The sequence below is a fragment of the Petaurus breviceps genome, unplaced genomic scaffold (genome assembly GCF_028583685.1).
Source record: "Petaurus breviceps papuanus isolate PSGF00001 unplaced genomic scaffold, PetGlider_PUasm1.0 90650, whole genome shotgun sequence".
Classification (NCBI taxonomy): Eukaryota; Metazoa; Chordata; class Mammalia; order Diprotodontia; family Petauridae; genus Petaurus; species Petaurus breviceps.
Window position 1 is genome coordinate 6,894,992 of NW_027187299.1, and position 140,722 is coordinate 7,035,713.

The 140,722-nt window shown below is 38.3% G+C and overlaps 2 protein-coding genes across 4 annotated transcripts; one reads left to right on the forward strand and one right to left on the reverse strand.

Moving 5' to 3' along the window:
* Positions 1-34,288: 34,288 nt before the first annotated feature.
* On the reverse strand, positions 34,289-68,748 carry TAF5L (TATA-box binding protein associated factor 5 like). 2 transcript variants are annotated; one of them, XM_069064889.1, is made up of 5 exons: positions 68,538-68,748; positions 52,518-52,662; positions 49,265-49,369; positions 43,769-44,493; positions 34,289-36,270 (listed from the first exon to the last, which is right to left on the reverse strand). In XM_069064889.1, the coding sequence occupies exons 2-5, from the start codon at positions 52,657-52,659 to the stop codon at positions 35,473-35,475; spliced, it is 1,770 nt and encodes a 589-aa protein (XP_068920990.1). In that variant the 5' UTR covers positions 52,660-52,662; positions 68,538-68,748; the 3' UTR covers positions 34,289-35,472. The 2 variants fall into 2 exon arrangements, with proteins under 2 accessions (XP_068920990.1, XP_068920991.1); XM_069064890.1 differs by lacking the exon at positions 68,538-68,748 and having other exon boundaries at positions 49,265-49,364; positions 52,518-52,652.
* Positions 68,749-68,833: 85 nt separating this feature from the next.
* Positions 68,834-113,972, forward strand: URB2 (URB2 ribosome biogenesis homolog). Of its 2 annotated transcripts, none has more exons than XM_069064887.1 (10): positions 68,834-69,026; positions 69,920-70,062; positions 72,685-72,861; positions 74,776-78,100; positions 80,716-80,870; positions 84,031-84,141; positions 86,311-86,553; positions 92,084-92,171; positions 97,211-97,350; positions 113,487-113,972. In XM_069064887.1, exons 2-10 carry the CDS (start codon positions 69,937-69,939, stop codon positions 113,682-113,684), a joined length of 4,563 nt encoding a protein of 1,520 aa, XP_068920988.1. In that variant the 5' UTR covers positions 68,834-69,026; positions 69,920-69,936; the 3' UTR covers positions 113,685-113,972. The 2 variants fall into 2 exon arrangements, with proteins under 2 accessions (XP_068920988.1, XP_068920989.1); XM_069064888.1 differs by lacking the exon at positions 113,487-113,972 and adding an exon at positions 97,447-102,443.
* The last annotated feature ends 26,750 nt before the right edge of the window (positions 113,973-140,722 follow it).

Consider the following 140,722-nt stretch of genomic DNA (forward strand, 5'->3'; position numbering starts at 1 on the left):
CACCCTAGCCCTCAGACTGTATTTCGCCTTGTGGCCCCTTCCCCGGGACACCCTATCCCCTACATTCATCCCATCTTTTCTACCCAACTTCGGAATAAATTCTAACTCAGTTTTCTAACCACCGGCATCCCCGTTTTGTGGGCCAGAACACGTGCTGCTAGTCCATGCGCTTCCCTAAGGAGATCACGTCAAGTCCCCTCGTGCTCTCCTGCTCTCCATCTACTCTCCCCCGCAACACTCACTCTTCTCCATTCCCCAAGGCCTAAGGGCATCCCATGCCCACCACGTACCCCCCCCCTCCTGAATCTGTACCCTATCCCCGACTGTGCCCGTAACAGCATATTCCGAAAGCAAACCAGTTCTTTCCCAGATCCCCTATATCCTCCTGGTCCCCTGCCCACCCCGACACTGCTCCCTACAGCGTCCTCTAGCGTTTCCACTGGGGCTTCAGTCTCAAGAGAGACTGTCTATTCCACCAGGCGCCACCAGGGGGACTAAACCAAGCGCCATTAGTCTGCAAAGCAGAAAAGCGCGGGGAAATCTTGGGATTGAATTCTGCGGCTGCGCAGTACGAACTCTCGGGTCCTTTTTCGCGCTCTTCCCAAGGTTCAACACGCCCCCTTGTAATCTGGGTGCCTTTAGGCGTGCCCTTTCTCACGCCAGCAGCCAAGGCTATATGAACAGACTCGATCAGACGATGCCAAGTGAAAGGATGAAGTGAAGCTGCAGCGAGGGCCCTGGGAGCACAGCCTTTTTGGTAGCGCCGCCCAGCCGGTGCAGCTGCACTGACAATGTCGTTTCCCCCTATGTCCACACTAATGCCAGGCATTACAAGAGTGAAAGTCCAGTGGGCAGACCACTTGGCTAACGATGACGATGACAGTAATAAAGATCTAACATTTATGTAGTTTCACATTTGTGACCACATACACATTCTCTCGTCTTATCCTCACAAGAGCCCTTGTATAGCTGTAGACACAACTATTATTATCCCCGTTTTACAGATGAATAAACTGAGGATTAGAAGGCCTAAGTGGCTTTTTCAGGCTCTCACTGCTAATTAAGTGGCAGAACTTAGAATCAAATCCAGATCTTCTGGGCACAGATACACACCTCTAGACACGACAACCTTCTAACCCTGCCTGCCCAACCTCCATCTTCCACTAGTTTCCCAAATAAACCAGGAAGCCTGCTCACATTGGTCCTCTTAACCATACCTGGAAGAGCTTGCTCATTTTTTGTCTAAGGGTTCTAGAGTAGAAAGAATTCTGGGTTTTGAGGCAGAATAAGAACGGCACCATCTGACTGACATGATAGCTCATTAAAGTTTTTTTTTTGGAGGGCCAATAGGGGTTAAGTGACTTGCCCAAGGTCACACGACCAGTTTTTGTGTTTGTCTGAGATCGGATTTGAATTCAGTTCTCCTGACTCTAGGGCCGGTGCTCTATTCACTGTGCCACCTAGCCCTCCCAGCTCTTTAAAGTTTACAAAGCACTTTTACATATATTATGTGGGATGAGCCCTACGGATATTATCACCATTTAACACGTAAGGAACCTGAGACTGACTCGCTCAAGATGAAGACAGTAAGTACTGGAGGCAGGATTTGAATCCCAGGTCTCCTGAGTCTAAAATCCAGCCCCTTTCGAGATACAGAAGCGATCTCTCAGGTTGTAGCTGTGGAAATCATGGTTGCTCACGGTGAAGTCCACTACAACTCTGCAAGACAGAAACCTGGTGTTCTGTCCTGCCTCGAATAGCAGCTGTGTAACCTCTCTGTGACCCTCAGTTTCCTCATCCGTAAAATGGGGATAATAATCAAATGACAAATTATTTGTGAAGTACCTGGCAGATGTTAAGTACTATAGAAATGCTGGCTATTCTTGCTACCCGTGTTTCCCCGATAATAAGACCTATCCTGAAAATAAGCCCTCCCCTTACTGTGTAAGATTCCTCTAAAATAAGCCCTCCCCCGAAAATAAGCCCTATTGAGATTGCTACTGTAGTGAAGGTGATCCCCTGCGCTACACACTACATTACGGCACCCTCTGTATGCACCATCCAATCAGAGCTTTAGCAGTGAGCGCGTCATCCTGTTCTTCCCCAGTAATTTGCTTGCTGGCGCCATTGAGAGCAGTGCCACGGAGGAGAGCTAAGGCAGGACAACATAAAAAACTGGTATGTAAGCGGGAGTGAGGGGGCATGATGTAGGATAAAAAGGACATGATGGAGGAAAAAAGAAGAACTCAGGGGGCATGATGGAGTGAAAAGGACTGATGGTCATAATTTTATTATTCTGTCTGTTTTGACCCCCAGACATGAGTACAAAAAGGAAGAGCTATACTGTTGAGTATAAGAAAGCAATTGTAGAGGAGTCACATGGCAAGAATCTTGCAGTTTTCTGTAAAGAAAAACTTTTGGATCTTCGAATGGTCAGAAAATGGAGAGCAGATTATAATAACCTCAATCAACAGGTGGATGAGGGAAAAGGGAAAAAGTACAGGTCTGGATCAGGTCGGCAGCCCTTATATCCTGACTTGGAGATCCTCATTGGTGAATGGATTGCTGACAGGAGAGCAAAGGCCTTGGTTGTGTGCAGGGCTGATATTCAAGCATTTGCCCTTTCAATGGCACCAGAGTTTGAAATGGTCTCAGAAGGATTCAAAGCATCACAACACTGGTTGGACGGTTTCCTTCAATGGTATGAACTGTCCCTAAGAAGATCAACAACACTGTTTAAGCTGGAAGATGCTGAAGTTATTAAACGTGCACTTGCATTCAAGTCCTTTATTGATAGGATCAACATTTCCAAGTACCGAACCTGCAATATGATTGCTATAGATGAAACTGCAGTGCTTATGGGACAAGGATCTCAAACAACAATTCATCACAGGGGTGCAACGTCAACCTACATTCCCACCACTGGCTATGAAAGTGTCACAAGTCACCTGTGTTTTGGCAATTCGTTTGGATGGAAAGAAAGCCACACCTCTAATCATCAGTAAGGGCAAGAAAGATAAGATTGAAAGTGTATCTGGCATTTACGTTCAAGGTTGAGAAGCAGCTGAGATTGAATAAGAAAGAACCTGGGGCTTGTGCCTAAACTTGAATCCAAGCTCTGTGGATTCCTATCATACCTGAGCCCATGGGAGTCATGCAGTCTCCTTAAGCCTCAGTTTTCTCATCTGTAAAATGGGTGTGATAATTCTTACACTAAAAAAGTGTGGCATAGTGGATAGAATACATGCCTTGGGGTAAAGAAGACCTACGTGCAAGACCTGCCTCTGACATTGCCCATAAATGGGCAAGTCACTTAAACTCCTGGTGTCCCAGAATGAGAAGAAAAGGGAGGAAGTTTCAATGCTGATGAAATAATAGGTCCAGACCATCACCAATATCATCAGGGCGATTGCTCCAGCTCTGTTACGAAAAACTCCCTCCTTACTCTCAGTTGCCTCTCCCCTCTAATTAGAGAGCAGAGCAAACAAACCAAAAAACTGCCCCAAAGCCTCCCTTTATAGAGTGCTCAGAATTTTCCAGCCATCTCTCCCATTTCCTATTAGCTTCTCTGCTGACTCTACGAACATCATAACCCCTGAGCTTTGTACTAACTGGTCTGGTCCCCTCCCTCCTTTCAGCTTCCTTTTGTATACTGTCTCCCCCATAAGATTTCAATTCCTTAAGGACAGGGACAATCTTTCTTCTAGTATTATTAGTATCCCCAAGCCCTTTGTAGGCGCCTGGCACTTAGAGCTTAATAAATGCATATTGACTATTGACAATCCCTGCTCTCAGACCTTTGCAGGACTTAAAAGAATTGTTTTGTTGTACAGAAGTGAGCTATCATTTTCGTGGGTTCTCTCCCTCTGTAGTGCAGGTGACTATCTCAACTCTTCTGATGATACCTTTTGATCCAGCAATATTAGATCTGTATCCTAAAGAGATCATAGAAAAGAGAAAAGGACCCACATGTACAAAAATATTTATAGTAGCTCTTTTTGTGGTGGCCAAGCACTGGAAACTGAGGGGATTGCCCATAATTGGGGCATGGCTGAGCAAGTTGTGGTATATGAATATAATATAATACTGGTGTTCCATAAGACATGGTGAACATACAGACTTCAGAAAAAAAACATGGAAAGACTTACATAAACTGATGCTGAGTGAAGTGAGCAGAACCAGGAGAATATTATACACAGTAACAGCAACACTGTAGGATGACCAGCTGTAAGGGTTATGGGATTTAAAGATCTTCCATGCCCCGTTGGACTTGCTGACGTAGCAGGAAGGGGCGGAGCAAGAGGAAGCGGAAGCCAAGCTAGCGTTCCTGCGGTGGCTGGCGGTGGTGGTGACGGCGGCAGCAGCAGAGGCAGCGGCAGCACGAAGCCCTTTTTGAGTTAGGACTGCTAAGTTAGGACTGCTAAGGACTTTCTGCTAAGGACTCCTGCTGAGGACTGCCAGGGGCCGGAGCTGCTGGGAGCACGCTTCCTGGACGCTGGGTGGTTGCTGTGAGTGGGGAGAGGAGGACCTTTGCCTGAGGTAGCCTGTTCTGTTTTAAAGGCTTGAAAATGTGGGTGCTTTCTACTTTATCTACCTGTGCCAATGTCATAACTACTCTGATGGCTTTCACTTTCTGGTTTTGGGACTCAGTCTTTTGGTATCTTAATAAATTTTCTAGTTTATTTCCCCAAATGGCAAATATGATGTATTTTGTAATGGATAATTATATCAGCATATTTGCAATCTCTATAGGCATTGTGAATATGGCATTGCTGATACACCAGCTCTGGTAGACTTAGCTTACTTAGCTTACAATGATCCAAGATAATTCCAAAAGACTCAAGATGTAATATGCTATCCACATCTAGAGAAAGAACTTATGCAATATGAACGCAGAATGAAGCACAATATTTTCTCTTTTTTTCTTTCTCATGGTTTTCCCCTTTTGTTCTGATTCTTTTTTTTACAAAATGACTAATGTGAAAATATGTTTAATATGATTGTACATTTCTAGACTATATCTTTGTAATGTAATGCCAAGGAAAGGCAACTTCCCAAGGTTCAAAATACCAGCATAGGTGCTCTCCATTTTACTCAGTGACAAACCAAGAATAGAGAAGATCAAAACATGACATCATTCAAAATACAGCATTTACTAAGTGTGATTAAATAATCTCCTAGTACTACCCCACCCCAGGACCTTCCAATCATTCAATTACAAAGTCCCTGTTCTAAATACTACTCCACCCCTAGGCTGTACCTTCATTTGGTCCATCACAAAACCCCTCTTCCCAAATAGAGATTAGTTTCCAAACATAAGTAAAGTACATTCATTTGTTCAACCATAGAACACAAAAAGGTCAAAAGTTCCCCACCCCTGGATCACAATTGAATCTACCCCAGAGTTACAACAAGTTTAAGCATAGCACTTAATACCCAAATGGAGGTCTTTTCTTCATCTTGACATGAGGCAAGTTCTCAGCAATTTTAGTTCCTGGGGAGACAAGGCTTAGCAAGGCCACAAGATACATTGCCAGTCTCTTCATTAATTCATCCTCTGCTGCAGAACAGTCCTAGGACCCCTGAAAACATTAGCAAAACCCTCTTCCAGGATTTCTGTAAACATACAACAAGAAAATCCTTCTTCAGGGCTTCTGAACCAACAGAAAGGTTCTCAGACCCCTGCAACAACAGCACTTCCTTCACCAGTGGACAGTATTCATTCTCTGTCTGCAGGACAGTCTCAGTAGCTCTGAACCAACAGAAAGGCTCCCAGACCCCTGCAACAACAGCACTGCCCTTCACCAGTGGACAGTATTCACTCTCTGTCTGCAGGACAGTCTCAGGAGCTCTTAGCCAACAGCCAGGTTCCAGGGCCTCTTCAACAACAGGACTGTCTTTCACCAGTGGACAAATCTGGCAAAACAACATTAAAACAGACAGACAAAGTACCAGCAAAACAGCTATGTCTCCTCAGTCCTTGGCAGCTCCAGGGGCAAGTCTCAAAAGTACAGGGCAATTCAAAGTGGCACTCAGCAATCCTCTCAGTCTCTCTCTGCCTCCACGAGGGTGCTGCTTCCAAAAAGTTCTTCTGCCTCTCTCTTGTGTCTCTCCAAATCTACATCACCAGCTCCTCCCAGTTCAGGACTCTCTTTTCAAGTCAACCAGTCCATCCCACAGGTGGGATTAACAAGCTCTGGGTTTAACACAATCAGTTTGAAAACCAAGACAATACAGGGGGATCTTTATATTCCATTACTATCACAATCTTGAGGAAGGTAGAAGGAAGGGAAGGAGAAAAAGTTTGGAACTCTAAATCTAATAAAAGTGAATGTTGAAAACAATTTTTACATGTAATTGGAAAAAATAAAATATTATTAAGAAAAAATAAAGTCTTCTGATGGGTACTTCATGCTAACATAGAGTCAACCTTGGGTTCTGGAAAGTTATGCTCTCAGAACATAAACCCTACTAAGGTCCTACCAAGTCAGAAATTCTTCAAGTACAAGCCAAGCAAAGTCTGAGAGACAGCTGAGTTAGGTTCAGAGTGGTTTAATGTCAGGAGGTTGATTAGTAGGGATGAATGTTTTTAGCCAAAACAAATTGTGAACCTTCCACCCGGAGGGTTATGATCTAAAGTCACTGATTTCTCTAATTAGTATTCCCATTTCCTTTCCCTCTTAAAAAAAATGAAGTTGTCTTTACTAATCTTCGTACTGTTTCCTCTCAATAAAATGTAAGCATTTGAAGGGCAGTGGTTTTTGTTTGCTTTTTCTTTTTGCTTATTTTTGTTTTGTTTTTTGTATTCTTGGGCTTAGCACGGTGTCTGACTCTTAATAAACACTTACTAACTGCTTGCCTTGAATTAAGGAAAGGACCTAAGCTCTAATGAAATCATGGCTCATTTGACAAAAGTATTGAAGAATAAAAGTATATATGATAAAAAGCTCTAGGAAAGTTAATCTGGGAGCAGTGTTCAGAATAGCCTGGATAGTGAAGAAACTGGATACTATGAAACTACTCAGGAAATTATAACTCTAATTCACTTCATTAATTGGTACACACATTGTGTGTGGTTTGTCTTTTGTTCTTGAAGATGATGACATGACTTGCAAGTGAAATGGATTTAAGTGAGGGAGGGCTCTGCAAAGTCACCAGCCTTACTTCCTCCTCCAGAGCCATCTGGGTCTGGTGGCCAGATATAGATCAGGACAAGTGGAGTTGGCTCATCGGTACACACATAGGGCCTTAATAAAAGGTTATGGGTGTTCCTTCTGTAACAGGTCCCCCTACTTTGAAGCATGTAAAGATATTTCTGCTTCTTTCTGGGGGACTTTGTAGAAACTTGAGGCTATGATGAGTTGAATCTCTGTTGGGTACTGAACTAGCTTAAAAGCAGATGTCACACCGACTAGAAGAGTTGGCTTCCAGCTAATGGCTCTCTTGCTTTCTACATTCTAGCCACAAGGTATAACTCATAAATAAGAGGAGGACCTTCAAAAGCCCTTATTTCTGTAACGGCAACAAGGGACTGCTGCTCCCCACGTGGAACAAGGGACTAGCCTGGGATGTGTTTCCTTCCTTTAGCCTAACCTGTAAAAGTCTCTGGAAGGTCTGTGAGTGGGGTGAGAAACAGTAGATCTGTGCCTTCAGCAGCAGTGGTAATAAACTGACAGCAAAGAAAGCATCGCCACCAGAGAGAAAGTAAGACCACTAGGAAGATCAGACTGTGCCCAGTAGAAGTGAAATGTAAATGGCTAATTAGCAAGCTTACAAAGAAACTGTGTACCAAAGACGCTTGAATATTAGCTTTCCTACTGAAATCAGTACATTGGTACTGATGTGATACCAATAAGTTACTAGATTCTGTTCTAATCAGTCTAGAATTCTTTTTTGCTTATTAGTAGTATGTTTTTCATAAGAATGCTGTGAGGCTCAAATGTTTCTCTGAATTTCTTATTGGTCATTTTTTACAGCAAAATAATATTCCAATCTTTTTTTAAATCTGGATCTATAATTTCATGTGTATAGTCTGCTGGGGGCACTGAGAGATTCATTCACTTGCTCAGAGTCAGGAAGCCTATGAGGAATAGGTGGGACTTGAACCCAGGTTTTCCTTAAGCCAATATTCTATCCACTATACTATGTTGGGTCTCTCTACTATATTCATACATCATAGTTTTTTCAACCCCTGCCCAATTTATAAAAATCCACCTTGTTTCTGGTTCTTTATGGCTACAAAGAGTGCTGCTATGCATATTTTAGTATATATGAGGGTTTTGCTTCTATATTTTGACTTATATGCCCAAAAGGGATATTGCTGGGACCTTTTCCATTATTCTCCTTCAATAAGCCTTTAAGTAGAATCTTATAGTTCCAAGAAAACAATTCAGTTCTCACAGGAGTTTTACTTTTTGTGCCATCTCAATTATCTTTAATTTTACTTACATTTCTAAAAATTAATCATTGTGAAATAAGCTGAAAGCAGTTTCCACTGACAAAATTTATATTCAAAAGCCTCCTCCTCCCCTCTCCCCCCCACCAAACTCTACAAAAGCAATAATATATAGACACTTAAGGTAGGTTGTTGCTCTGTAACTCGAGATTAAATGTCAGAGGCATCTAAAACATTTTTAAAATGTATTTTATTTATATCTCTTGTTTTTTACATTATTTTCATTTCCAAATATGTTCCCCAACCCACAGCAAGTGCTCCCCTGGTTAAAAGAGAAAAAAAAGTGGTCCAGCAAAACCAACCAACATATCAATTGTCTGACAATATATTCGATGTTCAATTCATCTCTGCAAAGAATGGAGAGGACATTTTTCCCCAACTCTTTCAGTCCTGGCTTAATTATTATAATTACACAGTTTTAACTTTTTGTTGTTTTAGTTTTGTTTTTTAAATTCTTTCCATTTATATTCTTTTCTCAAACAATACATTTTACTGATGTCTTTTTGTTTTTACATCACCTACATTTCCCAAAGTACTCCCACGCATTTGCATTCTTATAATCATACATATTTTCCTACTCTTCTTCCTTCACCCTGTAACATTTCATATAATGTGTAATAGGAAGTTATTAATGATATTAATAACTATGTGTAATAACTTCTCTTCATTCTTCAAGTGTATTGTTTCTTACAGCATGATCCTATTCTATTACAGTTTTTCTTTATAGTCATGAAATTTACTGAAAAGTAAAAAGAATACAAATTCCAATGGTATTTCCTCTTTGCTATTTACCAAGCCAAACCATTTGCAAAATTTAGGCTTAATGGTTTCATGTATTTGTTAAGATCATACAAGTTTCTTTAATCGATGCAATCACTGAAATTACTGTAATCAACAACTTTCTATTTTTTTCTCTTTTTAAAAATTTCTAAATAATTTTTTTTTCAGTTCTGAATTCTCTCCTTCCCTCTGGCCCATCCCCCATGCATTGGGTAGTTAAGAAATATGACACCCATTATACATGTGAAGTCATGCAAAATATATTTCCACTTTGGCCATGCTGTAAGGGGGAGGAGCAAGAAAATTTAAGAAAGTGAAAGAAAATATGCTTCAGTCTGTACTCAGAGTTTATCAGTTCTCAATCTGGAGGTGGATAACATTTTTCATCATGAATCCTTTGGGACTGTGGTGGATCATTGTATTGATCAGAGTAGGTAATTCTTTCATAGTTAGTTGTCATTACAATATTGCTGTAACTGTGTACAATATTCTCCTAATTCTATTCAGTTCACTTTGCATCAGCCTATATAAGTCTTCCCAGGTTTTTCTGAAACCAGCCCCTATGTCATTTTTATTACATTTTTAATAAGGTAGTCTGGCCAATGGATGGGAGAGGCAGATGTGCAGATATCCTCCATCTAGTTTCAGTTTAAGGAACATGTGAAAACTTGAGGGGAGCCCATCACCAGAAATGGAGACTTGGAGGTACATATTAGGTGATGATTTGAAGTCTAATTGGCTGTGGAGCCAAAAAAACCAATGACTTGGGAGTTTCTGAGCTAGAACGTCACGTGTGCATGAAAGGGGTGATCTATTGATGTCCAAAAAGGCCTTTTCCTTTATGGTTATGGGGAGGAAGGACTGTTTAGAAATGCTAGGTTGGGGAAAAGGCAATTGCTCTATTTCTTACTTGGCAATGGCAACTGTGAGTACATGGTCACCTCTATCTCTTTGGATTTGTTCTTTCCTTTATTAAGTGAATGAGTCTCTATCTGGAAGTGAGCTTGTCCAATCACAAATCCAAGTTTTGAACTTTGGAGATCCAGAGGTCCCATCAAGGGTTCCATTGATAACTGGAGTTCCTAGTAGAATACCCTGCAGCCACTTAGCCACAGGAGCCAGAAGCTGATCAAGCAGCAAGCTTGAGAGAATTTGCAAGTTCTGAAGAAATTGTGGGTTGGCAACTAATTGGATCAACCAATCCAAAAGAGAAACTGTAGCTGTGAGGACCCAGCCCATTAGATCAATTTGTCCATCACCAACACCACACTTTTCAGCAAATTTCATGAGGACACCACAAGGGGAGAAAAGGACACTGAGGACCAGGAGTCAAAGAGTACCCACTTACCACTGCAAGTTCAATACATATATTCCTCACAACCATTCAACATTAAGTCTGAGCCTACCTTCTCCTTGTCTATGCAAGGGAAAGGTGCACCCTGTGATGCACTGGGAGGAACTATTCTCACTATACTTTCTCAGTAAATCGCTTTTATAAAAACTAATCAAGGGGCAGCTATGTAGCACAGTGAATAGAGCACTGGCCCTGGAGTCGAGGACCTGAGTTCAAATCTACACTTACTAGCTGTGTGACTTTGGGCAAATCACTTAAGCGCAACTGCCTTGCCTTCCCTTCCCCACCCCTAAAAAAGCTAATTAAGTCTACTGGCTGATTTTCAAGGGCAGCATGATTATGGGAGTTTATGAGGGTTACTCTTATGACTTCTGAAATAATAGTTGTCTTTCTGGAGACCCAATCTGCCAGGGCCAATAAATATTGGAGTGAGCCCCAAAGGGGTATTAAACATTAATTGATTACAATTTGTTTAGCCATTTCCCATGCATTGAGTATCTATTTTCCTTATGGTCCTTTGCAACTATAAAATGTGCTGCTATGAAAATTTTGGTGGCTCAGTGGGTAGAATACTAGGCCTGGAGTCAGGAAGAGATGAGTTCACACTACCTGTGTGACCCTACAGCAAATCACTTAACCTCTTTTGGCCTTAGTTTCCTCATCTGTAAAATGGGGATAAGAATAGCATCATCTCCCAGGGTTGTTGTGAGGGTCAAAAGAGATAATAATTGTAAGGCACTTGGCATGGTACCTAGCAAATAGCAAGGGCTATGCAAATATTAGGTATAGCTTAACTTTAAAAAAAATTATTGTAAGCTCATTTTTATATCACCTTTAATTCCTAATATGTTATTTCCCCTTCTTTTCCGAAGCAAATCATCCCCTGCAACAAAGTAAAAAGAAGGGGGGGGGACAACAGGGTAGTTCAGCAAAATTGGCTAAGATATGTCTAGCTTGGTCATTAAAATTACAGTGTTCAGTTTTGGTTTCTGTTCTATTTATATTGTTGTAGTCACTGTGAATATTCTTTTCCTGTTTCTGCTTGTTCTACTCTGTTTTAGTTTATATCCACCCGTGCTTCATTGAATTCTTCATATTTATTTTGTCTATTTTTATTATTTATTAATAACAATAAATATATAAATAATAAATTATTGTTTATTATTTATTTTATTATTGTGCTATAGCACAATAATATTCCACTATATCAAGGCACCATAATTTGTTTAGCTATTCCCCAATCAATGGACATATACTTGGTTACTATTTCTTTGCAGTCACAAAAAAAGTACTGCCATGAATTTTTTGGTGCATATGGTTGTTTTGTTGATTAGTCATATCTGACTCTTTGTGACTCCATTTGGGTTTGGTTTTTTTTTGGCAAAGATACTGAAGTAATTTATCATTTCCTTCTCCAGCTCATTTGACAACTGAGGAAACTGAGGAAAACAGGGTTAAGTGACTTGCCCAGGATCACACAGCTAGTGAGTATCTGAGGCCAGATTTCAACTCAGTTCCTTTTGACTCCGAAGCTTGACTCTAAAGCTGTCTCACCTAGCATTTGGGGGCCTTAGCTTTCAAAAGATTGACAACTGTGGTTTGATAGGGAGGACAATGGAATGGTAAAAGGAAGTACAAACAGAACTATAGTTCTGTCCACAAAGTTCTTCCACAAAACAGTATCATCTAGTCAGGACTGGGAAGTAGATATCGACCTTAAACTCTCCCCTTAACATCTCTGGGATTTTCTTTCTCCAGTTCTAAATAAGGATAATTTTCTGGCTACCTTGCACACTACAGATCAGGATAAAGTTCTCTGACTTCCTCTAAAAAAGGCAGCAAGAGCTGTTAAAGCTGATGGTGAAAAGGAGCTCAAATGTGAAGATAGGAGGATTAGAAACTAGAGATACCCAAACTAGGGCTACTTCTTAATTCAGACAATGCAAAGCAAAAGATTAAATCTTCCCTTGTGTTACAAAATGCTTTTACTAGAGGTAGGGATGCACCAAAGGGGCAGGATCTATTAGCCTTTTGTGAATGAACTTAGTAGATTTAGTTGCAAACAGGTGTTGAATTCCAGAGAGGACTTTATTTGACAGAAACCTGAACTTGGTTGGATTTGTTTTAAAAGCAACTCCACCTACTATTTATTGTATCTTTCAAAAGGGATGGGCAGGGAACCAATTGAGGCAGCAGGAGCTGTGACACCAAGGAGTAAAACAGGTAGCCAAAGAAAGCAAAACAAAAGCCTTTCAGTTGGCACAGTCTGGGATCTGATGGGTGGTAATTTGACTCCAGTTAGTCCATTTCTTTTCTCCTAACTGAAGCATGCAGCTCATTCTTTAAAAGGCAGGGTAATGGGATGAACCGCAAAGGTGGGGCATGCAGCTTGGTCAGTGAAGCATGCAGGGGGAAAGACTTCCGCTGTAGTAGGGGCAGTGATGTTACAATATCCTCAGAAGAGGGTAGGATTAGAGTTCTTTGACCATTTGGGTTGTGTCCTTTTTGCTGGTGCTAAGTATGTAATTTGATCTCTTTTGCAATATCTTCCTTCAGGCTGGAAATATTGAATATAAAAAACTCCACCCCCTTTGACTTTTATAGCCTCAGTGTTTGGTGCAGTTTCTTGTACAATATAGAAAAAATTGAGGTACCATTTTTGTCTTCTCCAAAGAGATCCCAGAGAAAGGAGATCCCTTTGGTTAATGTAATACCTTACAGGCAGTAGGTGTATAAAGAAAGTTCCTTTGATTGACAGTTATTTAAACATAGAATTGTCAACATGAATAACTGGGTTATTCAATCAGCTACAACTATTGATGTTGCTGATCCTGTCTGGGATACCACTTCTTTTCTTTTTGGCTTCACTCAACTCCAGTGCTTGTCTAGATTTTAACATATATGCAGAACCTTGCATAGTTGGAAATACAGCTCAGGAATGTTCTACTGAAATCTATGGGAATGAAAACAGACAACTGGGTCTAATCCAACATTCTTTGCCTAGGCAAATACCACTTTTTTTTTTCTTTTTGGCTTGAAAAGAGCCAGAGGTTAAACCCAGAGTGATTGTAGAATCTACCCTATACTATTTTCTAATCCCTTTCTAGTTTCCTCTTATTCAAACATTTTCCCCTCTTCCCTACCCCCAAGAGTCAGAAGCTGAAAATAAGCTTGTAATGTTTAATTTGCCTTCAGGGAAGGCAGAGACCACTTTGGTCCTGAAACAGGATATAAAGAAATTGTGACATTATTCATGATTTCCTACATGTCAAATCAACAAGCATTTGTTAAATATTTATTATCTACCAGGCACTGTGCTAAGTACTGAGAATACAAATGCCAGCACAAAGATAAGGTTCCTGTTCTCAAAAAAGCTGACATTCTGATGAGTGAAAATTACACATAAAAGAGTTGGAAAAGGGAAGTAAGGAAGGGAAGGTGGGGGTTGGAGGGAGAAAACATACCTGGAAAAGTTGGGAAAGTCAGGAGTAGAGCATGGAGAAGAATGAAGATGTGATTGGCTTTTGTGTTTTCTTTTAAAATGAAGCTGCCCATTGGCTGAACAATCTGTTCAGTCCACATGTGTTTCTCCTGACCACTGTATTGTATGTCCCCCCCCCCCAAAAAAAAAAAAAGACTCTGTTGGTGGGAGAGTGTGTCCCTGGTTGGGGGAAATCTTTCGAACTTTGTTCTTGTTATACTACTTGAGTAAAATGCCTTTGCTTAAAAAAAAGGAGTCTACTAATTGTTAAGAAGAAGCACCCCAGTGGGGGCTCATGAACTAGTGTTAGGATAACCACCTACAGGCTTGCTCCTAGAATTTTGAAAGTAATAGCAGCTGCCTCTTTTGAGGACAAAACCTGCTAGTGCCTCTGTGATCCCAAAGTGTGTGTGAAGGGGTTACACACACATACACATACACACACATGTAGTTTCTCCCATAGAATGCAAACTTCTTGAAGGCAAGGATTGTTTAATTTTTTATTTGTATACCTAGCACAGGCCTATAGCAGGCACATAATAAATGCTTGTTTGTTGAGTAATTGGTCCGTCCTGTTCAGTGAGTCTAAAGCACATTCACTACTTGGTTGTTTTGGCTGATTCTTGACTCCTTCCTTTATCTTCTCATCTAGCTCAGAACAACCACCTGGGCCTAGTCTCTCTAGTAATCATATGATCTCTACCCATAGCATAGGCTCCCTTCAACCCCCAGGATTAGAGTACTAACAATTTCTGTTTAAAAATTCCTCCTCAAAAATAAATAAATAAATAATCCCTTCTCCATTCTCCCTTCTCAATTGGGCTTCTAAGTTCCTATTTCCCTACACACTGCCACACCTCAGTCCATCTGCAGAGCAGAGATAACTGATATACCAAAATACCCTCCAGACACCTATTACTATCCCTATGCATTTCTTTGATGAGGCCCTCATATTTCTTTCCTTTCTTTTTTTCTTCCCTGTTTAAAAATAATTTTAAATGGACATTTTATTAGTGCTTTAAAAAATCAGTGCCATGGGTGGCTAGGTGGTGCAGTGAATAGAGCAACAGTCATGGAGTCAGGAGGACCTGAGTTCAAATGTGGCCTCAGACACTTAACACTTATTAGCCATGTGACCTTAGGCAAGTCACTTAATCCCAAATGCCCTGTCTTCCCCCCTCCAAAAAAAAAAAATCAGTGCCATTTCCCAAAGATACCCTCTGTCCACCCAATACTCATTTCTAAAAATGAGGATTAAGCCAAACAAATAAACACATTAGCCATGCCTCATCCTGTTCCTGTAGTAGTCAGTCCACCAACACACTTTGAAGGGGAGGGAGGTTTACTTTCCAGTCAGTCCTCTGAAGACTATACTCTAGGATCATTTTCTTTCCATGAGGGTAGTCAATGTGAATTGTTCTGGTTTTTGTTATATACACTATTGATTATCCTCCTCTCCTGGATACTCTCTTCTGACACGCTTCTGACATGATTCTCTCCTGTTCTTCCTCTTACCTTATTACTCCTTTTCAATCTCCTTTGCTGGATCCTCATTCAGATCACATCCTCAATGATAGATGTCCCAAGGACTCTGTTCCTTTTTTCTTCTCCCTCTATACTCTTTCATTAGGCAATCTCATCAGCTCCCAAGGATTCAATTATTATCTCTCTGCAAGTCTACTTACCCAGCCCTAACCTTTCTCCTGACCTGATCCATCTTCACATCTCCAATTGACTATCTGACATCAGTAACTGGATGTCCTGTAGACAGCTCAAATACAATACCTCCAAAATTGATGCTATGTGGTCGATGATCTTTTTTAAATAAATCACTCATTCAGGGGAAAAGTCAGCACCCTAAACTTCTGAGAAAATACAAGCAGAGAAATAAAGACCAACAGACAGGGCTCTTACTGCCTGAATCAACTATCCACTTTACATACATCCCTGGATTGAGAGAGTCTTTACATTTGAGCAGTTGGGGAGTTCTGAACATACAGCCACTCAGAATCTCAACCATGGAATCACAAGATCCTTCTCATAAGCAAGCCCCCAAAGCAAAATACCAACTCGGGTCTATCTTCTTAGAGTCAGAGGCATCACAACCATCATGACTCAGTGCCCAATTGGAAATTAGCAAAAGGTGTGAAAGCCTTCCTACAAGCAAGCCTCCTGTAAACAAACTTCCCTTAATGGACTCCACATGAGGCCTATTAATGGGTGGGAAAGATTTTATATCCCATTAACATTACATCAGGTCTAATCATACTCCCTGCAATAATACCCTCCCCTTCCCACAGTAAACTCCAGTGGTTTCCTATCACCTCTGGCCTTGAATATAAAATCCTCTGTTTGGTACTCAAAGCTTCCTCCATTTCCCTTCTGGTTTTCTAATACCTCATAACCCACCATATACCCTGCCACCCAGGGACACTGGCCTCCTTGCTGTTCCTTGAAGAAGAAACTCTATTTCTTGAGTCTGGACATTTTTGCTAGTTGTCCCCCATTCCTGGAATGCTCTTCCTCATCTCAATCTCCTGGCTTTCTTCAAGTCCCAGATACAATTTCAGCTTCTACAGGAAGCCTTTCCTGATCCTCCTTAATTCTAGTGCTTTCTCTCTTTTAGTGGATTATCTCCAATTTATCCTACATACAGCTTGCTTGTACGTAGCTGTTTGTATGTTGTCTCCCCCGTTAGACTGTTAGCTCTTTGAGAGCAAGAACGGTCTTCTGCCTCTTTCTGTATCCCCCAGCACTTAGCACGGTACCTGGAACATAGTAGATATTTAATAAGTAGTTTATGGCTAACTTACTCTATTTAAACTACAATTAATTTGAGAATTTCAGCATATAAAAAGGGAGTGGTATCTATGCACTAGTTTATATATGCCTTCAAGTTTTCCTGAATTATTGTCATTTCTTATAGCCTCGTTATGCCCCCAAACAATCCCATGCCACAATTTATTCACCCATTTCCCCAATCAATGACCACTCACTTTGTTTGAATTTCTTTGTTACCACAAAGAGTGATCTATAATATACACTTTTGTATATATCTCCTTGAAATTAGGGCACTTACTTTTTGTCTTTTTATTATCCCTAGCACCTACCATAGGTTCTAGAATATAGTAGGCACTTAAAAAATGCTTATTAATCAATATCAGAGCTATCTTTGACCTTCTTTGGCTATATGCCTAGTAAAAGTATCAAAATGTCAAAGAGTATTAAAGTTTAATGACTTTCAGTATCATCAAATTATTTTCTAGAATAGATAAATTCATACTACACCAACAATGTATTAGAATGCCTATCTTGCCCTAGTTATTCCAACAATTTACCAGGGTTGCTGTATTTTGCCCTTGTCAGACCTCATCTAGATTATTGTGTTCAGTTCTGGGAACATTTTGAGTTTAGAAAAAAAAACAGTGTTAATGTGGAGAATGTCCTGAGGAGATGAAGTAGGATGGTGAAGGACTTTGAGCCCAAGTTATATGAAGATCATTTGAAAAAACTGTGCATATCTAGTTTCCTCCCCACCTCTATCAGAGAGAATCCTTAGTTTCCTTGATGGTTCAGCTCAAGCACCATCTTCTTTTTTAAATTAAAAAAAAATTAATGATACTTTATTTTTTTCCAATTCCATGTAAAGATAATTTTCAACATTCATTTTTTGAAAGATTGTGAACTCCAAATTTTTCTCCCTTCTTCCCCTTCCTCCATCCCCAAAATGGCAAGCAGTCTGATATAGGTTATACATGTACAATAACGTAAAGCATATTTCCACATTAGTTATGTTGTGAAAGAAGAAACAGAACAAAAGGAAAAAACCACACACACAAAAATGAAAATAGTATGCCTCGATCTGCATTCACACTCCATCAGTTCTTTCTCTGGCTGTGGATAGCATTTTCCATCATGAGTCTTTTGGAATTGTCTTGGATCATTTTATTGCTGAGAAGAGCTAAATCAATCATAGTTGATCATCATACACTGTTACTGTTACCATTTATAATGTTCTCCTGGTTTTGCTCACTTTACTCAGCATCAGTTCATGTAAGTCCAAATTTTTCTGAAATCTAGCTGCTCATTTCTTATAGCACAACTCGTGGTATATGAATGTAATGGAATATCAAGCACTATCTCCTGAAGGAAACCCTTCCTGGTTCTTCTCTATCTACCAATGTCTGCTCCCTAAGGTTTCCTTCCATCTACTCTATTTTGTATGTAGCTTGTATGGATGTCTTTATGTACATGTTATGTCCCCCATTAGAATGTAAGTTTTTTGAAGGCAGGGACTATTTTTGCTCTTTCTTTGTAGGCTCGGCACTTAGCACAGTACTCAAAGGTGCCTAATAAATGCTTGTTGATGGACTAAAAGAGAATATGATAGCTGTCTTCAAGTATTTGAAAGGCTATCCTATGGAGGAGGGATCAGATCTGTTTGTTCTTGGTCCCTGAGGGCCAAGCCAGGAGTATGGAGAAACATCGCAAAGAAGCAATTGGTGTTAAGAACAATTTCTGAACACAGAGCTGTCCAAAAGTGGAATAGGCTTCCAGAGAGGCAATAGGTTCAATTCCTTTAGTAGTCTTCAAGCAGAGGATGGATGAACAATTGTAAGTGTGTTATATTTGGGATTCTTTTCAGGCAAGGTTTGGGCTAGAAGGTTGCTGAAGTCTTTTCTAACTCAAATTTTGTGATTCATCTTTGAATAGTATTTTATTTTTTCCCCATTTGCATGTCAAGAAAAAAATTTTAGCATTCATTTTTACAAGACTTTGGGTTCCAAATTTTTCTCCCTCTCTCCCTCCCCTCCCCTCTTCTGAAAATGGTAGGCAGTATGATATAGTTTATACATGTGCTATCATATAAAAATATTCCCATATTAGAGTTGTGAAAGAAGAAAAAGATTGGAAGAAAAAAAAAACATGAGAAAGAATAAAGTGAAAAAAAAAGCTTTGATCTGCATTTAGAGTCCATTAGTTCTTTTTTATTTTTTATTATTTTTTATTAAGCAATCAGGGTTAAATAACTTGCTCAAGGTTACACGGCCAGTTATTTCTGGGTGTGGTGCTGAGTGTCTGAGCCCGGGATTCGATCTCCAGGTCGTCCCAACACTGGAGCCGGTACTCTTACTCGCTGAGCCACCTGGCCACTCCACAAGTACATTAGTTCTAAAGGATATAGATAGCAACTTATGTTGCTGAGAAGAGCTGAGTCATTCACAGTGGATTATCATGCAATGTTGTTGATATTGTATGCAATGTTTTCCTGGTACTGCTCATTTCACTTTGCATCAGTTTGTACAAGTCTTTCGGGGGCTTTCTTAAATATGCCTGTTCAGCATTTCTTATTGTGCAATAGTATTCCATTATATTCATATGCCACAGCTTGCTCAGCCATTCCCCAAATGATGGGCATCCCCTCAATTTCCAATATTTTGCCACCACAAAAAGGGCTTCTATAAATATTTTTGCACATGTAAATCCTTTTCTCTTTTTTACGATCTCTTTGGGATACAGACCTAGTAGTGGTATAGCTGGATCAAAGGGTACGCACAATTTGGTTGTCCTTTGGGCATAGTTCAAAATTGTTCTCCATGTGATTCATCTTTGATTACCTTTCTTTCACTATAGACTAACAACAGAGGGATATCTGACAACTTACCCGTATTCACATAGTTTCTACCAAAAATGTGTGTGTGGGGGAGATTTGCTTTTCACAAGAATGTGCCCCAAGAAGGCAGACATCAACACTTCTGGTAAATTTACAATTTGAGTGGAGAATGCTTGAAACATAGCAAAACATAAGGAGTCCTATTTCTCCACCTCTTGGTAGAAAACTGGAAGTGAAGCAAATGGAGGGTCTATGGAATAACTAGAATAAGCCAGGGGGCTTCAGATGCCAAAAGGCATCTGAAAAAGAACAAAACCTTTTACAATAGTACAAACCAGGAATTTTTTTTTCTAAATAAAAGTGGTTTCCCAATAACTGAATTGTTGGTTTTAGGAAATAATTCTAACTAAAGGTCATGAGTTCACATTTCTTTCATTTTGCAAAGCTGATACAAGTGAACAAAAAGATATTCTCCAGAGAAGCTTAGCTGAACACTTGTTTATGCATTTTGAGAGTATACTTGGCCTTTGAACAGTGGTAAAAATGAAATATATAAGAAATTCTATAGAGTACTTTTGTGTTGAAGAATTTCATTATAATGTGGGACAGGGTAAGAAATGAAGGTATGTACAAAACACCTTCCCACATGAGTTCAGGGCACTTCTTTTCATTAGCTAATTCAATACAAAGAAACTGGACATTAAAAATGTTTTCATCTTCAGCTCCTGCAGACTTGAAATTGTAATTTCTAATAAAGTATGCTCCTAAATTTTAGTAACTCACTTTTAATGTTGCACTTCAAAGCTTATACTTGTTTTCCCCACAACAAGTTAATGGGGTAGATTCTATAATCTCATCCACAATGGTACTCCCTCCAAAGGTGCAGGGTGCAACCTATACACCCCTTTTCATCTTTTGTGACTCTTCTTCCCAGAAATCCTCCATAGGAGATTCACTCATCATGTAGAAAATCATCCAGAAGGCCTTGTAACATTAAATCAGTACCATTGCAACATTTAGGAGGCCTCATTTTGGGTAACTTCTTCTGCACAAAGTAGGTAGAGTAAGTGCTCTTACGGCCATTTTGCAGATCAGGAAACCAACACTCAGAGAAGTTTCTTCGTGATCACGTGCTTATCAGAGCTTCTGTAAGGAGGGACTTTAGGCAACATTTAAACACAGAATTGCACATATAGAACCACAGGGGACCACAGTATAATGTTTGTTTTTATAGATGAGGAAATAGGGCCAGGGAAGTGACTTGCCCAAGGTCATATATATAGTTCTTTAACATTGTAGCTTGAACTGGGTTGTCCCAATCTCAGCTGATGTGCTGACTTTCAGTTGTGAAACAGATTTCATCTGTAATGGACCCATTTTGAGGCATCTCATGTACCTCTTACCTTTAAAGATAAGGTGTTTGTTACCTTGTCTCTGCTGCAATGGGTTCATAAAGAAGCAGAGGAAATCAGCAAAATCTTCAGGATAAAATATTCATGAACTGAAAGCAGTATGTGAAAGACTCAACTTCAATAAACATTTATTACTTGGAAGAGCACAATTAGAGTGAATCATACCATACCAATTTGCCAGCTTTCTTTTTTCCATTTGAGGACATCTCATAAAATCTAACTTGCAATATTACTTTAAGTGGGTCTTGACTTGGAGAGAGGAGAGATAAGTATACAAATCCACAGGAAGTGGAACTCAGTCTTCCTAGGTGCTGATTCATTGGACTGTCTATTGAAATGACTTTGGCAGTTGAACCACTGCCTCATTAAGCAAAATAAATCATCAGAGAAGGCAGAAGACTCTTTTATTTCACAGTGAACTTGCCCTTCAGTTGGACCTTCATGGAGGATACCCAGCTAAAAACTTTGGCCCTCTAAGAACAAACTTCAGAGACAGGCCTCTTTGTTAAGTGAAAAATAACTGTTCTAACATAGGAGCAATTCACAGAGCCACATTCAAGATTTTCAAGATGAGTCTCACATCTGTTCTTTAGCAAGTGAGCACTTCCTGCAAACTGAGATAATTTAGCCTGTGGTATAATTGAAAAAGAGTATTGCTCTTAGAAGAATTAGATTTGAGTCCAAATGGCTCCACCAACTGCTCTAGATGAGCTAGGGCAAGGTGCTTCAACTCTGTTTCCTTAGTTGTGAAATGGAAATAGTAATATTGTCCGTATGTCTCTCATATTCTAAGGAAAGCTCTTTGATCTTACAAGTGCTAACTCATGATAGGAACTGGTTGAAGTGAATTTTATATGGATCTTCGTACACTTTTGGAGGTCTAAACCTTTTTTTTTTTTTTCCTGGTCTGGACCTGTAATTGCATAGACTAACAATGCCTTTTTTTTGTTTAAAGCAATCGGGGTTAAGTAACTTGCTCAAGGTTACACAGCCAATTAGTTCTGGGTGTAATGCTAAGTATCTGAGCCCGGATTTGATCCCCAGGTCATCCTGACACTGGATGCTCTTACTTGCTGAGCTACCTGGCCGTCCCTAAGCAATTGGGGTTAAGTAACTTGCTCAAGGTTACATAGCCAGGTGTTTCTGGGTGAGTGCTAAGTGTCTGAGCCTGGATTCGATCCCCAGGTCATCCCGACACTGGAACCAGTGCTCTTATTCGCTGTGCTACCTGGCTGATCCTACCAATGCCTTTTACAGGCAAGTTGTAACTTACTCTTAGAGTTGCTTGGAACACTGAGTAGTTAAAGTGACTTGCCCAGAGTCTTATGGCTTGTCTGTATCAGTCAGTCAGTCAACATACATTTATTAAGTGCTTACTATGTGCAGTATAATTGGGGAAGATGACAAGTAAGTCCCTAAGTAGGGCAGCCAGGTGAGAAATGAAGAGATCTCTGAGATGAGGTCCTTCTTTAAATGAAGGTTTTGGAATTCCTGAATCCACCATCCTATCTGAGTGTGGTGAGGAGGTAGATCACCAACAAAGCTGATGGGATCTTACAGGATGATGAGGTTTTCTTAGTAATGAGCTTCTTGGGGCATGGTGGAGAAGTCAGAAAAGTCCCAAAGTATAAAAGCCAGGTGAGAAATAAAGAGAAGTTTCGAGCTGAGTGCCCTCTTTAAATGAAGGTTTTTGTAGTTAGTTCATGGCTTTACCCTCCAATCAAAGGGATAGAGGCAAGGCTTGAACCCAGGTCTTTCTCTGAAGGCTGGTTCACCATACACAATGCTACACTATTTCTATTTATAGACCTTCATTGTTGAATTTGTAGAACTTTGAATTAGTAGGCATCAGTCCATTGGTCTTTTGGGGTCCCATCAATATCTAGGCCCCCAAGCCATGAATGTCCAAATTATAACTAGACTTAAAATTACACAAGAAACTCAGTGTGTGTGTGTTAAAAATAAAAAGGCACAGTGGGAACTATACACATATATCCAAATGCATAGATGATATGACAACTATAAGGCCACTCTTTTATGCAAGTTTTCTTACTTTACACAAGAGGTCCCCCTGATAAAAGATCCCAGCTTTATTGCTAATGATTAGTTATACAGTGGATGTTACCATGTTTTTACAAATCTTATTGCTTTTAAGCTTTGCAGGTATTTTCCTATAAGCCAAGTGGGGGTAGTATATACTGATGTAGGGATGCTATCCATCAGCAACAGTCTGAACCAGACTGAAATGCAGTTGGAAATGTTTAACAAAATAAGTAAAAATATAATACAACAATGGATGTTAATTTGTAATGTTCTATTGTCAATATGTAGCCCAAAGGGATCTGGCTCTATTTGAGTTTGTCACCATTGGTTTTGGATAGAACTATGAAATCGATAGTTCTACATCCTTTCTGGCTCTGCCATTGTGACCCTAGACAAGATCTAATTTCCATGACTCCTTCTCTCATGTATCACAAAGATAATAGAGTTAATATTATTTTTATAAAAATGTCAATACAAATGAAAGTGAATCGAGTTCTATGATCATGTCCAGTATGATACTGGTGGACACTCAAAAGAGATAATGAAGAAACATGCTCTGTTATCCCAATATTTGCTGGATCTAAAAATAAAATCAATACAGGGTTATATTTTTTTCTGCCAAATTAATATCAAGAACTAGGAGTGGTCCTGCTTCATTCAATACAAAACACTCTGCCAAAATGTTGTGGAATGGGTTTGCTATCTTCTCCCCCCACACCCCCTTTTAAGCCTTAAAGAACTAAACTACCATACACAGAGCTAATTCTAGGGTCTGTCCAATGGAGAAGATCTCCCGTCTTTGGAGATCCTGGGCAGTAGTTAAAAAAGGTAGTTACTGGGGGTGGCCAGGTGGCGCAGTGAGTAAGAGCACTGGCCCGGGCATCGGGAGACCCAGGATCGGTTCCGGTCTTAGATACTTGGCACCCACACAAAATAACTGGCCATGTAACCTTGAGCAAGTTACTTAACGCCAATTGCTTTAAAAAAAAAAAAAGGTAGTTACTGGATGAGGGAAGTGGCTACTTTACTATGCTTATATGTCACACACACACACACACACACACACACACACACACAGATCCTAAAAATCACCGTGGAGCAAACCTCACAAAACTACATGTTGTCCTTTTGCGAATTTTGTAATTTTTTTTAAACAAAGGGGCAGTCTTTTGCATTTATTAAAAAGAAATATAAACCTTGTTTGATTACCAGTGATTTGTCTTACCCTATTCCTATTGATTGCCTTGCCTGGTGCATAATTTTCTATGGATATTGATATGATGTAATGGTGACTTTTTGGGGAGCATGTTCAATATAAACTAAGGTAAACTGCCAAATGTCAACGACTTATATAGAATTTTGGAAATTTGCTAATTCTAGGGTTTTTGTGATCTAATTCAAGAAACTAGGTTAAATTACACCCAATCAGGAAACCCTTAAAGTTTACTTTTCATCCCTCTCTCAGTGGATGGTGGGCATTAAGCTAACATTATGAATTAAACACTTCTAATAATACTATCAAATGAGATGACATGTATAAAAGTGCTTTTCACTTAAAACCCCATATAAATGTCAGTTATTATTGCTTCCTCCTCCTGCTGACTATAAAATAAGAGTTTAGAATGAGAAAGTTGCTAAGGATAGACAAATACGATGGTGAGAGATTCCTTTGGACCAGGAAATAGTTCGGCTAAAATGTTAACTGGACTTTAATGTAATTGCCAACACTAATGCAAAGATGATCTGGGAAATTCACATTTATGGGACTCCATGAGTGAGAAAAAAACTAGGAGAATATAGAATTGTGTTTCCTCTTTCCCTATCAATAATTCACACATGGGCAATTACATCATTTAAGACATGAGAAAGCAAAATAAAGGGGATATATTTACTGTTAGCTGTAAGAACCTGTCATAAGGATATAATTCCCTGGGAGACTACATGGAAGAATGGAGAAAGGAATCATTCCTAGAATGTTTCCAATTTACTTTAAACTGATTGTTTAACAAAGCAGGATCAGACAGACCTTAGGACACATTGCTGTTGTTAATTACAGTATCACAGGTGTCCCTGTATGAATCAGTTTTAGATCCCAGCTCAAAGAAAGGCTCTCCAAACAAATAGAAGGCCATTTCAGGACTTTCCAGCTGCAGTCAGCAAGCCCTGTGTATGCTTTGGCATCTGCGAGATTTCAGGCTGCAGCTGGAGGGAAGCCTACAGTCATTTACACTGACCTACAGCAGCCTCTCTGTCCCTTTATTGTTCACAGGATAACCATTAATAGAATTCATGGAGCACTCAGTTCTTTGGCATTTTGCCATGGAAAAGAAGGTGTCTTTAGGGCACACACTATGAGTTGCATACAGATTGCAGTCTGAAACACCAAGTACCCTACTACAGGCAACCCTAATGCAAGCCAATGAAGAACAGTCCGTGTAACCTAGTTTTTTTTTTAATATAACATTTTATCTTTTCCCCAATTACATGTCAACATGATTTTTAGCATTCATTTTTACAAGATTTTGAGTTCTAAAATTTTTTCCCTCCCTCCCTAAAATGGTAGGTAATTTGATATGGGTTAGATGTGTGCTACCAGGTAACATATTTCCATATTAGTCATAGTTGTGAGAGAAGAAAAAGATAAAAAACCATAAAAAATTACAAAGTGAAAAAAGTACATTTCAGTCTGCATTCAGAGTCCATTAGTTCATTATCTGGATGTGGATAGCATTTTCCTTAATGAGTCCTTTGTATTGAATCACTGTGTTGCTGAGAACTGAGTCATTCATAGTTCATCACCACACAATGTTGCTGATAACGTTATTCCTGGTTCTGTTCATTTCATTTTGCATCAGTTTCTACAAGTCTTTTCAGGATTTTTCTAAAATCTGCCTGTTCATAATTTTTTATTGCACAGTAGTATTCCATTACATTCATATACCACAGCTTGTTCAATTATTCCCCAATTAATTGGCATCCTCTATTTCTAAAATTTTGCCACCACAAAAAGGGCTGCTATAAATGTTTTTGCACAGGTAGGTCCCTTTCCCATTTTTATGATCTCTTTGGGAAACAGACCTAGTAGAGGTATTGCTGGAGGGTATGTACACTTTGGTTGCCCTTTGGGCACAGTCCTAAATTGCTCTCCAGAATGGCTGGATCAATTCATATCTAACTCCACCAATAGTGTATCAGTGTCCCAATTTTCCCATATCCTCTTCAACATTTATAATTTTTGTCATATTAGCCAATCTGGTAGTTATAAGGTGGTTCCTCAAAGTAGCTTCAATTTGCATTTCTTTAAGCAAAAGTGATTTAGAACACTTCTTCATATGCCAATAGATAGCTTTTATTTCTTCATCTGAAAACTGCCCATTCACATCCTTTGACCATTTATCAATTGGGGAATGGCTTGTATTCTTATAAATTTGACTCAGTTCTCTATGTTATTTGAGACATGAGGCCTTTATCAGAGATATTACTGTAAAGATTGCTTCCTATCTCTCTGCTTTCCTTCTAATCTTGGTTGCTTTGGTTTTGTTTGTGCAAAAGTTTTTAAATTGAATATAATCAAAATCATCTATTTTACATTTCATAATGTTCTCTATCCCTTGTTTGGTCATAAACATGTAACTCACTTAACTTCTCCTTTAAGTATTTGGGATACTATACCACCTGGTATATGTTCAGTATTGATATTACTTCATTGTGTATGGTACCTTTTTAGCAAGCTGTAATTTCCTTCCTTATTTCTTTTAATTAGGTCTATTTTTGCTTTTGCTTTGTCTGGGATCAGGATTGCCACACCTGCTTTTTCTTACTTCAGTTGAAGCATAATAGATTCTGCTCCAGCCCCTTACCTTTACTCTCTTTGTGTCTGTTTCAAGTGTGTTTCTTGTAAACAGCATGTCAGCAGGATTCTGTTTTTTTACCCATTCTGCTATATGCTTCTGTTTTATGAGAGAGCTCATCCCCTTCACATTCACATCAACTCCCCTCCATCCTATTTTTCCTCCTGTTTGTTCTCTCTCCTCCTTTCACCCTTTCTTTCCTCGACAGTGTTGTTTCTGTCTACCACCTCCCCCAGTCTGTCCTCTCTTCTGCAAATCTCCCCCTCCCCCCCAGACCTTTACTTAATCCACTCCTATTTTCTTGTTGGGTAAGATAGATTTCTATAGTCAACTGATTGTCTATATATTGGCTCTTTGAGTCGATATGGATGAGAGTAAGGTTCAAGCGATGTCCATCGTTGTAATAGGTTTTTTGCATCTCTTCACATGAAATAATTTATCCCATCCTACCTCAACCTTCCTTCTGCAGCCAATGTACTCCTCTTTCTCATCCCTAATTTTTTTTGTCATTCCTTCAAATTCACCTTTCACCTGTACCCTCTGTCTGTGTATATTCCGTCTAGCTGTACTACTGGTGGTACAGTTTTTAAGAATCGCAAGTATCATCTTTCCACGTAGGGAGACAAACATTTCTGCTCCATTGAATCCCTTATGCTTTCTTTTCTCTTGGGTCTTGATATTGGAAATCAAATTTTTTGTTCAATCCTGGTCTTCTGATGAAAGCTTGAAATTCTTCTATTTCATTGAATGACCATTTTTCCCCCTTGAAGTATTATGCTTAATTTTGCTGGGTAGGTGATTCTTGGTTGTAGTCCTGGCCCTTTTGCCTTCTGGAATATCATGTTCCGTGACTGTCCAATTCTTTAATGTTGCAGCTGCTATGTCCTGTGTAATCCTGATTGTGGCTTCCTGATATTTGAATTGTTTCTTTCTGGTCACTTGCAGCATTTTTTCCTTGACCTGATGGTTCTGTAATTCGGCTGTAATGTTCCTGGAGTTTTTATTTTGGAAACTCTTTCCTGAGGTGATTGGTGGATTCATTTAATGCCTATTTTGCCCTCTGGTTCCAGGATATCAGGGCAGTCTTCCTTGTTAATTTCTTGAAAGATGCTATACAAGACCTCCTTTTGATTATGAATTTCAGGTAGTCCAATGATCCTGTCTCTCCTGGATCTAATTTCTAGGTCAGTTGTTTTTCCAGTGAAGCATTTTACATTTTCTTCTATTTTTTTTTTCATTCTTTTGCTTTTGTATTTCCTTTTCCATTGGACCAGTTCTATTTTTTAAGCAGTTGCTTTCTTTTTTTAAGCTGTTGACTCTTTTCCCCTCCCCCTCCCATAATTCTCTTGCATCACTCATATTTTTTTTGCCAATTTTTCTTCTATCTCTTATTTGATTTTTAAGTTCTTCCATGAGTTCCTTCTGGTCTTGAGACGACTTCGTTTTCCTTTGGGGTTTTGCCCATAGGTGTTTTGACACTGTTGTCCCTCTTCTGAGTTTGTGTCTTGATCTTCCTTGTCACTATAATAACTTTCTATGGTCAAATTATTTTTTGTTGTTGTTTTGCTCATCTTTTTTGGCTTTTTTCCTTGTCTTTTAAATTTGAACTCTACTCATGGGGTAAAAGAGGCACTGTTTCAGGCTTCTTGTGCCAGGAGCTGCAGGCCCTGGTTATTTACCTGGTGCTGCATGAATGCTGCCCTGAGGCCCATGGGGGAACCCTCATGCCTGGTGCTGCACTGAGGGTGTGGGATGGGGGTGGCTTGTGCTGAGCTGGAGTCCTAGACCTGGTATCTGGCATTTGCTGAGGCCAGTTGGTTTTATTTCTGTATTTCCCCAGGGCTTTGGGGCTACACTGAAGCATGTGGAGGTCTGGCTGCTGGAGGCTGCCTGTTTGCCCAGAGATACGGTAAAGCACATGGTGATTCTTGGAGTTGGAGTTTGCCCATTACCCTGGCTATGCTGAGGCACATGGGGGTCCTGGTGTTGGATTTGTCTGCTTCACTGCATTGGTGCTCGGGATCTCCCACTAGTCTGATGAGGTGAGCTTTCTGCTGGCTTCTAGTCCATTTCCCATTCTGGACTGTGGTCCCTTCTTACCTAAATGAGAAACTTTTCTTCCCAATTGCCCAAGTTTCTTGGGTTAAAAGATGGTTTCACTCTTTTTTGCTGGTTTTGTTGTTCTAGGATTTGTTTGGGGGCAATATTTTATGGTTGTTTGGGGTAAATATGGGAGAACTATGGCAATTTACTGCTTACTCTGCCATCTTGGCTCTTGGAAGTCCATAATCTAGTTTTATTTTGTCTGAAGTTAGAAGTATCTGAAAGGCATATTTCTGCCAAATTCAAGAAATGATTTTCAGCTCATATAAAGGATGTAAGGGGATGGGGCCTGGCTGGGAAAGAATGGGAGATAAATATTGAAGGCAGAGAATCTCCAAATTAAGATTAAAGGTATAACTCACTAGAGCACTAGAATTTGATCATTATATTCCCTTTCTGGGAAAAGAAGTTTATTGTGTTACTAAAATGGTAATTTATTTAAATCATTCAGTAATACAAATAGATTGAAACTTATTTTTTCATACTTTAATAGTTTATCACATGTAGAAACTAATTCTGCATTCTGTCAAATGTCTTAGTTCTTGTAATCATTCAGGTAAAGAAGATTATTGTGGAATGGATCAAGTGTTCTTGTAAGCGAGGAGACTATTGCTACCATTGACAGTTACTCAGATTTGAAAAGAATTCCCTTTTCTTGTTCATATTAGAACCTAATTATCCTGTTAATTTACATATTTTACTTTATGTATTTGCCTAGTACTTCTCCTTTGTAAGTCCAGAGCACTTCATAGGCATTAACTCAAATGTTTAGACACCCCTCAGAAGTGAAGAGATTTTAAATGTTTTACAGATGAGGAGGTGATCCTAGAAACACTGGCAATCCAACGAACAAATGACAGTTAAAGACAGCATTTCTGACTCCTAGGTTCCTCCAGGAAAGGAAAAAAACCGCCATTTTCAAATGTCAAAAAAGAAAACTTTAAGAGGAGAATATTCAAAACAAACTTGAATATATTTTACTAAGAAAAGTAGTCAGTCTATCTTGGAAAATTATACAGATAGCTCAGTGAAGTCTCTTGAAGTCCATCAGGAATTCAGAGATACACATATATAAGACAATTAATCAATGGAGAAAAAAACTTACTTTTTGATTTTAAAAGGGTTCCTCCTCCTTCCCCTCCCCCCCAGTCAAACTGTTGATTGCTTCACATTTTAGGATCCAGCTTCTAACTCCACTGGTTTTCAGCAAAGTCTGCTCAGTTGCTTTACATTTTTAAAATTGATATTTTATGAATGTATGAAGATAGAATCATTGTTGATTTGTTCTTTCTCAAATGATAGTTAAAATTCTAAGAGTAGCTTCACTTTTGGTATCTCATTCGAACTCATAAATGACCTTCTCCCATGATTTGAACTCATAAATGACCCCCCAGATGAAAATCTTCACATCATTCTTAATGTTTTATAGAACTTTATTATTGTTGTTATCATTAATACATGGAATGCTGTGGATAGAGTGCTGGCCTTAGAGTCAGGAAGACGTGGGTTCAGGTCATGCCTCTAATGCACATTAGCTATATGACCATGAGAAAGACACAGAATCTATCAGTGGCCCCAGGTTACTGACTAAGATTTTTACATTACAGAAGAGCTGCTGAGATTGGCAAAAGGGGTTTCCTTTTGCCTTCTCTACATTGATGAAATCCCAAGTCTGGACAAAAACCTCCAAGTGTTATATAGTAGAGCTAAGCTGAAGCCCAACATCTTTCCTGCCCCCCTAGTATGAACAAGGTAATTTAAATGTAAAGAAAGATTAGTCATTGATAACATCTGAAATAGTTTGGGGATTCTTCACTACTTGAAAGGGTGTAGCTGGTTTACTTAGACTGCAAGGAATCTAACATTAATAATTAGTACTTTTAACTGTTGGGATTACAAACCCTGAACACAATTCCCCAACAGGCAAATCAAAGTCAGCTTTTCCCTGAAATAAATGCCAAACCACTAAGGAAAAGTCAGTTTTGACATAATTGTCTTTTATGCTTATTACTTTCACTCACAGAAATTACTTTTTCAGCATTCTGTCAGTCACAGGTAGGTGGTGACTAGGTTTACAGAATAGGTCAAGGGCAGGAAGCTAAAAAGCAAACATTTGCATTCCTTAAAAAAATGCAACTGAGCTTCTGCATGCTCCTGAGACAATATGGCAATAAATAAGAATTGGATGTATATATTGAGTACGTAATGTAACTACAGTTTATTCTGCAATGTTCTGCCTGATTCAAGAATCTTTCAATCCACATATGTACACACTGACTAGGGGCAACAACCAGGGCTACAAGTCCTGTTGACCCCAAAGATCTTTTCCACATCCAAATTTAAATACGTTTAATATAATTTAATGATATTAAAAATAATTGTACTCATTTATAAATATATTTAAATATTACTATAAAAGTAGAAGTAAACAATTTGGTGCCTTTTCTCCTTTTTCTAGCTTTTATTTTACTCTCATCAGTAATGTTCCTATAACCTGATTTTCTCCCTTCTTCCTTCTCATCTCTGCTATTTTCTTGCTAAGCCAAGCAGATGAAATTTTCTGTGGAAAAATACATTTTCAGCCTTTCCCAAGCTAATTAATATCATAAGAATGATGTTATGGATGGCATTAAGTTATCAATGTTCTAAAACAAAGAATTGAAAGACTTTGTTACCCTGATCAAGACAATGATCCAAGACAATTCCAAAGGACCCATAATGAAAAACGCTATGTCCAGAGAGAGAATTGATGAACTCTGAATACAGATTGAAGCATATTTTTAAAAACTTTGGTTTTGTTTTGTTTTCTTTTGTAATATGACTAATATGGAAAATGTGACATCACCTCATGTGTATAACTAAAATCAAACTGCTTGCCTTCTTTTGTGTTTTTTTTTTTTTGCTTTTTGGAGGGCAACTGAGATCAAGCAACTTGCCCAAGATCACATGGCTAGTTATTTTGTGTGAAGTGTCTGAGGCTGGATTTGAACCCGGGTCCTCCTGACTCCAGGGCTGGAGCTCTATTAACTTCACCACATAGCCGCCCCTAAGTGCTTGCCTTCTTAAAGAGAGAGAAAAGAGGGAAGGTGAGAATTTGAAAGTCAAAATTTTTAAAAATGATTGCTAAAATTTTTTTACGTGTAATTGGGAAATATTTATTGCTAAAAGTATTAATTTTTAAAAAGTAAAGAATCATCATTGTTGGTTATAATTTCAACTGAAGCATATTTTTACTTTCAGTCTTTTTCTTTTATGTTTTGCCCTATATTAATTTATTTACAAATTCTAATAAGGAGTCTCACCAATGTTTCCAAGGATTTCTGGTTGCTGTCAGCTCTGCATCTATTACTTTAAAGATATTTTCTTAAGATCAGTGGGAGAAATTATTTGATCTTTCAGGGTCTTTTTAAAAGTATCACAGAGTTTTGCTAAGTCCTTGGGTGAGTCTGCATAAATCAATTAACCTCCCTGTGCCTCAGTTTTCTTAAATGTAAAATTATAGGCTTTAACATATGACTGCTTAAGACTCTTTCTAAAGTTAAAACCACAATTCTATACCTTGGGGATATTGAATTTCCATTTTTTCCTGCTCACATAAATGTACACCTCATGATCCATTTGGACAACCAATTCAGTTTTTTTCACTTCTAAAACAGTTAAATAATATTTACCCTAATTGCTTCACAAGATTATAAGGATAAAATGAGATAGCTGACGTTAAAGCAATCTTAAAAACAACTACTATATAGCCACATCACGTATACACATCTTATCTATATTTCTCATTACTCCATACTCTTTGGGGATGATGGCAAAAGATACTTTATAAAACTAAAATCTTACAGTCAAATATGAGGCCAGAAGTAGAAAAAAAATTCTCAGGCACAAGATTAGGGTAGACCAAAATTCTGGCCTTTAAGACGAGACTTTACGGTGTCTATCTCCAACAAAAATACAGGCCAGTGGGAATTTGGCCAAATTCACCAAAGGTGAATTTATGCCCCACACCGCTTGTAACAGAATTTTTAGGCCACTAATGTGTGTACTGTAAAATGTTAATGGATAGGAGGGATTGGTGGAAATTTACTAAGCTGGTTAGTTTTTTATTCTACTTAGCAAAATGGTTTAAGTAAGAGAATTCTGCTCACCTTCTTTAGTCCTGGCAAGTGATCTAGGATCACAAAAATAATCCCTGAGGAGAACCCATAACATTTCTGAAAGGATATAGTTTAAGATGGGAATCTTCAACATTCCTAGTATTGTTTTTCAAAATCTGACAGTTCAAGAGGAAAGAATTAAGAGCACATTCCAGTTCCAGAATAATATAGCACACCTAGAAGGTGCTGATGCTTTGTTCTAAGTTAACCACAGAATAAGAAGTTTTGGATGAGTCCTTCCTACAAATCAGAGGAACTCCTCAAGCTCCAAATTTTCATGACTTTGGAAAGGTAAACAAATTTTCTAAGTTATTTTTTTCAATGCATTTGAAACACTGTCATGGAGAAATTCTTCTTTAAAATTCCTATTATTTTCTACAAAGCTGGTTTATTAATAGAGAAGCTAGAATATATCTACTAGCAAATATAACTATTTTAATTTCTAGACTTAATATAGTCAAATTGTGATAATGTGTGGGACCAGTGTTTTAAATGTGATAATTCTTGACCTATAGAAGAATCAAAATAAACTTTACCTGAAGTTTACCAATAAAAACTTTATTTTATGTAAATAACAATGCTGCCAATTACCTAAATTGTGACAATGTGTATGAGGGGGAGGCCTAACTAAAAATTCCAAAAAGTAAACAGTCTTAAGCTTCTACCATTTGTCAACAGCTGGTAAATTGGAATGGGTTTATAGTATAAATGCTCTCAACTGCCAAGCTGAAGGCTATCTGTAATCCTGATGCAAAATGCACTGAAGAACATGTAAAAGGAGATAAAAATAATGCACTGAAACAAATAAACCTACTGGGGCCAGTCTAACCTTCTTAATTGGTTATTACTTTGCTGAGGGAAGTTGCCCTACTGAAAACATTCTGTTTAGCAGCTAGCCCAGACTGATGACTAAATAGCCTCCTCATCTTGTTTTCTAAACAAAACCACACATCCTCCTTTCCTCAATGCCCAAAAAAGGTATCAACACTTTTTTTAAACTAAATGCTTTTTTTAATAGAAAACAAAATACAAAATAACTCTTTTCAGAAAACAGAAATATTTAATCCTTTTCTCCACAAACAAATTAGAACTTGCTTTATCCTCAAAGCATGGTTTTATATATCTAAGACTTGTTTCACAAAGTGTTCATAAAACTGGTATTGCAATGCAGGAGGTGGGAGCAAGGAGTTTAGGGAAGGAAAAAATATTTGCAAAAAAGCTACACCCCTGAACATATGATAATATGGGAATTCAATTTTTCCAATTTCAATTTATGACTTACCATTGCAAATTACTTGTATCCCCATGCAACAAATGTTCTTTTATGGAGAGGTGCAACTAGGAAGAGAATCCTCCCTTCCCACCATCACTGCAGGAGCCCAAAACTTTCTCAATCAAACCCACCCACCCATAACACCTCATCCAGGGTGATTTAAGCACCACCCAGAAATTGCCCTTTTCTCCCAACACACTGTGCGACCAAATTCTCTAAGTCCCTGAACCTCAAAATTCCAAGTATCACAGCCAGTGCCAGGAGTCAAACCTGAAAGATAAAAGCAGAGATGGAACCCTCTGCCAGTGCTAGATTTCCTCTTCTCAATAATAATAATAATAATAATAATTATAACAATAATAAAAAAAATCCTGGTTCTTTGCAATTGCAGAAAATGAAAGACTTTCTGCCAGGATTACCCATTCTCCCCCCCAACCCCAACTCCCACCCTTGCATTCCTAAGCCAAAAGGATTTCCCTTCAAACCAAAGTGAATGATAATACTTAACACTTTTAGCACTGCTTATCTTCAAAGTGCTTTGCAAATATCATCCAATCAAAAATTCCTACACCCTGAGGTGAGGAAGTATTACTATCCCAATTTTATGAATGGGGAAAGTGAGACAGAAATTAAGGTACTTGTTCAAGGTCACAAGAAGATCTCTTATGAAATTCCATCTGACCTCAGAAGCACCTTAACTCCTTGCCTCAAGCCTACACACCATCTTTCTTCAGCCTCTCCTTCTCCAACCTCAATGTTTTAGGACATTTTTGGGCAGAACAATATGGTATTTGCAATACCGAAGATCTGTCTGCCAATGGGAGAAAGGAAAAAGAGAAGGGGAGGAAGTCTCTTTCACAGTCAGTGATTTAATCTCAGTTTGTAATAAGACTCTTATAATTGCAAAGCCTTCCACCACTATCCCAATTCATTGAAAAGAAAAAAAAAATTAATGTTCCTGATTTTCTTGTGTAATTCCAGTCACTAGAAGAAGGTTACAGGCCATAAACTGAACACTCAGTACATTACTCATCTGCCCAGTATATACACCAACAAGTTCACTGGAAGAACCATCTGCAGGAGCATTGCAATAAGTGTTCCGAATATCCCAAACCCGAACAGAGTTATCCATGGATGCAGAGGCAATCAAGCTACTATCTGGGCTGAAAGTAAGGCTGGTGATATTGTCCGTGTGGCCTCTCAATTCTTTGTAGAGGGTGCCAGATGCCAAGTCCCACAGCTTCAACCGCTGGTCCTCACCGGCAGATGCCAAGTACTTACCATTTGGAGAAAATGCAAGTGAAAGCACAGGGCCTCGGTGACCTGTGAAGAGCCTCACAGAATTTCCTTGCTGAGTACTCCATAAACGAACAGTCTTATCAGTTGAGCCTGTAGCTAAGTAGTTTGAATTGGGGTGGAATTTTACACAGTCCACATCAGCTAGATGTCCTGCATATATTCGCAATGGGTACGTCCGATCAAATGACCAGAGTCTTGCAGTGCGGTCATGGGAACCACTTGCGAAGTACAGGCTACATGGACTGATATCCAGATCCCAGACAGGGTAGGCATGTCCTTGGTACAATACAGTATTGGTAAAACTTCCAAGGTCCCAGTATCTAATAGACATATCTTCGGAGCAAGATAGCAACCCTGAGCTGTCTGATAGGAACCTCGTACTGTACACAGGCCCACAATGCCCTCTCAAGATCTTCATTTCTGTGCCCACGTTGTCATCATCATCCTCCTAGAAAAACAGCAGATAGGGAGAAAAAGAAAATCACACAAAAGGAAAATTTGTTTAACAGTGTGGCAATATTAAAAAGTTTAGTGTTTTGTGGAGGGAAAGAAATTTGCTTATGAAAAGGAAAGAAGATATCTTGTAAATAGTAATTAACTTTCTCTTAAGTACCATAAATATACACACAGCCTGAGCTATATGCAATAGTTATTAGTCTCAAAAACTGAAGAAACACATGACTCTTTTAGAGTATTAATATAAAGTTTACTAAGTGCTCTAGATTAGGAAATGGATCAAATTGAGAGTCTCATCGCTAATTTTGCATTATGTGGTTGTCTACAAGAGAATTTATATTAAAATTTAATGTTCACATTCCTGTCGCCTGTCTTAATCTGTCAGTTTCTAATTGGTAAGGAAGACCAGATAGACTTTTGCCACAAATTTAGCACTTCCAGACAAGATGGTTACCTGAATGGAAGCAGACTGCCCAGCTCCCACAAACATACTCCAGCAAAACTTAAAAAACTGCACCAGATCAAATAACGGTCAAGTAATCCAATGAGACACTACAGTGTCTTCTTCTCCAAAACATAATGACTCCACCAAAAACCTAAAAATTGTACAGGATCAACTACTGATCAAGCAATCTATTGAGACACTACCATAAGTGACTTCCTCCTCTCCAGAACTGCACAAAAAGTAGTCCAGAAGACCATGGGCAATAAGAAAGGGGGCTATCAAGTTGGCAATTGCCCAATGAGCTCTGAAATGGTCTAGAGACATTTGTAGCCTGCGAGGCTCTCTCCATCTAAAGCAGAAGGCTCCTCTGAGAAATCCCTAGGGTAGGGCCTTGGAATCAGCCAGGAGTAGTTGTGACCAGTATGTTATTGCAACTCTTAGGCCAGAATACCCCAGACCCAGTGACTCTCAGGTTTCTAGCACTCTGTCCTAAGGAAAAATCAAGGGTCTTGAAGATCTAGGGCTATATACCTCAAAGATCCAGTGAGGCCTAAACTTCAGAGGTAGTTCTTTGCACAGGAACCCATGTGATCGAGTAAGACCACACATGGCAGATCACCCCACCCAAAAGTTCAGCAGAGGGGCTGAGCAGGGCCCTTGCATAAAATCCTAGTTCAGGAATAAAGGCTGAAGATATGAGTAAACAAAAAATAGGATATCAATCAGCTTAGGAGAAAGTAACTGTAGCAACTTCAAGCAGAGACTCAAAGGAGAAAAACCCCAGATATTCCACAAGGACTACATGAATATCTAGAAGAAATGAAGCAGGAAGTAAAAGAAAAATAATAAAAGCTCTAAAAGAAAGAATTAGATAGGAAATAAATATCTTTGAAAAGAAAGAGGCAAAACTTACCCAAGAAATGGATTTCCTGAAAACTAGAACAGACCAAATAGAAATCAATGACTCCATGCAAAAATAATAATACAACAAAAATCAGCAGATTTTTAAAAATAGAAGAAAATGTAAGATATTTAATATAAAAAACAATTGACCTGGAAAACAGGTCGAGAGATAATTTAAAAATCAACAGACTCCCTAAAAACCATGATTAAAAAAAATCCTGGGTACTATGTTTCAAGAATTCATAATAACAACTGCCCAGATTTATTAGACCCAAAAGGGGAAGTCAAGAAAGAATCTATCAATCAATCACACCCCCTGAAAAACTCCTTCACTCCAAAAGGAAAAGTTCCTGGAATGTCATAGCCAAAATCCAGAGCTTTCATGCCTAAGAAAAATATGGCAAGCATATAGAAAAGAAGTCTGACCCACAATCAGGATCACATAAGACCTAGCAGTTTCTACTCTAAAAGATATTTAAATTGTATCTTGGAATACAATATTGCAAAAGAGATGGACTTAGCTTAGAACCAAGAAACACCCAGAAAAGCTAACTGTAATCTTATAGGGGGAAAACAAAAGACTTTCAGGCATTTCCGATGAAAAGATTAGAGCTGAATAGGAATTTTGAAATACAAACAGTTCCGTGAAATTTAGGAGGTAAATGTACTGTATTTATCAACTGAAGAAACTGCTTAAAATCATGTTACCATTCTAATAGAAGACACAAGTGTCCCTTCAGAACCTTAATATCTTCAAAACGTTGAAGAAGCTAAAGGAAAACAAAGGACTAGGGGTAGATTGGTTTCATTCTGAGCAGAAAAGGAATATACTAATGAGGAAAGGTGGGGGGAAAAGTGGAACTTGCTATTTCTTCTAACCAGGCTATGTGAGAAGAAAAGTATACAAACATGGAGAAAGTGGGTGTGCACATGGGGGAAAGGTGTCAGATGAACCTCATTCATCTTAATTAGATAAAGCATCTTAATTAGAAAAAGAAGAATGAAGATTAAACATATGTACACACATAGGGTATGTTGCAGGAATGTATAAGGGAAACAAACAACTAGGGAGAGAATAGTAAGTAAAACAAACTGCTTGATTCAAAAGAGGTTATTAAAAGGAAAAAATGAAATAGAATGTAAGGGTGGGGAAGTGCCCATCAATTAGAGAACAGATGAACAAACTGTGGCATATGAATGTAATGGAATAAAATTGCTCTATAAGAAATGACAAAGGGAAAAATTTCAGAGAATCCCAAATGCGCAATGTAAAGTGAACAGGAGCAGGAGAACAATTTATATATATGTACAACACTAAAGAAAAACAACTCTGAAAAACTTAACTAATCAATGCAGTGATTATTGTGGAGAAGGGGCCCGTCTTCCTCACTAGTAGCAGCAACAACAGCTGACCAACTATGAACACAGATAAGCATAAGAGCCTTGAAAGTGGCAGCACCCCCCAAGACTACGTCCTGCTTCCAGACCAACTGTCATAGCCATCATTTGGGAAGCAATTACTGTGCAGAAGAGGGCAGGCAAGCTAGCCTTGCTGAAGCAATGGGGCACCTAAAGAGAGAGACAGGAGGCAGCCCATGTGAGGCAAATCAAACCACAACCACCATCTTGATACCATCTCCTCTCAGGCCCTGATGGAAATAGCCCAGAAGCTATCTCCTGAACCCAGGAGCTTTGGGAATAATAATGCTTCTCACACAGTGCCTATAGCCATCATCCAGGGAAGGAACCCCTCCTGAGATGCAGCCTGGCAACTGCTTCTCCAGGTGCTACAGCCACATCTACTGAAGTCCCAGAAGAGAAAGTTCTAGCCACTGCAGTCCTGGTTCAACATAAAAAAATGATGTGTTTTACTGGAGAAATTTACATTACATAAAAAATATCATCTCACCTGCTTTGCTGCTGTGCCCTAAGGGCAACAGGACCTTCCCCACTATCTTGTAGCTAAAACCCTCCATATGTGTAGTCTCCCTCATTACAATGTGAGCTCCTTGAGAGCGGGGCCTATTTTATTTTTCTATCTGTCTTACTACTCTATTTCTATTTCCCCAACACTTAACATAGTGCTTTCCTGACTCCAGGCCTAGAGTGCCATTCATTAGGTCACCAGCTGTCCCTTCATTTATTCATTCATTCAGTGACCAACTCTATCTCTAGAGGACCTACAAGGGAGCATATTACCCATACCTCTAGATAGAAAGATGTTCTCAAGGTTCAGAACTAGAGACATTTATTTTTGGACATGGTCACTGTATAGATTAATTTTGCTTATGTTTATTTGTTACAAGGTTTTATTTTTAAAAGTTGTCGGTATTTAGTTTGGAGGGGGTTGAGGGGGAAAAGGAAGGCTAGCAATAGTGATGTTTGGGGAAAAAAAAAAAGAGGACCACTGAAACATTTTCAAAAATACACAAAAGAAATTTCACAAGGAAGCCCAAACAATTGGCAGGATAGTTTTAAAAATAACATGAGGAATTTATTATATGATTTAAAAAAGTGATACGAAATGGAGAATCATTGTTTCATAAAGAATATTCTTTTTGCATTCTGCTGTGCATATAGAAATTTTCTTTGGGGGGGGGAGATTTAAGTACATTATATTAAAAAATAAACTTAAGACAAAATTTTAGTATTCCCTATTTGGATTCAATGCTGAAGACAGAAGTATTGGAAGTAGCATTATTCTAAGGTTAATATGGAAATATCCTTGATGTTTTAGACAAAAAATATAAATGCAAGAATACTGCAGTTTTGCTACTAACTGGAAAGATAAAGTTTCCAGTATGATGTCATTAGCAGCCATAAACTGAAGACGGATAAGAAAAGATGATGGTAAAATCCCAAATAAGAACATGATTTATTATTATCTAAGTGTCAAAGATTCCCTGAAAAACAAGAGGGCAACAATTAAACTTAGGGCTGCTTTAAATGAAGTCCCAGTAACATGTAATTCTTGGCCATAATGTTCTACAGTCAAAAATACAGATAACATTTTTTACTGTATAGAGTAGAGGTATCAAACACATTGGAGATCTAAACCAGATTGAAATACAATAGGGAGGGTGGTTAGGTGGTACAGTGAATAGAGCACCCAGTCCTGGAGTCAGTACTTCAAATCCAGCCTCAGACACTTAGCCCTGCCTTCTCCACTCCAAAAAGCAAAAAAAAAAAAAAAAAACATTGGGAAACATTTAACGAAATAAATAAAAATACTATAAGAACACAGTTGATGTTAATACATGGGTTTTCTAAGTCAACATGCAGCAGGTAAATATCCTTATAGACAGTTTAGTGGCCACCAATTCTGAGTATGGCATCCCTGCTCTCAAGAGTCCTCTTCATGCAAAAAATCCTCATTTTCTCCTTACTTATATAGGGACCACTTCAGAACAGCATTCAAAACTGCAGCAATGTCTCTTGTGGCACTAACTGGCTACAGTGGATTTAAGGTAAATAAAGAAGAAAGTGGAAAAGAGAAGCAATGTGGATAGGCAAGAACCCATTATGTCTTTGTTTCCTTTTTAGGAAAAGGGATATACTCAATGCAAACTTTAGGTACTATGTCTGTACTTAATAAGTGTGAAGTATTGAAGATCAAGAGTTATCAGAAAAAGAATCGACATTCATTATTGATTTTTTCAAAATATACCCCAGATATTCAGTATTAAAAATGTGTCTTCTCTTGGTTGTGTTCAATTGAGTGCTCTATTAATATTAGTAATTTTCCTTCCCAAAAGAGGCTATAATAACAGTTATGAATTTCATGAATGACTCATTTCTTCAAAAACTTCAGTTTATGCAAGAACTGTTTTTAAAAAGACCCAATTCCAATCCTACAAAGATTTGTTTAAAGTTAGTTGTGAACTAGGTTACATTAAATCTGATCTTTATAGTTTAATTGCTCTTCAGTATCAACGAGACTATTTGATCTCATCTGAGGGGACCTAAAACACAGTGAGGGGTAGGTAAAGATTTTGTTGAGAGTAGGTAAACTTAGCAGTGAAATGTCATATTGAAATGAGTAACATCTCATTCCTATGAATAAAGCTGAATTGATTTTAGCAATCAAAGAAATGGAGAAATGAGAACTTTCCTGCTAGCTTTCAGACATCACTATGAGCTATCTGCTGGGTCACCACTTAAACTTAAATTTTGTTTGGCTACTGCAGGTCAATTTAGTCCTATAAGAAACATCAGGGGGTGGCCAGGTGGCTCAACGAGTAAGAGCACTGGCTCCAGTGTCAGGATGACACTTAGCACCACACCCAGAAATAACTGGCCGTGTAACCTTGAGCAAGTTACTTAACCCTGACTGCTCATAAAAAAAAAAAAAAAGAAACATCAGGCTGCAAGGTTGGAATATTACCAACTCATAGTCTGAAAAGTCATGTTCTTTTAAGACTGAGTGAATACCTCCTGTACTGCTCTACACTACTGCACCAAAGCTCATGCTGGTGTAGGAGAGGATCCATAGAAACCTCAAATCATGGATTCCCAAGAAACCTAAGTGGTATATTCCTGGACCAGATTAGCAACCAGAAGTTCCTCTTCCTCCTCATTCCAAATAAATTTCGCATTCTAGGCCCCTCTGGTCCAAATTCATACCCTATTCCTAGTCCAAATTCATGTCTCCCTGTGGAGGAATGGCCTGAAAGTAGTATTCTTTTCGCTTGGGACCTTTGGCCATTGGATGCTATACATCTGCCAATAGTTAATAACCATAAACTATATTATTGGGTATAACAGTCACCATACTATGAGTCACTTTTTCTTCAGTTCCAAGCTAGAGCTTCCAGGTGCTCTTAGCACTTACACTCTGATACTATATACACTAGATGTGGTGGTATAGTGAGATTCATCCTAGGAGAAGGAAAAAAAAAACAACTGCAACCAGAAGCAGAGAGACAGGTGAATTTTTAGATAGACTAGTGAGTGGTTTAAGTTTACTAATTATAGAAGACTTTAAAATAAATTAAAGGAATTAAACTGTCTCCCTTTTATGACCTGGCATTTCCTTGGGGAAACTAGCTGAATCTAGAAGATTCTTTAGTTTTTAGAATTGCTAGGAAGTAGAATGTAGGTCCCTTTGTGTTGAGATTTTTCTGGGACCTGATGTCTATTGTGTTCTTCAGGAGAATTTCTACTCTAATAAATTTTGATGTTCTAGTTCAAGCTCACATCTCAAATGATAGAGGATTGTACTAACCTTAGATGTTACCAACATGCCAACTGTTAATCATAATTGATCTTTAATTGTGCTAATTTAGTAAGAATGGATGTTAACAATAACTTTCTTACTGTGTTTCCCCAATAAGACCTATCCCGAAAATAAGCCCTCCCTTACCATGTAAGATTCCTCTAAAATAAGCCCTTCCCTGAAAATAAGCCCTATTGAGATTGCTACTGTAGTGAAGGTGATCCCCTGCATTACACGCTACATTACGGTACCCTCTGTATGCACCGTCCCCCCCCCCCCCGGGTGAAACGCACGCCGCGCTCCGAGCTGCATCCAATCACAGCTGCAGCAGTGAGCACGTCATCCTGTTCTTCCCCAGTGATTTGCTTATTGAATAAAGGTACATTTTTTTGTTCACATTTACCTGTTTATTAAAATTGCTGTCAATGTTCATTAAAATAAGCCCTCCCCTGAAAATAAGCCCTCTGGTGTTTTTCTGTCCAAAAAAAATTAATAAGACAGTGTCTTATTATCGGGGAAACACGGTATATGTGTTTAATAAATATCGAATGAAAAATTTCCTCTTTACTCCTCACTTTCCACATTAATAACAATAGCTAAAAATAGTATTTAAATGGCACCATAGGGTTTGCAAAGCACTTTACATGTATTGCCTTATTTGATTTAATCAGATAATTCTAGCTAATATGAATATTAGCTAAAACAAGATTTTAATTTTAACAGCAACATCTAAAACTGTCAATAAAATCAAAGAGAGTAGATAGTTTTGTTAATATTAGTAATTATAGGGCTGTCCCCAAAAGTCAACTACTAATGTAGCCCTATGTCTACAAAATTTGGCTAGGTTGTTACAGCTGATTCCAATTAGCTAAATATCCCCCAAAATGTATTGAGAGAAGCAAAAGTAAAAATAAATGCTACTCAGACCTCTTCATCCAGAACATCACAAGCCAAGCGGATGCGGGACACGTCCACCTGATGGGGCTCTGATTTTAACTTCTTGGATCTCAAGCTCCAAAGTTTTACACAGGAATTATCAAACCCAGCAGCTAGCAGCTTGTTATCTGGGGAGATTTCTGCAGTATTCAGCAATTGCTCAGTGTTATAGAAGGCATAGAAACAAATTGTGGTAAGTGAAGGGGGTCCATCCTTGACTCTCTTAATGCTCTCTTGCAGGACATCCAGAGCAGCCTCATTCTGCAGAATAGGTGTGGGCATATCTGCAGGCTCCAGGCCATTGCTCTCACTTCGTGAGGAGCTGCCACTGGCATATAGCTGGTAGTCTGTTCTCTTGGCAGGCTGCACATCAAGATGAATGTGTAAGGTGAGAACTTTGCACAGGGCACTGTTGTTGTCACTTTGGAGGTAGCGGATAAGGTAATTGTAGCTGTCCTCTTGGAGGCGGACCACATACTTGTTATCCAGGAATGCCCGGAGCTTGAAGTTGGACAGGATGTCTTGAATGGTCAGAGTAGTCTGTAGCTGCTCAATGACATCCTTCTGGCTGGCGTTCTGCAAAAACATTCCATGGAAGCGACTGTAAAAACTGTCCACTGTGCTCTTCAGGCCATTCTGGACCATGTTAAGATGGAGGTAGACAAAGAGAGGATATAGGAGAGGCATCACTTCATGGCTGTGCTGGGAATCAGAATCTATAATAAAAACAAAAGCAAATCTTCTCATAAAAGTAATATTATCATCATGTAAAAAGCCAAACCAAAACAACAATTTAGCAGGCTACAATACATCTTTTGTACGTGCTAATATATGCATTTTGTTAAGTCATTTTTCAGCTGTGTGACTGAGGACAGAACACTAACAACAGGAAGGACAAGAAAAGGCATGATGGGAACAGCATGTGAGTCCAGTCTGATATAGTATGAGGATTCTGAAAGGCAAAGATGAGAAGAGACTATTTCCCAGGCAAGGCATTCATCTAATGCACAAAGGTGGGAGATGGAGCATTGAGTTTGAGCAGCAGCTACTAGTCTAATTTGACTAAAATGTAGAGTTTATGAAAGGGAGTACTATAAAATAAAGTTAGAAAGGCAAATGGGAACCATACTGTATGGCTTTAAATACTAGGTTAAAGAGTCTGCATTTTATCCTGGAGGCAATGGTGTGAGACAGAACTGTGCCTTAGGAAGATCATTTTGGAAGCTAGATAGAGAATGAACAAGAGAGGGGTGAGACTGGAAACAGGAAGATCAACGAGAAAGTTATTAAAATAGTTCAAGATGTAAGTAATGAGAAGCTTAATTAGGATAGTGGCTGTGAGAGTAAAGAGATGGGTGCAAAAGATGTTGTGGAGGTAGAAGAGATGAACCATGGCAACAGATGACCCTTCCCTGTCTTCCTGACCACCCACAGTCAATGATGAAGGATGGAAAGTTAGATGGAAATGAACTTGGGGAGGATGGTGGTGCCTTTAAGAAAAATAAGGATGTTTTAAGGAAGAGCAGGTTTAGAGAGGAAGATATGTTTTATATATGTTGAGTTTTAGATGCCTACAGGGCATGAAGGGGGCGAGAACCAAAAGAGAGGTGATGATAAAAGACTGGAATTTAGGAGATATTACAGATGGATATATAGATTTGGAAGTTATCTGAATAGAGATAATATTAAGTCTGTGGGAATTTGCTAATATACTAGTAAACCTGGATCAGATCTCTAAGACAGCACATGCAAAGAAGAGTTGAGGACCCAGGATAATGCCAGAAACTCTTATGCTAAGGGTTTAGGAGATGTATTATGATTCAGCAAAGGATATTAAGAAGAAATAGACAATTTGGAGAACTAAGAGAGTGTGGCATCAAGAAAGCCAAGACAGGGGAGAAGGAATGAGGTGTGGACAACAGTATGAAAAGTTGCAGATAGGTCTAGGAGAACACTGACTGAAAAAAAGCCATAGGGCTTAGGCCTTAAGAGGCTGCTTATAACCTTTGTGATAGTAATGGCAATTAAAGATTCCCCTGTATTGGCTTGGTTTTCAAATTGATTGTGTTAAAACCCAGAGCTTGTTAATCCCACCTGTGGGATGGACTTGTTGATGTGAAAAGAAAGTCCTGAACTGGGAGGAGCTGGTGACGTAGTAGATTTGAAGAGACAAGAGAGAGGCAGAAGAACTTTTTGGAAGCAGCACCTCGTGGAGGCAGAGAGAGAGACTGAGAGAATTGCTGAGTGCCACTTTGAATTGCCCTGGACTTTTGAGACCTGCCCCCTGAGCTGCCAAGGACGGAGGAGACATGGCTGTTTTGCTGGTACTTTGTCTGTCTGTTTTGATGTTGTTTTGCCAGATTTGTCCACTGGTGAAAGACAGTCCTTTTGTTGAAGAAGTCCTGGAACCTGGCTGCTGGCTAAGAGATCCTGAGGCTGTCCTGCAGACAGAGAGTGAATACTGTCCACTGGTGAAGGACAGTGCTGTTGTTGCAGGGGTCTGGGAACCTTTCTGTTGGTTCAGAAGCCCTGAAGAAGGATTTTCTTGTTGTATGTTTACAGAAATCCTGGGAGAGGGTTTTGCTAATGTTTTCAGGGGTTCTAGGACTGTTCTGCAGACAGAGGATGAATTAATGGAGGGACTGGCAAATGTATCTTGTGGCCTTGCTAAGCCTTGTCTCCCCAGGAACTAAGATTGCTGAGAACTTGCCTTGTGTCAAGATGAAGAAAAGATCTCCACTTGGGTATTAAGTGCCAGTGCTTAAACTTGATGTAACTCTGGGGTAGATTTAATTGTGATCCAGGGGTGGGGAACTTTTGACCTTTTTGTGCTCTGTGATTGAACAAATGAAGGTATTTTACTTATGTTTGGAAACTAATCTCCATTTGAGAAGAGGGTCTTTGTGGTGGACTAAATGAAGGTACAGCCTAGGGGTGGAATAGTATTTAGAACAGGGACTTTGTAACTGATTGAATGATTGGAAGGTCCTGGGGTGGGGTAGTACTAGGAGATTATTTAATCACACTTAGTAAATGCTGTATTTTGAATGATGTCATGTTTTAACCTTCTCTGTTCTTGGTTTGTCACTGAACAAAATAGAGAGCACCTATGCTGGTATTCTGAACCTTGGGAAGTTGCCTTTCCTTGGTGTTACAGTACACCTTGGAGAGGGCAATTTCAGTTTGATTCATGGAATCAGAAGCCAAATTTCAAGAGATTGAGAAATAAGTGGTTGGTAAGGCAGCAGAGGTAGTAGCCAATTTTTTCTAGAAATGTGAAAGTGAGAAGACATGTAGAATAGTAACTTGAGAGAATAGCAAACTCATTTAAACTTTTGATTTGGCTACTATTAGTTATTTGGTGACTTTAAATAGAGTAGAATGTTTAGGGAAAAGTAGCTGTCAGCTGAAAAAACTCTCAACAAAAAATAAAACATGAAAGCCTAGTACATAATAGCACTTAATCACATCTAAGCTGTGATAATGAGAAACAAATCATGCTGACATATCAAGAGCCTCCCCATGGTAATGAGTATATGTGCAAAAAAAAAAATGCATATATATATAGTACACATCATTACAATTAAATTCATGCTTAAAATACTAAAGATTAGTTGAACATGATGAAAAATACTTTAAAAGTTCTAGTTTCTCTATGATAGAATTACTATTAAAAAGTCCTTACTTCTTAAGACCTATACATTTAAATAACTGACATTTTTCTTCTTAGATCCTGTTCCTTACCATCCCTGGCCACCTCCTTCTACCTGTTTTTCAGCTCGGGCATGAACACTACAATCTCAGTATAGCTGAGGGCAGAGTGGTAAAAGGTCATCTAATTTGGGTTGGAAAGAAGCACTCTTCTGTCCCTTATCCTTTACATCTATCCCCATATTAGGGAAGACTACATCTATATTATGTTGGAGAGATGAATGTTTCTCTCTTTTAAGGAAAAGAGAGCACAATCATCTTTTTATACCAAAGTAAGCAGCTAGGAAAATTCTCAAATATAAACCAAATTTCATCCTTTTCTGTTCTCAGATGAGGTAGAAAGCAGTTTATCATCATTCCTAAGCACATACCATTTATATAGTTAACTATTTCAATGGTATATTTTTCTTTTTGGAGGGGGGAAGGCAGGGCAACTGGGGTTAAGTGACTTGCCCAAGGTCACATGGCTAATGAGTGTTAAGTATTTGAGGTTGGATTTGAACTCAGATCCTCCTGACTCCAGGGCCAGTGTTCTATTCACTGCGCCACCTAGCTGCCCCATCAGTCTCAGTTTCTTGATCTATGAGGGGCAGGAGTTAGATTTGATGACTGTGAAGGTCCCTTTCCCATTCTAAATCTATGATCTTAGGAAGTGTTGCTATGATGACAATGAAAAGGAGTAATCAGAGCCACTGCACCACCTAGATGCCCCAATGGTATATTTTTCTTCCCACAAAATATAACAAGTGCTGTTTTTCAAAATTTTCTGTGGCAAACAAAATTCCTTGCTAAACTTCTCTAATATTACTATGTCCCCCGAATATTTGGGGTATGGATACACAGGACTAGGATTTAGGGGATGCTGAGTTCAACAAATGGTTTGGGTATGACCTTGGCCAAGTCCATTGACCTTTCTGGGGCTTAGGTTCTTATCAGTAAGATGAAGGGGTTAGATGATCATTATTAAAGCACCTTCTAATGCTAACACTGTGATACTAATTGAAGAAGGATGGTATTCTGTAAACGATCTGGACAGCAGTAAGCATAATGGAGAATTACCTCATAACTTGGACCTATCACACTTCTACTAATGAATCCCAGCATCCTGCTTTTCAGTAACATGCCACATATACAGTAAGTGACTCACTCTGGAACTCCTGATATTTTTCTTATGATATTAACTTCCTTTGTTGTTGTCATTATTTTTTCATCATTTGCTTCTATCCAAAGGATTTAAAAGTGTAAGGGATCTCAGATGGTTGGTCTAGTCCATTCTACAGATGAGAAAACTGACTCCTAGAGAATTGAGTGACTTGTCCTAGGTCATACAGGTGGCAGAACTGGGATTGAATCCAGATCCCTTGGCTCTTTGTACTACATTTAATACAATAGATTGCACATATCAGACATTTAGGAAATAAGTAGAAATTGATTAATAAGTAGGATCACGTGGTTTTCCAAACAATTTCTTTTCAATTAAGTTTAAAATGAGAACCACAGAGTTTTGGCAGGATCTCTGTCTAATCACCATCATCTTGCCCTCTACCCTCATTTCATAACTGGGACAACAAAAGGTTCTGGGAAGTTAGATGACTAACACAAGACCACAAAGCTAGATAGTGGTAAAGCCAGGACTAGAGTATAGGCTACTAGACTTCCCAGTCCTTAGTTCTTTATTCTCGCACTTTTTTTTGTCAAGTTGGTGGATTTATTTTCAAGTATCACAAACATGGTTCAAATTTGCATAAAAAGAAGTGATTCCAGACAAGTACTCACCAGTGAGAAAATTCCGTAATCTTCCAAACTGTACTTCATATTGCTGAGGCTCAGCCTGGCAGGGGGCTGCAGACACTATGTTGGCACAACCAGACTCTGACTGGACTAGAGAAGAAGACAAACATTCATCAGAAATAAGCAAATTACATCTAAGCACTGGGTAGTGTTAAAAAGCAACTTCTATTTGCCTTAATCCATTGGAAAAACACAATAAAAAAGTCAAATGTATTACAGGTTTTTCTAACATCTGCAGAAACCTGTAAAACACGTATGATTTCACTATCTTTCTATTAAAAATTTGTTCGTAACAGTTTCTCTATTACTCTACAATAAAACAAAACAATCAAGGTAAATAAAATACTATAACTTTTTTTAAAAAAGGATGACTCTCTTCTAATAGTAATATGTCTAGTTTATCAATTCATCTACTATTAGTATTTCAAATATTTCAAGATGCTTATAGACTTTTGTGCCTGTTGTTCCACCTGCCTTCAGAATGTTTTTAATCATGCTGTATTTTAAGACAATACTTTTAAACAAAAATAAAACTATGTCAATAAGGGCAATGGTTTCCTGCTATACCTGTTTATCTGAAGTGAATCTATCCCTTTTTAAAAGGTACAACTAAACTATAGATTGTCCCCAGAATGCCAATATATTCTTTAGTTTAAATATTTCCAAATTTCAAAATGAAGGACAAAAGGAGTTACTTGGCTAAAACCAAACTTCCTTTGGAATATGATTATTCTTCTGGATTTGAAAATGTCTACCATGAGGACATACATGAGGAATTAAGTCCCAGAACCTAAGTTTTGGTGCTGATAACATTTAGTAAACAAGCAACTGAGTCTATAGGAAGTAAAAACTCTAAAAAGTTGGAAATTCATTCTATTTCTAAGTCACTGGTGAATTTAAATCAGTAGGCATCCCTTGCTTTACATGTGTATAAGATGATTATTCTGTCTTCACAGACAGCTGATTCAAAGAAAACTTCCATATCATTAACAAGTCTTTTCCTGTTAATTTTTTTTCTCAAAAAAGTATTTATGATATAAAGATGTAAGATTCTGTCTTCTCTGCAAGTCTTTCTCTCATTTCTAAACCATGCATTTCTCAACACCCTTACCCTTTTCTACCTTTGAACAGAAGTCACAGAATATAAGAACATGTGTGGATTTAATCTAGGTGACAGGGAGGAAGGGAGGTTGTGTTCCTTTTAGAACTGTTCTACATTTTCATCCTCAGCAACCAATGTTGTTGCATAAGCTGCAATTATTTTAATGATGGTCTTTCTGCAAAAACTTATCAGTACTACAATAATAAGATAACTAAATAGCTCATGAAATACTGTTTCTTGTGCCTTTTCAAGTATGATAAAATTCCATCGACTCCTTTCTTTGGCCTCTTTGAGGAGTATCTCGGAGATATTTCTTCAGCTGCAGCAGCTGCAGTGTTTTCTTCTTCTGGTTTCATTTATAGAAAGAGTGTCAAAACTGATATAATTCAAATTCTCTAGTAATATGTCCACTTAGTCTTGGCTCAAGAACCTCACATTTAGCAGACTAGTCAAAGTAAATTTTTTAGGCAGCTAGATGGCTCAGTGAATAGAGAGTTGCACCTAGAGTCAGGAAGACCTAAATTTAAATCTGGCTTTAGACATTCACTAGCTGTGTGACCCTGGGCAAGTCACTTAATTTCTATTTGCCTTAATCCATTGGAGAAAGAAATCGCAAACCACTCTAGTATCTTTGCCAAGAAAACCCAATGAGGGTCAATGAAGAGCTAGACATGACTGAATGACTGAGCAACAATGAAGTAAATTTATACATGGTCTCTAAAACTTGCATGATTTGTAGCAGCCTTTGCCAGATTTTTTTTTTCCTTCTGCAAAAGCAGAAGAGGGCAGTACAAGAACAAAGGCCATTTTGTGTTCTTTTCTTCATGGCTTGTTCTGGTATATTATCAAGGGGTGTGCCTTCTGGTAAAGAGTCTCTGCACACTTAGCTGGTCCTCAGAAAGCAGACTTAAGACTGCTGGGGTCAAATCTGATACCTTTACAGAAGTCTAGAACCTGGTAGAACTTATGTTTCACTGACACGTACTTTAAGAAGACAGAGTCACCTCCAAGACACAATGAAGTATCAGTAATACTTAGTGAAAATAATGAAAGATATGGCATACAATTGAAACAACTCAATCCTGAACTATTTAAACAAATAGCTAACAACAAAAAATGAGAAATGGACAACTGAAATGACACTCCCACTAATTATACAGTGTTTCCCCGATAATAAGACCTATCCCGAAAATAAGCCCTCCCCTTACTGTGTAAGATTCCTCTAAAATAAGCCCTCCCCCAAAAATAAGCCCTATTGAGATTGCTACTGTAGTGAAGGTGATCCCCTGCGTTACACGCTACATTATGGTACCCTCTGTATGCACCGTTCCCTCCCCCCGGGTGAAACTCACGCCGCGCTCCGAGCTGCATCCAATCAGAGTTGCAGCAGTGAGCGTGTCATCCTGTTCTTCCCCAGTGATTTGCTTATTGAATAAAGGTACATTTTTTTGTTCACATTTACCTGTTTATTAAAATTGCTGTCAATGTTCATTAAAATAAGCCCTCCCCTGAAAATAAGCCCTCTGGTGTTTTTCTGTCCAAAAAAAATTAATAAGACAGTGTCTTATTATCGGGGAAACACGGTAATAACTATACCAAATTTGTAACCAATATAAAGTTATTTCCAAAACAAGAAGATCAAATCAGCTCAGAAAGTGCTTTAACTAGCAAATATTTAGCTAACTTGCTAAGTGGCAGGAAATGGTAGTAAAAAAAACCCCCACCAGTTTAGAATAGATGATAGACAATTAAGTCAACAAGCATTAAGTGCCTACTATGTTTGAGGCATTGGATTAAGTGCTGAGGAGTAAAAAAGGATGCTGCTCTTAAGGAGCTCAGTCTAATGGGTTATTTCATAAGTTAGAGAGAAGTAGTTTAAGATATAATCAATTTAAAGAAAGCTAAGCAAGAGATCCAATTAAGCAAAGTTATTGCAAGGGCATGTAAGTGCAGAAATGAAACAATGACCAACAGAAGAAAAATGGAAAAGATCTATAAAAATAACTTCAACAAATTGTTTTCATCACTAAGGGCAGGGGAACTACCTCATTTGTGCTTTTAGGAGCAGTAGAAATGGCATTAAAGAGGACAAAGATGGGAAAAGTGGCCAGACTGAGCCATTAGACTACTTATTACCTGTGAGATTAGCTGCCATCTCTTCAGGAGTCTGAGACAGCCGCAATCCTTGTTTTAGGGGGCCTTCTGAATCTACATATTGGCGTCGTTTGAGGTAGCAGGACACTGCCATCTGAATCTGCTCTGTGCGTACTCGTTTCATGACCTCCAAAAGGAGAAAAAAGGTAATAAACCATATACAGTGCAAATCTCCATTTTTTAAAATAATATAGACAGTATCGATTATGAAGTACATGGATAGCATATAATTCCAAGATAAACTATCAAATTCCACTTTAGGCAAAAATGTCAATCTTGCCCATCAAAGCATTCATTAGAACTGTTAATGAGGAATAAATATGACTGGTTTGAATATTAAGTCCTTTTATTTCTCCTGACTGGAATAGATTCTAATTAGCACTCAAATCATACACACACAAAATCCCTCCAAAAATCTAAAATTAGACAGGAGGTTATGGGGGGAAAAAATCTTCTGGAAAACATAAAAACTGGTTCCTTAGACTCTGAGCAAGAGAAAAAGTTAGTAATTTGGCAGACTATAAAATATCTATTTCAAATCAAAAGGAAAAGACTGCCAGCATTATATTACTCTGAAAATACTGCTTGAATATCCTTTTTCTTTTTTCAATATTAGGTACTATTTATATAAAAACATAATACAGTAGCAAAGTATTGGCATGTGTTGGAAGTAGGCTTAGAAAAAGTAATCTCTTAAAAAAAGGGTAGAGTTCATTTTCTATCTTCCAGAAAGTAAAAATGTTTTTCACATCTAATTATTGGGTAATGATAAGCATATCTAGCACATATCATCTAGCTAGAGATGGAGAAAGAGCCCAGAGCAGGACTATAGTTAATGATAGTTGAATTTAGAATATGCGTCACTTTCCTAAGTGTGCATGCTAATCACCATCAAAAAAACGGAAGGGACACAATCTTTTTTTGAGGAGCTACTCTTCATATCCCCAAAGTTTTGCAGAGGGGGGAAGTAGAAGCTGAGTCAAAACCCTGACTATAAGAGCAGAAAAGAGCTGCTGTATTCCCTCCTCTCCTTCTCATTCTGGAAATCCTGACAAGGCAGGGCTAGAGGAAAAAGGAAGTATTTCTTCAGTAGCAGTGATAAATAACATTGGACCTCTTCCAGATGAACCAGAAGATCTTTGTGCTATTGTTAGAAAATCCTTGCTCTTCGCATTCACTTATGGAGAATTATGATGATTGGTTCACAAAATCATAAATCTAGACCCAACCCTTGAGGGACTTGTCCAATGACACATAGTAGTAAGCACCAGAGCTGGGATTTGAAGTTAGGTCCCTTTGACTTCAGGGACAGTGCTTTTTCCTGTCTTCCAACTTCCATACTTCCAACACATGCCAATACTTTGCTACTGTATTATTGCAGGAACTAAACCCTGCTACATGTATGAAAAGTATAGCCCTGCAGCTTCCTAGTTACGTATGATGTCAAATCTCCTTTATCTACTACCACCACTTCTTAAGCTCTTCTGAAAGGTACACATCTAGACTAACACTTATACCCTCCTTGTAACCAGTACTTTCAAGCCTCTCTCTCCATGCACCACCTTAGCTTCACTTACAAACTTCCAGTTTCCCTGTTGCTAATTACAGTCCAACCTCAAGCTAGACTTAGAATGACAAACATTAGTGTACCCAAGGAGTAGGGGGTGGATGAAGATCTTAGAAGAGTAGGGAGGGACCTCAGAAGTGATCTAGTCTATTTCCTATATGGAATAGGATTTCCATCTATATCACTCACCATCCCTATGCACAATGATTTAGTATCCAGCTGAAAACCCCCAATGATGGTAAACTAAGACTAATCTACTTTAATACAGCTTTAAATGTGGTAGTTGGTGATTTCTTTTTCTTAAACCACATAAGGAGCTACAATATATGGAGCTAAAATCTACTACTCTATAACTTCTACCCACTGTTTCCAGTTCTGTCCTTTGGAATCAAGCAAACTGATCTAATCCTTCTCCTACCTATCAGACATGCAAATATGTGAAGACAGCTGTCATGATACACTAAATCTTCTTTTCTCCAGCCTGTCCATAGTTCCTTTCAATTGTTTCATGGCATGGCTTCAAGTCCCATCACCCACCTAGTCACCTTGGAGGCAGTTGGTGGCACAGTATGGGGCCTATAGGCAGGAACACTTCCTTATAACCTCAGAAACTTACTAGCTGAGTGACCCTGTGTAAGTCACCTAACCTCTAGCTGCCCCAATTTTCTCAACTGTAAAATGGGAATCATAAAAACACCTACCTCTCATGGTTGTTGTGAGCATTAAACGAGATATCTGTAAAGTGCTTAGCACAGTGCTTGGCATATAACTAGCAATTAATAAATACTTCTTCCCTCCCTCATTTTCTTCTGGAACTGGTCCAGTTAAACAACATTCTTTCTAAAATGTGGTACCCAGAACTGAACACAATATTCCAAATGTAAACTGACTATGCCAAGAGTACAGGAAAACCATAACCTCACTTATGTTTCTATTAATAAAAGTAAAAATCACATTAGCTTCTGTGGCTTAGTCTTATCCTTTTGATTCTTATGGTGCTTGGAGTTTATTAAAATTCCTAGATCATTTTTCACACAAACTGTTATCTAGTTCTACCTCCCCACCATGTACTTATGTCATTAAAAAACAAACAAACAAACATGAGTGTGAATATGCAAGGAGACACTCCATATGCCCCGCAATCTTCTCCAGCAGATTGTCCTCTCTATCATTCCTACTGTCACTAATCAATCATTTCTTCTCTACTGGCTGCTTCCTTATTACCTACAAACATGCCCAATTCTTATTCTTCCTCAAAAATCCCTCACTTGCTCTACCCATCTCCAATAATTACTATCCTGTATCTCTCCTCTCTCTGTGGCTAACCTCCAGAAGGCCATCTACAAATGAAGTCTCCACTTTCTTTCCTCTCACTCTCTTATCTTTGTGCAGTCTGACTTCCAACTGCATCATTCAACTAAAAAGCTTCTCTCCAAAGGCATTAATGATCTCATTCCTCATCCTTTTTGACCTCTCTGCAGTTCTGACAATGTCACTTTCCCTCATTTCCTTGATATTCTCTTCTCTCTAAGTTCTTGTAACATGCTGCTCTCTTCTGGTTCTATTTGTCTTGGTTGTTTCTTCTCTGAATCCTTTGCTGAAGCTTCATCCAGATTAGGTCCAATAACTGTGGCTCTATACTAGGCCCTCTCCTCTTTCCTTCTGTACTGTGTTTCATCTGGTGATCTCATTAAGCTTTCATGGTTTCAACTATCATCTTTATGCAGATGATTTTCATCACCACCTTGTTCTTCCCTAACCTCTTTCCTGGACCTTCAGCCTTGCATCTCAAATTGCCTATTAGATATCTGAAAGTCTATGTCCCATAGATATATTAAACTCAACTCATTACCTTTCTACCCAAACCCTCCTCTATTCCTAAATTCCCTATTATTGTTGATGATTACTATCTTCCCAGTCACTTGGGCAGTCAACTAGGTCTCTTCTTCAGTGCTCATTCTCTCACCACCTCCCCATCACACCCCCAGGCCCTAGGCCCCCTACGATCTCCAATCAGGTGCTGACAATTTCTACCTCTAAAGCATCTCTTATGTATGTCCTCTCCTCTCCCCTGATACTTCAATCACTCTGGTGCAGGCCTTATCACGTCATACCTGGACTACTTACTGTAATAGCCTGTTGGTTGATATCCCTGCATCTTTTTGCCTACTCCAATCTATCTTCCACTCAGCTGTCAAATTAATCTCCCTAAAGCACAGGACTGAACTATATCACCTCTCTACCCACTTAATAAACTTCAGTGGCTCCATGTCACCTCCAGGATCTTTTAAAGCTTTTAGCTTTAAAAACCCTTCATAACTTGGCTTGTTCCTAACTTTCCAGCCTTCTTACACTTTTTCCCCCTACACATACTCCATAATCCAGTGACCTTGGTCTCCTTACTGTTTCTTATACAAGACACTCCTCTCCCAACTGAGCATTTTCATTGGCCATGTCTCATACCTGGGATGCTCTCCCTCCTCATCCCTGCCTCTTGGCTTCCTTCAAGTGTCAGCTAAAGTCCTACCTTCTACAAAAGAACCTTTCTCAGCCCTCCTTAATCTTAGTGCTTTTCCTTTGAGTCTACCCCCAAATTATCCTGTATATATCATAGTTGTTTGAATATCGTTTCTCCTATTAGATGGTGAGCTCCTTGAGTACAGGACTTTATTTTATTGGTGCCCTCCCACTTTTTGCTTTTTTTGGAGGGGGGAGGGTAGGGCAATTGAGGTTAAGTGACTTGCCCAAGGTCACATGGCTAGTAAGTGTTAAGTGCCTGAAGCCAGATTACAACTCAGGTGCTCCTGACTCCAGGGCCAGTGCTCTATTCACTGTGCCACTTAGCTGCCCCCTATTGGTCCCTTTTTATATCTCCAGTGCTTGGCAAAGTGCCTAGCTATGTTGCTGTTCAGTCCTGACCCCATTTGGAGTTTTCCTGGCAAAGATACTAAGTGGTTTGCCATTTTCTCCTCCAGCTCATTTTGCTGATGAAGAACTGAGGCAAACAGGGTTAAGTGACTTGCCCAGGGCCACAAAGCTAGGAAGTATCTGAGGTCAGACTTGTAAGCAGGTCTTTCACTCTGTCCACTGTGCCACCTAGCTGCCCTGCCTAGCCTATACAGCAGGTGCTTAATGCTAGTTGACTAGACACCTGTGTGAAAGAAGAAGCAGAAGAAAAATACAAGGTAGGCAGGAGAGACTGGTGTGTGCAAATAATAATGGCAAGAACAAAAACTATTTGCATCCTTTGGAAGCTAATTTGTAGAGGATAAGATTTTCTCCCCATATTAATTAAAAACAATATTCTCTGTAAAATCAATTCCTGTAAATTATGATTTTTTTTCAAGATCAGTCCATAAACCAACTGTAGATTTTAATTTAAAAAATCTAGCAATTAGTCTATTGTTCTTACTACATTGACAAATAAAATACAAATACAAAAAAAAATTCATTTTTATAGTTGTTTCCAATGCACATATATTTCAAGTAAATTAAACATGCGCGCACGCACACACACGCACACTTTCAATGTCTAGCAAAACAAATTTTTTCCCTTAAGGTTTATTTCCAAAGAAAAGTTAAGATCCACAGATGAATACATATATGCCTAGAAAAAAGCTTTGTTTCCTGAAAATACTTAATCGCAACAGAAAAAAGACATTTTTTTTTCTATTTAAATTTTATCTTATTGATGTCTTTTGTTTTTTGTCCTAGGTCAAGGTTAGCCATACTTTATATTTTATTACACTAATTTTCTTTTTTGTTCTTTCCATTTATATTGCTATACACTGTGTATGTTATTTTCCTTACATTACTCTGCATAAATTAATTTCAGCTTTTTTAGTCACCTGATGCATAGTCAATTCTGTTAAAGCCTCTCATTTTCATTTTGTTCTACATTTTTTCTTGCAGACAGCAACTTTGCGGGGGTATTTCTTATTAATTCTGCAATGCTTATTTTATTGGCATGGCTATTGGTTTACTTAAACCAATAAAACATTTAGGGTTATGATCATTAAGTTTGTTTTACTTCATTTTCTTTTTTTTTAAATCATGACCTTCTTTTAAGTTAATAATCTTTCTCTTGGGGGCAGCCAGGTAGCACAGCGAGTAAGAGCACCGGCTCCAGTGTTGAGAAGACCTGGAGATCGAATCCCAGGCTCAGACACTTAGCATCCACCCAGAAACACCTGGCCGAGTAACCTTGAGCAAGTTACTTAACCCCAATTGCTTAGGGGCAGCGAGGTGGCTCAGCACCGGCTCCAGTGTTGGGACGACCTGGAGATTGAATCCCGGGCTCAGACACTCAGCACCACACCCAGAAATAACTGGCCGTGTAACCTTGAGCAAGTTACTTAACCCTGATTGCTTAAAAAACAAAAAAGATAAAAAAAAAATAATCTTTCTCTTGAAATAATTTTGCTCATACTACTTTGATGCTCTTCTATTCCCGTAAGTCATTCCAAAGTTCTGCCTCATCCTAAATTCCTTGAATTTACTTAACTTGTTATTTTTCTCTTTTATTTATTTCTTCTCCTTTTCAAATTGTTTTTGACTCATTTAAGTGTGAGGGTCAAATACTATTCTTTTGCTGTACCCTTTTCTAAGTTTTCTTTTGCTTTATCTTCCTTACTTCTTTTCCCTTCTAATCTCTCCTGAATTCTATTCTGTTGCATGAACTATATACCTTTACTTGTTCTTTTTTTTATTGTGTTCCTCACGTAGCCCTTCTGAAGTATCAAGTTTATCTTCCCTCTATTCCATTTGTAGAGTTTACCTTATACTGTCCCTATTTTCTGCTCTGTGATGCTCTTAGAAACATCAGTTCATGAAGGAAACAGTGTAGCATGGTAAGAGTCATTTCGTATCCTAAATTATAAGGCCTAATCTTGATTTCTACCCTTGAAACATGCACTCTACTACTAAAGTCAAATTGTCCTCTCTCTGGTTCTCTAATCTCCCTACTGTACTGGTTGCTCTTTGAAACTCATACATTTCCTTTCCTCGGATGGGATGGAGTCTCTTGGCATGCCTATTTTCCCCCAGATGAAACTCATTATACGTTTTTGGCCTCTTTCCCACATGGTACACTTTAGAGGCACACATCTGTCTTTCCCCTCATTCCAAATCATCCTCTTTATTGCTTTTATCTAATTGTCCTGTACTTTCCTATACCAGTTATAAGATCAAATAAATGTTCACTTCTTCACTGTGGACTTTACTGGGGGGAGGGGAACAACTCCAACTTTCCCTTCCTAAAATATGAAGTTTCTACTTTTACCTCCTCCGTAAGGCAAAAAATTCATAGAATTTAGTCTATGGAGTTCCACTTTTTTTTCCCTTCCACACTCCTGATTTCTGCAGGTCTTTTTTGTTTGTTGATGAACAGTGTCTTTGTTCTTTTACTCCTCTAATTTGCCTTTCTCTCACTTCTCTTTGGAGTATATAAGCAATTTGAATATTCTGTTTACCTCTATGTTTATTTTTACAGGAATATTTCAAAAGGTTTTTTAAAGTTAAAGTTCCATCATTTTACATGGATAATTAGGCTCAATTTTTCAGGATATGTTAAAAATTGCAGCATGGGGCAGACAGGTGGAACAGTGAATAACAGTGCCGGCCCTGGAGTCGGGAGACCCAGAATCTGTTCCAGCCTCAGATACTTAACACCCACACAAAATAACTGGCTGTATAACCTTGAACAAGTTACTTAACCCCAACTACTTAAAAAAAAAAAAAGTAAAAATAAAAATTGCAGCATGAGCTTTTTTCTTTTTTAGGCTATCTTATTCTTTTCCTTCCTCTGATTTCTCATGACTATGGAGTAATAAGAGTTAATAAAATTTGGGTTCTCTCACATTTAAAGTTCTCCTGGTTGCTTGTAAATCCTCTTATGTTATCGGGATTGTCAAATTTAACCACTACATTTTTTAGTGTTTTGAGCATGGAATTTTTCTTCTGTTGGATCTGTGGACCCAAAAGATCATTATTTTGCTGCTTCTATTTAAAAGTTCCAAGCAGTTGCCTTATGTTATTTATTTTTGCCTTTTTGGAGGGCAATTAGGGTTAAGTAACTTGCACAAGGTTACACGGCTAGTGTTTTTTTTGTGTGTGTGTGTGTTAAGTATCTGAGGCCCCAAACTCGGGTCCTCATGACTCTGGGGTTGGCGCTTTACTCACTGTGCCACCTAGCCGCCCTCCTTGTTATTTTCTACAATGTACAGGCTTCTTTTGCATTTTTCTAGAGAAGATCTATGATCCTTAGGTTAATTCTGTACATGAAGTCTTCAAGGTGAGTTGTTTTGGCTTATATAGAACTCGTGGTGGTTTTTTTTTTTTTTAATGTTGCCCTTTGCTTTTCTTCTGCCAAATTTTCTTCCACTTTAGTATTTGCTTTCTCTCATGACCCATTCTGGAATTTCTTCCTGTTGTTTCATGACTTCTGGAAAAGTTGTAGGATTCTAATTTTGATTGGGGAATTTTGGTTCCTTTTCTTTCATAGCATACTTGTTCAAGGTGTTTTGGCCTCTTTCTACATTTTTATTTATTTTCATTCTGTCCTCGTGTGTCTTTTCATTGGCCCATCAGTTTATGATTGATTTACTTCAACTTTCTCTACCTTGAACTTTTGGTATTTTAGCTTTCTTTTTGTGTTCCCAGGCACCTATCTCTGATTTTCTTTCTTATTCTTAGGTATTCCCCCTTTTACTGCTTGCACAGATTCCCACTTTCTTTTCATCTGAGTAGGGGGGGGGGGGGGGGGAGCTTCCAAGGGCAGAGAAGGGTGCTGGATCCCTAACCAGAATAAACCCAGCTGCATTCCCAGTCCCCTTTTCCTCAGAAGTGGAAGTTTTCCTCCCTCTAGTTCTTTCTGCCCCAATATTGAGCTATCTGTATCTCCTCTAGACTTCTAGCAGCTCTCCCTTTCCTTTGAGTGAATGGGAGAATCAGTGCCTGCCTCACCTGGTGGGGTAAAGTAGGAGCTCAGCAGAGTCACTGATATGGAAAAACAAGGAAAGCACCTGCAGTTAGACCCTGAAGCAAACATCCTAGAAGAGGGCATTAATAGGTACAAGCAGACTTTCTGCAAGTGATATTCCACAGTAAACCACATCTCTACCATTATATAAATGACCAAAAGCTGTAGAAAATACAAGATTCCACTGTCTGTGAACAAAAACTTTTGCTTCAGTAAAGATGAAGATTAAAGGTTTTCTTCCACAAGGTTCCTGTCAGTTATATCAAAATTACAAGACTCAATGGAAGATACAAAAGAAATAACATTGTCTGATGATCTTCTGATTATCAAGTAAGGCACAAAAATGGAAGCATGTTTGCCAAAGGTATTTATTTACCAGTGTCATGTGGGAGCTCCAGGGAAGAGTCAGAGTTGAAAAATGATTCTCTATAGATGAAATCCTCCAGATGCTTGTGTACAGATGACATTGTTAGAGCAAGCCCTAAAACACTGCAGAGCCTCCTGGACAAGATCCATAACTACTCAGAAGAGTTTGTCCTAACAAGCCACTCAGGAAAACCAAGAGGGCAAAAAATGCCATGCAGTTGGATGGACAGACAACCTATAGAGCTTAGAGCTTATCTATTTATCTTGGACAAACACTTCAAATGGAAAGTGAGTTGTGTTCAGAATTAAGAATACAGATTGCCAAGAGAAAATTGAAGAACTCCATTAATGACCCCAAATTTCTTCCTTAGATGAAAGTCTCTCTTTTCGTTGTTTTAAAATAACTTTTATTGATATCTCCTGCCTTTATGTCACGTGGATTCCCCCAATTTCTTTCCCTTACATCTACCAAAGAGCCATCTTTTATAATAAAAAGTAGAAAAAAAGTTCAGCAAAACAAATCAAAACATCAAAAAAAGTCTAATATTATCTGCAGTGTTCCACATCTACCTCTGCAAAGACGTGAGGGAGGTAGAGGATCTTTTTAATACACCAATATTCCACTGTTATTACAAGCCTGCAAGTCATATAACATGTCAGTCTCTGAAAAATGCATATTGATTATCATACAGAAAATAAAAGATGGACTCAAGATAAGTGTAAAAGCAGGCTGCAACACAACAAATAAAGAATGACAAAGAACTAGGGAAAAAGATGCCATCAAAGTAATATGTATTTCAAAAACGGGCTGATCATATGGTGAGAGTGAAGGATAATTGTTGGAGAGCTTTTCAGGGGTATCTACATGATGTCAAAGGAAAATAAATAAAGATCTCTTATACACTGGGCAAACCCCCTGTGGTGAAATTACTGGAGGCCATAGACAAGAGTTCCACAGAATGCAATCCATCCTTCCCTGCCTTTTTAGAATGAGCACCCATATGGTTGATTAGAAAGGTCATAGGATAAAAATGTGCGTGGACTAGTACAAATCCATTAATACCACCAGAAAAATAATTAAGCATGTTTTTCTTAAAACTGAGACAAGTTTTACTATGGGACCAAGGGTCTGAGAATTGTATATTGGTTTATTTTCTAGTCACTTGTTGAGGGCTGGAGGAGAGAGGAGGCAACTTAAGTCAAATAGTTAAACTAAAAATTCAATTTAACTTGGGTTCTATATTTTATCTATTCATCTTAATATTAAACTGCTTTCAGTCTAGAATAAATCTTCTATATGAATATATACAAAAACAACTTCTTGGTTTCCTCATACTCTTTGATTCTATTATAAAATGTCTTTTTCTGAATAGGAACAACAATTATGCGACAAATTAACATCACCTTGCTTCCTAAGGAATTATGTATGGTATCCCTTAGTAACATCACCTTGCTTCCTAAGGAATTATGTATGGTATCCCTTAGTAACCATCTTTTGGAGCCATATGCTACCAAAGAAGTTTGGTTGAAAGAGTATTATTGAAATGAGAATCAGCCTTGAGTCCCAATCCTGTTGCTAACTAGCTATATGACCTTAAGCAAGTCACTGACTTCATGTTTCTCATCAATAAAATGAGATAATAATGTTCACAGTTTATTCTAGATTAAAACAAACCCTACTTTAACGGCTTTTAGCACAGATGGCTCCTAGAGCTGATTACACATCACCCAGTTTTTAAAAAATCCATTTAAGAGTCTAATGTGTGCAAGATATGGTGCCAGACATGAGGGATATACAAATAGAGTTGATAGTCTTACTCCCAAGGTATCTATAATTTACCCGGGGGGGAGGGGGGAGGAGAAGAAAAGAGAAGTATATAAGGAAGAAGTGAAGTATGAAGGACAAATGGAGACAAAATCACACAAGAAATTTAAGAAGGCTCAAGAGACACATTCTTCCACTACTTTAACAATAAATTACAAAAGTAGAAAGTGACACCTGCTATTAGTTACAAATGAGCAATTATTAGCAGGTTTTACTTAAACATTTTGGACAATTTACTTTGTAGGGTTTGTTGGGAAGTATCTATTGTTATAACAATGTTTCAGCTCATTAATACTTGCAAAACAGTCATGGTAATATATAGGGCACTAGGTGGCACAGAGAATGGAGTATTGGGCCTGGGGTCAAAAGACTCATCTTCCTGAGTGCAAATCTCCCTTCAGACACTTACTAGCTGTGAGACCCTGGGTAAGGCACTTACTCCTGTTTGCCTCCGTTTCCTCATCTATAAAATGAGCTGGAGAAAGAAATAGCAAACCACTCCATTACTTTTGTCATGAAAACCCCAAATGGAGTCACAAAGTCAGACATGACTGAAACAACTCAACAACATAGGAACACACACACAAAGGACATCTGAGAAAGAAAAATGGCTTTCAGCCAGAGGTGAGGAGTGCAATGGATTATAGAAGGCTTTGTTGAAAAGATGGCACCTGATTTAGATCTTTAGGAATAATGAGGAAGGTTTAGAGTATCCAAGTTCTATGGATAACATAGGCAAAGGTAATGAATGGAGTTGGGAAAAGATTCGCACAGATTTCCCCCCAACACCCAAACCCTAGAAGACATTTTACCCTAGGTTTTCTCAAGGTTCAGTTCAACTGCTGCTTGATCCTCATTTTCTTGGTTACTTGGGGAAATCCCCTCAATAAAAATAAATTTGTATATATTTTGTATTTACTTATCTGCATACCTGTTTTTCACCTTTGCAACATCTCCTGAACGCATACCCTTCTCTCTTCTGACACTGCCACAAAACTCTAGTATTGGCCCTCATCACCTCACTCTTGGACTACTGCAATAGCCTGCTGGTGAGTTTGCCTGTCTCAAGTCTCTCCCTACTCCCACCCTCCATTCAGCCACTAAAGCTATTTTCCTAAAATACAGGTCCAATCACGTCACATGTATATTTGGTAAACCCCAGTGCCCCCCTACTGCCTCCAGGATCAAATAAAAAAAGGCTGTTTGGTATTCAAAGTCTTTGAAACCTACCCATTTCCTACCTTTCCAACCTTTTTTTTTATCTTCCCCACATATAATATGTGATCCAGTGACACTGGTCTCATTGTTCCATGAACAAGCTACACACATACACATACACACACTATAATCTATTTCTGAGCATTTGTTCCTCATGTTCAGAATGCTTTCACCACAACTCCAACTATGGACATCTTGCCTTCCTTTAGTACCAACTCCAATCCCACCTTCTACAGAAAGCCTTCCCTAATTCCTCTTAATTCTAGTGCCTCCATTCCATTAATTACTTACCATTTATCCTGCATATAGCTTGATTTACATCTATTTGTTTGCAGGTTGTCTCCTGTAAGTTTCTTGAGGACAGATACTATCTTTTGCCTCCTTTTGTATCCCAGCTTAGCACAATGCCTGGCATATATTACGTGCTTAATAAATGTTTATTGACTAAACTATTAGCTCCTTGAAGCTGGGATGGTTTTTTCTTTTCTGTCTCCAGTGCCTTGCAGTTCCTGCTACACAGCAGTAGCCTAATGAATGCTTGTTGAATGAAATGGCAAAATAATAGGAGAAAGTTATTTTATTGTTTTTGTTTTTTGCTTTTTGGAGGACAGTTGGGGTTAAGTGACTTGCCCAAGGTCACATGGCTAGTTTTTGTGTTAAGTGTCTGAGGCCGGATTTCAACTCAGGCCCTCCTGACTCCAGGGCTGGTGCTTTATTCACTTCGCCACCTAGCTGCCCCAAGAAAGAATAATTTTAATTTGTGAAGGGAAATAGTATGAACTAAGGCTACAGAGGGTAGATGGTGGAGTACCCTGAGAACCAGGACAAGGAGTTTATATTTTATCCAGGGTAGACAATGGAATGCCAGGAAAGGGTTGAGCACAGAGCAGTGATGTGATTAGGGTTATGTTTTCCTCATTTGTTGGACTACAAGATCTCTAAGGTCCTTGCTAGCTTTGCTGTTCCATGATCTCACAGGGAGGATTACTGTGTTAGTCGAATGAAAGGCAGATTGAGTGAGGGCAGAGATTGGGAGGCAATAATTTAGGTGAGAACTAGAGCTGTTGTAGTGAGAGTGGAAAGGATGGGACATATGAGAGAGACTGCCAACACTGAAAGGACTTGCCAAATAAATGGGTGAACTGAGGAAAGGGAAATAGAGTCAAAAATTGATTGTAAGGTCTCAAGCAGTGAAGAATCTGCCTGGTGGTAGTGTTATCTACAAAAATAAATGGGGGAAGAAAAGTATTATAAAAGCAAACTTCTGAGTCACCATACATGAGGCACTGTCAATCAATCAATCAATCAATAATCAACACTTGTTTATTAAGCACTTATGATATACCAGACATTGGGTTAAGTATTGGGATATAAACCAAGTCAAAAGTAAAAGCAGTCATTGGCCTTAAGAAACATATACACTAACGGGGGAGAAAATCTGTAAATGAATAGGCACAACACATACAGAGTAGAAAAGAGGTAAATTTAGAGGAGAAGGGTTAAGTGATTGGAGGAATTGGGAAGGCCTCCTGAAGAGGGTAGCATTTGAACTGAACTTTGAAAGAAGCCAGAGATGTCAAAAGGTGGAGGTGAAGAGGGAAAACATTCCAGAAATGGAGACAGCCAAGGAAAGTCATCATGGGTAAGAAACGGAAAGCAGGTAGTGTCACTGGACCATAGAGTCCATAGAGAAGAGTAAGACTGAAATAAATAGTAGGAAGGGGTCAGGTTATAAAGATCTTTAAATGCCAAACCAAAGACTTAATATTTTATTCTGGAGCTACCAATACTTATTGAGTAAAGGAGTGACATGGTCAGATTTACCATCCTTTCAGCAGATGTATGGTGGATGAATCAGAGTGGGAAGAGACAATTAGAAGGTTATTGCAATAGTTCAGGTTAAGAGGTTAAGAGGTTACTTGAACTGGTGTGTAGAGTAGGGAACACACAGGAGTGATATTACTAAGTAAGAAATGACAAGATTTAGCAATTGATTGTATATGTAGATTGAGAGTGAGGAATAGAGGTGAATCCTGAAGTTGAGTATCTAATAAACCCAGAGGGGAGAGTTTTGGGGAATAGATAATTAAGTTCTATTTTAGACATGTTGAGTTCTACATGCCAAAGAGACATCCAAATCGAATATATATAAGACCAGAGCTCAGATAAGAAACTATAGTAGGAAATACATATCTGAAATAATCTGCATAGGGATGATAACTGAACCCATGGGAGCTAAGGAGATAATTGAGGCAGTATAGAGCAAGACAAGTGCCCTGGACAGATCTTGGGAACACACTCATAGTTAAATGTGACCTGGATGAAGAATCAGCATAGTCTGGGGAGCACTCCAGGATGAAGGAGAAGGAAGAACAAGCAATGTTAGGAAACCCCAGAGAAGTAATGGCAAAGTGTGACTACTTTACAAAAGAGAATTAACACGATTAAAAGTCACATTTTTACTTGTGGGCCGATTCTTCAAGGGGAGAAAACAAACTCATATTCTTACCAGCAATCTAAAAAAAGATATTAAAAAGTGCTAATGATTAATAAAAGAAGGCAAATTGAAAACCAAAAATTATTATACTAATTGCATTCATCAATCAACCAACATTTAAGAAGCCTCTATCATGGGCCAGGTATTGAGCTAAGTGGTGGGGATACAAATAAAAAACAGAAGGAATTTAAAAAAACACACAATTAAGTGCTTACTATATGTGAAGCACTGGAGTTACAAATAGAAAAAGCTGGCAATCTGTCCTGAAGGAGCTTACATTCTATTCAAAATTGAAAACAAAATCAAAAAGGGTTCCAACCTATGAAAAAAAATTAAACATTACAGAACAGAGTTTAAACTGCATCTGATCTGATGAATTCGGTCAATTTGGCTCCCTAGTTTCATTTTCCTTAGAAGCGGGGTTAACCCCAGTCTGTTAATTACTCCCTGACCCCACCCAGTCACCATTTAGACTGGTATCATCTAGCTCTGCAAGGTATCTTACCTTATACCATTGACACTGTATCCCAACTAAAAGATCCAACCAGGGTTATTATGGAGAGGTCAGAGACTACCAACTTACAAGTCAAGTAACTTAATGTGGATGCTGAGTAGAGAAGAGTTCCTTCGGGTCATAGGTACAAGACACAAATTAGGTCTAGAAAGCAACACTACAATTCGTTAAAGGAAGCAAACTGCACAAAGCTTTACTGCACTGACTTCCGCTAACTTAAAAATCATAGCAATTCTCACAATCCATTCTCTTCGGCTATGGTTTTACCTAAAAAGATTTTTTCAAACACACTTTTGAGGGGGAGGTACGTTCCCCTGGAACTTAAAACTTTTTAGGATCAGAATCTGCTCAATAACATAGAGAAACTCACTATGCCAGAAGGAGCATCTAGTTGCTACACCTCTAAACGCCTTGTGTCACTCGCTGGTTAGAAAGGTTTGCTTATGTACCCATGCTGAAGAATTCTTGGGTTTGACCTTGAATTTGGTTAAATGTAACTGGGGGAAAAATGTTTTCTTAAAGTTCATGCAGTACTCCACCAGGTTCGTCTCTCGGGAGCTGTCCTTTACCCAACTCCGTCCCCATCATGACTTAAAGCGAGTCCCCCTCCTTCCCGACCGGCTCCGGATCCCCTCTCCGAGGTCCCTCCAGCTCCTCCGGCGAGGAGGATGTGTCGGTGTCCGCGGGGAAGGAGATGGAGGCGGCAGCGGCAGGGAGACCAGGGCAGGGGCAGCCACAGCACCGTCTGCCTTCTTTCCTCCTGAACCAGGCCGGGCGCAGGCGGCGCGCGCTGCCCCGGCAGCTGCCCGGCGCTGGGCGAGCTCCGGGCGGGGGGGAGGGGGGGACCGCCGCCACCTCCCCCACCCCCCACGCGGCCGGGAGCAGCAGCCGCAGCGCGTGCCCCGTGCTAGGCCTCACCCCCGCGCGCCGGCTCCAGAGAGAGGCGGGCGGCGGCGGCGCTGCCCCGCTCTCGGTCTGCGCGCGCTCAGGCTCGCGACCCCCCTCCTTCCCGCCCGCCCGCCAGCCCCACACTCACTGAACATCCCAGGCGGCTCCGGCTCCTCCTGCCGCCGCAGCCACCTGGAACCCGCCGCCTCTGCCTCCCTTGCCTCTGCGACACGTTCCTACTCGGACTGCCGATTCAGCCCGGCCCCCGGCTCCCGGTCCCCGCCGCCGCCACTGCGGCTCGAGGCGACCGCTCCATGACTGACTGACACGGAGCGGGCCGGCGGGGCTGGGCCGCTCAGACCCTCTAACGCGCTACCCCCTCCACCAATAGGCAAGCGGCCTCGGCGATTGGCTGGAAATGCCTGGCGTGCGTGACTCCCCACCCCTCCTCAGCCGGCCGGCGGCGCCTAGGCGGAAGGAACGTAGGCGGAGGCCCTGGGAACTTACCCACGTGGTTAGCAACGTGGGAATCTAAGCTTCTCCCCTTTGGAAAAGTGCTGAAGCTGACCGCTCGGTTGGTCCGTCCAGTCAGCCTGCCTTTCTTCTTCGTTCCTCTTCCCCGGGACACCGGGTCTGGGTAAGTGTAGACCCAGTTAGTGTGAGGAGTCTGGAGTTGGTCGCTGTCCTTCCTAGGGTCTCTCCTTCCTGACCCCGCCCCCTTCCTCGCTTTGCCAAACGCAAATTAGTTTTATCAATATAGTATTAATTGAATCCCTGCTATGCTCCTGGTACCTAAGTCTCTGTGCTCTTCGGTACGCGGCTTACTTAGTTCCATCTGTCTCTTTACCCTCGTTCTGTAATCCCTGTTATAGGTCCACTGGGAACAATTACTTGGGCAACCAGTCAGCTTAACTGAATAATCCTGGAAATTTTTGTTTTGTACATTTACAAAAAGCCGATTACGGTTGCTTTGAATAATAGGTGTAAAAACTGGAAATGTCTTTACATTTAAAGAAGCAATCGTTTTTCCCAACGGATCTTTCCTTTCAGGAATGTGACGAATATAATGTTTTCATAGCAGATGTGTACGAAAATTCATCACTTAATTTTCTTCTAATCTAAAAAAGAAATATGAAAACAAAATTTAGTGTTTTGATTTGTGGAGGACTTTATGTAAATTCAGTCAACATTTAATTCAAACGAAAGTAGGTCAAATCCTTAGACTAAAGAAGAGAAGTTGGCAAATGAGAATAAATCTTTCAGCCCACCAAAACAGAATGTTTTTGTATGTGCATATAGTGTAGTGTAGTGAATTTTTGTCAGGATTTTCCAGTAGTTTTACGGAGCTTTGTTAACAGAATCACAATATTTCAACGTTTATGTTTGTTGATTTTAATCTAATTTTTTTAAAGACATTAACCTAGATAGACTATTTCATGTAAGCACAGTTAATAACATTTTCTCTTATTGGCTTTTTAGTGCATGTGAGGTTTGCTTTTAATATTTTTTCCCTAATATTTCTTATTTCAGAGAGAGTACTTGTCATAATGGCTGCTATTTATTCTGGTATATCCCTTAAATTGAAAAGTAGCAAAACTGCCTGGGAAGACAAACTGAAATTGGCTCACTTTGCATGGATTTCCCATCAGTGTTTTCTTCCAAATAAAGAACAAGTAAGTCTAAGCTGAGGTTTTTAACGAGATTTAAAAAACATTTTGATAATAGCATTATTATGAAAACAGTTTTGATATAGTGGACACCCTTTGAGAACCCCTGATCTTGAGTAATGTTATGTATATAGCTCCTTAGTTTTGGTATTATAACATAAGGTATATGTTATACCTTAACTTTGAATTGTTGCAGGTCAATACTTTGTCTGCAATATAGAGTTTTAGAATTGCCTGGAATATTGAGAAGTTAAGTGACTTAACAGGGATCACAGCCAGTATCCATAAGAGGAAGGACTTGAACCCAGATCTTCTTGACTCAGCAACAGGTTTTCTTATCCACTTTGTCATGTTGACACTTCTGTTAATTAAGATGTAGATAAACTGGATATAGAAGGCATTTCCTTAAGGTAACATAGAAAATATAATAATAGAGTCTAGGTTACTTCTATTCAGGAACTTTTTGTGCTATTCATTGTACTTCCTTAGTAATAGTAATCATAATCTCTTAGTTGTATAGTACTTTAAAGTTTACAAAATATTTCAATATATCTCATCCTCACTTTATGCTCACAACTTTTCAAATGACCTTACTAGTTATGGTTTTGACAGTTGTAAAGATGTGGAAACTGAGGCACAGAGAAGTTGTGAGTTGCTGTAGAGGACAGAATGGCAACACATAATTACTTGGAAAGTGACTTAACTTCCCTGGGCCTAAGTTTCCTCATTTGTAAAATGGAGATAATAATAGCACCTACCTCCCAGGTTTGTTGTGTAGATCAAAAGAGATGATGATACATGCAAAGTGCTTTGCAAACCTTAAAATGCTATATAAGTGTGAGTTGTTATTGCTATGTATTATGATAAGAAATTTTATTTTTTTCCCCAGTCTGCTGTATTTGGGTTGATCATTAATATAGAGAAACGGCAGTTCTCTTTCTGGTTTTTATACATCTCATTTAGGAAGTTATGTGTATCATTAGGTTCTTGGGAAACACTGAAGGTCTTCAGGTTAAGAGGTTATACCATGTATAACAACTTGGAATAGTTGACCAAAAGATAGTTTTACCAAGAGGAAAAAGTATTTATGATAATCAGCTATATTTTTTGAAGTTTTAAGCTGCTTAAAGCCAGGGGCCATATCTTCTAGTTACTAATAAAAAATAATATCACTAATACATGAATGATACTCCTTATTCACCATCATTTGGACACACATTGAGTTATTTTCAAGAAATGGTGATGGTTTTGCTGTGAACTAACTACACTGTCTTTTCTGGTCCTCCTTGTGATCAAAGGCATACATTTGTAAGGTGAAGAGTTAGCACTAGGTGTGTGGTCCAACGCTATGGAACAAAGCAGGACTTTGGCCCAATTGGATTTGAATTGAAGACCTTGTGTTTATTAATACCACTAGTTAGCTATCAGATATATTTAGTCACAGATTAAATTTCCTTTAAGTTTTCATTGAGCATCTACTATTTGCCAGTATTCTATTTCTGGAGCCTCTGGAGCAGCTGTTTTCAATCTTTTTGGTCTCAGAATTTAAAAATTATTGAGGACCCGAAAGAAATTTTTTTTGTGTTATATCTGTCAATATTTACTGTTTTAGAAACTGATAAATTTTTATGAATTCATTTAAATGACAACGATAAACCCATTACATGTTAATATAATTAACATTTTATACGAAATAAATATTTTCTAAAACAAAAAGATTATTTGAAGAGTAGCAGTATTTTACATATTTTTGCAAATTCCTTTACTGTCTGACATAGTAGAAGCCAGTAAGATTTTCATCATACCTGCTTTTGCATCCAATCTGTTCTAGTGTTCCTTTAGTGAAATATATGAAGAAAACCTGGCCTCACACAGATATATAGTTGGAAGAGGAAGGCATATAATAGACAGCATCTTAGTATTATTATCCAAATAGTTTTGATGTCATAGATACACTTTGAGAACCCCTGATCTTGAGTAATGTTATGTATATAGGTCCTTAATAGCCACCATATGATGATTACAATCTTTCATTTCTTTTTCTCAAGTAACATTGAAATAATGGATGCCAAATAGGGACACACACAACACTGTAACCCTGCTCTAGCAATCATCTTCCTTAGCACTTATCTCGATTCTTCCTATTTCTGACATATAAGCTTGTTATGTTGTTGTAATGTTCCTAGAGCTTTTTGTCAGTGGTCAATAAATCTGACTTTATAGGCAAAATTTATTTTGTCTGAATCCTCCTTGAAACATGACAATTTCCTGCAACCACTGTTGTGTATTTGAAATGAAATGTAATTTAAAGGTGAAAGGTATAAAGGCTTCAGCAGTATTTTTTCTCCTCAGCTCTCAATGAAGGAGAAACAAGTTCAAAGGGATTTTTTTTCTTTTTATTGTTACTTTTTTAGAAAAATAAATAAAAGTATGTATCTCTTGGTTCTCTTATTGCCAAAGTTGAGTTATGAAAGGTGGATTTTCCATAACAGATAAATTTGAGCTTAAATAAAAGCCTATTTTTTAAAAAGCCCAAATTTCTTAACTTTTGTCATAAATACTACATATCATCATTTTTCTAATGAAAAATAGTATTCTTTTCACAAAATTAACTCCCTTTAAATGTAGGTATTACTTGACTGGGCAAGACACAGTTTGGTTACATATTACAAGAAAAAACTCGAACTGAAGGAGGACATTGTTGAAAGACTTTGGATCTACCTGGATAACATCCTGCACAGCAGAAAATTACAGACTCTCATTAAGAATGGAAAGACAGTAAACCTTCATTTTTCACTAGCCAAGGTAACTTTGCTTACTTGTGATATCCCACAAATGATTTATATTTTCCTTTGCACCTAGTTCCTAGTATCTCACTTCTCAAGGTAGTATGAAATGATATTCTGTTTGAAAGTCAACCAGTAAGCCTTTATTAAGTATTTAAAATGTCAGACATGGTGCTAAACTAAGCTCTGGGAATACAGAGAAAGGGGAAAACAGCCCTTGTCCACGAGGAGTTTGCATTCTAGTGGGGGTGTAAAAAAATAGATACATACAAGATACAGAATAGAAAGAAGGTAAAAAAAATTAAGGCTGAGGGAAAGACCCACTGGATTGTGATCCTTATAGTCTGTTAAAGTTGAAGGAAGTTTAGCCATCTAGTTGCTTCATTTTACAGAGAAGGAAACTGAAGTCCATAGAGATTGAATGAGGTAGCCACTAGTGCATAGAGCACCAGGTGTGAAGTCAGGATGCCTTGAGTTCAGATCCAGCCTCAGGTACTAGCTGTGTGATCCTGGGCAAGTCACATAACTGCTGCCTGCTTCAGTGCCCTCATCTGTAAAATGGGGATAATAATAGCACCTACCTCCCAGGGTTGTTGTGAGGATAAACCGAGATACTTGTAAAACATTTTCTAAACCTTAAAGTGCTTTAGGAAATGCTAGTTGTTGTTTTTAAGAAACCCAACTATTGAATGGAAAGCAGGGTCTATAACTCAGCTCTCTTGACTGCATGTCCAGTACTTTGTCCACACCATCATGTTTTCCTTTGTTTTGACTTATTATTCAACTTCAAGCTTGAATATTTCATATCTTTTTACCTGCATAATGAGCATGATACCTCTATACACTATTGCTAGACGCATTGAGAATCAGTACAAACCTTTTCAGGTGATTAGAGATAGAGAAACATTTAGTTCTCTGATGTATTCAGTCAGATTGTATTCCCCACCTACTCCTCTATACCACTAGTTTATTTCATAAAGAACACAAGTCTTTTCTGTTCCTGGGCTCTGCCAGAGACTGGGCCACCATTTGCCAGTAATTAGGGAAATCTGTGGGTGGGTGGGTGGACAGGGTAAGGTAGAGGCTTAGGATAGGAGAATAGATCAAATCCTAAGACTTGGGGAAAAGAGAAATTGGCAAAGGCCTAATTGGTTTATTAATATACTGACAGTGACACTTTAAGGGACTGAGATGAATGAATGAATCAGTTGCCCATCAGAGTTCAAAGCTGATGGAATATATGATAAAGATTAGAAATGCAAGTGCAGAGAATATAGGAATTACTACTTTCCCAGACTCTAGTTGCTTCCTAGAAGTTAAAGTCCTATGCTGAGATGTATAGTGGTGGTTGTGATTGGACCTTGCTGTCTTCTGCTAACTTAGCCATCCCCACCAATTCAGGGACCTCTATACTTGGTTTCAAAAGTTATTCAGTATTTCCAGGTGGAAATTGGAATGGAAATATATTTCATTGTGTAATTTTTAATTGATTTTTATAGATAATTGACTGAAATTTGGATATGGGAAGATGTGATGGATTCATTTTCCAGAACTGGGGAATGTACAAGCAAGAGGCCTTTTTGTGAACCAAAGCATGATCTTTTTGTGTACTAGCCAAAACAAATGCAAAATGGGCTTTAATTTTACTAACATCAACAGCACAAATTAATTTATGGGAATTTCTCAGAGTGACTTTTGGGCATTGTGGTGAGAAAAAGTTCCCCACCTATGCTTTCTACTTTGGTTTTACAACAGTGTTATGTTTAGTTTAGATGTGATCTTTAAAAATGTTTTGAAGAAAAGGTCTAGTCCCCAAAGTAAAACGAGTTAGGTGGCCATCAGGGTAGCTTTACACTGGTCTTCATGTTGTATTTCCATGCCATGGGGGCAGTGCCAGTGTTTTATTATTATTATTTTTGTTTTTCATCTTCAGATCATAAATGAAAGAGTAGCTGAGTTCTCTGTTTCTGATGCCCAAAGAAATGTGTGTACTGTGCTGAGCTGCTGCCAAGGCATTCTCTCAACGCCTACTCTTGCCGTCATTTACACAGCCAAGCATGAACTGATACTGGAATTATTAAATGAACTGTGCTGGCTGGCATGTCGACGCCCAGAAGGAACCTTTATATCCCAGTTGTTTGAAGTTCTCCACTTGGCCTTTAGTCAGTATCTCCTGATCCAGCGTCAGCAGGTTAATCCAAACCGTGTGTTTGGGGAAGTGATTGGGCACCTATTGCAGCCGTGCCTTGTCTTAAGGCACTTGCTTTCTGTTGGTACATGGGCACAGTGTGACCAAGGCCGTGTGCGACAGTACCTGAGCAGGGAAGTTCGGAATCAGATTGAGTTGGTCATTCAGGGTGGAATCTTTCAGCCAGAATTGTTGTCCTCTTACAAAAAAGAGCTCCTATTGAATGAGCAGTCAAAGGACAAGAAGAAAGAGGCTATTAAAAATATCCTGACACCAACCAATACCACAATCAGCAAACTGGTTGATGTGGGCTCTTGTGAACCATCTCTCCATGTAACTGTTGTGGCTAACTCAGTGTCTTTGCTATATAAACTCTTTCTGGATTCTTACTCTAAGGAAGAAAATCAACTCATTTGTTTCCATTTACTCCCCAAGCTTTTTGACTGCCTGAGGATTTCATGCCTGCCAGACGAGCAGGTAGAGGCCCTTTCCTTATCGGACTGGACTAATGAGCTTTTGGTTGTAGAACAGCTCCTGAACTTAGTGGCTAACAACAATATCTACAATGTGGCTGCTGACCGGATCAGGCACAAGGAGGTCCAATTCCAGTTTTATCGTCATCTTGCTGAGCTCTTGATAAAACATTCCCAGGCCTCTGTGCCAGCCTGGTTCCGATGTCTCAAGACTTTGATCTCCTTGAACCATCTGATTGTGGAGCCCGATCTGGATGATCTAGTTGCTTCAGCCTGGATTGATGCAGAAGTAACTGAGCCTCGAACCAAGAAATCTCAGGAAACCCTCATCAACACACTGTTCCAGACTTATGCCAAACTCAGACAGGTGCCTCGGTTGTTTGAAGAAGTTTTTAGCGTGATCTGTCGGCCATCTGCTGAGCATCTGAGGCAGCCTGTTTTAACTTTGAACCTGACAGTAGTGCTTCGGGATTGTCTTGTAGAGTTGCCTCCAAATCAGATCCTGGATACTTGGTCCCTTCTGCTAGAGAAGTGCCAGGCATTAGTGTTGCCTTATGTGAAGGGTGATTCTGATATGGCCCTCAAGTTGCTCTCCCTGAGTTTATTGCTGCATGGTATCTTGTTTAGCATGCGATGTTTGGATAGTGGCACTCCACTGCCTGTTGTCAAATGCACTCAGCGGGTGATGGAGAAAATGCTTCAAGAGGTCATTCAGCCTATGTTTGACCTTCTAAGCAGTTACCAGTCCCAGACTTCAAAGCTTGATCTGTGGCTAGAAACGGTCAGGGATTCTGCACTCCTTCTGTCCTATACATGGGCAGAAATTGACACTATGCTTAGTTTGAACTGCAGGCAATATGTCCCTATAGTGGGGGCTGTTACAGACATTGCCTCTGAGAGCTTGAGCCTCTCTTCATTCCTTGCAGGTACCAACATGAAACAGTGGGAAAAGGTACAAGAACTTACAGATCATTTTGCCTTCACTAGCAGGTATTGCTTAGAACTCCTATATATGCAGAAAATGAAAAGGACTTTAATGCGAATGAGTTTCCAGTCTGATATAGAACTCCAAACTTTAAGGGATGATGCTACCTTCATTCTCCATTCTGGCAAAAAAAGCATGAGACGAGGGGAGATAACTATGTGGAATCACCAAATAGGGACTTTGAGTGCTTCCTCTTACCCAGTCGCACACTGGCACTTGATTGTGTCAAATCTGACAATTCTTATTTCCTATCTCTCTTCAGATGATGTGACCTATATAGCCAATGTACTGCTTAGGACTCTGCCCACTACTAAAACCCAGGAAAGCTCAGCAGAGGAAGAATCATCTATTACAATTGGACAAGTGTCCCAAGCTTTGTTTCACAGTCCTCTTTTTCCAGAATTGCAGTCCCTCCACTCTGCTTTCTTAAGCTGTGTAATTGAGAGATGCACTAGGATTCTGTTTTCTGGCAACCATAATGACAAGAAACTCCTAAGTAAGCAGCTACCCTGGCTTTTTGAAAAGGATCACATAATTATAACACAGTGGGAACTCAGATCTGAAAAAGATGGACCTGAACCTTTGGAATCAAAGGAAGAAGTTGGTCAGAACTTACTGATATTAGCAAAGAAAGACATCCCCATTATTTTGAAGGGAGACCAACTGGAGAGAATCATGGACATACTGGAATTTTTTTCTGTTTTAAAACTAGATGCTCTCTTGCCGTCTTACCATGTACATTGTTTTCTTCTGTTACTATCCACGGCAACCAACACCAAAGCTGATAGCTCTTGCTTTTCAACAGGAAGTCTCAAATTTCTAATGACTTCTTACCAGCTCCTTGATAACTTGCAAAGGGGCAAAAATGCCCATTTAATGTTTAAGATCATGTATGCTAGTGATATATTTGAAGTCATATTGACTTCGCTGTTTAATGTGAGCAAGAGATTTCTCATTGACGTGGATACACCCTCCTGGATGGAATTCCTCCAGGTAATAGGGACTTTCTTAGAACACTTTTTTGAGGCGACCATCCAATTGAAGCTGAGTCTGGGCCTCAATTTTGAGAAAATCTTATCATTTCTCTCAAATTGCACAGTATACAGGGAAACAACCTCATGCAAGCACTTGGAAAACAGAGACTTCCCAAGCAGACAACTTCTTTTGGTGTCCTTAACTAAATTGTGCCAAATTTTGAGCAGTTATGTTGAGCAAAAGAAGTTCTCAAGTAGACTGCCTGATTTGTTGCAGCAAGCCATCCTCCACACCGGGGAATTTGTCCAGCTTTGCTCAGAGAACAAAGACTGTCTCCTTCCTTCAGTTTTCATTTCATCTGTTACTACGCTCTTTGAAGTTGAACTGAGCCATCGGTCCAGGGCCAGAGACATAGTATGTTCAGAAGCCAAAGACAGCATGCTGCTTTCCCATACTGCTTTGTATAGGAAAGTTTATTCTTGGATATTGACTGAATTGCCAAGTCTGGCAGCAAATGACCAGTCATTCAAGTTAGCCTTGCAGTTCTTGACACTGTTCTCTTCAATTCTAGAGTTGCATCCTAGCAAAGGCACAGTTTTTGTTAATATATTTCATTCCATAAAAAGAGTACTTGCTGGTATGTTGCTTTTTTTCTTCAACTAATTTTGTATTATTTACTATGAATTATTGGGAAAAAAATGTTTCTGGAGCTCTTTCTTGTTTAAAATTTAGCTATGTATAATTTTGAAGTTTAATACTCTTTTTTTCTTAATAGCCAGCCACCCATCCACCCTTGATTAAACCGAATGGAACAATTTCAGTTGTTCCATTTCACTAGTGATAATGGCTCTTTCTTTTCTCAGACTCTTCTGAGAAAAGACTAGTCTGTTTCTGATCTTTCTTAATGCAGGCATACTTTGTATAAGGTTGCCCTGACCAATGACCTTTTTGTAGAGAGACACCATTGTGTGGTAGAGAGAAGTTTTGAGTTGGGATCAGGAGGCCATAGTTCTACTTGAGGGTCTGACACTTAGTAGATGTGTGACCCTGAGCCAGGTTTAGCCTTTCTTAGTTTCAATTTTCTTGTTTGGAAAAGTGGTCTGTTGATGTTTGCATCAGGTATTTTGCATCCTTCTTGTGAAACAAGTGTTTTTAATCTACAAACTATATAAACTCTTATTACTTACAACAAAATCTAACCATAGTCATTAAACTTTAATTTAATCATTTGGTTTTTAATATTATTCCTGGGGAATGACCTTCCCCTGTTTTCAAAATAATGCTTTTAAATCATAAAATAAAGTACATGGGATTATAAAGGAAACTAATTATTGAAATTCAGTTATGAAATTTTTGAAAAAAGGTTAGTGAACCCCAGGTAAATAATCCCTGAATGAGAAGTAGTAAGTAGGATATGTCAGCATTATCATTTGTTTTTGTTTTAGAGCTGCTGTTAAAAAAAAGTAACATGTCTTATAGAGGAACTTCATGAGGGATTTTTAAGGGTTTTAACCATCATGTTCTGTAGTGACTTATTAGGCTATCTTATAGCTAATAATTGTTGATAGGAAGTAACTTACTTACAGACAAGGAATAAGCAGTAACGTGTATTTAGCTATTTACACCATCACTTACAGTCTATGATTTTTGAGGTAGAGGGTGGGGCAGATCAGGTCATTAATCTAATGTAGCTCTTACAATAAAGGTACAGATTTCTTTCTCTCAGTTGTCAAACTCATAGCCTGTAAGGAAATGACGTATCTTTTCTGATTTGTCTATTGATGGGCACAAAGCTTTGCTTCTAGTTCATTGTAGGGCTGTATTAACAAGTGAATGTTGCAGTCTAGAAAGCACAGCCACCTGGACTGTCTGGGACCAAAGCCAGAGTTTGAGGTCTGTGACTGAATAGCATGAGTGTTGTCCCAGACTTTAGAAGTCTCTCTGTATCTCCAGTTCAGTTGTAAGTTAATGTAAAAGGCTCTGATATCTCTTTTCTGTGTCCTTTTATATCAGCTACTCTAGGGAAGACATTCATCTTCTAATAGAGCTAAAATTTGGTCATTTGTTAAGGCCAGTGATACGGATCTGAAATAGATTGCCTGTTAGAATAGTATCTGAAGTAAGGTTTCCTCTGCCCTTTGTTAAATGCAGAACTTTATCCTTGCCATTTTTTCTGCCTTAACCTCATAGTACCCTGGATTCAATGGTACTCAAAACCTTTGATTCAGTTGCTGAAAAAGCTAATGTGATCTCAAACTTCATTAGTGTGTTTAGATCAAGGGAGATTATGTTCCAGTGAACTGTCTGTCATTTAAATCACATATGGAGTATTTCATTTAGTTCTGGGCACCATATTTAAGTGGGATATTGACAAACTAGAAAAGGAGTGTGGTCAAGAAGGTGGTGGTCCTGGAAATCATGTCAGGAGGAGATGCTTAGCCTGGAGTAGAACTGAAATGTGATCATTGTCTGCAAAGATTTGGAGGGCCATCAGCTGAAAAAGACAAGTTAGTCTTGTACAGCTCCAAGAATTGGATCATATGAACATAGACCTTGAGCTTGAAAGGACCTCATAAATTAGTAAAACCAGTTAGTCCAACACCCTCATTTTACAGATAAAGAAACTGATACTCAGGCACATTAAGTGGCTTGCCCACAACAACACAGGGAGTATTAGAGGAACTCAAATCCCCCGACTCCCAAGTCAGTGCTCTTCCCATGGCAACATGCCGCCTCAGATCGTAAACTAACAGGAGGCCGATTTCAGTTGGTCTAAGGAAGTTCTTTAAAAAGCATTTAGGGCAGTTAAAAATGGAGTGGATCGACTTGTGAGAATTCTTCTTTACTGGAAGTATTTAGCTCAGTTGCTACCTGTTAGAGACATTCTAGGGTAGATTCATTCATGTGTTTGGTGAGCAGTTGAACTTAGTAGCCTTTCAGTTTCCTCCAATGTGAAGTTTCTAGGATTATTTTTGTATTTTGATACTATCAGCTCAACTTTTAACTTCTTAAATTAGTTCAGAAAGAAGAAAATGATAGCTGTTCCCTAAAAGGTGGTACATATCCCCAAATCATCCCTAGTATTAAAAAAAGTCATACCATGAGTTTTCAGATAATTAAAAATGCTTTACTTTTGTTTTTTCCCTTTTCCTTTTTTTTTAAACAGGAAATCTTTGGATGTTGATAGTGTGTGTGTGTATGTGTGTGTGAATCAACATGACAAGTGATGGATTTTGCTTTCTCTGTTCAAAGATCCTAGAATACAGGTCAGTGAAGATGTGGAACCTCTTTTGGTGGCACTGTTTAACCAGCTGCTGGTTGAAGGCACTACTGAAGAGTTCCAGATGATAATGCAGCATATACTCCAGGGATTAGAGATCAGTAACATTTGGAGACCACATATAAATGTGAGTGATTCTCTTCTCTGTTTCTAAGGTGTCTGACATGTCTTTTTTGGGGTGGGTATTTATTTATTATCTGATCTTTATACAAATGGAAAAACTTTTGAAATATTATATCCCCAGATTCATGTCCTACCTTTGACATAGGTTGACTGTGTTTTATCCTGAGCAAGTCACTTAACTTCTCAATGCTTTAAGCAACTCTTGAGGCTATAAGTTTTAGAGCAAATGTAGATCTTCATTGGTTGAAGAAGTTCGTTTTTGAGAGCTACCTGCAATAATGAAATTGCAGGTTTGATTTAAAAAAAAAAGATAATAATGAAACTTGTCTGTTGTATTTTTAGTGATCTCTATTCCTTTTTCTAGTTATGAATTCTTCCCAAACAACTGGTCTGAAAAGTACATGTTGCTTTCTGATTTTCCTAACAGTTCTCAAAGGGTCCTTTCCATAACAGTTTACATTCTTGGACTTTTCAAACACTGGGCTACTATGTCTTATCGCTTTTGGATCCTGCTAATCTCCTTTCTTGTACTGATTTTTAATAATTTTTTGGCCAGTACTAATTTGCTTTCACATCCCTTACATTTCTAGTGGTCTCTCTCCCAGCTACCCAGAGAATCATTCTTTGTATGAATGAGCTAAAAAAAAGAAAAGAAAAAAAATTTTACAAATTAACCAATATATAAAAAAGTCTCACATTATATATAATTTTCCATACCTGTAGTTCCCCACTTCTGCAAAGAAATAGTGGGGGGCAGCTAGGTGACTCAGTAAATAGAGCACAAGCCCTGGAGTGAGGAGGACCTGAGTTCAAATTCAGCCTCAGACACTTAACACTAGCTGTGTGACCTTGGGCAAGTCACTTAACCCCTGCATTCCCCCCTCCAAAAAGCAAAAAAAAAAAAAAGTGGGAAGTATTTTCCTATATCTTTTTGGATATGGAGGGTATATCTTTTTGGATTTGGAGGAGCCAGCATTCAGTTTGGATTATTTTTTGTTATAACTTCCATTCACATTGTTGTAGTTGTTGTATATGTTGATTTCCTTGTTCTGCTTACTTCATTCTGCATCAATTTATATGTCTTTCCATGCTTCTTTGCATTTATCATGTTAATTGTTTCTTAATACATAGTAATATTCCATTGTATTCCTATGTCATAACTTGTTTAACCATTCTTCAGTGGATGGATCTACTTTGTTTTCAGTTCTTTGCTACCACAAAAAATGCCACTATAAACATTTTGGTGTATATGTGACCATCTTAAAAATTGTTGACGTCCTCAGGACATATGCCTATTAGTGCACTCTTTGGGTCAAAGGATAAAAATTCAGTCACTTACTTTGCATAATTCCAAATTTCTTTCCAAACTGGTTGTGTTAATTTCTAGCTCTACTAAAAATGCATTAAAGTGCCCATCTTCCACAGACCCTCCAATGCTGATTTCCCATCTTTTATTGTTCTTGCCAATTTATTGGATGTGAGGTGGAACCTCAGTATTGTTTTGACTTGCATTTCTCTATTATTAGTGATTTAGAACATTCATATGGTTGTTAGTAGTTTGCACTTTCTCTTTTGAAACCTGTTTGTTTATGTCATTTGACCATTTTGGGAAATAGCTTTTGGTCTTAAATGCGCCTGTTATTTATATATAATGGATATCAGACCTTTAATCAGATATTAGATATAATGATTTTTTTCCCAGTTTGATGTCTTCCCTTTTCTTAGTTGCATTATTGTATTTTTGCTTTTTGGAGGGGGGAAGGTAGGGCAATTGGAGTTAAGTGACTTGCCCAGCTAGTTCTTTTGTGTTAAAGTGTCTGAGGCTAGATTTGAACTCAGGTCCTCCTGATTCCAGGGCCGGTGCTATATTCACTGAGCCACCTAGCCTCCCCTGCATTATTTTATTTAGGCAGAAGCTTTTTAATTTCATAAAATCAAAATTAGCTATGCAGCTTTTATAATTTCCTCTTTTCCCTTGTCCTGTTAAGATCCTTTAGCTGTGAAAGTTTTCTTTTCTTTTTTTTTTTTTTGCTTTTTGGAGGGCAATTGGGAGGGGCACTTGGGGTTAAGTGACTTGCCCAAGGTCACATGGCTAGTTTTTGTGTTAAGTGTCTGAGTCCAGATTTGAATTCAGGTCCTCCTTACTCCAGGGCCAGTGCTCTATTCACTGGGCCACCTAGCCGCCCCTGTGAAAGTTATCTAATCTTTTTTTTTTCTATTTTTAAAAAATAGTATTATCTTTAATAGTTAGGACGCATATCCATTTTAAATTTATCACGGATTATGGTTTAAAACATTGGTCTAAATCTAATTTCTACCAGACTACTTTCTAGTTTTCTCAACAATTCTTTCCTAGATTTTTTTTTTTAGTTTTTTCAGACACAGTTATGTTGAGTTGTTATTTCTCTTTCTTCCTTATTTAGTATGTTCTATTGGGCTGCTTTTCTCTTTTTTAACTATTACCAAATGGTTTGATGGTTGCTGCTTTGTAATATAATTTGAAGTCTGGTTATACTATTTCCTCTCATACCTATTTTTGTTATTTCACTTGATATTTTAGATCTTTGGTTTCCTCAAATGAATTTTGTTGTTAGGCCTAGCTCTGTAAAGTATCTCTTTGGTAGTTTAATTGGTGTAGCATAAATCTATAAATTAACTTTCATAATATTGTAATGGCCAAAGTATGAGCACTGAATGTCTCTTAAGATACCTGATTTCCTTTATTTTTGAAAAGTGTTTTATTGGAGTTGCTGAATATTCTATTGCATATAGTAATCACTGATGATAGCTTACACGGGGGTACTGGTGGTTGACATAATCTCTTATAATTTGGGGACAAAATTGATTCTTTTCGTTGTCCTATGTTCTTTATATTCCACTCTTTCTTGGGTTTCTTCACCAATATACCAGTATTAAAGGGATACTAATGGCACTATATTTAATATAGTAAGACCTTTTAAAGTTTTGGTTATAATGTTTGGTTGTGTTATGATTTAGTAATATAAAGGGCATCTCATTCACCAATACCAATACACAGAAACTATATATCATCCATGTCCTTTAACATCAGCATTATGCTGGAGTTCTGTTAATGACAATCTAGTAATGTTTCTTCTAAAGATGAATTCATTTCCTTCTGCTTGTTGCTTTTTTTTGCCTTTTAGGATATTTTGTCAGCTATTAAATTGATCAAATTGCTACTCAAATGCCCTTCAGATGGAGATAAAATAAGATCTTTCTGGGTGGTCTGCCCTCAGATAATCTCAGCTTTAACTGTACGTATCTTGTGGTTTGACACAATTATTTAGTCCTTAAGCCAGGGGTTCTTAACCTGGGAATCCATTAGGTTGGTGGTTTTTGGTTTTTTTGTTGTTAATATTTTCTTTTTAATTTTTTTTAAGCAGTTGGGGTTAAGTAACTTGCTAAAGGTTACACGGCCAGTTATTTCTGGGTGTGGTGCTAAGTATCAGAGCCTGGATTCGATCCCCAGGTCATCCCGACTCTGGGGGCCGGTGCTCTTACTCACTGAGCCACCTGGCTGCCCCTGTGTTGTTAATATTTTGATATCTATAGTTATATATAATTATTTTCCTTTGTAATCCTATGTATTTTATTTTATACATTTAAAAACATTGTTCTGAGAAAGGATACAGAAAAGGTTAAGAACTCTTTCCTTAGATAATGCCTTTCCTATTTTGTAATTATGTTCTTCTGTGGTTTAAAACAAAAGAAAAAATATATAACCTATGTCTTTTGGATAATATTTCTTCCTAGAGACGATGATATGAAGGGGATTACCACAAGAGGAAATCCTTACTATGTACATGCAGTGTTTTGACAGTGTAAAGTGCTGTTACATCCATCTTCTAGGATATGTTGGGTTGAATCCATAGCATTAGTGGGTAAAGAAGGCAGGGAAAAAAATCTTCATCTTTATTAGGTATTATTAAATGACCTGAAAGGCAGTGTGGTATAGTGGTCTGATCTTGGAGTTAGGAAAACCTTGGATAGATATTAGGTGTGAAACTATGCCTTTCATCACTTAACTTCTTAGTTTCCCAGGCAACTTTTGAAAACTATAAATTGTAGATGAGTTGCTGGTCTGCCATCAGTAGATGTTTACATATTGTGAATTATTTGACATCAGTAAAATCACAATTTTCCATGAAAAAAAAAGTGGCCTGAGTAGTAAACTCAGCATAGCAAGAAATGGAGACAATATGTCTTCTGCTAATGTTGCCAACTCAGTATAACTGAGAAAGGATTTGAGGAACTCTGCCACTGTAGAAAATTTTGCTAGAATTGATAGTGGTTGAACTAGTAAAATTTAGTGTGTAATAAGAAAGTAGATTTATTTAATGGACTTGGATACTTCACATGGGGAGTTATTGTTAAATTCTTACGAAAATGTCATAGTTTGGCACCCTTGAGTACACTTAAGCAGCCTGAAGAGATTCATAATGGTTCACAGCTTATTTTACAGCAAAATTACTGTGGTTTAGTTTGGGAATGATTAATGTTCCTGTCTTCCAAAGATCCTGAAATTAATAGTTTCAAGCTCAAGTTTATTGAGCAGTAATAAGAATTACCACCTTCATTGGCCCCCACTTAAGTTCTTTAATACACAAGAGAACAGATTACCCCAGTCATGAAAAAAAGCTACATTATTAAAGACTTCTTCATTTATGGTAGAGGGAGATTTAAATAGGAGGACTAAGAAATTTAATGTATTTTCTTAGACTATACTAGTCTCTTTTCCATTAGAATATGAATTATCAATGCAATCTTTAAGTTTACCTCTCTCTGGAAACCTTTGGAGACCCTAGACTCTTCAGGTGGTATAAAGGAATGGCATTGATGGATTTCACAGTAAATTTACAGTGTGATTCTTTTTGACCTGATCATTTTGGAAGTTATTTCCAAAACTATATTATTCCACAGATATTGAACTTCCGTTTCAACCATAAGAATACCATAAGTATTGGGTTGGAAGCAATTCTAAGCCATGACCTTCCAGGTCTTACATAGTCCTTTGAATACATGACCTGATTTCTGTAGATATTAATTCACTGTCTTTCACCTTCCCTGCATCTATGAGAAAAGTAAATTTAAACACTGTTATATTTTTGTTCGTTTATTGAAAATGTTTTGTGTGCTCCAAGACAAACTTTCAGGTTTCATGTTTTGAGAAGTTGATGAGCTAACTCTTTTACGAACAAAGGACGTTTTTCCAGGGTGGATGAATACAGTGCATGCTGATAGCAAAGAGGGTGAAATATGTCTTATAGGACCTTAAAATTTATTTACCAGTTTCCTCTGCATTTCTTAATTGCCTAGTAACCTACTCCAATTTGTTATATTGATTTTTATTTTATCTTTACTATTTAAATTTTTTGCTTTTGGAAATGGAGTCTTATTTTCTTTCTTTCTCCTTGTCTTTTCAGTTTCAAAACAAAGAAGCTTGTCAGGACCAGTCCTTGCTTCTCACTGTTGTTGTACCCATTTTAGATACAGTGGCTTCTTTGCTTCGCCAGGGAGAAAGCATAATTAAAAATCCACATCATGTCAGCCTGGCATTCAGTATTCTCTTGGCAGTCCCTTTGGATCACCTAAAGCCCCAGGAATATAGTAGACTCTTCTTAGGGATACACGAAGTACTCTTTTCCATCCTGCAGTGTCACTCAAAGGTAAGGAGAAGAAAGGTACCAGAATACCTTTTACAGCATTATTATTTTAGAGTCACAGAGTTTTAGGACTGGAAGAGACCAAACATCATTTAATCTAGTCTTCATTATGCAAATAAGGAAACTAGAGCCCAGATACCGTCACTCTCACGTGGTCACAGGGTGCTAGATCCAGGGCTAGGACTTGTCTCTCCTCACTTGTAATCCAGTGATATTTCCCACATGCCATGCTTTTTTTTCTTGTTCAGTCATTTTATTCATGTCCAACCCTTCATGACACCACTTGGAGAAAATACTCAAGTTTACCATTTCCTTCTCTAGTGGATCCATTTTGTTAGGCAATCAGAAGTTAAGTGACTTGCTCAGGGTCTCAGGTCTTCCCAACTTCAGGCCCAGTGCTCTATCCACAGAGCCACCAACTGCCTCTACATCATATTTACTTAAAATTAATCTATCCATTGATCCACCAACTGCTTCTATGTCATATTTACTTAAAATTAATAAGAAACTTTTGCAAATAATAAAATTATGTCACAGCAAGCTTTTTGACACCTCTAGATAATTACCCCAGTTTGAAAAAAAAGATACAGGGGTGGCTAGGTGGTGCAGTGAATAGAGCACTGGCCCTGGAGTCAGGAGGACCTGAGTTCAAATCCGGCCTCAGACACTTAACACAAAACTATCTGTGTGACCTTGAGCAAGTCACTTAACCCCAATTGCCCTACCTTATCCCCTCTATAAAGTAAAAAAAAAAAATACAGAAATAACTGAAGCATCTCGTGTTGATGTACTCTTTGAATTCTAGATGTAAGTGTAGAAATAATTGATCCTGGGTTTTAGCTTTTGCAGTGAGAAATAAAAGCGAGAACAAGTAAAGTATATATGACTGTTACAAATGAAACTTGTATGTATAAGACATGCTGTTAAACATTTTGAGATTGTAGTCAGGTCTCTTCTCTGCAGTGTTGTTTACTTTCTACAACAAGAATACATGGTCTCAAAAATCAACTCCTAGTTGAAGAATTGAAGGAGTTGTAGTCCTCAGCTGAGTGGCTTTCAAGTGAATTTCATTTTGTTCCAGTTTTATATTCATTAAGTACTTTCTGCTTGTAATGCATTGTGTTAGACAACACAGAGATTTAAAAATGATGTAGATAGTCTACCCAGTCGAACAAGGGTGGATGTGACATGCATACAGATAACCATGAGAAAAAGTAGAGTGCTGTAGGGCCAAAGGGTGGCTCTGAGAAGAGTCCTCACTTTTCAGGGGTTACTTTCACCTGAGGGTTGGGAGGGGGTTAGGAAAGTCTTAATGACAGATGGCAGCTGTGTGTGGGTCTTGAGGGAATGGAGGTCCTTCCACAGAAATTTCTTCCAAACATCAGGGATGGTATGGGCAAAATTATAGAAATTGAATAGTTAGAATGGCAAGAAGTAGACAATGGTTAGTTTAACTGGAATTTAAAATAGATAATAGTATAAGATCTGGTCAGATAGGTAGATTGATAACAAACTGTGAATGAATAAATGAAAAAGCATTTAAGTACTTGAAATGTACAGTCAGTAAATGATCACTAAGTGCCTGCTATGTGCCAGGCAGTGTGCTAAGTGCTGTATTGTTGTTTGTCCTTAAAGAGGACTGTGGCTTGAGGAAGGTGATGCCATGACTTGTAAGTGAATTGGATTTGAGTGAGGGGAGGGCTGTACAAAGTCACTAGATTTGCTTTCTCCTCTGGAACCATCTGGGTCCAGTGGCAAGATATAAATTAGGATGACTGCCCCAGATGCAGTGGAGACCTTGACCTTTTTAAGTTAAGCTCTGTTTGGCTGAGGCAATGCCCATTCATTGATTAGGGCTAGGTAAGAATTGAGACAAAGAATGGGCTCTTTAATCTAATTTTAAAAAAATCAGTCTGGGAGGAAAAGACCCTCAGGGTTTTTGACCAAAATAGGAACAATTGCTATTTACATTAACTCTGAGCCAATCTGGCCCCAAACAATGACCACTAAGCTGGCTTGTTCTGGGACCTTTTGTTGGCCTGTCCATGAGAGCCAAAGTGAATTGAGTTTGAGGCATCCTCCTTAAGAGGGAAAACTAGCTTTGTAAACCCTAAGATATCTTTTGAAGTTTCAGTGATCAGAATTTACATTCCTTTGGGCAGAGCACCCTTAGATAAGGGTATGAAACCCATGTGGACTTAGGGAGAGGAGGGAAGAAAGGAAAGGAAGGGAAGGCAAAACAGGGAAGGAAGAAAGGGGATATGTTGCCCAATTGGAATTGACCAATTGGGTCCCCAGTGAGGCAGCCCTTACTACTCACTTCTAGAAGAGGTCTATAGCATCAGGAAGGCGATGCCATCACTTGCAGGTGAATTGAATTTAAGTAAGGAAGGGTTGTGCAAAGTCACCAGCTTCACTTTTCCTCTAGAGCCATCTGTGTTCAGTGCCAAGATATAAATCAGGATGACTGGAGATGGCTCCTGATGCAGTGGGAGACCTTGACCTTTTTCACTGGGAATACAAATCAGCATCACAGACAATATGCAAACAACTATGTACAAAGGAGCTATGAGTTGGAAATAATCAACAGAGGGAATAAACTAAATTAAGAGGTTTTGGGACAAGCCTCTTAAGAGTAGAAGGTGGGATTTTACCTGGGACTTGAAAGAAGCCAGAAAGCCCAGATGAGGAGGGAAGAGCATTTCAGACCTGGGGGATAGGCAGTAAAAATGTCCTGGGCTGGGAAATAAAAGTGTCTTATTTGAGGAACAGCAAAGAGGTCAGTGTCACAGGAATGAAGAATACATAAGGGAGAGGGTATGTTTTCATAACACTAGAAAGGCATGGGGAGGGCTAGGTTATGAAAGGCTTTGAATGCCAAAGGATTTTATATTTGATTCTGGAAGTGATAGGGAGCCAATGGAATTTATTGAATAGGAGGGTGTCACTTTAGGAAATCACTTTGGCAGCTGAATGGAGGAAGGATTGGAGAGAGGGAATGTGGAGAGAGACTTGAGGCAGCAGACCAGGTGTGAGGTGATAAGGGCCTGTGCCAGGGTAGCAGCAGTATCTGAGGAGGAAAGGGGGCATAATCAAGAGGAGAAATCAATAGGCCCTGGCCACAGATTGGATATGGGGAGTGAGTGATAGCGACGATTTGAGGTTGTTGCTTAATTTATGAGCCTGGGGGATTAGAAGAATGATAATAACTTTGACAGTAACAAGATATTTCGAAATGGAGGAGAGATCTTAGGGGTAAGATAATGAGCTCAGTTTTGGACATATTGAGCTTAAGAAATTCAGTTCAAGATGTCTAGTAGGCAGTTGGAGACACAAAACTGGAGTTCAGCCGAGAGGTCAGGGCTGAATAAGTAGATTTGGGAATCATCAACATAAAAATAGTACTTAAATCCATGGGAACCCATAATATTACCAAAGGAAGCAGTATAGGAGAAGAGAAGGGAGCACAAGACAGAACCCTGAGAATGCCTACAGTTAGAGGGTGTGATCTGAAAGAAGATCCAGCAAAGGGGCCTGAGAAAAAGTAGTCAGGTAGGGAGAAAACCAGGAGAGAGTGGTATCCTGAAAACCTAGAGAGAAGAGAGTATCAAGGAGGAAAAGCAGATTGACTGTGTCAGAGGCTTCATGGAAGTCAAGAAGCCTGAGAATTCTAATACAAAAGTAAGACAGTTCCTCCTCTCAAGGAACTTACATTTCAGTAGGAGATATTGTACATGAGGCTTCAGCAGCAAGTCAGATGGAAGGGTCCCATGGTCTTCAGTGGCAGAGCCAATGTTAATGCCTCTTTTCTATATCATTCTTTAGAAAAATTTTTTTCCCATTTGACAAATATTTTTTCCTCTCCCTTCTACCTCCCTTCCTCCCAGAATGTGGAGGGTGGGAATAAAGCTTATAATAAATGTGCATAGTGAAGCAAACCAATTCCTGTATTGGCCATGTCCAAAACTGCATGTCTTATTCTGTGTATTTAGTGCCATTTTCATTGATAGTTTCATATCAGGGAAGGGAAAGGGAAAAAGTATTTATTAAACTCCAGGTTGGGCTAGCCAGGTGATACAGTGTTGATAGAGTGCTGGGCCTGGAAGCAGGAAAACCCCAAGTTCAAGTCCACCTCAGACACTTAATTGACTGTATGGCCTTGGGCAAGTCACTTAACCCTGTTTGCCTCAGTTTTCTCATCTATAAAATGAACTGGAGAAGAAAATGGCAAACCACCTCAGTCTCTCTGCCAAGAAAACCCAAGGAAGGGTTGGACATGACTGAAAAATGACTGAACAACAACAGATGTATCAGGCATCATGCCAAGTACTGGACAGCTGTTGTCTCATTTGATCCTCACAATAGTCCTTACAAGTAGGTGCTATTATAATCTCCATTTTGCAGTTGAAGAAACTGAAACAAAGACTTGCTTAGGCTCATGCAGCCATGAAGCATCTAAAACTAGATTTGAACTCAGGTCTTCCTGACTCCAGGCCCAGTGCACTAACACTTAGCAATCTCTGATATTCAACTCTTTGACATTGCCATGGACTTTGTTGAAGAGAATCTTGTTTTCTGAGTTTTCAGCAACTCTGGCTGCATCCTTTGCAAAAGCAAGTGCCACATATCTCAAAGGGGATTATTTCTCAGGATGTTGGCTTTGGAGATTGGTCTAGAAGCAGGACCAGTGATCTGGGGTGTGCTGCTACTCCCAGGACTCTTGACTTTTGCTAGTTGGAGATAGTTAGCAGTTGGTGTTGATGGTAGGACCTTTTCCTATTGATTTCTTCCATTGCTGATGACTGTGGAGCTCAGACTGGAAGCAGGATTGGTAGTATAGGGAGCACTGCTCTTCTCAAGGCTCTTGGGTTCAGGGTCTGGACTTCTTCCATCTGGGTCTGAGAGATGATGGTGTGGTGGTGATTTGAATTCTTGGCACATTCGCTCAGGAGTACTTTGCTGCTTTAGATGATGTGTTATTGTTTATATATTTGTTTTTTGAACAAATTCATTATTGCCAAAGTAAATCTGTTGAATGTTGTCATCACTGCAATTGTCTGATTCTCTTGATAAAACATTAAGATGTGGTAAAAAGAGCACAAGACTAGAAGCTGGGAGACCTAAGGCATAATCTTGGTTTTGCCAGTAGCTACTTGTGTGACTTTGGGTAGGTCATTTCATTACTGTGCTCATTTTCTTCATTAAAAAAAAAAGCCAAACAGTTTTTGAATTAGGTGATCTCTTTATAAAGTCCCTTCCAACTCAGAATAGAATCAAAAGTTTTTATTCTTCATTAGGATATCCAGTTTGGCAGCAAAATACTTCCAGCCCTACATGAGTGGAAATATTTTTAGGAATTAAAGATAGTATAAAATTCTGTAATTCTCTGATTCCGGGGTGGGGGGAGAGGGCAGTACCACTTGACTCCTACATGCATTGTACTTGTGAGTGGACATGTACTTTTTATTTAGAAGATATTTTGAAATCAAATATGAGTTGGTTGACTCATAGTCTTTCAACTGTTATTTTGCAGGTGATGCTGAAAGCCTTGCCCTCTTTTCTGAACAGTTTTTATAGACTGGTGTTTTCAGTTATGCATAAAGGCCATCAGAAAGACAAAGGTATTTCACATATATATTATTGGGCATACTGTTTTGTATAAAGATTTGGCAGGTTTTTTATATATATGAAATGCTAAAAAGAAAGCTCCCCAGATGAGTCTAAACCAGTGCTCATCAAATTTTATTTGGATCTAAGAGTCAGTCCTTGAATTCAGGAACCAAATGAACTTTTCAGCTTTTGGGAACAGGGAAGTAGTAAAAGCTTTTGGGGAAAAAAAGGCAGTGTTACTCTAGCACTTTAGATAACTGGAGACTTAATGTAGAGGGAATTCATTGAGACACTTGAAGGATTCAGTGGGAATGTTCCAAGATAAAGCCAGGGGTACTGACTGAGCACTATGAGGAAGGGTGAAGCCAAAATGCTAGGGTCTTCTCCATTTATTTATTTATTAAAGCAATCGGGGTTAAATAACTTGCTCAAGGTTACACGGCCAATTATTTCTGGGTGTGGTGCTGAGTATCTGAGCCCAGATTTGATCCCCAGGTCATCCTGACACTGGAGCCGGTACTCTTACTCGCTGAGCCACCTGGCTGCCCCTGGGTCTTCTCCATTTATCAAACATTCTCTGAACCACTCCATGTGGCAGGATCAAGGGGAACAGAGCATAAATCTACACTGGAGCATGCATGTTTGGTAGCACGGAAATCAGAGGAAATCTCAGGCAGGTTCCCATTGCTGCCTGTACCGAGTGACACTTGCTATGAGTATTTTTTTCTTTTGAAGGTATTGTGGTCTATACCTAAGTAAGAAAATTGAAGCATGCTTTTGTAATTTCAAGAAAATACACTGAAATACTAAGTGTCATGACAGAATAGTTGGGATTTTTTTGAGTCCTCTAGGTAACTTAAAGAAAATTCTCAAAAGAAGATTGTGCATTAAAACGTCATGATTTCATCCATCACTAAATGGAGCTTGCATCTCTCACTAAGACTAATTCTTGGTTGATAAGAACTCTGACAAATTTATGTGGAGACCAGCTAAGTTTTAATTATTTAAGATGTTATTTTAAACAATTAATTATTGACATAATTAAGTCTTTGTTATCTCTGCCAATGGAAGAGAGAAGAGGTATGGATAACACACATCATTGTTACCAAAGACTTTTTCATTTTTCTTCATTCAAAACTCACTATCTCCCATGACTGTTGCTGACCCCATTCTAGCTTGGTATTGCTCTTTGAAACCTGGGATCTTTTTAGTTTCTGTGGGAAATAGGAAACTATTACTTGGGACATCACAGATAATGAAGAGTTAACTGTAAAAGATTTCCTTATACCCAGTTTTCAACTTTGGTGTTATTATGTATGTATTCTATAGCATGATAGATATGGTATTAGATTCTGGCTCTTTGCTCACTATTTATTTTGCCATAGTTTCATTACCATGGATTCCCTAATTTAGCATTCTAAATTTTTCTAATTTTTTTCTAAATTATTGTATTGGGTGGATTTTTAGCTATAGGAGTCTTGTTCAAATATATGCATTTATCTTATTAATATATGTCACATGCTAACATTATAGCTATATATCTACACATTGATATACTTCAGAAGTTGAGAGAAGCAATATTAAATAAGTGAGTTTTTAGAACTTGTGACTAAAGGCTGTTAGAAATATCCAAATTGGGGCGGCCAGGTGGCTCAGCGAGTAAGAGCACCGGCTCCAGTGTTGGGATGACCTGGATCAAATCCGGGCTCAGATACTCAGCACCACACCCAGAAATAACTGGCCATGTAACCTTGAACAAGTTACTTAACCCTGATTGCTTTAAAAAAAAAAAAAGAAATATCCAAATGGGGGCAGCTAGGTGGTGCACTGAATAGAGCACCGGCCCTGGAGTCAGGAAAACCTGAGTTCAAATCCAGCCTCAGACACTTGACACACTTATTAGCCATGTGACTTTGGGCAAGTCACTTAACCCCAATTGCCCTCCAAAAAGCAAAAAAAAAAAAGAAAAAAAGAAAAAATGAAATATCCAAATACAACATTAAGAATTTAGATATTTTGGGGTGGCTAGGTGGCACAGTGAATAGAGCCCCGGCCCTGGAGTCAGGAGGAACTGAATTCAAATCTGGCTGCAGACACTTGACATACTTACTAGCCATGTGACTTTGGGCAAGTCACTTAACCCCAATTGCCCTCCAAAAAAGCCAGAAAAAAAAAAGAATTTAGATATTTATTCTATACAGAATTAGATTGACCTAAAATACTACATTAATTCTATCTCCTCTGGGTTCCATGCTCCCTGCCCAGGCTTTATCATTCATTTCTTCTTATTTATCCATTTACTTTATCTTTTCTAACCATTTTTTGGTCATACTTAGCCTAGTTTTCATTTTCTAGAACATTTGATGTTTTGCTGTAAAGTTTATGCATTTCTGTATATGTATATGTGGAGTCCTCGGAATGCAATTAAAATATATAATAACTTAGATTGTAAATGTGTTGAAAACAATGTATGGGCAAATTGAATCTTCTTACCGCTGATGTAGACTTCAGTTCTGCTAGCATAGGACTGTTTACTTCTTATGTAATGTAGACTCTTAAAATTTGTCATGGCATCTGAAATAAGAATGCAGCTTATACAGGTGTGGATTGGAATTATCCTACTTGCTTCATGTTATGCATCTATAAATTCATCATTATCCCCTTCAATTCATAGGAAATAGCAATTGCTTCTCTGCCTTAGGAGATGATCTCCATGAATTGCTGTGACTGCAAACGATACCACCTAGTGGCCAATCTTCTAGTGATGAGTCTCCAAACTTGGCTAGGCTGGTTTTTGAATGTCAGCTAAACAATCCTTCACCAGACTTAGACTTAAAAAGCATTTCCATAATGATTAGGGAAAAAGGAAGAGAGCCTATATGTTCTAAAATATTCATAACAGCTCTCTTTGTGGTAGCAGAAAACTGGAAATTACAAGGATGTCATCAATTGGGGAATGGCTGAACAAATTGTGTTATATGATTGTAATGGAATACTACTGTGCTGTAAGAAACGATGAACTTAATGATCTTAGAAAAACATGGATAGATACACAAAATAATGAGCAAAATGAGCAGAGCCAAGAGAATGCTCCATATAGTAACAGCAATATTGTTTTAATAACTTTGAGTGAATAAGTCATTTTGACTATTTTTAAAACCCAAATTAACTACAAAGGACATATGAAGGAAGGTGCTATCTGCATCCAGAGAAAGAACGGATAAATAGAAATATGTATAGTATGATTTTGTACATATACACATATGTATATGTGTACACACACATGTGTAATGATAGCCAACTCTAGGGTGAGAAAGAAAAAAATCTACATGATAATTTTATATATTTAAAAGGAATAGCAAGTTGTACATAATAGATTTACAGTTTCATGTGCAAGCATCCTTTTTATTATGTCATGTTATAGAAATGCTTGTTTTGTTCCATAAATTAAAAATAAAATACAGTTGTTTTTTTAAAAGCATTTCTATCTTGATAAGACCCACCAGAACTTGTGATGTGTTAACATAACTTTTATAACATAACATAACATAATGTAACGTAACATAACTTATATGTCACTTCCATGCCATGATGAGAAAGATTTGTTTATATAAAATTGAACACATTTGTCTTTAAATGCTATTTGTAGATTTTCAATCATATATAAATTTGACCTATTAAAATTAAAAAGTGTGCACATGCTTGATAAAGCTCTGTGTTTATTTCTGCTATATGTGATTATTTAGCCTCTAAAAGGCTCAGGCAGCTTGAACAATGACTGGGCATGGTAATGGCAAGAAGGCTTCTATAGTCATTTCGATTTTTGTAGGGAGAAAAAGCAACTGCACAGAAACCAGGCACATGTGTGAGATGTAATGTCATCTCTGGCATTCTGTGTGGGGTATGGAAGACATACGTCAAGGGCTCCTCATCTTTGGAGAGTGTTAGTGGTTTGTACAAAATCTCAGGATTTTGTAAAAGAGATTCATACATTTGCAAAGAGTTGGGATGGGTGACTATCTTATCTTCCAGCTTTCTGATTCTAGGAGTAGAAGCAGTCTTTTTACACAATCTGGTTAGGAGTCAGGAAAATATCTGTCCATCAATAAAAGGGAAGCTCTACAAGAAAGAGTTGTGAAAATAAAGATAGCAGAGAAGATAAAGGCACACTAAAATATCTTGTCAATTTAAAATAATCAACAAACCAGTTTTATTGTTTTTTAAATGTAATTTCCCAGAGTCACTTTGTGCCTCAGTGGATAACATTTGACCAATAGACAGGGAAAATTGAGTTCATATCTGCCACCAGACACTTATTAGTTGTGTGACCCTGGACAGATCACTTAATCTCTATTTGCCTCAGTTTCCTCAGCTGTAAAATAATAATTATATGCTGTAATTACATGGATGGATAGCACCTACCTCACAGAGCAGTTGTGAAGATCAACAAGATAATATTTATGAGGGGAAAAAAAAAACTTGGTACATACTAGGTGCTATATAAATAACCTACTTTCTTCCCCTCCCTTTCCCCTATTGCTACACATGCTAACATTTAAAGAATATATTTCTTTTTTTTTTTTGGAGGGAGGAAGGCAAGGCAATTGTGGTTAAGTGACTTGCCCAAGGTCATACAGCTTGTAAGTGTGTCAAATATCTGAGGTCATATTTGAACTCAGGTCCTCCTGACTCCAAGACTTGTGCTCTTTTCACTGTGCCATCTAGCTGCCCCAAGAATATATCTCTAATGGAGATTTGTACTTTTCTTTAGGAAGCTAGACCATAGTCTTATAGATGTAGTCTTCAAAAGTCTTATTACTTCATCCCAGTTAGTCACTTCCAAATAAAACCCATGTTTTTTTGAGCTTTTTACTTTTCTTTATTCTTTCTTACCCTTTTAGCAGAAGGTGGGCTGGGTAATTAGTCTAAAAAGCATATTAGTGTTAATTAATGATTAGTTAATTAGTAATTAGTTAATCAAACAGTAGAAATGCACTGATACATGCAGAACTGTGCCCTAATCAGTTTTGTGATGCTTTATTGTTTCTAGGGAGTACAGAAGACCTCACCATAGTCCTGGAATGTGCACGCTTGGTAGAAAGAATGTATAGCCATATTGCTGCAAAGTCTGAAGACTTTACAATGTTTTCTTCTTTCATGGTGGCCCAGTATGTGAATGAACTGCAAAAGGTAAGACTAGATATCCAGCCAGACACTTTTTCTGTAGCCTTCTATTGGATTAATTTGTAAAACACAAGAAGCTGAACCAAAGTCTTTATTTTATAGAAGAGCAACAATAAAGCTGTTATTTATAGAGTACTTTAAGGTTTTCAAGATTCTTACAGCAGCCTTATGAGGTAAGTTGTTGTTGTTGTTTGTCCTTTGTTCTTAAAGAGGACCAATGGCATCAGGAAAGTGGTGTCCTACCTTTCAAGTGAATTGGATTTAAGTGAGGCAGAACTGTACAAAGTCATCAGCCTCACTCTCTTCTCCAGAGTCATCTGAGTCCATAGGCAAGACACTGTCAGGATGACTGGAGATGGCTCTGGATGCAGTAGGAGACCTTGGCCTTTTTAAGCTAAAGTCTTTCTCAGGTCTCAGTTTGTCTGAGGCAGCACCTATTCAGTGATTTAGATAAGAAATGAGGCAAAAGATGGCAAAAGAGTTTGCCTGCTAAAAAAGAAAAAAAAAACAAACTGGGAGGGGAAGACCCTCAGGGTTCCTGGCCAGAACAGAAACAATTGTGATTTATATTCATTCTGAGCCATCAAAACCCAAACAATGACTAAGTGGATGTGGTAGGTACTACAAATATTGCAGAGATTACTGTCTCTTTTACATATGAGGAAACTGAGGTCCAGATAAATTAATGGACTTGTTCATAGTCTTACCACTAATAGATATATCAGTTAGGATTGGAACATGGGTTTTTCTTGACCTCAAGTCTTATATTCCTTCTGCTATACTAAAACTTCCTTTTGGTGGAGCAAAGGTCAGATTTAGAGAGGGGAAAGAGTAGAAGTGTGATAGATTTAAAGAACATTGTTTATTCCTGTCAGTGGGTCAGAGCTAAACCCCTCTTTTAGAGAAACTCACAGAATGTATATTTTTAGAATTACGATTTTTTTCCACAAATGTACACTAGGTTTCAGAGATATATAAACAGATAAACACAGATTTCCATTTTACTTTCCATATTTGGTATAATTGGTTGTCAGTAGCCCTCTTCCTATCACCAGTCAATGTCTGTGTCTTTAGGAGAATAAAGGCATGTTTTGGTCATATAATGATGAGAAGACAGTTTAGGAACACCATAATAGTCTCTGAACTGAAGGAAACCATTTATTTGCCTTCATCGGTTGGTACTGCCACTCCCTCCTTTATTTTCTGCCCACCCCTCCATTGTCAGACATTCCATCATTAAGCCTGTACCCAAAATTCCAACTTGTAAGAAACATGACTATTTTATTTGAGCTTGAAACTCTGATTTAGGGAGATATCTATACATATTTTGCTTTGAGATTTATACTGATTGAATAGAATAGTAAGAGAGCATCTAGCTTCTGTTTATAAGTTCAGGTCACCAGGCCTAGGGGAACTATATCTAAGGGTACTAAAAGGGTTGGCAAGTGGGATTGCTAAACCACAGTCAGTGATCCACAGTCATGGAAAATGGGAGAGATGTCATAGGTTTGGAGAAAGGTAAATAGACCATTTTTTTTTAAAGAAAAGATTTGTGTTTCAAATTAAATGCCGGCAAAGTTTACTTATATTCCTGGCAACGTATTAGAATATGTTATTAAAGTTAAGTGATAGTGAACATCTAGAAAAGGAAATGGTGATCATAAAGAGCTGGCAGAACTTCACCAAGAATAGACCATTCCATACTGACTCATTTCCTTTTTGGACAGTGTTAGTATATTGGGGAATGTTGTGAATTTTTGCAGTGCGTTTGACACAAACTCTCCTGCTGCTATTCTTCTGGTCCAAATGGGAACATATAGGCTAGACAATAGTGTAACAAAGTAGATATGGAACTCATAATGGCTGTGCCCAAAGAGTAGTTAGTAATGGTTTAATGTCCAACATGGAAGGATGTCTCTAGTGAAGTAGCCAAGGGATCTGTATTTGTTCCTACTTTGTTTAACGTGCTAATCAATAACTTGGACAAAGATATTGATAGCATCCTTATTAAATCTGCAAATTGCAAAAAGCAGAGACAGAATCACTAAGATATCCTGACTGGTTAGAATATTGAATAAAATCTATTAAGATAAAATTTAATAGAGATAATTGTAAATCCTTACACTTGGTTTCTAAAAATCAATTTTACAAGTACATGAGGAGATGTGACTAGACAGCAGTTTGTCTGAAAAGATCTGAGTGTTTTATTGGCTTGTTGACTCAATATGAGGCAACAGTATGATATGATGTGGCAACCAAAAAAAGGTAATGTGATTTTTAGGCTGCTTTAAGAAAGGTAACATGGTATAGTAGATAGAGAATTGGGCTTGAAGTTATGAATCATTCTCACTTTTGTCAGTTACCATGTACCCATGTTACTTAAATTTTATCAGCCTCATTTTCCTCATCTGTAAAATATGGATAACAGTTCTTCCGTTACTTGCCTCCCAGGTTTGTGCAGAGAAAAATGTTTTGCAAACCTTTAAAGAACTATATAAATGATAATGTATCATCATCATCATCATTATTATTACTATTTTTGGCTGGGCAGATCACAGAAGATTTGATTTCATCTGGGCCTTGAAGGAGAGATAGTGCTTGAGGAGGTGGAACTAGGGGATAGGGTTGGGAAAAGGACATTTTTGTCAATTAACAAGTATTTATTCTTTTTGTTTTGCTTTATTATTATTATTATTGTTGTTTTGCTTTGCATGACCTTAATTCAGAATTTATCCTTTCCCTCAGTGACACATTTTTGGTAACAAAAAAAAGAGCAATTTGACAAAACAAACCAACCCATTAACCTTGTGGACAGTATATGCAGTGTCCCATACCCTTTCTTCTTCACACACTGGAGAGAGGTACCTTTTTTCATCTCCAGAGATATGGACAAGCATTTATTCTAAGCAAAGGGAAGAATGTGAGCAAAGGCATGGATGGAGGCAAGAATATTCGAGATATGCTTTGATTAACAAAACAGTCTGTCTTGTATAACATATGGGGTCTATAAAAGGAGATAGTGGAAGAAAATATTGAAAAGATGGGTTAGGGTATTTAATGCTAAGCTAAGCAATGTATCCTTTAATAGTAGATAATGGCAAATTTCTACCAAAGTCTTTTTCTAATACTCCATCATGGCTTGGAGGTGACCCTATGTTTTCTGGGGCTATCCAAGTAAAGCATAGATCTGAAAGGTTATATCAGTTTGGAAGGGCTTCAGGTATGGTCCTGATGAGAGCTTCTTCCTGTTATCTAAGAAATAAATAAGTTCATTATGCAGATTATCACCATTAGATTTGCTCCTATATGATAGATTCCTTTGCCATGTCAAGCCATGAAATAGATAAACATACAAGACATTCCTTCTGTCTTATGCATTCCTTTTTTGCTTCTTTGATGCTGCTGGAAGAGTGTTAAAAAAAAAGGGTGCTAGTATTTTAGACTGTATATAAACATTAATTTTACTGTTGCTTTTCTAAATATGAACTTTGTCCAACAACCTAATTAAACGACATCCATATTGACAGCCTAAGTTAAAATTAGTAGTAATAGTGATAGTATTAACTAACATTTATATTGCCCTTTATGGGTTTGTTAAAGCACTTTAAATATATTAGCTCATCTTATTCAAACAACCTATGAAACTAGGGAAAAAAATAAATTACAGCTAAATAGGAAAAGATGGTTTATAGACTCTCTTCCGAGATGCAAATAAATGAGTTGCTAGAGTTGGTTTCATCATGTGCTCAAGGACAACAAATGTTATTTCACAGGACACCATGACACTAGTTGTAATTTTTGTGCCACTGTCTATTATAGAAGATGAAGAATTAGAGAAATTTTTAGCAAAAACTCACTTAGATCCTTCATACCAAGTTAATATGTTTTTTGCTACTTGACTTTAATACATTGTGAAGGTGGACATGGAGAAGGAAGTGAAATATTTTAGAAAATGTACTTCAAAATTAAGAAATGAAAGAAGCCAAAGTTTTATAAATGATTAACAAACATCCTATCTGTATACCATAACTGTACATCAGGGAGAGGCAGGAAACCCAGTATATCATTATCTCAAACAGCATTACAATAAATGAAATTGTCATAATAGAAAAGTCTATATAAAAATCATTTGAGAAGTCACTTCAACAAGCATTTAAGTTCTTATTATGTATCAAACACTATATTAAGTGCTGTGAATAAAAATGTTAACAGAGGGAAAGACAGTTCCTGCCTTCGTGTACCTTGATTCTATTGGACGAAGATAACATAAAAGGAAGATGAAAAACAGGAGGAAAGAGAGATAGTACCTGGCAAAGTCATGAGAGTCAGGAGTGGAGCTTAGAGAGGAATGAAAACATGACTAGCTTGAACATCTTATTAAAATGGAGATTTTTGGAAAAACCAGCCAATTAGAGGGAGAGGTCAACAGAATCAGAAAGTGTTTCCACTTGTGAAGGCCAAAGGCAGAAGGAGCTTCTAGGTTGAAGAGGTTTGTATGGCATGGTAGAGAAAGTCTTTGGGAGTCAGGATCACTCCTAGAGAGGAATGAAGAGGATCAGCTGTCACTCTTCTCTCAGCTTATCAGCTAGTTAGAACTAAGTAGAAGAAAGGATAAAGATGAGAAGATACTACGTACAAGTACGACAACTCCAGTGTGACCTATTTAAACAAGATTTGACTGAAAAATATGAAATGGATGAAAGAAATGACAGTATCGGGGCGGCCAGGTGGCTCAGCGAGTAAGAGTACTGGCTCCAGTGTTGGGACGACCTGGAGATCGAATCCCGGGCTCAGACACTCAGCACCACACCCAGAAATAATTGGCCGTGTAACCTTGAGCAAGTTACTTAACCCCGATTGCTTAAAAAAAAAAAAAGAAATGACAGTATCTCTGATTATCACTATTTGATGCGATCTGTGTAAAACAATTGCCATGAGATGGTGAAAAGATCTCAGGAAACCATTAACCAGCACATGCTTGATCTTTGTCAAGACATAAGTCAAGACATGTCACAGTAACATGGGAACAAAGTCATGGTAACAAATGTTACATGTTACAAATATTACATGATTAAAGAGCATAGGAAGTATCAACTTACAAAATAGCTGAAAGCAGTGGAGGAGAAAACAAAGATATTAAGTAACTTGGCTAAAGGACCTGATTAATCATCTTTAGAACTTTTAGAGAGGAAAGTGGAAGGAGGGTAACAAATAGATGTAAAATTGAACTATCTACCTGCCACTGATTATGTTGTGATATTTTTTAATCATCAAAAATGAGGACCACCATATTTGTATCTTTCATTATTAATATGCAATGTAAGGAAATGGAAATAACCTTTGGGAAGATGAAGCCAGGTAGTGTAGCTGTATCTGATAGGTATTTAAAAAAACAAACAAACAAGGAAACTGTGCTGCAGGTCACAAAATTTTGAAGTTCTTCAGGAATCATTTTTCAAGATGTCACAGGGGAAAATTCTAGGCTAGAAAAGATTTTGATGACTATATTGCTGTTTTTAAAAAAAGATATCAACTGTGGCCATCCCATAACTGCTTTTTATTGCTAGCAAATTTTAGGATAATATCTGTACAATTAGGAGCATCCTAGATGAAAATATGAGACAAAAACAGGCTTTCTTGGATGATTTCCTGTAGCAGACTGTATCTTCGCAGTCACAGAAGAGAAAAGAGGTATAGAGAAAGTTATGAAAAACAGAAGATAAGACCCAACAGTATTTGTTGTTGATTATAAAGAAGAACTTAATTCTGTAGAGCAAAATTTAACCTTAAAGGCTTATTTCCAATAAGGTATCTGCTGCATGTATGTTACAATCATATGAGATTTCAGCAAAGATGCAATCAGAATGAATAAATATTTACTAAGCTCCTACTCTGTACTGGGGATGTAGAGAAAGGCATAAGGCAGTTCCTGCCCTCGAGGATCTCACAGTCTAATGGGGTAAGACAACATGTCTAAAGACACTAAAAAACAGTAGGATGGGGAGAGAAAGGCTTCCTGGTCCAGGGGGCAGATGAAGTTCTGTATGAATTTCAGAAAATTGATTTTATCTTGCAGATTGATGTTTCTGATGATTATGAAGTCTAGGAAGGCAGCTGGGTGGGAAAAGTTGATAATGTCAATAAACGATAATAAATGTTTAACTGAGATAAGTTTAACAATTCTTTATTAGTATTGAGCAAGACATAAAGCATGGAAACATGTTCATTAAAGGTATTCTCCAATGACAGAAAAGAAATCATGAGCAAAGTTCAAGTGGAAGTATAATTTTTCATAGAAGGTTAGGTTCTCCCAGACATATTATTTGAAGATGATACCATGCAAGTTTCATTGGCTTGCCTGGGTAACACAATAAGTCATCTTCTCAGGGAGATGTATGATTATGCTAAGGAGACTAGTAATCCACAGAGGAAATACCAGGTGAATGAAGAATGAATATTACCCAGGTTTAACATGCAATTGGATGGCCAGCCCATATTAGTCTGTAACTCTTGGAAAAGCACTAAAGATGGGAGAGTGAGGTGCATTTCAGGAAATACACATAGCTTATAATGATCTCAATCTATTCCTTATTATGAAAATTAACCCTTATAGTATTAGCATTCTCTCTGATGCTGCTAAATGGCTCCAACTTATGGAATTGACACAACACTCAAGAAGTAGTGAAAAGATGCATGGCAGGTGTAACTAGGAAGGAAGCAGGATATGGTGAACAAGTACTTGTACATACTGAGTGGGACAAAGACATCAATAAGGAAATGTAAAAATTAGGTAGGGGCTATCATGGAGGCAACAAATGGGATAATAGAGGGTACCCCAAAAGTCTTAGTGCAACTGCACCAAGACTTATGGGATAACCTGTGTTGCATCAAATGTTGCATTGGGATCTGTGAAATAGTAAGGAATTTGAGGAATGCCTCTAGCACCTTTCGCACATCTTTTATGGGAGATATGTGGAAAAACATGACCCAGAATAACACAAGGTCAGAAGCCATAGATGGGTTGTGATCTGTACCAATAGGAACAGAATCAGAAAGTGTTTCCATTTGTGAAGGCCAAAGGCAGAAGGAGCTTCTAGGTTGAAGAGGTTTGTATGGCATGGTAGAGAAAGTCTTTGGGAGTCAGGATCACTCCTAGAGAGGAATGAAGAGGATCAGCTGTCATTAATATAGTTAGTTCATAGATAGATTCATTAATATAGTTTGTTAGTCATTGGAAGTTTTTGAGTCGAGAAGGACAAAATCAAAAGGGTGCTTTAGGAAGATTAATCTGTGAGCATTATATAGGATAGATTTAGAAAGAAGAGAATGGGGAGCCAGGGAGAATAATAAATAAGTGATTGCAGGAGTCTAGTTGAAAAGTGTTTTTTGATTATTGTTACCCATGCACTTTTTTTTTTTTGCTTTTTTGGAGGGCAATAGGGGTTAAGTGACTTGCCCAAGGTCACATGGCTATTTTTTTTTTAAGCAATTGGGGTTAAGTAACTTGCTTAAGGTTACACGGCCAGTTATTTCTGGGTGTGGTGCTAAGTATCAGAGCCCAGATTTGATCCCAGGTCATCCCGACTCTGGGGCTGGTGTTCTTACTCATTGAGCCACCTGGCCGCCCCTAAACAACTGGGGTTAAGTAACTTGCTCAAGGTTACACGGGTGTTTCTGGGTGGGTGCTAAGTGTCTGAGCCTGGATTCGATCCCAGGTCATCCCGACTCTGGGGCTGGTACTCTTTTCACTGTGCTACCTAGCCGCCCCTACCCATGCACTTTTGATGTATTATTTTGTATTGGGGTTTTTGTTTTTTTTGCTTTTTTAGAGGGCAGTTGGGGTTAAGTGACTTGCCCAAGGTCACACGGCTAGTTTTTGTGTTAAGTGTCTGAGGCCAGATTTGAACTCAGGTCCTCCTGACTCCAGGGCTGATGCTCTATTCACTGTGCCACCTAGCCACCCCAATGTAGCCTCTCTTTTTGATTGGATGGTGCTTCCCAGAGCCTACACTTAAGGAGAGCACTCAGCCCTCCCCCCTTCGGCTTCCATTTACATGTTGTCTTTCTCCATTAGAATGTGTGTGCCTTGAGGGTAGGAACTGTATTTCTTATTATAACTTCTATGAATTAATTCAAAATGAAGCAAACAGAACCAGGAAGACACTACACACCATGACTACAGCAATACACAGTAAATGGAAAGAGCAACAAAAGAATTGAAGCTGAATGCTGTATAATTATAATGACCAGCTTTGACCCCAAATAAGAGATATTAGAATACCCTTTGATTCTTTGCAGAGTCTGTGCATGTGAAACACTGTATATAAAGTCAGATTTTTTCAACATGTTTTTTAGTTTTGTTAAACTGTGTTTTTCTAGTTTTAAATTCAGGATAGCTCTCTGAAGAGGGGAAGGGTTTTGGAAAATGTAGACAAGTGTTTATTTTTTTAAATAGCATAGTAGATAGAGAGCTGCCCTTTGAATCAGGAAGAGCTAGGTTCAAATCCTGCCTCTCTCACATGCTGACGGTGTGACCCTATTAAAGTACTGAGTGCTTGAGACAACTCTCTAAGACTTAAGTTGTATTGAAGGTACTGAGCTGCATCAATAGAGGCAGTTTCCTCCCTGGGCATTCTTTGCATCAGTGAAATCATAAGTCATGCCAAAAGGCATGAGGACAATAACCACCGCCCTTCCTATTCTTAATTAACTAGTTGTATCAAATAAGTTAATACACGTGACTACACTTTTAATAAACAGAGTTGCTTTACAAATATTAGGTGGCATTTATATAAATACATACTGTGTGTGTACATTCACACACCTGTTTGCTTTAGTAAACCTGATCAGAGTAGCAGTATACTCAAAGGAGAATTTATCACTAGAGAAATGACTCGATGAATGGGCACTTACCTCCTTATCAAAGGACTAGCTTTGAATTTGTTATCACTCTGTTCCTATACAAATACCTAACTGAGAAAAGAAAAATATGGAACTGGACAAATTTCTGGAGAAACCAGAGTTAAAAAAACATATGACATCTTCTAAATGGGACAACAAAAGAACGTACATATTTCTCAGCATCATGGAATTTTTACAAAAATTGTTGTTGTGCTAGGTTAGAGAGATATCACAAACAAATGTAAAAAAGAAGAAATAGTAATACATCATTTACAAACCACAAGGCAGTGATTGAACACGTAGAAACTATATCAAATTACCTACCATCTCAGCAAAGTGGGAGGTGAGAAAGGGAGAAAATTTGGAACTCAAATTTTTTTTTTAAATGAGTTAAAAATTGTCTTTATATATACTTGGGGGGAAATGAAATATTAATAGCAAAAAAAAAATAGAAATTGGTTCTAGAACCACAAACAAAAGACTCAAATTGAGACTTGACAATGAAATCCTAAATAATGAGTGAATCAAAGAACAAATCATGAAAACAGTTAACTATGTAAAAGAAAATGATAATGATGAAATAACATACCAAAATTTCTGGGGTGCAGCTAAAAGTAGTCCTCATGGAGAAAATCTTACCTGGACAAACATACATTAACAAAATAGAAAAAGAAAGGATTAATATACTAAACATACTAAAAATTAGAAGGCCAACAAATAAATCTAAAATAAGCACAAAACTCCATTGAAATGACAAAACTAAAAGCCAGTTCATTGAAAGAATAAAAGTGACAAACTTGATTAAAAAGAAGAGAGCAGAAAATTAGGTCAATAAAATAGAAAATGAGCAAGATGAAGTCATAGCAAAACCAGAAGAAATAAAATTAACAATCAGAACATATTATGCACAGTTAAATACTAACAAAAAGGAATAGAGGAATACTTTCAAAAATATAAAATACCCCAACTATCAGAAGAACAGATAAAGATCTTAAGTAAACCAGACTTAGAAAAGAAAATAGATCTCATTGTAAAGGAACTACCAAAGAAAAGAGCTCCTGATCCTGATGGATTCATGGTAGAATTCTGTCAAGCCTTTAAAGAACAATTTGTATTTGTACTTCACAAATTATTCTCAAAATTTGAAAAAAGAAGCACCCTGCCAGAATAATTTTATGAGACAAAAATAGTTCTAATATATCAACCAGGGCAAAAATAAAACACAGAAAGAAAACTATAGACCAATATCATTCAAGAATAATTCCTCAAAAATTTAAAACAGAAAAAAAAGTAGATGCCCATTGTTTGGGGGATGGCTAAATAAACTGTGGCACATGAATGTAATGTGATATTAATATTAATATGCTATAAGAAATGTGTGAGATGAATACAGTGAAGCATGAAAAGATCTATCTGAACTGATGCAAAGTGAAAGAAGCAGAGCCAAGAAAACAGTATGTGACTACAACAATGTAAATGGAAAGAATAAATGGCACAGTAAACAATCAAAAGCAAATGTAACAAAATTATGAAGATTAAGCAGGACTGGAATGAAGTATGAAAAGACATCCATAACCTATCCCTTCTTGGAGGACATAGGTCCACAGGTGTTACAAATCACACATTTTCAGACTTTATCAATGTGTTGAACAGTTGTGTTGACTTCCCTCCCTCTCCCCTCTCCCCCCCCCCCCCAAGGAAATAACATTTGTCCATATGGGGTGGCTGTCAGGGAAGGGAGGAAAAAGGACACATGGGATACAATGGTGATGCAAGAAACAGAAAATATCAATAAAAACTTGTTTTAAAAATACCTAATTGCTGCCTGATTCCCAACTTTCTGGCTCCCTATCCACCCTAGCATATGGGATTACTCCAATATGAATGTTTGACCTAGGTTTGAGGGGCATTGAAATGGCAGCTGTAGATGATGACTGAAACTGTGTTTTTACATCTTATATAACAGGCAAGGAAATGTGGCAGCAGCACAAAGCAATTACTTAAAATTATTCTTACTGAAATGAAATCTGGGGCCATAGTAAGTTTACCAAGAATTATTTTTCAGCATTTATTTAGCCCTAAATTTTTTTAAGTACTTGAGTAATTAATACTTAAGCATCTTTTATGAGGAAAGTTATTTTTTCCTCCTTTAATTTAACTAGATGAAACGTAGTTACCTTAGATAATTTAATGAGGAAAAGCAAAATTTTGAACTTCTGAGTTGCTAACTATTATTCTGGGATATATTTTGCATGAGAAGCCTACAATATCTTGGCTTCATTCTTCATTTCTGACTCTCACTCCTCAATTTGTTATCTAGGCTGCCAGAATGCCTTGGGAGTTATCAAAGCCTTCAGGCTCCCAGACCCCCTTGGCAGCACATTTCACATTTGGGCTTTAATTTGTTGTTTAATTTAGTAATGAAGAAAATTCCATATGCATTAGAGTCTTCTGCTTGAGAACCATAAATCTTTCCAGATGAGTGTTGCTATGTATGTAGATCATAAAACATTTATAAGTGTAATTAAAAACAAGACAGCAGTTGCAGCTGTTTAAATCTTTCCTTTAATTTTCCTTTAAAATTTTTTTCGGGGTGGAGAGTTGGTAGGGGTGAGAAAATCAATCAGCACTCTGTGCAGTCCAGAGAAGTAGCAATGCATGACATAGAGAATATTAAAATTTTAATGATCCTTCCATGAAGTAATGTTGGCAAGATAGTAAAATTATTGCCACTTTCAACTCCTTTCCCTCTAGTTCAGCTTTATAGCTTTTGCTATAGATTATTAGTCTACAGAATAAATAATTTATACAGTTCCTTTAATCCAAGGATTTCCAAGCTATTTATGGATTTTTCATTACTTGTCCAGTGATTCAACAACAATTCAAACCAATTTTTAAAGAAACTACTCTGTGCAAGGCACTCACCTGCATTCTAGTTATGCAGAGGTTAAAAAAAAATGACACACAGCCTTTACTAATTTTGAAGAAAATTTCAGGCATTTTTCATCAGCTCCACTGCATTTTTAGATTGGGCTACTGTGGAGTTAAACTTTCAGTTAAATCTCAGAATGGTGTAGTGGAAAGAACTACACTGGAAGCTAGAAGCCCAGAGTTTTAGATAGGGGCATGTCACTTAATAGCAGTTTCCTTGTCAAATGAGCATATTAATTTGTATACTGTCTGCCACACTATTATCAGGATCAAATGAGATAATGTGTATAAAAGCACTTTTTTTTGAGGGGGGGAGTCAGGGCAATTGGGGTTAAGTGACTTGCCCAAGGTCACATGGCTAGTACATGTTAAGTATCTGAGGCTGGATTTGAACTCCGTGCTCCTGACTCCAGGGCTGGTGCTCTATTCACTGTGCCACTGTGCCACCTAGCTGCCCTATAAAAGCACTTTTAAGTGCTTAATGGTCAAGATGAAAAGACCTCTCCGTGGGTACTGAGTAGTAATTTACTAAAATTTACTAAAATTGTAATTTACTAGTGACCTAGGTGTGGATGGCTTGTGTATTTCCCAATACCCCTAAGAGGGTGCTATGTAGTGACTGATGACTGAATAGTGACTGATTTGTAACTTAGTGTGCCCCATGGGTAGAGGACTTTGACTTTTTGTATTTTATGATTGAATTATTGAATTACTAAATGATTGTGCTTTGTTCAAAACTGTGTGACCGCTTTGGTGAAAACTGTGGCTATTTTAGTGATAAGTTGTTGTTGTGACATGGTGAATGCGGTATTTTTATTTTCTGTGATAAGATGTAACATTGTGAATACTGTACCTTGATTTTCTGTGAATGTTTTGCTCTGATTTGTTATTGAATAGAGAGTTCACTATACTCTGTAATCAGAACCTTGAAAAGCTGTTCACAGCAGCATTTGTCTGGAAAGCAGCTTGTGCTTGGCTTTACAAGCTGTTGCAATGTTCTGGGCATTAATGCAATAGCACAATGTCATCCACAAATGGGAGCATCATGAGGGCCTCATCAGCCACAAGGAAGGGTTACGTAGGAGAGCGGTCCTCTGTTTGAGCTCTACGCTGGACACCTCTCCCTGACAGTGGCAGACAACTTTGTTGAGCACAAATATGTCTTGTGCACAGACAGGCATAATGGATTGAGTGTTGACTTGAAGTCAGAAAAACTTAGATTTAAATCCTGCCTCAGGCACTGACTAGCTTTGGGACTCTGAACAAGTTACTTAACCCCTTTCAGTTTCCTTATCTGCAAAATGGGGATAATAATTTCACTTGTCCCAGAGGGTTGTTGGGAGGGCTAAAGGACAAAATATTTATACAGCACTTTGCAAATTAGTCAACAGTTAATAAGCATTTATTTTATTACCAGGCACTGTGCTAAGTACTGTAGATACAAATAAAAAGAAATATAGTTCCTTCCCTCAAGGAGGTTATAGTCCAGTGGGAGACAACAACATACAAAAGGAAGCCTAAAAAATTTTTCTTGGAGTAGTTGTGGGGGAACAGGGAAAAGTACCTGGCTTGGGAGGATAAAAGAAGTTCAGAAGCAGTGTAGCTGATGGGAAATGGGGAGAAGACTGTGCTTATCAGCTAGCTCTTCCTTAAATGGAGACCTTGGGGCCCCTAGCCCTGCCCTCCAGTCATAGGGTCCAATGTGAGGGTCAAAGAATACTGAGGAGATGTGAGTACAAAGACTGAAATGTCCAAAAGCAATACAGCTGGTGGAAAAAAGGGGAAATAGCTAGCAATTGTTGTATGCTTCTTTTGGTATTATCAGCCAGAAGGTTATTAATCAGTGTTTCCTCTGTCATTTAAAGTAATCTTTGTTTGACATTATTAACATATGCGTGGGAAATATTTTTTTCAGGGCACTCTTTAAAGGAAGGTAGTCAGTGTTTTGTACTACCAAACTTTTTTTTTAAGTATTTCACTAACAACCACAATGGGATGTTTTATTCTTTACTCTTTTCAGTCATACAACTGAAAACCCATTGTAGAATATAATATATAAAAGCCTGACTTCGTTGAGGCTATGTCTTGTTAAGTGTGTAGGCTATTTAAAAAAAAAAAAACTTTTATTGATGCAATTTGCTTTTACATCACAGCTAGCCTAATCTTGGTCCACCTCTGTTCCACAGTTTCTGTTCCATTCACTTACCTGTGGGTCAAATTTGTGATTTGGGGCTGGAAAGATGCCCCACTCTGACTTTTCTTAGATTCCCTTATCACTACTCAGTGTTTTTTTTTTTAGATTTTTCTTGGAGTAGTTGTGTATGGTGGTAAATGGAGGAAAAGAAGCTGCTTCTTCCTCCTTTGCCTTCTTGACTGGTCCTTTTAGGTTCTATACATGGAGGGCTGTAATGTGAAGAGTTCAGATGTCACCAGTGGACCGACTGTCAGTAATGGAGAAAATGGTTTGTTATAGAAATCTGTGCAGATATTTTTTATTTCTCATTTGTTGTTTTTCCACTTTCGCCTTTAAATATTTATGGTACAATCTGATTTAACTTGCTCTCCTTTTCAACCATCCACCAATTCTTATTCCATTGTGATAATTTTACAGGTAAGTTTATATTACTTTTTTGTATTACTCTTTTCTGTCATCTGTTCATCAAGAAGACCAGGCATTTGCTGACTAAAGCAATTTCTTTGCCCTTTTTGACTGATGATGGTGATTTCAACTTCCTTAGGAAATAGTGACAGTCTGTTTTGATGCTTATTTCTTTATTTTTTTTTTAAATCAATAGCTTGTTTATATTATAGGGCAGGTCAGAGCTGTTAAGATTGCTTTTTATAACTTACTGTTTTTATTATTCTAGGTTAGTATTGATTTTGACCTTTGCTCTTACAAATTGGTTGTCTTATTGTACACAATTGATGTGATGGAAATCTAATCAGGAGCTAGTTGTTTCCTACATAAGATGTGGTTTTTCAGATGGTATTTGGTGTTTACTTTGTGCAGCACTTCCCGGCTTTCTTCTTGGAAAAAAAAAACAAAACATATTCTTTATATGTAGGTGTAAAATATCCATATAATCAACAAGCCTTTGGTTTCTTCCTTTTCATCGTGCAGCATGTTTTCCAACTTTTTTTCACTATCCTTTTTCCTGTGTCCTCCTTTGTATTATAGTCACCAAGTATAAAAATATATATTGACTTACTTTGGAGGGGCTTTTTGAGTAGTTCATAAGATTCCTTTACTTCTTTTTTTTTTTCCTTTTTGGAGGGCATTTGGAGTTAAGTAACTTGCCCAAGGTTGCACAGCTAGTTTTTTAGTGTGGGTGTTGTGTCTGAGGCTGGAACCGAACATGGGTTCTCCTAACACCGGGAGATTCCTTTACTTCTTAATCCTACAAAAGACATAGGTATTGAAACTGTGATTATCTTCGTGGTTATCTTTTTGCTTATGATAAGTGCTACAATTCAAGATGACTAATGTCCTAGGAAATGGCATTTATTAACTGAAGACATCAAATAAGATCAACTCTACTGGTGTCCTTATTTTCACTTCTCCAGGGTGAACCTGTGAGTCCATTTAGCTTCATCTGCCTTTTGTCTTGTAGTTTCATTTATGGTGTAAAATGCCATTAATGATATAAGTTCATTCCTTTTGCAGTAAGCTAAGTCATTATACCCAACTTATAAATTATAATGCTGTGTTTTAGGATTCAAGGGGCCTGTTTCTGAGCTCCTGTTTTCACATTGGGGCCAAAAAAGTAACCCTAATTCTGCACACCGGCTCTCAGCCTGAACTTTATGTGTATTTGCCAAACAACCTGGGCTATTAAGTAATACTCAAATCAACAATTGCATTGCAGTTTATTATTAATTCTTTTGTACTATTGTTTATTAAATGGTATCATAGTTGACTGAAAGTACTGCTTATGTAGTGATTGGCAAAGTGGAAGACTTTAGATGAGTGTGCTTCTGACTGTTGGGAATTATGATAATTTTTGCTATTGGTGAATGTTTAAGAATAATTTTGTGATCTCAGTTCAAGTCCTCTGAAAATTAATTCTAGATAATTGTTCTATTGTTCTTTTTTAAAGACTCAGCCTAAATTTCCAAACATATCCACATCCCCTTTTAAAAAATTCAATAATTTACGCTGTATGCAAAACTGTACTTGAGATTATATTATCTTTAGTAAATTTTTTCTCAGTTTGTAGGAAGATAATTGGTTTTCTTTTAAAACATAGGTTTTATTTCTCATTGACTGTTCCCACAGTTTTCTACTTTGAAAAAGAGTTTTTTCTTTCTAGGTGACTCTGTATCCAGCTGTGAAGAACCTACTGAAGGAGGGAATTTATCTAATACTGGACCTATGCATCGAACGAGACATCCATTTCCTAAGGACCTCATTACAGCCTGGTGTGAGAGAAGTCTTTAAGGAACTGTACAATGACTATACCAAATATCACAAGAATAAAAATAGAGGGGAGGAAAAATATACTGCTTAATGCATTTTTGTAATAGCCTTACAAAATTGCTATTATTGATTCTATAAAACTGTATTGAACTTCATGTACAATTTCTGTTTAAAGGATAGAAAAAAATTTAAATTTTATAATTTAAATAAATTAATGGAAATCTGGTTTTATATTCTATATCTTACTGTATATATAGCTATATTATAAGTAACTTTTGTAATATGTTTTTTATATGCTTAGTTTTACTAATTCTAAAGCCAAGAATCCTAGAAATGGGATATAAAACATTGTTATCTCAATAAAAAAGTATTCCATACACTCAGTCTCATTTTCACATGTGATTCTTGAGTAAAGTTTGTTTTTTCTCCTGTGAGAATTTTCACTGGTATAAATTGCCCATCAGGAAGCATCTTTGTGCATGCTCTTGGCATTATTTATTTTGCCCAAGCCTTAGGGACCAGGGTCTGATTAGGCTATGTGGGGGCATTAATGATGCCAAATACTTTCTTAACCCTTAAATCTTGGAGATCTGGAAGGGGGGATAAACTAAAGGACTTTAGGGCAATCATAACAGCTGGTATCATGGAAGGAGAATGACTGGATTGGAGGAATTGTTTGTCTTTGGGGGCTGTTTTTATTACTCTGGGTATGTCCATTGGGGTGGGGTGGGACTGGAAAGCTGCACCTGTGTATCCTTGTTGAATTTTGGATTTAGTAAAAGGGTTAATTTTTTTTTTCCTTTTTAGATCCAGTTTTTCCTGATCATGATCTTGCATTTAGTGCCAGCTTAATCTGACTTGACAATGATGAATAGAATGTTTTTGGTTCACCGGACACTTAGCCTCACCCCTTTTGTCTCTCCTTTCCTTTCTCTCCCAGACTGGATATTACTAAAGGGAGGCTTGGTCTAGGCTAGAAGATAGGGTTAAACAGAGAAACCTCTTTGTTTCTATGTAACTTTATCATCTTGAGTGTTGTGCCTCATTTTGTTGTATATTTCTTATGTTTTTTTTTTTTAGTCTTCAGCAAGCATTAATTAAGCACCTACTATGTTCTGGGCACTGGGAGTACAAAGATACAAATTACTTGCCTTCAAGAAGAAGCAAACAGGTTTACTTGTATGTGTGTATACATAATATGCATATATGCACACATGTGCGCACACACACAAAATAAATGCAGGATAGGTAGGATTCAGTGGCAAAGCTTTTCCTTCAACCTTGTTTAATTGAATTAAGAAAAGGAGGATTTACTTCTCTTTCCTAAGAAGTTAGAACAACTTAAGAGTTTCTCTGGATTTAGGGGTTAAATTGATGGCAATTGAAGAGAAAGAGAAAGACTTTTGGGGGGAAGCAGTGTCTTTGAAATGGCAGTGGTGCAAAGTTTACCAGGGAGGTTTTTCCACAATGTTTAAATATTCGTGTTTCTTTTTTTGACCTTGAAAATATCATTGAAATACTTTTTCTGCTTTCCACTTGATCATACATTCAGTTTGATCTGTGAAAATGAAACATGCATTATGAATCTTGAGTCAGTCACCTAGATGAAATGGTCTGACCAGAGAGGTGATGGGACATTACCATTGTACAACTGTTTTTTGGTTAAAGGTGTTGAAATTGTTGGTGTGTTCTTCAAAAATTATTCAGAATCCTAGAGAACAATGTCTTTTAGTCTCCCATATGTTGTTTATATATGAATTGTTTTAGAATTAGTTTTTAAATTTCCCCAGTTCTCCCTTTCTAAAATGTAATGTAAACCAGAATTTATATTTGAACATTTTAAATATTGTATCCAACTTTGCTGCCCATTTGACTACACATCCACTTAGTTGTCAAATCTTGTTGATTTTCCTTACATAATACCTCTTGGCTCAGACTCTCATCACTTCTTGCTCAGATAATTGCAATCGATTCTTAATTGGTTTCCGTAACTCAAGTCTCTTCCCTCTCCCATCTGTCTTCCACCCACATGCCAGAGTAATAACTCTACAGCACAGAGGTGACTAGGTCATTCCCCTACTCAGTAAAATCCAATGGCTCCCTATTACCTCTAGAGTCAGAGTCATGACTTTTTACAACATGGCACAAATCTACCTTTTCAACCTTATAAGTTACTACTTTTCACATTCTATACAGTCCAGTCCAGTCCAGCCCTAACCTTCTTACTGTTTCTTCCTCACACATGACGCTTTCATGTCTCTGCTTTTGGCCAAGTTGTAGTAAGGGATAGTAGTAGGAATGAATACACCAACTGATACTCTCCTCCATTTCTTAGAATGCCTAGTTTACCTCCAGGCTTAGCTTAAATGTCCTCTCTTACACTAGGCCTTTCCTAATCTACTCAGCTACTAGTGTTTTCCACAACCGAATGTAAAGACAAGGACTATTTTAGTTTTGTCTCTATATTCACAGTATAGAACACAGTGCCTGGAATATCGTAGATAGTTATTAAATACCTGTTGATTAACTGATACTGTTGGTGAGGGCAACTTCCTACCCTTAATCACTCATTGACCTCATCTGACTCCTCCTGAAGACCCTCCCCAAACTCCTGCTCTAGACCACCCCTAGATTCCTCCCACAACTTTCTGTATATAAGATCCCATCTTCCCTCCCTGTGGGGTGAGAGCACCATAGAATTTTCTAGCACAGACTTGCTCTGTGTCCAATACAAGGCTTTATAATCTGTCTGAAAGAGACAACATGGACATAATATAAACACAAATTTTTTTATTTGAGGGAAAGGCACTAGCAGCTGGGCAAATCAGGAACACCTGAATATGATGTCAGACTTGGTAGATATGTTGGTAAGTCTGTCTGAACTATTTTTATTCTCTTATTTTGTTCTTTGTTTTAACTAAAGGATCTCTGGGAGAGGGAGGAGAGAGGAATATATTGGGAAACATTGTTCAACTCTTCTTGACCCCATTTGGGGTTTTCTTGGCAGAGATACTGGAGTGGTTTGCCATTTCCTTCTCCAGTCCATTTTACAGATGAGAAAACTGAGACAAACAGGTTTAAGGGATTTGCCCAGGATCACACAGCTAGTAAAATCTTTTGAACTCAGAAGAGGAGTCTTCCTGACTCCAGGCCCAGCATTCTATCTACTGAGCCACCTGCCCTCATTGGGAAGTGTAGGTGATCAACAAGCAAAAGATGTCACTAAAACAAATACATAAAACAATAACATCAATGTGTGATAAAGAGCAAATTCTAGCTTTGCTTATGTTTCGTTGGTCAGTGATTGCTGAAGGGCAGCTACTCTTTCACCCTTTCAGAAATATTAGTCACCATGGGACATTTCTTTTTCTTTTAAAATAGGAAATTATGTTCTGTAGATAATGGACTTGGAATCTGGAAGATTTGAGTTTAAATTGTGCCTCAGACATTTACTAGGTCTGTGACCCCAGGCACGTCATCCCCATACTCATTAAACTCAAGTTACAGTTACCAGGGTTTTGGCTCTGGGAACCCCCTTGAATCTTCCCACTCTGGCTTCCCCAGAGGCCAAAAGCCTTCCATTGTCACTATGAATGAATCTCTGTTACTCTAAGCTTAGCCTAACTCTCCATTGTCTGTTATCTCCAGGAAGCCTTCAGCTACTGTAGCAGCAAGCACCCCAGTGTCCCCAGGGTGGCTGCTCACACAGGTTCTTAGATCTGCTTTGATAAAGGAAAGCCACTCAAAATGGTTTAACAAGCTTACTTTAATCAGTCAAATATGTATCGTTTACCTAGTTTAGGGGAAAAAAGGTCAACACCCTGAACTTCAGAATATTCAGACAGAATTATCAAGACAGAGAAACAGATCAAGTAGACAGTTTTCAAACTGTCCAACCATTACATCCATACCCAATCGACTTCTGGGTTTTTCAAAGCCCAGGGGAGCTCTCAACAACAGCTTCCCAGAATCCAGATCAAATCACAGAACACTTCTCGAAGTGAGCCCCAAAACAAAGCTACACGTCAGGGCTTAATATAGCCTTCTCCTGGCTCAGAGAATGTAACAACTCTATTGACTCACTGGCCAATCAAGAAGTATCTACTGAAAAACAAGCCTCCCACCCCAGGCTCCAGGTGCACTTTAGCCTAGGGGCAGGGAAGATCTTTAAATTTACATTCCCATTACAGCTACCTCCCACCTTTGATCCTATCAAAATATCTGACCAAATCTGTTACTGCCTAGCCCTCCATTTTCTGTTACCTCTGGATTGCCTCTGACTGTTTCCCACCCTTGATCCCATCAAAATCCCATTCTCTTGGTTCTGGGATTCTGATGTCAGTCCCATCAAGATCCTCCTTAGACATCCCCTAGATCCCTCCCACAATCTTTCTGTATTTAAGATCCATCTTGTCTCCATGAAGGTGTGGAGATTCAAACTAGCTCAGATCAATCTTGTACCCATTATGGTGAATCTTTAATAAACTTTGTTCTACTTTGGCTGACAGAAGACTTGAGTTGAATTTATTCAGCAGGACCTGGGGTCTCAAGTAACCCTAAACCCCAACACAGTTGTTCCTTATTACCTCTAGGGTGAAATACAAAATTCTCTGCTGGTATTCAAAGCTCTTCATATCCTACTTTCCCCCAACCTTTCCAGTCTTCTTATACCGATTTCCTCTCCTGCCTGGCATGCTCTCACTCCTTAACCCAACCTATTGACTTCCTTCAAGTCCTAACTAAAATCTCACTTTCTATGGGAAGCTTTTCCCAATCCCTCTGAATTCTAGTGCCTTCCCTTTGCTGTTTATTTCCTATTTATTCTTTGTGTAGCTTGTTTGTGTGTATATATTTACATATATGTTTGCTCATTGTCTTCCCCGTTAGATCGTGGATAGGCCTTTGAGGACAGGCCCTGTCTGCCTTTCTTTCTATCCCCACTGCTTGCCTGGTACGTAGTGAAGAGGGTACCCACTAAGAGGGTTAGGGTTGCTCTGGAGACCCCAAAATACTAACACTCTGGGTACTGCCAAATGAATTCAACTCAAGTCTCCTTAGCCAAAGAAAAGTAAAGTTTATTAAAAGTTCACTTGTATTGGACACAGAGTAAGTCTGTGCTAGGAAATTCTATGGAGAAGGTTGTGGGAGGAATCTAGGGGGGGGCGTCTAGAATTCAATCTAGAGCAGACTCTGTGTGTGTCAGATTATTCTGGCCCCTTTGTCCAATAGAATCGTCATATATACTTAGTCTCCTTAAGAGTCTACCCACTGGGGTGGCCACTTGGCACAGTAAGAGTGCCAGCCCCAGCATCCGGAGACCTGGGATCGGTTCTGGCCTCAGATACTCGGCTTCCACACAAAAATAACTGGCCTTATAGCCTTGAGCAAGTTACTTAACCCCAATTGCTTAAAAAAAAAGAGTACCCATTATGGTGAATCTTTAATAAACTTTGTTTTACTTTGGCAGAGAGAAGGCCTGAGTAGAATTCATTGGGCAGGACCCAGCCTGTTGATATTTTGGGGTCTTGAGCACTCCTAAACCCTAAACCTCAGTACTACCTGGCTGCCATTGCTTCTTGCCTAGGCTATTGCAACAGCTTTGTAATTGGTCTCCCTGCCTCAACTCTCCAGAGCCGCAAGTCCTCCTTCACCCTGCATTCTCTCCTCCACTCAACTGTCAAAAGGAACATGTTGAAGCATAGGTTCAACCATGTCACTCTACTACTAAATTGTTGTTGGTCCTTCATTCTTGAAGGAGGTCTTGAAGAGAGGACCTAGGATATCACAAGGGTGATCTTAATGTTCGAATGAATTAGATTTGAGTGAGGCAGAGATAAGCAAAGATAATCTGTTTCACTCCCTCTTTCTGAGTCTTAGGAGTCTACAATGATAAGATAAAAATTAGGAAGACCTGGGATGGCCTGGGAGGCAGTGACCTTGGCCTTTTCAATTTAGGGTCTTTCCCATGTCTCTGTTTGTCTGAGGCAAGGCCCATTTGATGACTAAGGGCTAGGTAAGAATTGAGACAAAAGATGGCCTAGTTTAACATCACAAAAGTATCAATCTGGGAGTGGAAGACCCTCAGAGTTTTGGCCCAAACAAAAAACAATTGCTATTTTCACTCACTCTAAAAGCATTAAAATCCAAACAATGAGCAACGAAGGCTAGGGCTGGGGCTTATTATTAGCCATTCAATGAAAGCCAGAGTGATTTGGCTTTAAAGGTATAGTCAAATAGCTCTATTTTAATCACAATGGGCTTTTAAAAAGCCTGTTTATTTCAGAGGTATATTTCAAGAAATCAAATGAAAACTGCACAGGACAAAGAGTAAATTTTCCTAGCTTTAAAAAAATCTAACTCCCAAATCCCAAGATAACTTAAAAAATATGTGACTGAAAATTATATTCCTCTGGACATGTAAGGGTACGATGAAGAATTGGAGAGAGGGACCACATGTGGTGAGGGAAGGAAGGAGAAGCCATCAGCTTAAATAAACTTCATTAAACCTCTAACATCAGTTAGCAAGTCCTTTATTTGAAAGTTCTTCATAATTTAGCCACTTCTTATCTTATGCACTCTGCATGCAATGATCTAGCTTTCCTGGTCTACTTGCTATTCTTTGAACAGAGGAGTCCATTTACCTTGTCCCATGCCTTTGTATTGACTTTCCCTCATGCCTGGGATGGTCTTAGCTTCTCTGGTTTGCTTCATGGCTCTGCTCAAATCTCATCCTCTCAGGAGACCTTTTCTAGTCCCTTTCTCCCAGCTGCCAGTATCTTCCCCTTTCAGATAACCTTCTATTAGCTTTATATAAAATTTGTATGTACCTAGTTATTTACATGTTGTCTCTCTTACTACTAGAAAGTGAACTCCTGGAGAGCAGGGACCATTTTGACCTTTCTTTGTGTCACAGGGCTTACCACAGTGCCTGGAACACCGTAATTGTAAGTGCTTAAAAAAGTCCTTGTTGACTGCCTAACTGATATCTTGTTTATCACTTCTGTTCCATTTTTTCTTTTTTTTTTCTCTAATCTATTTTCTTTCCAAACATCTGAGTTCATTAAAAAATATCTTTCAGTTCTTCTATCCACTCTAGGAGTTCTTGTAGCCAATTCATCTTTACCCCTGAAGTCCTTCTTATGATTGTTTTGGAGTCATTGACTTCCTTTAAGATTTTTTCTTGGGGTTCTTTTAACCCAACAATATTTCTTCATTGTAGTACTTTGTGTTGAGGTTTGGGGTTTAGGAGTGCTCGAGACCCCAAAATACTGACACCCTTGGTCCTGCTGAATGAATTCGACTCAAGCCTTCTGTCAGCCAAAGTAGAACAAAGTTTATTGAAGATTTGCCATAATGGGTAGACTCTTAAGCAGCCTAAGTATCTGTAATGCTTGTATTGACAAGTAGGCCAAAACAATCTGACACAGATAAGAGTCTGAGCTAGATTAGACCTCAACCCCTTCACGGAGGCTAGATGGATCTTATATATAGAAAGATTGTGGGAGGGATCTAGGGGTGGTCTAGTAGTCTGGGAGGAGGGGTCTGGGGAGGAATCTAAGGATCTTGATGGGACTGAAGTCAGACTCCAGGAACCAAGAGAATAGGATCAAGGGTGGGAAACAGCTAGAGGTAACCAAGGGTGGTTACTCTGCTAAGGGTAATAGATTTGATAGGATCAAGGGTGGGAGGTACCTGAAGGCTACCTGTAGATAACAGACAATAGAGGGCTAGGCTAGGTTAAGGGCAACAGAGATTCACTCATATTGACAATGGAAGGCTTTTGGCCTCTGGGGAACAGCAAATCAAGTGGGAAGTTTTAAGGGGGTTCCCAGATTCTACCATATCACTTTCTTCCTCATCCCCTTCCGAATCCCCCCTCCCCCATTTATTTCATGTCCATAGCTTCAGTTCTTGAATTGAGACTTTGTGCTAGGGTAAATCCCTGTCTCCCACTGTTGGATGGAGTGGCTAGGCCCTGGTCCTGCCCTTGATGCAATATGGGAGTTACTGCCCTGTGTCAGTCCTGGGTGGGGTAGCTGGGTTTTGGTCTTACTCTCTCCAATGTAGTCTATGGGTGAGGGATTGCCTGAGGCCAGTCCCGGACTGAGTTGTGAAACTAAATTTGCATTGGGGCCAAACCTCTCCTACTCCTGCAGCATGCAGCTTCTTTCTATTTCTAGAGGAATCCCAGAGGGTCACACTAGACTCATTTTTGCCTTTTATTTAGTTTCCAACACTTAGCTTAGTACCTTCCACATAATTATCACTTATAAATGTTTGTTAATTGATTATTAATTGATTGTCCTTTTCTTTGAGCAGCAATTTACTAGACATGCTGGCTTTAGTCTGGTCTCTTAGATTATTATCCTCAGGCCCCAATTTTGTGTTAGCTTTATCCTGTCTCCTTACACAGTCATCCATCAGAGTGTGGAAATTAGTGGAGAAATCCCTTGTTTCAGATCCTGTCTTCTGTGAAGCGAAAATGTTCAGTGGTATATTTCTCTTGTTCCATTAGCAGGAGAATATCTTTTTACCCTTTTTTGTGTCCTTAACCATAACTTAACACAGTGCCTGGCACATAGTAGGCATTTAATAAATATCTATGGATTGTTGTTTAATATGGCACTCTTCATTGTTAGTAGTTTGTTCTCAGAGAATATGGGTTTGATTAGAACCTTTCACATAACTATAGTAGCCAAAGGTCCTTGAGTTAAGAGTAAGAGGTCCAATTTCACTCTTAAGCTTTTTTTTTTCTTTAATTGATTAGGTGTTTCAACTACTCGGAGTGTTCTGGTAGACTGTTCCATTCTATTTTCTGAGGTTCCAGTTGTTGTTACTATATATTTATTCTTTTCTGCTGGAGAAGTTGGTTATTTCCTCATACTGTTTTACTCCAAGTATTTCTTCATTGTAGTGTAAGGTTTTTTTTTTTTTTGGAGGGGGTGCGTATGTGTGTTTGGGATGTTATTAATTTCTTTAGTTTTCCTACTAAGTTTCTTATAGAAATTTCATTGTGAGGATTTCTTGGCTTCCCCCTCTTTAGTTATTTCTTGCTGTTTTCACATGCTAAAGGCAAGTTGATTATAACCAGTAACTTTCACTGAGCAATAGCTCTGGAAACTCCTTTGATTGAATTCTTTACATCTTCTTCTTACTCTTCTACCTTTTTCTCCATCTAGCTGAATCAAAGGTTCTTAACCTGGAGCCAATGAATTAAAAAAAATTTTTTTTTGAGAATTGTATTTCTCAAAAAATTCTTAATAATTCCATGAATCTTATTTTATGCATTTTAAAACATTATTTTGAGGTGTCAGTGGACTTCACTCAACTTCCAAAGGGGTCCGTGACACCAAAAAGTTTGACAGCACCTTATCTAGGTGGAATGTGATCAGTAGTTTTTCTTTCCCTGGTAACTGGAAATGGTAGTTGTTCTAATATCCCCATTTAACATGGAGATCTTATTTTCTGCTGTTTAATATTTTCTATGCATTAAAGTTTTATAAAATGCAATATTGTGTTTTCTATAAAACTCTTTGTAACACTGAATTATATAAATGGAAGCTGTTATTTTGTACTTAAAATCATGTAGCATGCATGAGGTTGGTTGATGGTGATATTTTTCTTTTACAGCTGGGAAATGGAACTGAAGAGATCAGATGACCTTCCCCAAGGTCATAGGGTGGAGACAGCTTCAATTCAAATGAAATATTCTTGCTATCTGATCCAGTCTGGTCTGGTATTCAGGCCAGGCACTCACCCTAACCATACAAGGTGCTTGATTCATTTTATTTTTCTTGCTGTTTTAAGTTAGAAAGGGTCAGTGACTAGTGCTATACCAGTGGTTTAGCTGGTATGGAAAAATTGCTGTAAAATGTAGCAGCTCCTGAATTGTCCTGATGGTGGCAGTGCAAGGTCATGTCTAAAGCTCTGTCACTCTTAAAAAGTGTAAGATCAGGAAAAGGCGATGTTAATAGTCTCTGTCTTTGGTTTAAGCGAAAACAAAAGGGGGACACTCGCTTTCCACCTCTTCCTTTACTGGTCATACATATGGTCTGTAGCACTCCAATTCCTGGTAATAGAAATCTAATCTAAATTTCTCATAACCATTTCCATTTTCATCTCTAGGCAATCTCAATATTAATTCCAAAACTCTTAACTCTAGCTTGCTGATTCATACTGGAATCCAAGTTTATGAAAGCTGGAAAGATCTTAAATATAATTTAATCAAAACTTCTCATTTTACAGGTGGGGAAAATGAGGCCCAGAAGTAGTGATTTGTTCAAGGCCACACAGTCGGTAAATGAGAGCCTGGCATTAGACCTCAGGTCTTTTGACTCTCAGACTTGTGCTCCTTCCATTATACAATGCTGCCTCCAAAGTTTGAAATAAAACATTTTTTGGGTGGGGGGAGGGGCAAAAGGACAGTATTTTTTATATGTTCTTTTTAGTTACCCTGATTGGCATGAATATCTGGGGATAAGAAAATAATTCGACAAGACTAGCATTACATATAGGCAGAGTAGTATTATTTGAACATGTAATTTGAAAGAAACTTCTCTCAGTGCTACCAGAACCAACTATCCCATTAAGTCCTAGATAGAATGTGGAATCTATATACTGTTTAGTTTGGGTTAAAGCATTGAAATCCTTAGTAAAGTGTTATCTAAGAGAGGGGGAAATATTACTTCATTAATATACATTAATAACTTAGCTAAATTAATTTATTAGATTAGCTCTAGCAGTGAACTTGGCCCTGAAACAATGGGACATAGAATAGATGCCTAAGTTCTTACTTAGAAAATAGAGAAGAGAAAAAGACTGGATATTTGAAGGTATTGCTGGGAAAGGTAGATCTAAATGCATTGCTATAGTAGAAGGGAGATGAGTCAGGAAAGGAGAAATCCTGGGAAAGAGAATTTCCATAACAGCCTATTTTACAACTTTGAATATGATTCCATCCTTGCATATCATTCCATCTTTTTTCTCTTCACTTGCTCTCCCATTGTCCATTCTGTAGAATGATCTTTCATGCTAATATATGATGCAAGAGTTTATATGGAATTCTAAGAAGTATTCATACATATAAAAAAGAAAATTTTAAAACTTTCCCTAAGCCCATGTTTTATAGCTTCCCCACCCCCACCAAAAGATGGGGCTGTGCTGTAGCAAGAGGAAGGGATAACTGATGGGCAGCCCATGTGGTCCATTGGTACCTATGCAATGTTAAGAAAGCAGAGAAAGGCACATAGAGTGGACCACCCATGAAGAATCTACAGGAGGACATAGACAAGAGTTATGCAGGATGGGCAGACATAGCTGGGTTGCATCATTGGAGGGAATATTCACATTGATGGGACTATAGATTATTTGAAGTATAAAAGAAGGAAAAATCAATATAAATGAATTTGATGTTGTTGGGGGTATCAGACTTTTGCATTGTTTAGTTGACTTCTTAACGATTCTTGTGAGTCTTATGTAGAAGCCCTTTCAACAGAAGGGGGAGATTCTACTTTCCCCATGAGGACCTTTGAAATAATAGTTTGCTACTACCATGAAAGGATCATGGGGAATTTGGAGACTGGTTAATAGAATATCTTACAGCCCATGGAGTTTGTTGAAAGATGAGTCTTGGGCTGGGAAGAGCAATTTGATTGAGGAAGTGCTGGGCAGAAGAGGCTGAGAGGAAGCTGCAACAGAGGAGTCAAATGAAGATGGCCAGCACACAGAATGTTAAGATTCTTCATGCCACCCCTCCCGCCCCCCACCCACCAGAGGCAGCACTATCAGCAGTGACCATTCTAGGAGATCTGAGTGATTCCCAGTTGTGATATAGGGTCTGCCCCTAATCTATCTTCTTTCCCCCTTTCCTTCCCCCTCCCATCCCTAAAATGAAATTTTTAGTCTAGGGTGTCCTATTTCCCTGTTAAGCTACTTCCTCAATGTAATAAATGGTATGTTGTATGCCTGATTGATTCATTTCATTAAAGGGTCATTCACCTTTGTTGTGCAGATGTATCTTTGATTGTGATCTGAGTGTACAGATTAGGAGAGGGCAGCAATGAAGAAATTTTGTATTTTATAAAATATTTAAACTTACATCCTATATTCTTCCTTAGTGATCATTGAGACTACCTAGGGTCAACATGGATTAATTTTATTACAATTTTTGTAATCCTTTTTAGCCCACTAGATCTGGAAAAAAGATTCCATGTTGATTTGGGATGTTTACTTTTTCCTGACTAATGGAATCTGAAATTTCATAATCATTGTAATTATGGGCTCAACTCACTAGGAGAGCATTGTATTGGGTCCCTGAGGCTAGGCATTTCCCCTCCCACCAGTCCCTGGAGAAATAGATGAGGGGAAGGGAGTGAGGGGGGATTAGAGGAGAGAGTTTCACCTCCAAGATGGCCCAATAGGTAGAGATAGGAGTGGTCTGTAAGAGTTTTGACTTTGCCCTTCTTTCTAATTTGGGAAGGGGTGGGCAGAGAATAGATTCACAATGGCACTTAATTTAATAAGTCAGTTATTTGGTGATGGCTATTAGAACTGCAGTAATGTTCCATACTATTCTGTTTCTTCTATCCTTCTTTCTTTGTTTACATTAAAAAAACAACTCCCTTCTTTTCCCTCCTTTTATGATTTACTTTTCTCTTTTTACAGAGATAATTCTTCCTGTTTTTAAATTCCCCAACCCCCCCAAATCCAGTAAGCACAACAGTGTGGTCCTTTATCCAGATTAATAGAGACTTTAAATTTAACAGCTGCCACTCATCCCCCCACTCCCCTTGACTACACTGCCTGGATGTAAACTGCCAATAGCAACATGTTTCTTACTGGGAGATTCTAAACTTCTTAGTTTGGCATTTCATGTCTTTCCTTTTCTCTCTCACTACTCCCTTACTACTCCCAGAATTCCAACTAGGTGGGTTACTTGCTATTCATCAAATATGCCCCTCATTTTCCTGCTTCTGTGTCAATTATGAGTGCATCATAGAGATAACCATAAACTTTCTTTGGCATTCAAAACTTTTCATTAACTTCCCCCTCTCCCTTACCTTTCTAGTCTTCTTACACTTTATACTCCCTGCCTACTCTTCCATCTAGGAACAATGGCGTCCTTGATGTTCCTTAGTCCAAACACTTCATCTCCTGCCTCATTGTTTCCCCTGACTGTCCTCCATGACTGGAATGCTCTCCCTTCTCATTTGTGCCTCATGGCTTCCTTCAAGTTCCACCTAAATTCCACTTTCTACCCGAAGCCTATCCAAATCCTTAATTCTAGTGCTTTCCATTTCTTAATTATTTCCTATTTATCCTCTGTATAGTTTCTCTGTAAATATTTACGTTTCTCCCATTAGGTTGTGCATTCCTTGAGGGCTGGTACTGTCTTTTGCCTTTCCTTTTACCCATTACTTGCTTAACACAATACCTGGCATATCATAAGTGCTTATTAAATGCTTGTTGACTGACTCCTTGGGATTGATGTAAGACATTTAGAAAAGAAGATAACTGCTATATTAAGTGAACAGTCCAAAAAGAATTTGCCAGAATTGAGAATATAGACAATTTTACCTGAATGCACCCTTTTTTGGGGTAGGGATTATAAATATTTAACTAGGATGGGAAGACAACATAGAGGATCCATCTTAATAAGCTTAAAGGGTACTGAGCCTTTGGGATTTTGTTATCTTCTTGTGGATAAGATATACATGCCATTTGACAGCCTCATGGCAAGTAATAAGAGATACCTACTGGGCCATAACTATTTACAGTTCACTGAGAAAAAAGGTATCTCAGGTCTCATGGATTGTGGATCAGTTGACTTGGATTGTTATGGATTAGAGCCATGTCCTTTGTATTGAGGAGGGGAGTGGTGGGGGGCATCCTGTAGTTGAAGTTGACCCTTTCCAGAGAGATCATGAGAGAGCTGAATACAAATCAGAGAGTAGTAAAGCTAGGAGCACACTTGGGTCCTGTTGAGAAAAAGCTGATGCATGCATTGATCCTCTCCCCTGGCAACTGATAATGTCTGTTTTTTGAGCAAAATCTCATAATAATTGAATGTGTTCTGACCTACAAAGCTGAGAAGAGAGTTATTAAACCCCAAATTCCTGAATTCATCTGTGGAGAAGCAGTCACATAATGTATCAGACCAAGAGAATGTAACTATGGTGAGGGGAACCATATGACCAAGTAAGTGGTGGAAATTGCTGAAATTCAGCTTTCTAGAGGGGAGTTGAGAGTCCCTGAAAACCCACCCTCCCAAAGGAATTATCAAGAGTTCCTGAACTGATACGTGGAAACCTGCTCCAAATCACTAAGAGAAAGACAAATTACAACAATCCTGAGGTTTTCATGTAAATTGGCAAAGATTTTTTAGAAACTGGAAATGGTCAGTGTTAGAGATGCTGTGAAAAGATAGGCATATTGGTGTATTATTGCTGGAGCTATGGTATGGGCCAATAATTCTATATTTTAATTAAAAGTTATGCAACACAAGTAACTAAAAAGTCCATGCCCTTTGAACTAATAACCCTACTAGGCATATAATCTTAGGAAGTTAGAGTCAGAAACAAAGATCCAATGTATACCAAGATATTAATAGCATCACTCTCTACAATAGCAAATAGCAAGAAATAAAATAGGTGTCCATTGGTTAATGAATGACTGGAAAAAACCCCAACTATAGTATATGAATGTAAGGTATATTATTGTATAGTATGAAGTGATTGATATGAGAAATTCAGAGAAAAGTTGGGAGACTGGTATGAGCTGATACAGAATAAGAATAGAACAATAGACATAAGGATCATAATAATATAGATTGCTAACAAATCTCTAACAGATCTCTAAAAGGAAGTTGAACTTTGAATTATGAAAAAAACAGTTAAGATCCTAGAGAAAAAATCATGAACCATCTGTCTTCTCTTAGAGCAGAGAGGTAGGGTGCTACTAATATAGGTTATTGTACATGTTGTCATATATAAGCTATATAATTGATGTTTTTACTTACCTTTTTTTCTTGGTCAAAATGGAGGGTTCAGTTTGGGTGAGAGGGTGGGAAATGAATGTGATTTATATACACAAAAAATATCATTTAGGAAGAATTTCTGAACTGAATATCTAGCACATGACCTTGGAGCTAAAGGGGTAACAAAGGACTGAACCATGATATGGGGGAGCTAAGACCTGGAATTTGCCTTTCATCTACTACTTTGAGTTATTTGGATGGTACAAATCCAATGGAATAAAAGGGTTCCTTTTCTTACTGGGTATCTAGGCCCTTTGGGTACTATTCTAAGGCCAGAAGCTTATATGAGTCTCTAGAAGAAAGAAGGAACTCATCAAAATATCAGAGGGGAAGGGGTTGCCTGTCTAGCAACTCCAAGCTTATTTCCCTTTTAAGATGTGTCCAAACCATGGATGGTACTATGAGCCCTGGAGAGGGACTACCCAAAAAAGGAGAAGAATTGTACCAATTATTTATGGGCACCTGTGAATCCTTTGTGTTTGCTGCATTCTATCTGTGAGGTGAAAGACTGCCCTGTACCTGACATATATTGTTAGCCTGAGTGCATATGTACAAATTTGTTCCTTCCAGGATTCAGATCCTCTCTTGGCTTTTCTGCATTCTCTTCTGTGCTCAGCTGACTCAGGATATGCTGTATAGGGGAAATGTCTTAAACAGGACACTAAAATAAACAATTCTGCAACTGGTCCCCTTTTTTATAGATCATCTGACCTACAACAGCTAGAGACAACCAATTCATCCCCAACCCATGGGACTTAAGGAGATATCATAATCTTTAAAGATGTATTAATGGGCATGTGTCCCTTAGTCCTCTTAAAAGACGTTGTCAGTGGGCATGGCTACAGCTTCTATAGGTTATACCATATGCAGTGAAAGTCCCCACATAAGGTCAACCATCTTGTAAAAAGTTCATGAAGCTGGTTGGAAAACTCCTGTGATTAACCCCTGACATACAGGTGGAGAAATTCAGCAAATACAATTTCCCACTCATATTATGGAAGAGAATATCCTGAATCTGTCAAGAAGGGCTGCTTTTTAACCCAGGGAAATCGTACTGAATCTTGGCATTGAAATTCATCATCATCATCCTTCAAACTCACAGGGTAAATTTTCAATGTAAAATTTGACACTTCCTCATAGTCCAGGTATTGTATGTTTTAATTTCTAAATCATCACCCTCATTAGATGTATTGTCATAGCTGCTAGTAAAAATAATAGAAAACCAGCCCCAAATCCTAGAGTCTCTGAGGTTTGTGGGTGCCCATCTTTAAGGCTGCACTAGCATTCTATTTTTGGCTGGCATTCATTCAGCACCCGGCTGGAGGCAGTCAGCTTGATTTGACATTCTGACGTGACATATGTCAACACGTCCTTTGGTTGGCATAAGCTTCTGTTGCTAGAAATGCAAGGAAACAGTACCCACATTTGGAACAGTTTGCATGGGGATAGGGGGAAGTGTTGCAGAGACAGAATGTTGTTAGGGAGTTAAGTGCCAAGTCTGCCCGCTGTATTTCTGAGTAAGGTAGTCACTGTGTGGCAGTGGCTGTCGGCTTTACTGGCTCTGTGTTCTCTTGGGGATTCACTGCATGCTACATTCAGTTTTCAATTGGCAGGTTGTCAAAATGATAACATGAGTGGTAAAGGAAGATGTCTTAGCTGGGCAGCTCTTTAAGCTGTGACTGTAGGTTTCTAATGATTTTCTTGAATGTCATTCCAGCTGGGGGCACATATCCTAGAGATTGGATTATTTCCCTCCTTCTACTGAAGGCTGAGAAGATATGTGTTTAAGCAAATTCTTTGAAGATCTGTAAAGGTCATATGGTATTTGCCCATTTGTGATGCTTCCTCTGAAGTTCCTTTTGGAGAAGTTTGCTGTTACTCTGTGTGGTGTGCTGTCCTCTGAAGTGGAAGCAGGTACACCAGTTATCAGTATTAGTATTGATTGCATTGGACAGATGTCTTCAGTAGCTACAGGATAGTTATTTGATCTGTACAAGTAACTACTGCTATTCCGATGTTTTCAGGGTACAGAAGTTTCTGTTGCTAACCCTTCTGTGCTTCCTACGGTCATTTTAAGTACTTTTGACAATCCTTATTAAATTGCAAAGGATTATTCTACAAAGCCTCAATGGTCATTCTTTTCACTTAAAAAAATAGAGGATCAATTATGTCCTTAACACTCAGAATTTGAAAATATCTCTGCATGTGTTCATTCTCATTCTGTTTGTTGTATTTGGGCCATTTGATGTGGTCTAGTGTGCAGAAAATCTCTACCACCAAAACCATAGAAATTTTGGTTTTCCTATTTGGATTGCTGGAACCAAAATAACCTCCGCAGCTGCTGTGATATTCTTGTGATATTATATGTGTTTCTCTGCAGGTGTTACAGGTGTTTGAGGATTAGTTTAGTACTTATCCATAACAGCTTTCTTTCTTTGAGCTATGAAATTTTGTCCCACTCTGCTTCCTTTTAGAGATATTTTCATGGGCAAATACTAGAGTTCTCTGCCATGCAAACTACATTCTTACTGAGAGAAACTAGAGGCAAAATTTCTGTACCACTGTGCAAAGACCACCTAGTTATTGAGTAGAATTGACCATAGTGCTTTTTTGTTTCATTTGATTTTAGATGTGAAGTTTTGGTCAGATTTTGCTGTTTCATTTCCACTGAACTGTATTGAAAAGAGACTTGTTGTTTGAGGGGAGGTGGGGATAGGAAGCCAAAATCATGCTGTTAAGATCCTTTTCCCTTTGGGGAGAAATTCTTTTGGGATTTTCGTAATGCTTCTTTCACAGAATCTTAGAATTCCTTCCAGAGACTGCAAAGGTTATCTATTCAACCCTGTGTCTCAAAAAGAATATTTTTCTACAGTATGTTCCACTAGTGGTCCTCAATTAAATGGCAAATTTCTAAGTAATTCTTACCCTAAAAAGTGGTTATAAAGAATGTTTCTACTTTTACTTGTTAGATTCTATTTTTTAGTCACCCTGCTATAAAATCACACATGTAGCATATGGTGGCATTCTGGTATAATTTGGTCAAACTGACCTCATTTTATACATTATGCATCAAAACTTACATTTCTAAATATGCAGATAATTTTCTCACAAGATTTTTACAGCAACAAAAGTGGTTGTTAGGTAATTTGACCTTTGGTCTGCATTTTATCCCAGTGAAATGTTCTTACACATTTTTTCTTAACTGCTTTAATTGCCTTTATTAAGCTCATGAATATGAGAATAAAATATAGCAAAATTTTGAAGATAAAAGGAATCTAAAAAAGTCATCTAGTTCAATATCCATTTTATAAAAATGGACTAAGGTCCTAAGAAATTGATATGACTTACCCAAGATCATACAACTATTTAGTAGCCAAGCTGGAACTATAACCTGTGTCTCCTAACTCCTTGGCCTGTGTTTCTTCTTCTCTAGTAATAGGCAGCCAGGTTTTTTTTTCTTTGTCAGGATCATTAGTATTGATCATTAATCTTACAGTCATAATGACCATTAATTTTCTCATCCTGAGAGGATTTATAGATGAAATTCTATGAATAACAACAATAGACAGGAAATAAAATGGCTTTATCAGTATTTTTATAGTGATCTTGTTTTACATTCATTTATAGTGAGGATTTATTGAAGAAACTGGGGTTTCTTAGCCTATGGAAGAGAAGACATAGGGAAGACATGATTGTTGTCTTGAAATATTTGGAAGGCTTGTTATGTGGAAAAAGAATTAAACTTTCTCTGCTTGACCAAAGAAGGTGGAATTAGGTGAAAGGGCTAATTAGCTGGAGGTCTGAATGGGTGGAAGTTACAAGAAGGCAAATTTGGGCTTGATTAGGAAAAATTTTGTAACAATTAGCACTATATAAAAGTGAAATGCACTGTTTTAGGACATGGTGAATTCCTTCTCACTTGAGGTTTTTAAATCTGTCATTTGTCAGGTATGTTGTAGAAGAGAATCCTTTCTTAGGTACCAGTTAGATTATATGGCTTCTAAGTTTCCTTCCAAAGATGGTTCTGTAAAGTGAAAATGGCATTTAAGAAAATGAAATCAGAAATAGTGGTAAAAAATACAGATGTCAATGCTCATGGCAGGGTAATTTTAAAATCACTCGGAAATTGATTTTTAAGATAGCTCAGAGAATAAAAGATTATCAAAGAAGAAAAGAGTACTGGAGGTATTATTAACACCCTCCCCTCCCCCAAAAAAGACAAGTTGTGTCTTAAATATCTTCAGCAATTGGAGAGGCCCATTTATCTACTTTCCCATCACCATAAAATCTTTATGAGAATGTTCTATGTACATGTTTAGGGTATTCTTGATGAAAATATGAAGAGTGAAAGATTTGGCTTTCATAATGATTTTTTATGACAGATCACATTTTAACAGTCACGATTGACTAAGAGGTAGAATGAAGAAGTGGGGAGACAGCATGGCACAGTGTAAAGAGTATCCAGAAGAATCTGATCAATCATGTCAGATGCTGCTGAGAGGTCAAGAGGAATGATGACTGAGAAAAAGCCATTAGATCTGGCAATTAAGAGATCATTGTTGGGGCAGCCAGGTAGCACAGTGAGTAAGAGCACCGGCCCCAGAGTCGGGATGACCTGGGATTGAATCTGGGCTCAGACACTTAGCACCCACCCAGAAACACCTGGACATGTAACCTTGAGCAAGTTACTTAACTCCAATTGCTTAGGAGCAGCCAGGTGGCTCAGCAAGTAAGAGCACCGGCCCCAGAGTTGGGATAACTTGGGATCGAATCCGGGCTCTGATACTTAGCACCACACCCAGAAATAACTGGCTGTGTAACCTTGAGCAAGTTACTTAACCCCAATTGCTAAAAAAAAAAAAAAGTGAGAGAGAGAGAGAGAGAGAGAGATCATTTTTAACTTTGGAGAGGACAGTTTCAGTTAATTACAAGAAGCCAAATTTCAGAGGGTTAAAAGAAAGTGAGAGAAGAGGAAGCAGAGGGACAGATTTTACATGCATTTCCCAAGGACTTAGGCAGATATAGGACTGTAGCTATCAAGGATGACTGAATTAAGTGAGAGGTTTATTTTTTAAGAATGGAGGAGACATGGTCATATTTGCATACAGTAGAGAAAGAGTCAATAGACAGAGAATGAGATATGGGGGGGGTGATAGTGGGCAATACAGTGAAGAAGCTGGAGGGGGGGGTAAGATAAAGGACACATCTACATGAATTTGCCTTGACAAGGAGAAAGGTCATCTTTTTATCTAAGACTTGTGTGAATGAGGAGATAGTAGAGGAAGATATTTGAATGATTGTGAGATGAGGAAGAAAGGAGAGAGGGAGCTTTTGGCAAATGGTCTCAAATTTTTTTTAAGTGAAGTATAAGGTGAAGTCTTCAGTAGAGAAGATAGGGTGGCAAGGCGTGGTAGTAGTCTTGAATAACAATCAATTAGGGAGTAATAGAATAATTGCCTTGCTACATCAAGGGCCCAGTTGAGATTATACAATGTACATTTGTAGTGGGCGCAGTCAGAGTAGTTTTGGAAATTCTTCTAATTTCATTCAGAAGCATGTAAATAAGAGTAAAGGAGGTGGATGGTTATAATCCAGGACTGGAGTGTGGTAAGGTATGATCAGTGATAGAAAAGGGGGAAAGTGAATTGATGATGCAAGATAGTGTAGAGTTGAGTTGGTTTGCTAAGGAGTCAAGATTGGGAAGGTAGGAAAGTGTATCCTGTGTAGGCATAGATGGTAGGTGATCTAGGAAAGAATTGAGGAGTAGAGAAAATGGAAGTCACAGTGATGATAAACAGGGGCAAGGGTTATAAGGAAGAAACATGGAATGATAGAAAATTATTATTAGATATTAAAATCAAGTAAGGAAATTTCAGAGTTTATTAACTTGGGAGAACAATACTTGTACATGATGGCAAAGTCATGGATATGACACTCTTTGTGTAGAATGGAAGAATAGGTCAAAGGAATTGAATAGAGAACTGGAAAACTTGGAGTTGTATCAATATGTATGTTGAAGCCCACTAGTATGACGGCAGAGAATGGAAAAAAAAGAAACATTATGAGCTAGGCACTGAACTCATGGAGGAGGGAAGGAGAATACCCTGTGATGCCACATGTAATGGCCATTAGGATCTGTATTGAGTCATAAATTTAGGTAGCACAAGCCTTAAAGGAGAAATTGCTTAGAAAAGGTGGTTGGGGGAAATGGTTTTTTTTTTTTTTAATCTTTTATTTATTTATTTTTGGTTTTCAACATTCATTTCCACAAGATTTTGAGTTACAAATTTTCTCCCTGTCTTTCCCCTAACCCCACCCCAAGATAGTGAGCCTACTGAATACCCCTTATCCCAATCTGCTCTCTCTTATATCCTCCTCCACCCCTCCCCTAACTTTCTAGTAGGGCAAGATGGATTTCTATACCCCAATGCCTGTATATTTTATTTCCCAGTTGCATGTCAAAAACAATTTTTTAAATATTTGTTTTTAAAACTTTGATCTCCAGATTCTTTCCCTTCTTCCCTCCTCACCCACTGGGAGAATGTTTTGAAGTAACAATGGGGAACAAATAATATTTTGACTCCTTCACTATGACCAGTGAGTCAGAGGATATGAGAGAAAATATAGGTAGTGCTAGAAAGAGTACTGAGGGAAATAGTTTTCCAGAAAAGAGCCATGCCTCAGCAAGGGCTATAAGCCAGAAATGGTGATAAAGAAATAGGTTTAAAATGAAAGAAAGTTTATTAATCACACAGCAGGCATTCTAGAGGGCACTGGAATCAGGAGGGAGATCTGGAGTGGGACATTGGAAGGGTAGGCTTGAGGTAGATAGATTTGAGGCACAGTCAAGCCAAGGATGGGAAATGGAATTTGTACATTGGCTGCTAGGAGTTCAGGATCATTGGGATAGAATGAGTATAAAGGGAGAGGAATAGGTTAACTATTAATAACTGAGTCCAGGTAGAGGGTAAGTTGTTGGAGAGAAGTCTATTGATGGAAGAATGGATTAGACAGTTCAAGCTTCAAACTGAGTCAAGCCAACAAACATTAAACACCTATGTGCCAGACACTGCTAGGTGCTGGGGACACAAAGAAAATGAAAAACAATTCCTGTTATCAAGGAGCTCACAATTTAATGGGGAGGGTGACAAAATGGAGACAACTATATACTAACAAGACATTTATAGTAATTGCGGTAATCTTGGGGGGAAAAAAACTAACATTAAGGAAGGCTGGGTGAGGCTTAGTGCAGAGGGTGGGATTTTAACTGAGACTTGAAAGAATTAAAGGAAGTCATGGGGGAGAGAATTCTAGACATGGATGACAGCCAGTGAAAATGCAGTTTTGGGGGAAGAAGTATCTTATGCAAACAACTACAAAGGGACCAGAATCAGTGAATCAAAAAATACATGGAAGTATTAATGTAAGACTGGATAGGAAAAGACCTTGTTATGAAACCAAAGTTTATTGAAAAGAATAGTAACATGCTCAGACCTAAACTTTACTAAGATCACTTTGACAGCTAAAAGGAGGATGACCTGGAGTGGAGAGAGAGAGAGAGAGAGAGAGAGACTTCAGGTAAGGAGGTTGACCATGGTCTAGGTGTGAGGGGATGAAGGCCTGTACAAGCATGATGACAGTGTCAGAGGAGAGAAGGGGATATATACACACATACACACAAACATACATATATGTGTATATATATGCGATATTCCAGAGGTAGAATTGATAGGACTTGGCAACAGATTAGATATGTGGGGTAAGAGAGTGAAGAATTGAAAATTGTACTTATGTTGTGAATTTAGGTGATTAGGAGGATGATGGTGCCTTTAACAGTAATAAAGAAGTTAGGAAGAGGGGAGGGTTTTGGGGGAAAGATAATGAGTTCAGCTCATAATGAATCCTATGAGACCCAAGGGAGCCCACTTCATAGCAGGCATGAGAAGGTAGAGAATTGGGAGCCTGAGGGAAGGGGGGGAACCTAGCTGTCTTGCTTGTCTTGAAAAAAGCTCAGGGGACCATTAGATGGAAGAAGTCTTGTTCTCAGAAAAGCTTAGTAATGGAACAGATCCTAGGGCAGAGCCCCATTGAGTTGTGTGGTGAGCCGTGGTCCTGCCCCACTTATGGTGCAAGGGTAGGCCAGGGAAGCTGGCAGGTTCCATAAAGAAGCATCAGATCAGGGCTAGAGGTGGAGGGTTGGTCTCATTCACAAATAAGCTTGGTTATTTGATTGGGCAGTACTCAACCAAAGTGAAACATAAAAGACTTAATTAATAGTATTGTAGTAATAATTATAAATTGTTACTGAATTCTGTTCTAATCATTCTGTTACTGTGTGCTGTGATTCTTTTATGCTTGGTCTTCATTTCTATAAATAAGAATAAATTATCTGTTTCATACCTGATTGTCAATGTACATTGAGTACTACTTTTATCAGCCTCCACCTTTGGGGGCCCTATATGTGAGACAAGACTTTTTCTATAATTAGGATCATCTCTAGCACATTAGGATGGGGTTTGTTAATGACTATGAGTTTGAGAATGAGGAATTTAATCTCCCTAATTAGAGTTCAGGCTTCCGAATTAGAGTTCAGAACAGGAACTTGGTCCACAAACTTCATTGAGTATAGAACAGGGGAGGGCCAAGTGCTCCAGCCCTTATGAGTTCAACTAAGCTATCTGTAAGATCCAGAATTCCACTGGCTGGGGACCCTGTATCTCCTCCATAACCATGGGGTGAGTTTTGATAGTAAAAGAAGATGCCAAGGAGCTCAAGACTGATTATAGGAGTAATTTAATCAATCATCATAATAATTTACAAAACAGGAGCAATATGGAGAGACTGCCAGATCGTTCAGTGGATCCCCACAAAAGAACCCCAAAAATCCTCGTGGTAATTATAGAAAACAGACAAAGAGAGGAGGAGCTGCAGAGTGCATTACTACTGATTGATGGATATTTTTAGCTTTCTGCTTAGTAATGAGGTCAATGATGTACCCAAACATAAGTTCATGGCCTGGTCACATATGGGTTACAATATTCTTCTTATGGCTTTCATGGGTCATAGTATTTAAGTTTTGACTCAGTGTCTAAATTATTATTCAGTATCTAAATTACAATTTTTAACAGGTCAGCATGTTCAGGCTTCCACCTTTCACAGAGTTAAAGTTTTTATGACTCTTCATTTATTACTGTCTTTTATGGTTTTTTCCCTAATGGGGACCCTACACTATCTCTCAAGATTTCAGTGTTAGAATTAATTTGATTCTTCCATTAGTTACAAATAACACAATTACTTCTTTTATGATTTTATTATTTTTGCTTGCATTTTGTAAACTAAGAATTTCATATAAACAGTTGTGGCTTCTATGCCTTGTGCAGTAGGTTGATTATTTTTCAGGTTTATTTCTGACTTAAAAGATACAAATTCTTTTTTCATTGCTCTGCTGCATCATAACTCTATTTTGCTGTATCTTTAGCTAACACCTCACCTGCCTCTTTACCTTTCAGCATTATTGTCCAGTCTCATCATTTCTTCATCTATTATCCTTCCTTCTGAAACTTTTTTCTTCTCATTGCTTTCCTCCAAAATTCACTACAATTCCTTATCTGTGGATTTTTTTCTTGTCTTTGTGAGAAAGAAAGAAAGAAAGAAAGAAGGAAGGTGGGAAGAAAGAAAGAAAGAAAGGAAGGAAAGAAGGGGGGTTGGAAGGAGGGAAAGAAAAAAGTCTTCTCAATCACAAACTTGTATTTCATGATTCGGAGTACTACTACCCTGGATAGTAACATGTCATTTGCTTCTAAGCACAAAATGACTTCATATACACATTGCTTTTTATTAGCTTCATGCAAGTTTATTTTTGTTTATATGGACACACAAAATATCCTTGTTTTTATTTTTGTAGCCCAGTATGGGAACTTTGTATAGTCCAGGCACCAAAAAAGTGCTGTATTTTAAAATGTATGCATTTGTTTTGAGGGGGCAGGGCAGAACCACATCTGTGATTTCCTTGGTACAGTGAGCTCCCAATGAGAAAAACACTTTCTTTCTTTTTTTTTTAAAGCAATTGGGGTTAAGTAACTTGCTCAGGGTTACACAGCCAGTTATTTCTGGGTGTGGTGCTAAGTATCTGAGCCCAGATTTGATCCCCAGGTCATCCCGACACTAGAGCCGGTGAGTGCTCTTACTCACTGAGCCACCTGGCTGCCCCTGAAAAACACTTTCTAACTATGAAGATCTGTAACTGTTTTATAACTTATGGTTGTAGAGAGTTGACGGGGGCACTGAGCTGTAAAGTAGCTCTCCAACGGTTAACACAGTCATTTGTCAGAAGTAGCATCTAAATTCAGGTCTTCCTAACTTTAAAAATCATTGCTCTATTGGCTATACCTTTCATATTTTAAGTGTTATTTAAAGGTGGCATACTGGATAGAACACTGGACTTGGAATTAAGAAGACCTGAGTTCAGAAGATGGTGGAGAGAAGCCAGGAAATTTTCTCAACTCTCCCCAATTTCCCTCAAAAACAACATTAAATCAAGCCTTTAAAAGAATTCTGGAGTGACAAAATTTACAAAAAAGATAGAGTAAAACTATTTTTTCCAGCCCTATATGACTTAGAAGGACTTCAGGAAAGATCTGTCTCACTTGAGTAAAAGGGGAGCAAAGCCCAGTGCAGGTGGTATCTGGGCAAGCCAGTGGAAGGCTCTTGGCCATAGTATAGTTCAACAACTGAGACCCCACAGTCCTGGCTCAGCAGACCAGTGGCACAGCATGCAAACTCTCAGCCCCAGAATCTGGGGCACAATGGAAGTGACTAGGCAGGGTCACCCTAGTACAATAGTTAAGCTGCCGCCCCCCCCGCCAGAGGCCCTAGTGCAGAAAGTCACCGATCAGATAGATTCCTGGCCCCCAGTTGCAAGAAACTTGGAACAGTGTCCCCTGTACCCTAGGAGCAGACCTCAACTTTTAAAAATGAGCAATCCCCCTCCCACGCCCTCCCCCCCACCCCCCGAAAAGAGCATTGACCATAGAAAGCTATTATGGTGACAAGGAAGATCAAAATACAAACTTAGCAGAGGACAACAATGTCAAAATGCCTACATGTGAAGCCTCAAAGGGAAAGAGGAATTGGTCTCAGTCTCAAAAAAGTTCCCTTGGAAGAGTTCAAAAAGGATTTTGAAAATCAAGTAAGAGAAGTAGAAGAGAAATTGGGAAAAGAAATGACAGTTATGCAAGAGAATTTTTAAAAAAGTCAACTGCTTGGGAAAAGAAGCACAAAAATTGAAGAAAACAACTCCTTAAAAAATAGAATTGACCAAATGGAAAAGGAGGTACAAAAGTTAACTGAAGAAAATAATTTCTTAAAAATTAGAATTAGGCAAGTAGAAGCTAATGACTCTATGAGAAGAATCAGACAAACAAAATAAAAAGAATGTAAAAGAGAAGAAAATGCAAAATACCTCATTTGAAAAATAATTGACCTAGACAATCTAGGAGAGGTAATTTAAGAATTATTGGACTGCATGAAAACCATGATCAGAAAAAGAGCCCAGACAGCATCTTTCAAGAAATTATCAAGGACAACTGCCCTGATATCCTAGAATCAGAGGGTAAATTTGTCATTGATCACCTCAGGAAAATGATTCCAATATGAAAACTCCAGGGAATATTGTAGCCAAATTTCAGAACTATCAGGTCAAGAGGAAAATAATGCAAGCAGCCGGCAATAAACAATTCAAAATATCAAGGAACCATAGTCAGAATTACACAGGATTTAGCATCTTCTACATTAAAAGATTGGAGGGCTTGGAATATGATATTCTATTTTTACTTTTTTAAAATGCTTTATTAACTTCTGATTTACATTATTCGTTTCCACCAGATTTTGAGTTACAAATTTTCTCCCCGTTTTCCCCCCACCCATCCCTCCAAAACAGCAGTCCCACAGGATATCCCCACCTCCAATCTGCTCTCTCCCATATTTTCTCCCATACCCATTTCAACTTTTCCAGTAGATCTCTATGCCTCAGTGCCTGTATCTTTTTTCTTAATTACATGTAAGATGGTATTAATAAAGTATATATATATATATAT

Excerpts from the sequence above, each read along its gene's own strand:
- TAF5L (XM_069064889.1), bottom strand. The coding sequence starts at position 52,659 with ATGAAACGAGTACGCACAGAGCAGATTCAGATGGCAGTGTCCTGCTAC. Across the intron at positions 44,494-49,264 it reads ATTACGGAATTTTCTCACTG|ATTCTGATTCCCAGCACAGC; the intron begins GTGAGTACTTGT and ends TTTTTATTATAG. Across the intron at positions 36,271-43,768 it reads GTGATGTTCTGGATGAAGAG|GAGGATGATGATGACAACGT; the intron begins GTCTGAGTAGCA and ends CTGTTTTTCTAG.
- URB2 (XM_069064887.1), top strand. The coding sequence starts at position 69,937 with ATGGCTGCTATTTATTCTGGTATATCCCTTAAATTGAAAAGTAGCAAA. Across the intron at positions 72,862-74,775 it reads TTCATTTTTCACTAGCCAAG|ATCATAAATGAAAGAGTAGC; the intron begins GTAACTTTGCTT and ends TTTCATCTTCAG. Across the intron at positions 84,142-86,310 it reads AGATAATCTCAGCTTTAACT|TTTCAAAACAAAGAAGCTTG; the intron begins GTACGTATCTTG and ends TTGTCTTTTCAG.